Here is a 126991-nt window from a genome sequence, read left to right as displayed (position 1 = left end):
TAAAAATAACTGACATCTGAATGAATACAGTAAATAGCTTACACATTACTGGACCGTAAGGCCATGATTTATAAGATGTGAATTCAGTTGCAGCATTAAATAAACCAATCATTGTGAATAATAATGCAGCTATACACATATTGATGACTACGATATTGGTAAAGCTCCATAATCTTTTGACCCGAGCAGCAGTTATACATATTAAGATGGTACCAATAAACGATACAACCAATGCGATAGCGCCAATAACAATTCGCGCAATTGATAATCGTCTTCGAATTTCGAGAGCAAGTTCCAGTTCATCTTGCACCGAGGGTCCTCCTTTGATTGTTGTAGGAATTACTGTCAAATTTATAGCTTCTGTCATGATCAGCTTTTATTAAGATATATTTAGTAGAATATTAAATCGGTAGATAGTTTTTCTGTAAAAAATTCAGTATATCATACAAGCATTTGTAACTAATCCTTATGGATTACTTCTTGTCATTTCAGCAAGAAATTTGCGTGATTGTAATAGATAGTCGCTTAACTGAGCCAAATAAGTAAGAATGACTTTATTATTTTAAGCTTGTTTTCGAGAAAGTGTGCACGTAATAAGAGGCAATAAAATTCTTTCTGGTTGATTTATCTAATCAATGTGGTATGTTATATATTTATTACAAAATATTTAGATCCTCGCGGTAGCATAGATAAATGCTTGTGGGGCTTTTTATCCTTTTCTTAATTTGAAAATTAATTTAACTTGAGATTTCTTCCTTGATTGAAATATTTCCAGTAATCACTAAATGAAAATTTAGTTAGAACAGGAGCAAAGTCCAATTAAATCATCGCCATACATATGTTAAACATTTAATTTTTCTTCTTTCGGAAAATGCGAAAACTTGTTTTTACGATATCACGATGCAAACTATCTTATATTAGTGACAATCTAAATCTTCTATCTTGATGTTATGAATGATCAACTAGCACTAATTAAAGCGTTCCAGCGGCAACAATATCAACAAGTATTAAATAGGGGTAAGCTTATATATTCTTTTCTAATGTTAATTAGTTTAAGTGACCAATATCAAGGCAATGTTATTTAGCATGTATTGAATTTAGAATAATGTTTATTCATGAACTTCTTAGCTAGTAAATAGAAGACTTTATATCCGCCAGTAGCAATTACAATATTATTGATTAATGAAAAAATATTTTGCCCATTTTAACCTAAAAGGGATTGCTATAAGTCCATGTTAAGTGCATGGTGATGACGTATACCTGGTTATTGAAATTATTTAGTCAATCATTCATTGTTTGAAGCCATCTCCATCGCTGCAAGCTTTAACATTTTATTATTTCGGTAATCATTGGAAGAACGAATTGTATTTAAACCGTAAATTTTTATTGAATTTATCAGACGTTATAAATTATAAAAGCAACAGGAAAAGAATTGAATTTATGAGATCATCGCCTCACTTGCTAAGTCTTCATGAAATTGATAAATCAATCTGAAGTATTAATTTGCTATTTATTCTATAGTTTGCAATTAAATTTGAAATTTAAAAAGTAGAATCGTGATCAAAATCGAAATGAACTATGACCCTATTATTTCTTTCTAGCTTAGGAAAAGCCATTACAACCGATCAGCAAATGTTTATGAGTTGTTAAAGACAATGGAAAAATTAATTAGTTATTTGATCATCGTTAAAGTTACCATGGTTAATATGATTAGTCTTACGATTTCCCTAAATAGAAAAATGTTTTATTAAATTATTAAAAAATATCAACCATAAGATGATGATTGCCATGAATTAGGCTATACATAATTTGGATTTATAGGATCTCATTTACTTTGAAATCCTAGCTAGACTTAGAACTCGATTAAAAAACAGCTGTAGTTTACAGAGATAATAATCATGACTATACGCGTATATTATGATTGCCAATCGGTGATAATTAAAGTGATCAATACTAATTTACAATATATAAATCATCAGATAGAATATAATTACTGACAGTGATAATTAATTCCGGTCATGAATGCTATAAATTAATCAACACTTATTTGCAATATAATACGATTGAAAAACTAACAATTGTAGGCACAAACCCTTACTGATATAACGGATACTTACCAACAATGGAAAAATAAGGTGAAGCTAATTAATGAAGTATTGAAATAATAATTGATCCATACAACTATAGACTACGCAATTTTTTGAAATAATGTCTGTACTCTGATAAAATTCTATTGCAAGATTACTATAAATCGACAATAGAAAAACATCGCATCAAAAATAGCAATCCTGCATAACAATTACAATTATATAAATTAATAATATAAACCAGAATGTATGGGACTAATAGTTGGAGATAACAGAATAATAGCATGGATGCTCCTTGATTATATATATATGTGATTATTGAAGCACTAATTATAATGTAGAAATATCATTTTACTTAGCTAGAGGACATCTATAATACAAAAGGGGATAGGCCTATGCTTAATAACATTTCAAATATTTGACTATCTCAAACTACGGGATTGTATAATTTATGATAGAAGAATTCAAAAGTAATCTAATTTGCGATATTTTTACTCACTATTTAAGCACCTAAATCATTTACTATTAGTTACTACTTGCTTGTAGAACAAATGTCTTATAAAACGATCAATTCTACAAGTTAAGTATTCTAAAAAGGCAAAAACTATATATTAACTTGCAACCAATTGAATTGGCACTGATATCTCTGCCCAGTTTTTCAATTTTAGTGTTCATAATATTAGAAAGAATATTAACTCATAAAATTAATGACAACTCATGGGGAATATTTTCAAGCATTAACAAACTCAAGAGATAAGTAGCGAGTCATCTCTATTATGTACTAGTATCAATTTTTAACTCAAACTTTCAACTTTATCCACTTACAGTAGCAGAAAGAATATTGATTCGTAAAATTAATTATCATCGAAGGCGATTACAATTATGCCTTAGCAAGTATACCCGTATTTTACCAAATTTTTAATCCAATGCTAATTAATAACTCTAATCAGTGTTGTATTATACTGACAGTATATTTTACTATATTTAGTATCTTCTTTATCTTTATTACGTTATACTTATTACTATCCAATAGCTATTTTCTCTATGTTCTTTATTAATTAAATTCATTCATATCTTTCTATTTTAATATAATGCGTAGCGATTGATTTACGAACATTTCTTTTCGGTATTTTTATTAAAAATTTCTGAATAACTACTATTAATAATTAATTACGGGCATATTATGTCCATTAATATTTCCTTTAAAATAAATGCATGTTATGTTATTCCTTCTCATTTTATACATTAATGAGGTGCATATGTGATTAATATTCGCAAACTGTAACACTTGCCACTTTAATTAATATCTATCTGTGATCGTTAATAATTATAATGAAGGGTAACAAGATTAAATTACTGTCTTTTATACTTAGCGCTTAATAAATATGAGAAAACTTTTATGTAACCAATAATAATTAATTAGTTGTTATAACGATCGAGAACACTTCTATAAACTCCATAGTTAGTTGCCATTATAAAGATTGGGAAAAGTTCCATGTATACCAAAATTTAACGGTCATGAACTACTATAAAGACTAAGAAAACGTCCATGAGCTCCCTAGTTGGTAGCTATCAAATTCATAAAGATTAAGAAAGTCCCTATATATGCCATAGTTTAGTAGCTATTAAACATCCCAACGCGTAACTGGTACAACTGCAATGGATGTAGGATTGATCAATAATGCCGATTAAAAATTTTAGACAAAGTTTATCAACACGTTTAGTTATAAATATAATTATTAGTAAATTTTAAACATGCTATATACGTGTAGATTTATACCCTTACTAACAGCTTTTCAGAAAAGTGCTATATTTCACGGCAATATATTTTCAAAATTTGACTATTTTATAGCCTACCATTACAATACTATATCCAAATAAAACATACCTGGCATATTGCTAACACTTGATCTAATATTGTATACTACTTATTTTGTAAGTGTAGGGCTAAATAGGACATAAAAGCTGTAAAATTTCTAAAATGTATTTCTTGATGACTACTTTTTAATTTCTTCAGTGAGGTATCCAGAAGTTTACCGCATACTAACGCTTTCTAAAGTTTAACGTGTTAAGTTAAATTATTCGAAGTTATTTCAAAGCTAACGTGTGAATGACACATTGATTAAGTATAGCATATTACAACAGGCGTATTATTAACAAATTAGTTATATCATGGACCATAACTGTAAATATGTACTCCATGTAAAATTTGAAACTGTAAACTCCAGGTTTAACTTTATGTATTTACTCTCTATCGTAATATGCCATGGATTTTTCAACGAATGCGAATTTGCCATACCTTAAAGTTTTCATTTTATCATTAGAGACGGAACAGTTCTATTTCGGGTGATAGATGTCCCGTACTCACATGAGTCATATCTCTTTATTATTGATAAGTTTAAATCAATATAACAATTTGTTAAAAATTTTAAAGATTGGAAATATACAGTGTTACCGTAGCTATGTCATATTATTATTTTCTGATTCAGAATCGACAGGGAAACAAAAATATTTATCTTTATTTATTTATTAGCCTCGCAATAAACTCATAAAATTATTTTTTTATGCTTTAATTATCATATATCAACCAAATACCTTATTGTGAAGAATAATTTCATCAATTTTTCTGTATTTTTATTCGCGATGTCAATTGCTAGATTGTTAGTTTGACAACAGAAAGAAAACTATGAAATAATACTCATTTAATAATATTAATAGACAATAAAATATATCGGTAATTGATTTACGTGACCAAAGTAGTCAGCAATATATACAGTGATATTTAGTGTTAGATATTACTAGTTTACCACCATAGTAAATTTAGCCGTAATTCAATAAAATATATCGGTAACTAATTTTGAGCGACTAAAGTAGCCGGCTATATAGTATATACTGTATTATGTAGTATTAAGTATTATCCAGTTTACCACCATGACAAATAAGGCCGAAATTTCTGTTACTCATGTCTTCTTATTCGAATGTAGTATTGTAGTACAATTACCATTTGAGTTTAATCAGTTCGATTAATATCGATAGTGATGATCAAATATTAGCCGGCTGAAAGCCAGGGATATAGCTGCCATTGTTTCCGTATTAGTTATGAAACGTCTCATTATCGCTAGGCAGAATCATTAATAAGTGTACTTCGTTAATAAGGTCCTAATATCCTACAATGTATCATAAAGCTCATGTTATGTCGACATTGTTAAGGGACATATGGGAGGAAAGAAATGATAGAATCCAGTACAATGAGAAATGTAATTTATTTATTGAACGTAGATTAACTGGACGGACTACTCTGTTGATACCAATAAATTCAAGGAATGGACCACATACGAATAAATACTCTACTATCATTGCTCTACATAACTATTTATACGGTAAATATCAACGTATTTGTGAAGAAAGGGGTCCATTAGTCAGTAGCGAACTAGCGGAGTAAGTCTAAATAAGGAATCGCAAATCTGAAACTAATATAATTAGTTATCATTCTGACTTCTTTTACTCTTTGCATGAACTGTCTTCATTCCTATCTATACGTCTCAAAGTAAAGCTAGCTCTTTTCTTTAAATAAAAATCATTGTGTACTCTACTCTCTTATGAGCCTAGGCTAGCTTACTTGTAGTGCCAACTAGGCAAATACGTTACTCATTGAGGTTAGGGAAAAATTGGTGCTATTCAGTGAAATTGCATATGGAGAAGCAGTAAAGCTTGTAGAATACAGCGTCAACAATATAATCTGACTTCTTCACATCAAATAAAACACTGTGCGCGGCTAAATCTAAATAACTTAGTAACACACCTATTCATGACATAGGAAGATCCTAAACTTATATTTGAATCTACGAAATTTCTCTAGCCCTGCTACACCTTTATTACATATACGTTTATATAAACGTAGCATGACCCAACACTTACGTTGCACTGTCTACAGTTGGTTCATTTTATTAAATGATACTACTTATTTATTTATATTGGTTAAACACCTTCATAAAACATAATAAGAAGCAATTTCAATTTAAAACTAAAATTTAGTTCCTAGTAATTCGTCAGAAATCTATTTTATGGTACTGAACGAATTTACACAATCTTTTGTGTTGCAGTGTCTAACAGTTGCAGATGTTCTTGCCAATCTGTAAAAATCGATTTTTACATATGTGAATGATATGGCAATGTCGTGATGATAATTGTAGGGTTGTAGCTGTTGTAGCTTCTATGTGATAAAAATTTTAATCGGATAGGAACTATCATAGCTTTGCAGTTCTTCGTGGTACCATTAATGGTTTGCGGCTTAAGTTTGGTATGGTCTGACTTCATGTATTTCTAGCATGATCCTTTTAACTGAGGGAAAGGTTGCAAAGAATTTCATCATTCCTACTGCTAACATCCAACTGAGCAAGAATGACTAGTAAAATTAAAAAAAAATTTTCCGGATTAGGTTAATTTAAAAATTGAACCTTGGTCTCCGTTAATGGTGTGATAGCAACATAAGATTTATCGTTCGATGTCCTAAAGAGTCTAGCTAGTTATTGGTTATTTATTATTTCCTGTTGGTTTAATTGTAATGTTAATGATGGAAAAGCTCATAGTAAAGTACACAAGGATGCAAAACATAGATGTTTACTTATTGTAGGAACAACCACTAAGCTTGCTGGATATATCAATAAATAGTTAAAATTTGGTTATTGCCATTTTTATTGGAATAATGGCATACTGTTATGCAAAATTACGAAATAGAATATAAAGGCCTTTTAACAATTTCGAGACTTTGACTCTAAAGGGCATTTCATACAGTTTACAAAAGCAATAAAATAGTAATTAAATAATTAAATCGTACTGCAAATAAAGTAATATTGAATACATACTGTGTATAAAGTCAAAGTTGACCTATGGATTATAATCGCTGGCAGTTTTTATTGCCAATAGAGCAGTATTTAAGAGGAAGGTTTATTATTTTTCTAGTACTTTGGTCGTTTGTCTTAAATTTTCGGCTTATCGCCTTCGTAAAAACTTGATTTGCCAAGGTAAGGATGATGAATACAAGATTAAATATGGATATTGTAACTGATTTTGCAACTTCCTCAATTTTGTTATCGACGTATATTAATATTATTTCAGCTATTATTAGCGCGATTCTGCATAAAGCTTAGTTTAGCTTGCTGCTAAAATTAAATTGAGGAAAAAAATTTTAAACACTTATTTTAAATAATTCCGTGATATACTCATTTAAGCTTACGAGTAACGGCGCTATTCGATGTGAGGCTATATTTTTCTGTTTTGATCATCTCATAATATGTTATTGATTGATATAATAAGAACAAGTAGAAATAAGGCATGGTAAATTTTATTCAAGTTAAGTAGAACACAACATTAATTTAAGTTTTTTTTATTAAGGTATGAAAAAAGTGAATCTAGCCATAAAATTTTACAGTTACAGCTACGACATCATGCTAATATACAAGGCTTCATTTGATTTCACGTCTACGCTACGCAACTTCTATTCATAAAGTATTTTATATTATTTATAGTTTAATAATTGAAACTAGAATTTTACAAGCATATTCTATAATTTACTGCCGATTATGAGGAAAAATTTTAAATTAAAGCATATAAACTAGGCGTAAGGCATCATGGATTTAATTAACAGGATAGATTTGCTATTTTACTATCAGGGCGTTGGTTCCTTTTTCGCCCCAGAGAGATGTACGTTGAGGAACACATTTTTTTTGTTCCTAAATTTGTCATTTAAGCTTATGATCTAAGAGGAATTAAACGACTAAAGAAAGAGTTTATATGACGTGCAATTGTGTAAATATCGTTAATAAATTTAATCATTTAATAGACATTGAAACGTCATTTATCCAGTAAATTATTTCTAATTAGCATTGACGTATACGGTAGTTGTTTTGATTAAGGGTACCCAGGGCTAAAATAATACTTCCAGTTTTTATTCTATTTCTTTTAAATGATTGGCATACATGCTATCGTACTCTATTAATTAGTAGGTCTATACATTAGGTAGCTATTTTTTACTTGTAAAACACTGTTTAAGGTTTCATGGGCCTAAAACTCTATGCTTAAAACTACACTACGTCAAATATACTAGAGAAGTTTAAGCTATTTTCTCAGTAATTTAATCCTTTTGGATTTTAGATGAAGGTCATGTTGCTTGGTCTACTGGTGCTCATTGGCACAGTATTCTGTCAGCCAAAATCGAATAAATTGACGGTGCCTATTGTAAGTACATACATACTACGATTTCTGCGAGACTTTTCTAGATTTAATGATACAGTATTTTTTAAAGTTTCATTTGGAGTTAAAACTTGAAAATAGTTTATTTCTTAATGAATGATCAATATTCTTCGGGCTATAGCAGATGAATTCTATATTACCGCCCCAATTTTTATTTAGCTAGTTACATTTAAGTATAGTTTATATTAAGGCAAGTTTGTAGAACGGAGTTTAGAGTATAGAGGCAACAGTTTTTGACGAATTTTGATAATATTTGGTGCCTTAACTTCAGTACTAAGGTTTAGATTGAAAACCATAATATTTTTACGTAATATACTGTAAGGGTTGATTGTGACTTCTCCTTCATACTTTTATGCTACTCAAAATACGAGAATGGTAATGTCGTTAATATCCCACAGTATCCTATGTAATTTAATTTTGTTGCTTTTTTTCTTCTTAAACTAAAAGGACGAAACCAATTACAATGGTGGTGTCAATGGTAAGTATACTGCATGGTGCATAGATTTTACTTTGAATTGTGTATAATCATTCATCGATTTTTTAAGCTTTTAATGCAGTATAAATTTGGTAATAAAATGTGCAGTTTTACTTCGATGGAGATATTCTAAATGTATACTCTTGACGTACACCTACTTAGGCGATCATAACATTCTTTTCTTTCTCATTATTCAGCTCTAAAAAATAGCACTACAGGCTTCTTGAGCGGATTTTGGTTTAATCAACATGGATCAGTTTTATTTCTACACCACCGAAAAGATGGATTTTTAGCAGGGAGCTTTCGAACATTGGTAGAATCGACGAAGGGAGCAGCTGGAAGAGGAGGTCGTAAAGTGCGTGGTAACGTAGCTCATCCGAAGCATGTTTACACCAAAGACAAACCGGTAGCACTGAGTTTCAGTGTAGCTTTTGATGGAGGTTCGACAACAGCTTGGTCAGGGGAGTATCAAGTTTGCAATGATACACCATTAATTCTTACAACATGGATTCTGACTAAGCCAAGTCGAAATTGCGATGGCCATTGGGCTAGTACTCTTATCGGTAAAGATACATTCAAGAGGAAACCGTACAAAGCCAGACACTATAGGAAACATTTGAAATTTATTAACAAACATCGGAAATACGGAAAAAACTAACCTATTTATTATCTCATTAGGAGAGTGATGATGAGTTAAATTGGGTAGTTCAATGTTCCTCTTTTTTGCTTACTTCAACTTCCTATATCAGTAGCGAGTGGGTTTAATTATAACTTATATTCTTAATTTGAACACTGTTGCCATCGATAGAGGATTTGTTTTTCTCATTTGCTTACGACAAAACATTTCCTTTTATGAAAAGTTGTTCATTTTGATTTCGAATACGTTTACAATCATCAATAAATATCAATACCATATTCAACGCAGCGATTTATCTTTATTTTGAGCTGAGAACGTATTTATGAAATTCTGATGATTCTTGCATTGATTGCTACAGCATGATGGATTATACGGCGTATTTGAGTTACGTCAATTAGGATAGATACGAGGCTGAATTTATACCATAAATTTAGCTTAGAAAACTACCAATAGAAACTTAAATATTCACTAAAAGAGAATAGAGACGTTTGTATTTCATCTCATTTAATACTATTAGCAAGTCTGAAAATTGGAATACAAATTTAAAGTGCTTAAATTTTTTAAAATTTAAACTTCAATGTTTAAATGCAGTTAATTACAGCCACTAATAATAATAATAATAACTTTATTTTCACTTTGGCTTATGCTGTACAATGATCATACATTAGCAGTGTTGTTGTAGCTTACTTGAGTAAAGGATGAGAATTATAGCTATTCTAAATGCTCGTTATGCGAGGATTACAGTGAGGTTATGCTGACTACCTCTTCTGGTTAAAATTTCTATATTATATACATACGTACAACTACCGAAATTATAAGAATTTTGTAACAGGCAGTTCCTGCTTATGTTTACGCCTGAATTATGTTCTGATATCAACCAGAAATTTGAAAATAAAACTCTTTAGTAGCGAGCAACAGAAATGAGATTGAGGTAAGGGATATATAACGTTCAAGTTCTTAAGCAAGACAAAACATACTCGTGTATAGTTATAAATTGAACAATTATACAAACAAGAGAAATACTGAATCATTAGAACCCAAGACAGAATTTACAACCTGCATTTAAACGTCTACATTTTCATTAATAACATCTGATATTTGATATTACGATAATTAGAAAACCATTTATTTTACTCTTGGCCTTTTCTTAACGTACTGTTGTAATACGATAGGCTTAGGCCTACTTTTGAAGATTAGCTTTGTTTTGATTATCCCTTTTATACTATATTCTACGCTTTTATTCTTGTTTTCGTGATTCATGTCACTTTCGCTAGATTGATCATTCAAAGTTCCTTTTTCTAATACAACCAATGGCTTATCGATTTGTACGACTTTACCATCTAATATATGGCTACCGATAATAATATAGGGTGTATTCTGGAATTAAAAAGTGCATCATTAAATGAGATTTACAATTTATGAATAAAATTGGGATAGACAGATAGATCTTGATAATTATCACTAAATATGAACTATGAATAACGTAGTTTACATCGATGTATGATAGCACAGAACTTACTTTATCATCGAAATAAATATTTCCAACTTTAGCTGGATCAGTACTTTCACTACAGCCATCGGATTGTTCGAGTCGACCTTGTAATTCTATCAAGCACCATTCGGCTAACTGATCGCTTTGATTGTTGAATAGAAGATAAGGTATATAGAGAATTAGTTGAATACGACATTAGCTAAAGCTCACAATTGGTTAAGCAGGAAATTTCGATGTTATGCCTGTAGCTAGTTAGTAATAAGCTCGATAGTGATTTAACATACTGCATAGTATAGAAATCTCTACGGTAATTAATTGTTCATTTTCTTATGTATAATCTTGTAACTTAAAGCAAGAACTTTTATCAAGTAGCAGACAGTTATAATATTAAGACAACATTTCAAATGATAAATAGAAGCAACGAACGTTCAAAATACACATTACGATAGCTTTCACGATCAGATCTACAAATTTTTCTTTCATTCCAACTGGTAGTCTATTGATTTACTCCTCACTTGCTAGTACATGTATTAAAATGAGGATTATTCTATGACTATAACCAATGGATTCAGTTACAGTAGTTTTAACGAAAGTGCCTGTAAAATAAAGCAACCGTTGGCTAGCTATTTTTCGATTTGCTATCACAGTTTATCATCGTAGATTGTACAATATACAAGCTATTGCATGGTAGCATAAAGATCTTGTTCAATCCTTAAATAAACCTAGGATCAAATAGAGCAATTAAATGTTCAGATTAAATAACAAACCAATGAACGATGATCTGGACCATTTCTATTTCATTTCTTGTCGAGATTGCGTTAGGACATTGGTGCCTTCTGCAACTTGTTGCTTGGTTATGCTTATGCCTACATCGAGTCATACGGTGCTATGCATTCTACCCAACTGTCAATACTGTACTCTATATTCGGCACTGGTGATACAGTGTAAAAGGTACTGGAGAATTTTTTTTATTCATTTGTAAATTCGCGGGTTTCTGACATTGACATGCGCAGATGGTTCAGTAGAGCGGGAATTTCATATAGTACCCTATGGCAGATTGATGATTTGATACTGTAATATGCTCTTCTGTACTATTGATACGGTAGCAAATTATCCTGATTAATGACGACTACACTTCTCATCCAGAAAGCTCAATGTCGACCGCACTTCTCCGTAGTCGTTTTCCCCAAATTATAGCTAAAATTAGCTTTCAGGACAGAAAATTATTCCATTTAAGTATGGTATTTAGAAACAATTTGACTCGATTTCATGAGGAATTTAGCAAGGCTAACAATGTGCTGGTAATGACAGGTAAGAGTCGATTGTGCGAAGTGTGCATGTTGCTTGATCAATTATAAATTATTGTAAACATACAGTTGAAGATACAAGGTACAGAATGTTTACAGAGAAGTATGGCTTGAGTCTCATGATTACTACAGTTAAGCTCTCTATTACTTTATTATACCTTGGACACTGCAATAGATCGATCGGATGGTTAGTTATTATATTACTTATTACATCTTTGTAACGACTTTAGCAATGGATGACGTTATTGAAAGTTATCAACAAAAATAAGTATATACTGTACGAGTATAAATGGCGTTTTGGGTAATTATATTACGATAAATTAGTATAATTATCAATTTACGTATACTGTATATACAGTATGCACAATACAGGATGCTGCTACCTAGAGACTCGAATAGAAAGCATAGAATCTATATATTAAGGCATGGATGCTTCCCAAAGTATTGCATTAAGTAGGAGTACATTTCAGGCGCAGGAATAAGTGCTGAAAGTGGCATTCCAACGTTTCGTGGTGAAGGTGGCTATTGGAGGATATATCAAGCGACAGATCTGGCTACCCCTTCAGCATTTACTGCAAATCCTTCGCTAATTTGGGAGTTCTACAGGTACAAACTGATTACTATATGATAGCAATACAGTATGTTCATATTAGCCCATTCAAGATTGCTTTCCAAGAGTGTTACATACTAAATATAACTTTACTATGCTGTCCGTACAGTACCAATAACCAAATAACCGAATGATCTTGATTTTATAGCTACAGACGAGAATTTGCTCGGACTAAAGAACCTAATAAAGGGCATTACGCTGTAGCTGAATTAGAGAAGCGCTTCGCTCTTGAAAACAAGAGTGTCATAGTTATAACGCAAAATATTGATAGGCTCCATCATAAAGCAGGATCAAAAAATGTCTTGGAGTTGCATGGTTAACATAGAGTAAATTTAGCGTAATCTCTTATCGCAAATTGAAATAAATTTAAATTCGGTCGTGTTAAAAATTGATTTTTTATATTGTATTATCTATTAGTTATACTAAGAAACATTAAAATGTACGTAGGTTCTTTATATGAGACCCGGTGTACAAAGTGCTATCGAATTGAAGAAAACTGGGACAGCCCCATTGCACCATCGCTTGCAGGAAAAGGGTTGAGCCCAATTACAAAAAACTTTGAACGTAGATTGCATTATTAGATTGTGACTGGTGGAATGCTTAATTACGACTTGATTTTAGTTTACCTGATCCAGATACACCAGATGCTCGCATTCCCGTAGAGGAATTGCCTAGGTATGAGCTAATGACTCTTAAAGTTAAAGTGAAATGTAAGTAACTGATAATTTGAGCTTACCTCTATTTGATTGATATTGGATGCAGATGTAAAGCATGTGGAGGACTTTTGCGCCCTAACGTTATCTGGTTCGGAGAAAGTTTGAATGAAGATGTACTAGACAAAACTTGGACAGCCATGGATGCATGTGATTTTTGTTTATTGGTACATTAACCAGTTGTTTTCATAGCTTTCTGTTTAACTTTTGGGTTTAATTGCCTTATTTATTCCTTTTAAGATTGGAACTTCTTCAGTGGTTTATCCTGCTGCCGGATTTGCTCCGGAGTTAGCTACCCGAGGTGTTCCGGTTGCAGAATTTAACTTGGAAGATACTCCTGCTACGACTAATTTAAGGTAGGGGCTTACTATAACTTGATTGTTTGCGGGATAAGGATGCTTATATGCTTATTTCACTGTATAACGAATCAAGTATGTGCAAAGTATATCGTCAGTATAAAATATTCCCCCAACTTTTTAGATTCCACTTCAAGGGAAAAGCTGGTGAAACCCTACCTGCAGCAATTGTTCTATAGATCTAAAAACTAAAATTATTCAATGGTACCGCGTGTATATCTGAGCTCAATAAATGTTATAGCTACACGTCTACGTACAAGTATACAATTATTGTAATACAGTTCCTTCATCATACTCGTAGATGTTTTAAATCCAATTGTTATCTAAGCTGTTTGCCTGTAGCATGTACTAATAGAAATTTTTATAATCACTGCGTCGAAACATGGCGTATTTACAGCAAGCTATGTCTATACATGCAGTATCTATGTATATCCGGTACAAGTGGATTCAGCCGTGATATATATTTTATTGTATAATACAATTTATTATTGCAATTTGATTATGTTGATGAAATATATTACCTTTTCATAAGTGATTTATGATTTTTTTATTTCGCTGATACTTTACAGAGTGTTAGGCTATGAGGTATTATACAGTACTGTACTGTACATATGTTCTATTTTCAACTTGAGGATTATCTATACCGATTAGCTGTCATTTTAATGATCTATGTGGTCTTGCATGATGATTCTATGTTTCCTACTAGCTGGTATCTATTGCCTACACCTCTAAAGCTCTCTATTTGATACTGTAGAAGTAGACCTACGTGTTTCATATGTACAGCACTGTAGTGATGCACCCGTATTTGATTATACGGATAGCTATATTAGATATAGTTAGGTTGCTTTAAATAGATATTACCGTGAAGCTAATAGTAGATGATTGCTAACTACTATATTAGAAATTGTTGATGACTATTAGTATCCAGTTTACTAATTATGGTACTAGATTTATGTAGCTAGAAATACTGTAGTTGTTAAGATGCCCTTCGAAGAAAGGGCCTAGACGTTAATAGAAGAGTAGTGACATCTTAAGTAGAATGATTTAGATTGTAGAAAATAATGATTTACTATAAGAGAAAAGTATTTTATTTGATGACTCATGTCTGATTGTAGATGAATCAAGTTGTCATAAATGGATTTAACGAAATGTTGATAAGAACTGCAGAGATGCGCTCACAGAGAAGAGGCTTCACTTCGCTTCGAGCTCGGAATACTTTAGATTTTAGACTAGATTCTTAAAGTAATTAATTATTGCTCTACTATTCCTAATACCTTGTAATAAAAACATTTTGGAAAATACGATTTGACTAAGCTAGTTATTATGAGACGTATTTATTACAAGCACTTGCATTTTAAACGGTTCAATTTTGGTTCATCTCTCCTAGGGAATTTTATTTATTTGCATAGCAAAATGCCATTTATTATATTGCTAGGGAAATTAAAAATATATGACTGTTAAATAAATGATATTTGTACAACATGTTTGCAGCTAAATTTATAGTTGCATGCCAGGCATGTTTGCTTGCGACATGACTTAGTTTTCACGGCCATTTCGACAGAAGTGATAGCACCGCTTTGAACAGCTAGCGTGTATTCGTGTTGATGTTAGGTCAAGTTATACTTGACCTAACATGGGATGTATTCTATAATTATTCGATTTTATGCTCACTGACTCAATTAATTATTTGCTAAAATGTCTGATTTAACTATAGAACTTGCTAAGTAAGTACAGTAGTATCACTTCTAAGACGTTTTAGCTAAGAATATGAAGGAATTAGTATAAAATCGAATAAGTGGTATCACGTCTATCACAATCTAAGTAGCACTACTCATCAACACTAAGTAGTCAATAATCTGAGTCAGTGAGTATAAGATCTAATTGACCATGACGTAGATTTCTTTCAAAGTCGGTCGACTAGACCACATTAAGTTAATCAAATACTAGTATCGTAATCGAGTACACGTATATAGCATTTGGCGTCAAAATGACCCCGACCAATAAAGTTTTTAGAAAGGCGCCCAGTAGCAGTTTATGGTCAATCAGTCACGAGCTTGCACCATATCCATTTAACAGATTGGATCAATTTGACAGTCTAGTAACCCAAGAATCAAAACTATCGACAGCAAGTGTAAATTGATAGAAGATAAGTTTGGTGCTTACGGATGCAAACCAGGACTAAACGAATATCCTGCTTGAGTTATCCAACCATGACATCATCACTCTTGGTGAGTTTTTGTTTCTGTAATGTGCGAGCTGTCATATTATTAAGGTGTTGCGTTGCAGAAAGTGACAGTTATATAAGTCAACAAGAAATGAATTTACCTTTGTTCATTACCTATATCGATTGATTAATTAATGTTGCCTAGGGCATCTTTTGTTCTTCGATCTTAATGCATGATTATCACATAGTGTGTATATTGCGATTTGAAGATTCTTTCGCTTAGTCATGGGTATATAATGTCTAATGTAGAGATACACAACCTATACAGAGTAGTGTTTGCATTATCGTATATCGTGCCACACTTACTGTACACTGTACTGTCTAGTCTAGTACAGTAAATTCGTCCATTAGAGGAGGAGAAATCAATCCTATTCTGGCGGTTAACGGGCTGAAAAGCTTTTTACATGGTGCGACTAGAAGTGGAATCATTAGGGTAGATTTGCATCTGTGATCATCTGGTATCCATTAGTCTATCCATTAGGAGTAAAGAACAACATGCGTTAGGTATAAAATTATCTTAATACGATAGTCTTCCAAGGAGGTTAAATTAATCAGCACATAATACACATTCCGTTAATATTTGTTACCCAAACTTGTTTCATTTCCATTTCGTGATTTATCCAATCTGACTCTAGTAGACAACAAGTAGAACATTGTAGTTTATTCCTCAGACGATATGATTACTACGATTGCTTATTTCATCAGAAACGTCCAATTTGATCTTCGATGCTTACTATTTGTTTTAAATTAAAATGATAGCCTAATCTTTCATCACAAACTGATGGCCCCTATTGATGATTGGATACTTTAAAAGAAATCGCCCATGGTAAGAAAAAGTTGAAATTGTTTTGGTAGTACTATGCATTGAAATAGACAGAATCTGTGCGTGCCTTGCGTGTTTTACAACTCAGAAATCAGTAACATTTATGGCTGTAAAGATGTAAAACCAGCAAAGTATTGACACATGTCACACTTATTCGTCATATTGTGCTCCATTGTTACGATGGCGGCGGCTTATTTCGGTTATCAACATCGCAAAATATCGATAAAATTGTACTCACGGCACTCACTAAATTGACTGGATGTCCCATCGATTATGATGGCTTTTGCGAGGGTAGAAAGCATTCATAGGGTTCGATATGCTCGTTACAAATGAACTGTTAAATCATGGATATACTCCTTTCTATCGTAAACTACATTGCTTCATTTCGATCGTGAAACTCTTGAATTTATCGCATAATTGAATAGAAACTGTATTCATCCTACTATAATATCCCATTAGTGTGTATCCGTTATGTGCAGATTAAAAGCATTGATTCGTTGATAAAAGTAGGGTAGAAAGGAACCACAGTTTATTGATGATAACATCTTGTAGTGGCCATTTATCACCAAGTCTAAGTAATGTTTATAGTCTGCATTGATCAAATGGTATTTTTCTAATAATACACGTACTATCCTTGGTTTCTATTTCTGAATTTTTTTATAGTTACATTTAGTATTTTGTACTTTAAAATATTTCCATACGTGTTTTGATTTTCACACATTACAGTACAGTATTATAGATATCAACTGCTGTAGATCTCTTGCAGTGCAATATACAAGTACCATCTAGAGATAGCAATATGCTGTACGGTAGTAGAACTTAGTTCAAGAAGCTATGCACCTTTTTCTGTTTGGCATAGACTTGCACTGACCCATAACCTACTTTGGGTATTGCAGTCTTAAGAATTCTGTCATTAGTAAAATCGAATAAAACATTGAATAAAGCAAAAGTAATTTAGTACTATTATTAAATAATCATTAAAATGATCTTATAGATTATAATCTTATTCATTGCTATACAGTACTACTGAGCAAGGTGCTCCCTGTACCTATAAGATATACCTCCTACAATCAAAATATTTTCCATACTATGATACAGTATAAGTAAAGTATTTATTCAGTACAGTAGGATCATATTCGCATTCTCTGCATTGTGAGTCTATCGCAATATTAATTTTTTATACATACTTTGCAAATCTTCTTAGGAAACAGACTGCATTTCATGGTACGTACTCTAATTCATTAACTCCTGCCTTACAGTTTAAAAAAAGAGATGCTACCTCGTGTTGGTATATTTGTCACAGAATGGTCAGCTGATGTACTCATACCTTTATTTCGGCAAGTTGGGTTTTCAGTCACAGCTTTATGGAGTAGAACCCCTCAGGTAGCTAAGAAAATAGCTGATAACTTCAACATCCCGTACTATACCAGCAAATTAGACGAGTTATTGCTTCGTAAAGATGTCGATCTACTTTTTATCAATTGCCCACCATTCTTACATGCAGAAATAGCTGTCAAAGCTTTAGGCATTGGAAAACATGTTGTGTGCCAGTTGCCGTCAGGATTAACTACTGAGGATAGCGAAAAGATGCTGGATGCTGCACGTTATTATCCAAGTCTGCTATCGTTAATTCAACACGAAGCACGCTTTCTGCCTGCTTATGTTAGAATGAAGGAATTAATTACGAGTGGATATTGCGGACATTTATTACTGGGTGATATTCGCATTCACACGGGATCTCTAGTTACTAACCATTATAACTGGCTTTGTAACACTAAAATGGGGGGTGGCTCGTTAAATTTGATTGGAAGTAGCGTCATTGATATTGTATCCTATTTGACAAATAGTAAGGCTACGGAAGTGTTGGGACATTCTCATACTTTTGTTGAGCATCAAGGAAATATTCAGGGTAAGCCGATGAACTATAGAGATCAAAAGTATAGAAAATTAAGCGAACATCAGCGTAGCACTATCATAATTGAATCAATATGTTAAGTTTTCTGTGCTGTAATATTTCTCTTTAGGCTTCCGTGCTATAACTAGTGATGACTTTTGTACGTTTCAAATGCTGCTGGATTCCGGATTACGTATCAACGTAACAATAAATACTTTGCTTCGTGGTAGTTGTTATCAAGAGCTAATTATGATTGGGGAAGAAGGCCGTTTAGTTATTCGGAATGACAATTTATTCGGTACAAGGAATGATTCAGGAAAAGAGGAAATTCTTTACAATTCAGAAGGGGATCAAAACGAAAATGGAAGCTATACTTCACCTTATAATCGGCAGGGCTTCTATTTAACCGCAGGATTGGAGTTCGTTAAGGCCTTAAAGAATGCTTTCGTAACTTGCAAAGATGACATAAACGGATTAGTAAATTATGATTGTATTAGGAAAGCTGCTACATTTAAAGATGGCCGCTACATTCGAGCTGTTATTGACGCTATCCGTGAATCAAATTTTACTAGAAAATGGAATCGCGTTAAACTTGATGATCCACAAAACGGCTACGAATTAAATCCATAAGAATTTAATATTATATGACTAAAAGGAAAATTTAATTAATGTTTGCATTGAATTTCTTAACTAGTATTTATTAATTTCAGTCAACAATGGTATACTGGATACAGTATTCTCAGACACGTATGATAGATAGAGATCACGGTAGGTTTTTCTTTATTTATTGATCGCCACAAGTGTAATCTCATAATCGTACCTATGGTAGAATTTAAATATATTATGTGAAAGCACTTGTTGCGAATGTTTAAATCGATTGTTTTCTTTATAAAGAGCATTAATTAAAGTTGAATTTATTTACACATGTATATTGTAGAGTAATTTCTGAAACATCCAAATTGATTTATTATACAAGTAATTTATAATTGATTCTGTTGAATGCAAATGACGCACATTCTTATAATCACAGTATACGATCAGTTCACTGTAGTGACTAAACAATTTATACCAGTACTTTACCAATTACTTAAAATTTAATCGTTCTAATACCCTTTAAATTATATTATCTAAATCGTCCCAAACAAATTTACCTTGGTAGGTTTTGTTGACAATAATACCAAAGTAATCTACGCATGTATAAACTCACTACGATTTGCAAAGCCATTGCAATTAGATTAGTAGTAAATTGTTATTTGTTCTGTATAACTTTACAGCTGAGACAGGATGTAGTATACTAAGAAATTTTAATGTGTTCTTTTAGACTATACGTCGTACTTTTGTCATATTGAATTAAAACAATGTCATAGCTAGTGTATTTGAATTTTAAATCACTTGTAACAAGATTCACTAATTGCTGTATGCTTAATACCGAAATATTGCGGTGCAATTACAGCATTATTATGAGAGATGAAATCATTGCAATAAACAAATTACAATTAAAGTTGCTTAAGATTATGTGGTATGACGTTATTTTATTGAAGGTTTAGTAAGTTAGTGCAATCATTTTGTACAACCGCAACTTTTATTAATATAGTTCGTATTTATCAATTTCAAGCGTGGATACGATATTGCCCCTATTCTATTGCTCGAAAATGAACTTGATGTACTATATTTAAACCAACATCTATTCTACACGGTAATAGAAAGAGAATTTTCATATAAAGTACTTTATATAATATAGTCTTGCTTGCAGATACTGCATTATGTTACATGAGGAGTATGTAGTGTGGATACATGATATATGAAGAAAGATTATGCATACTTTTTACATATGCGGTAACATAATACGATTAATAATTTCGATATAGTTACGGCTATTAAATAAAAGATTGTTGATAGTGAGTTAAAGGTACAGTACAGCTTAAGTCCTTGAGAACTAAAGTGACTCGTAGGGGTAAAATAAAAAATTTGGTTACTGGTCAAGGTAAAAATATGTAAGATATACCTTTCAACGTTAGTAGAAATCTATATGCCGTATAATAATATTTATTATCAATTCTTTATACGTACAGTATATAACCAACGAGTTACGAGTTCCTGAGTTTGTAATGAAGAAATTTTGAATCGTCAAGGTCTAACTATTAGTCTATTTCTATCTTACTCGCAGTGTGGTGTGGTAAAGATTTAAGAGTTGTTTGCGAGTCTTTACAGTTGTATTAAGCGACTAGAAGTCATATCGATTGAGATCAATGATTAAATAGCAGTTTTACAAGGTTGCATGATTCTCTCTCTTGTAGCACAAACATAAGAATATATATATATGTTTAAAATATACATGTATACCAACGACTAATTCAGGTTGACTAGATCGGAACATAAGTGCAGTGAGCTTATGCTGATACGTACATACATAAATTTTAACTGTGATACGGATAGCTTAAATAAATGTTGTCTATGTGGTTAATAATCCATCAACGTTCGAGTGCACTATCTAGACTCCTCGTGCAAATCCAAAGCAATTATACTCTATATGTAAATAAATTCTTACTAAATATTACATCGATATAAACTAAAGATGGGAACTCATCATTTCTTGAGGAGAGTTTTGCAAGCCAAAACTTACTCGTATGTATAATAATGTATTCACATCCTAAAGTTTCGTTTCAAATCCAATAATAGAAAGTGTCGATTTTTTTCTAGGAGTAATAAGAAGATACGCCACCACACTTTGCCGCTCATTATTCGCTTCCAAAATATTTTTGTCCAAAGTAATTAGGGCAAATCTGATCCACCTCGGATGATAGTATGGTGATTTTAGGATATTGCTTGACAATTGCTGATATACTTTCTGGAGTAGCGAAAAGATTTAGGAATATGATATTGTCTTCAAGTACTGAATGATTGATTAAGGTTCTTATGGCCGCAATAGCTGTTTGACCAGTATTTAAAAGAGGATACATTAACAATACTTTACGCTTAGAAACATCCGGTGGAAATTTAGCATAATATACCATTGGCTCTTCACTGTCTTCGTTGTATCGAATGAGTATCTTACCGATACGAATAGATGAACAGCAATCCCTTAATCCGCGTTCCATTGCTTCACCACTTCTCATAATACTAACACCACAATTAGCATTGCCAAATTTTAATCCATGATAGACCTGATCTGTCGGCGTTGTTACATCAGTAGTTTCATGAGGCAGTTGATTTAATCCTTCCTCTACCACTAAGCGAATTAGTCGATCAGCGCAAAATACGAAATCACTACGTGTTGTCTCCCTAACAATACCATTCATGAGAATAAAATCATTATTCAATATGACAGGTTTAGATCACCATAACCAATAGCTACCATTGCATCGATAGTATAGTAGTTAACTACGGAAATGTTTGATTGAATAGTAATGTTATACGTAATGGTATGTTGCTGATGCAAATGGACTCGTGTTAGGCTGTATTCCATAAGAGCATTTATTATGCCGTTTTACAGAGTGTCAAGGTTCCACCAACATATCGAATGCTATATACAGTACTTTTAATAGTTTATTTACAAAAGGCTACGATCTATTGCTATAGAGTACGAATCGCCTGAAAATAAAATATTGTAATATCGGATTCAATCTGGCGTAGTATGATGCTCAGCGGGAAAATCAAATTTATTGTTAGCGTACAAGTCTGAAAATGTTCTCGTTGATCATTCATAGTTCCAATTATTAGAATCGATCATGATTAAGTTGATTACTAAAACTGAATCTTGCCATGATGTTTTCTAGTTGTCATAGCTTTGCAGAGTATGACTGCATGTTATTTCAGACTTGAAGAAGCTTGTCTATTATTCTATCACACTGGTTTTCCTATTGTAAATGGTTCTGTGCTATGACATTCAACGAGTTCTTCCATAGATCTACCATGGTCTTGTACTCATTTTTTGTCACATCTCTATCCTATTCGATCAATTGAAGAACTGGTTGGACAGCTTTAAGCTAAGTTTGGGACTATTTCGTGCATGATGGAATGGTTTAATGGACAGTCGTTAGTGGGCTTAAGTAAACAAGGTGCTAACCTACAATCGGAGTGTCCTTCTACCCTTAGTATACTGTACAATATTGTAAAGTACATTGCAGCATTTTAGTAACATGTTGTTACTAGGTCAATATCCAATTTACGGTTGGTCATTTTCCAAATTTCTCTTTCATCGCTTACAGTAGTATCTGGCCATAACAAGTTATTTGATTAATCCAAGAACAGTAAACCGGTCTACCCCCGCCAGTACTGTACAGTAGAAGTGAATGGATTGACATGAACTGGTCACCATAGAAAAGTACTGTATATCTATTTCATATGGGAGTGATTGTAGTGCAATATCATTGGAGATTTTCCTTTCGGTCTACTAGCATACAAGGTTGATCGATGACATTGAAAGCAAGAAAGTAAAGTATATCTTATGATCGTCATCGTTTGATGGAAGATAATGTTGACTAGGTTGCATTCAAGTCATCATCGCGCATGATTGAATAGATTGGACAAGGAGAAAATGAACAATCAACATCAATGCTTGCTTGATATCTCCATTTTACCTGTCTCTAATGATCGTTTGTAGCTCTTTGACTTGATTGTTAATTTCGATCATTCTTAACTGGGGAATTTTTGTCGGATCGAATGGATCATGATCATCCTGATGAGTGATTTCGTCAGTCATCTTGATTTCCAGTTGGCAGAAAGGCACGAGCAGCCAGTAGGTTAAATGAAGTAGAAGGTCACCTTGTGCAAGTGTCACCTTGGCACCGGTCAGCTCATACGTGGTGACAAAGTCAAAGTCCAGTCGTACAGTACAGTCCTGACGCTGACAATACAGTACGCTACACTGTACAGTACAGTACTGTACACCCTGGCTCCAAACATGTCACTCGCTATGGTGAATGTACCGTACTGTACAGAAGTCTCTCTGCTGTCATCCACTTCTAGTTATACTATGGTCTATAACTACTTAACTACTTAACTAGCATAGTGTCATGGAGAAGCAGCTTTGCTCCTTGGAGGCCATTAGCTATGGTTAGAAGATTGTACCATACAGTAGAATCATGAGTTAATCTACATAGCACTATCTACTCATGCCATCAATATGAGAGAAATCGTGCAAATAGTTCAAGTTTGTATCCAGCTCACTGCTCAACCTCCATTCTCATTTATTGAAAGATGACGGCGCTATCGTTAGAAGATTGTACAGTAGAATAACCAATTAATCTACGTAGCACTATCTACTCATGCCATCAACATGAGAGAAATCGTGCAAATAGTTCAAGTTTGTATCCAGCTCACTGCTCAACCTCCATTCTCATTTATTGAAAGATAACCACCACGCTATCGTTAGAAGATTGTACAGTAGAATAATCAATTAATCTACGTAGCACTATCTACTCATGCCATGGCATGAGAGAAATCGTGCAAGCACAGTAATTAAAGTTTGTTGCAAGCTAACTAACTACTGAACCCTCATTCTCATTCATTGAAAGATAACCACGCTATCGTTAGAAGATTGTACAGTAGAATAATCAATTAATCTACGTAGCACTATCTACTCATGCCGTGGCATGAGAGAAATCGTGCAAGCACAGTAGTTAAAGTTTGTTGCAAGCTAACTAACTACTGAACCCTCATTCTCATTCATTGAAAGATAACTACGCTATAGTTAGAAGATTGTACAGTAGAATAATCAATTAATCTACGTAGCACTGTCTACTCATGCCATGGCATGAGAAAAATCGTGCAAGCACAGTAGTTAAAGTTTGTTTCAAGCTAACTAACTACTAAGCCCTCATTCTCATTCATTGAAAGATAACCACGCTATCGCTAGAAGATTGTACAGTAGAATAATCAATTAATCTATGTAGCACTATCTACACATGCCATGACATGAGAGAAATCGTGCAAGTACAGTAGTTAAAGTTTGTTTCAAGCTAACTACTAAATCCCCATTCTCGTTCATTGAAAAATGGCAAGCAGCTTTTATACAGTACATGCAAGATTCACAGTGATAATATCTACTCGTGTGCAGGTCTCCGATGTCTTCCGTAATACAGTACTGTACAGTATACCTTAGTTACAAGATTGCTTACTAAGATTGTACGGTAGAATAGTAGAATAGTTAAGGGTATGATAGGAGAAAGCAAATCGCACTAGCATTCAAAATCTGTGTCCAACTTACTGTACTACCTGATTCTCACCTTAGTAATTGATTGAAAAATGACGACTTTTAGATACGCACCTTCACAATGATAACGTCTAATAGTTATAAGATTAAACAGTAGAATAGCGGATTAATTAGTCTACATAGCATTGTCTGTCCACTGTTATAACGTAGAATTAACAAGTGGAAATGAAAAATGGTCGGTGCTCCTACAACATAAAGTTGGTAGAATTGATAAGTGTGCGAGATACAAGGGTGTCCAGCAAAATCACGTATATCACTACCTCTGTACTGTACTATGTTTAACAAATAGCTCATGTCTTGTCTATCTGGTTATCTTCGGATTAACAGCGATTGCTGCCCCCGAAATTTGTTTAGAAGTTTCTGGGACAGCTCACTGAAAAGATGAGTGACTGTACTATTTCCTCTTGCTTCATTATTATTGAGTTTCTGCTATACCTAACACTCTCAGCTGCATAAAAAAGTCAGGATATCGATGGTATTAAATGTATAGCCGATACCATTAACACCATCGATATCCAGACTTTGTATCGTCCACGGTTCATATCACCCTTCCTTTAAAACAGCAAGAGGGCATTTATGATATAATAACTCCGATTAATTAGTAATCCTTAAAGCCCTAATCAGTACAATCTTAGTATAGGACGTCGACTAGTCGACCCCTCGCTCGCTTTACACTTTGCGTGCTATTTCAATCATTTTCATTACATAACTAGCCAAATAAGTAAGCCCAGCAATGGATAATTCGGGGAAATCGAGTGGCTACACCCAAAGCACAATCTGCCATATTGAAAGTTTTACGGCGATTATTAAATAAATTTCAAAGTTAAATAGAATTGATCAATTATTGTATTTAAAGTACTCTGTTCTCTTGTCCAAAAATTTCCTTTATTATTACAATGCATTATTAACAATTTGAACATTTGCGTATTGCAACTTATAGCTGCTGGCATACAAGATATTTATTACGTATATAAAATTCTAATTTCTATACTTTCGCTGTTGTTAACGTATGAATGTGTTGACATTGAATGTAGAGAATAAATTATTTTAACCATTAAATCAGGTAAGAGAAATGCGTTCAATGCCACTAGTTAGAACAATACATAACATGACAACGCCAATATTGTAAGGCATTGGTGTGTACTGTCATTGGAGAGTTAATAGTTGTATGTATACAGAAATGTGCAGTATAGAATTAAATTAGAATGAATTATTGCAGGCAAGATCTGATCCAACTAACAGTCATTACAAAAATCTGTTATAAACTGGATGCAAATAAAGACAACATACGTCCACTTTATATTGCATAGTATCGTAAAATAGTCAATTTTTTTTTTTCATCTCTGATAATAGTTCCAATAGTTATTTTTGAATGTAAAAGGTAACTATCAACTGTAAAGTTAGGTGAGTACTAAAGCTAGTAAGGAGCCATAGCTGTATATCAATACAAGACTACCTGTAATGTTTACCTAATGTAATTATCATGTATATATATAGATATATATCTGTACAAATCAGTAGTTTCAACCAGGGAAATTTTCTTTTACATTAGATGTCCCTATTTTAAGAAGGTAAGTCTTGCACTACAGAATTAGATATGCAATCCTTGCAAGTCTATAGCGATTTTTGGGCATTGAATTGCAATTTAATACTTTCCAACAAGTTATAATCTGTTAGGATATCAATGGTAGTCATTGCCATGGTTTTAGCAGCAATAATGGTTTGTTGATGCGCTTGCATGGTAGAGGATGCTTTGGTAAATTCGGGTGTATGGTTAGCAGCCTCAGTATCAATTGCATAAAAAGGATGAATAGTGGGTAGAATGTGAGAGACGTTCCCCATATCAGTAGAGCCCGAGGGAAAAGTTAACTGTTCTGCCCTACTGGGCATTACAAGACCGAGGGTAGCTACATTTTTCTCATATAAATCAGCCATAATAGGATTGGTGATCACATCTTGAAAATAATCTCCTTCAATTCTTTCAAAAGCAATATCAACTGTACATCCAGTTGCTTCAGCAGCACCACGAAAGCAAGCTTCACATTTATCTTGTAATTCTTGCATATCACGCATTAAAGGCGCTCTAATAAAATAATCTAGTTTGGATGTTGCAGGTATAATATTAGGCATGGTACCACCTTCAGCAATAATGCCATGAATCTTCCAGCCCGATTTCATCTGCTGGCGCATCAAGGAAAGAGCAGTATATGCATGGACAGCTGCATCTAACGCATTAACGCCTTCCCATGGAAAAGCAGCTGCATGTGAACTTTTACCATGATAAGTAGCCGTTACACGTTGTAGACAAATTAAGTTGCCATAAGTAGCATCAAATGGAAATGGATGAACCATCATTGCAAAATCGATGTCCTTAAAGCAGCCACTGTGGATCATTTTGATTTTTCCACCACCGCCTTCTTCTGCTGGTGTTCCATAGACAATTAATTGGCCTAAATTGATATCGCTTGCTTCCATGGCTGCTTTAATGCCAAGAGCAGCAGCTACTCCTGCCTCTGCAATTAAATTATGGCCACATGCATGGCCGATACCAGGCAACGCATCATATTCACAAATAACGCAAGCTTTAGGTCCTTGATCATTTGAAGAGTAAACAGCACGAAATGCAGTCGGTAAAGTATAACTACGATCGACATGGAAGCCAGCCTTTTCAAAGAAATCAGTTAAGAGTTGATGAGCTTTAAATTCCTCATATTTTAATTCAGGATTATTTAGGATTTCTCTGTTGATCATTAATAAATTCGATTCCTCTTTATCGATACTTTGAACGGCAATCGCTTTCAGCTCTTGAGGCGAAGCCATGATTATCTTCTACTACTCCTTTTCCTAACCGGACTTGAGATAGGGCTCGAGTTCGGTCCTGTACGGTACCGTACCTACTGTACTGTACACTGTACAGTACAGTACAGTATCTCATACGCTAGCTGCGCATGACCTACAGTACATTGTACAGTACAGTACAGTATCGTAATACTGTACGTTACGATACAGCTACGGCTAGCTGCTTACTGTTAGTGACCGATCGCCCTTGCAAAGGAAAAATGTCGGACTTCACTTTTAAACCGAAGTTTTTAAGGCCAGGTATCCCTTAATAGATTAACTGTAGAGCATTTCTAACGATAATAATTGGTGCAATTTGTAGCCTGATGTATGCATGATATATTACTGTTTATGCAGGCGCCAATGAGAGTGATGAAATTGAGCGTCGTGAAGTGAGCCAAGGCGCTGGAGAATGCATCCATTACAACAGGTTTATGACGCTGCCATTAACACAGCAAAGGCAAAGATTACCTGTATTTCAGGTTGGAAATGAGTTATTTAAAGTTGATATCTGTTTTTATGTTACTTATCATATGGATAAGGTTTATAAACTGGGTTAGAAATGTTTCTATCAAGGCTAGTACTGCACATACTGTAAACGTATACTTCTATAGGAGTAATAGCTCAATTAACGAATAGATCTTGAAGAAAAGAATGATATATACTTACAGTATATAAGAATTGAATAAACGGATGAGACTATGCTTATTTTCGATAACTACAGTAGAAAGTACATGATAGAATCGGTAAAAGATTGATAACATCTAGACTATTCAGTAAATGTATGCCGTCCATGTCAGACAGGGGCGGTTTGTTACAGACTCATAATGGTACGTAAAATTATTATCTGACTGCAGTACTGCTAGAAAGGAATTCCTAACAGTATAGTGCATGTACGCGCATGTATTTACTAACGAGAGATCTTCATTCACTTATAAATTCTATCCTGCTTGCATATAGTATCGAAATCATATTTTATATATGCTTGAAAAATATTCAACTTTGGTTGTTGTGGGTGAAACTGGCTGTGGTAAATCAACTCAGATCCCACAATATCTTCATGAAAGTGGCTGGTCCAAAGGGGGTCGAGTTATCTGTGTTACCCAACCACGACGTATCGCTACTGTTACTGTAGCAACACGAGTAGCAGAAGAACAAGGTGTATACCTGGGTCGAGAAGTTGGTTATGCTATCCGATTTGAAGACTGTACCGATAAAACATTAACACGTATTAAGGTTAGCCTACCGACTTGAATATCATTTCAATAAGTACAAATCAATCTTAATATTATCCTTATTGAAATTTCAGTTTGTAACAGATGGATTATTAATACGTGAAATGATGGCTGATCCGTTACTACGAAGATATAGTGTGGTTATGCTTGATGAAGCTCATGAGAGAACAATCAATACTGATGTTGTTATTGGATTATTGAAAAAGATACAAAAGAAACGACCTGAACTAAAAATTATTATATCATCGGCTACATTGGATGCTGAAGCATTTCGTGATTTCTTTAATTCCAATACTACTGATGATACTAGTCTTGATACTGCTAGCATTTTATCAATTGAAGGCCGCATGTTTCCTGTCGATATTCATTACACCGCTGATCCAGTACCAGATTACATCAAAGCAGCTGTGGACACCGTCTTTAAAATTCACCAAAATGAAAAACGCGGTGATATTTTAGTATTTCTTACCGGTCAGGAAGAAGTTGAAACTGCAGTCAATATGACTAATGATTACAATCATCAATTGCAACAAAAGTTAATGCCATTGCCTATGTATGGTGGATTACCTCCAGGCGAGCAGCTTAAAGTGTTCAAAAAAACTCCTGAAAATATGCGAAAAGTAAGTAGTGCAAATTACGAGTTCAGTAGAAAGGCTCTTAATAACTCTGCAGATTGCTATAAATAGGTGTTAATCCATTTAAACATTGTATTGAAATTTGGACGATCGTTGAACTGTCGTCGCTATAGGTTATTTATGCAACGAACATTGCCGAAGCATCCATAACGATTGATGGAGTTGTTTATGTAGTGGATTGTGGATTTGTTAAATTAAAAATGGTTCTTCCTAATGCTGGAATGGAGTCACTAGTTATAGTACCAATCTCAAAGGCTTCAGCTAAGCAACGCGCTGGGCGTGCTGGTCGTGTTCGTTCTGGCAAAGCGTATAGGCTATTGACGGAAAAAGATTACGAAAAGTTATTATCATCTGCTACTGTTCCTGAAATGCAAAGAGTTAATTTAAGCGCGGTAGTTATTCAGTTGAAAGCTTTAGGTATTGATAATGTACTGCGTTTCGATTTTTTGTCACCGCCACCGGCTAAGAATATGATCCGATCATTAGAATTACTGTATGCTCTTGAAGGTTAGCTTAAATCTATTAAATCAACAATTTGATAGAGTTTATTACCAAAGTATTCATCTTATTTCCATGATATTATTGGCAGCATTAGACGATTACGGTAGGCTAACATTAGGATGCGGAAATAAAATGGCTGAGTTACCTGTTGATCCTATGCTCGGGAAAATGCTATTGTCATCGAGTGAGTGAAACTAATTTCATATCAAGGTAAAATTTTTATCCCACTATTTATTAATAATATGTTATTATTGACGTTCATAAAGGCAAGTTGGAATGTTCCGAAGAAATTCTTACAATCACAGCAATGTTGCAAGTACAGAATATATTTTATACACCGCCAAAGAGAAAAGCAGCCTCTGTATGTCGTCTTATACCTCATGTTATTATTAGCTTTAGTGATATAATATTTTTATTACTTACGAACGTCGCATCGTATTTTTTTTTAAGGATAATGCTCGTAGAAAATTTGCTGTGTATGAGGGAGATCATTTAACACTATTAAATGTCTATAAAGCGTTTATGAGGGTGATGATAACTAGTTTACATTCAAACACAAGCACTTTTCTATTATGCAGCGAATAGATTTCGTATTGAATTCGAAATTCATTTTAATTAGTGTCGAAAAAGTTCAAAGTGGTGTCAAGAAAATTACCTAAATTATAAAGGTAAGTGTTTTGGAATTATTTAATTTTACCAATGTACATTGATCTGGGACGTACAGTAATAGTTTATAGATTATTTATGTTTTAAATGAATGATATACTTATTTCTGAACAGTAATTCTTTAATTGCTAGCTCTAACTAAAGCGGTTGCCATAAGGGAACGATTAAAAGTTTTTATGAAGAAATTTAAATTGCCATTAATATCATGTGACGGTATGAATGATTGATTGCAGATTGTGCCTTGCTAACGATTAAAGTGAAAGTGCTAGTAAAAAATATAGTTGTCAATAATTATAATAGATCCCATATGTAGTTCAGTAATATGTTTATAAAAATAAAATAAAATAGTGTTAAAATGTATCAGATATAGAATCTATTATGTATTTCAAATTAATAATTTAAGCTGCGGTTTATCGTAGGTTTATCGATTCAGATATGAATGTGTATAATATCTATTAACTGTTACTGTTGTCATATTCTTGTGTAGATGATCCTGAGGCGGTATGTAAATGCCTTGTTACAGGATTCTTTGCTAACGCAGCAAAATACTGTGGTGATGGTTGTTATAGGTATTATGATGGCTACAGTCTCTTCAGAGACTTACTTTAGTTATAGCAATCTATTACGGCATGGTGTGTTCACTGTGTCGTACACGCCAGTAATGACATTTTAAATATCCCTTATGCGCTCGTATTGTAGGTTATTCGAGGTAATTAATTATCCTGTAATTTATTCTTCTTTATTAACTAACTCTTTAGAACAATTCGGGATAATCATGTCTTACATATCCATCCAAATTCTGTACTCTACACTGAGGAACCTCCAAAATGGTATAGTATTACAACGCTATCGTAATACTATGCATGTACTGTGTAATTTAAAATGAAATTAGCAAGTAGCAAATAGGCATAGATACGCTATTGTATACAGCACGTTATTTAATCTCACTTGATTAATGATAGGCATAAAACTATAGTATTTATTTCTTATTATAAAGGGTAATATTCCATGAAGTTCTCCAAACAAAGAAGGATTATATGAGAGACATTACAGTCGTAAGTGATGTCTAGGTATAATTTTACAATCATGAAATGTTAAAGGTCTTTATTTTTGCTCTTTCATTTAGATTGAGCCTTCATGGCTATACGAACTGGCACCCCATTACTATGAATATGGAACCGTAAGTTTGATAAATTATCGCTAATCATAGTTCATAGGAATTTGGTTTAGTAATTAATTATCTTTGGTTTTTTTTAGGATTTATCAAGGAGAAAACGTAAAGCTGATGAATCTAACGCGTAATACTGCCATTTTAATTAAATGCTTTACATGAATATTGCAATATAATGTTTTTATCCTCGGCTTCCTTGTGTTTGGAAGAGACTTGATCAGGCTAGGGCCGGACTTCGAATCGGTGAATTTGTAGCGAATTTAATCACCTTTTAATGTGCACTAGCATATTTTTAAATTATCATTGGGTAAAAAGTACTGTCAATAATATTTTTATACAGGTCCAAGATTGCAGGTATTATAATTATGTTACACGTGTCCGTCTACAGTATATTTGAATATGAACCTTGTAGCTAAAAAGGATTTGTTCATGTAATGCTTCTGAAAGAATTAATATGATAAAACCTTAATGCCATACTTTATAATGTCGTAATGTTTGTCAGCCAAATATATAGATTATTTATTAATGTAACTTTACTGTATATGAATTTTGTACAGATACTCTCAAAATAGATGAGAAAGGTAACAAATAAACGAGATTTATATCTTAAATACAAATACGGGCAATTTGATTAACTGATTTACAATATCGATTGATTTACGACTAGATCTAAATACTAGAGATTCAATAAAATTAATACAGTAATACAGTAAAGCTGACATAGAAAATGTTCATACATTCAGTAAATTGAACCATGATAATCCAATCAGTAGTAGTAGGTAAATAATTAATTGTAGCATAATTGTAACAATATTAACATGGACGGCAAAGTTCTTGATGCCGTCGAAAGATTAATTCTTAGTTTGTATCAGGATGTGATCCATTCTTTCCTAAAGGAAACATCAAGAATAATACAAAGTTCAGTTAATTATTTTATTTCAACTTTAGTAGATTAAATGATAATGTCAGCGTTAATAACCTTCCAACGGTTCAATTCTTGAATCGTTTCTTCGTCGAGTTTTTCAGGAACATGTCTGGAAGCTAGCATTTGCAAAATCTGAAATACCAATGCTAAGTATTTAGGAATCCCGTAATCTTAGCACTCGTAAAATTATTTGTTAAACTTGCCTTATTGTCCATGACTTGCCGCTTCGAAACAGGTGTTTCTTCGCTAAAATGCGAAACTGGTGAACCATGTATAGAAACACAGATTTCACCGGGTCGAATGTATCTTTATTGCCCATGGAAATATAATTCAATATATGAGTTAAAATAGCAGACATATGCGTATACTGGCAATTACTCTATAATTGATCAGTAGGCAATCTAGACTAAATCAATGTTTTTTACAGAATTATGAATTTGCAATAATGCAAGACATAATAATATTTTAAACTGTGGAGAATTCGATTTGAAAGTAAAATGACATGGTTTTATCATAACCTTGACTTGATACCAGTGGCGGTAGTAGTAGACAGTTGTGCTATAGTTTTTTTAGCTGCTGGAGTAATGAAATTATTTTGTGGTACTTGGCTTGGTCGTTTAGACTCCGTTCTAGACTTCAATCTTAAAGTTGATATTTCAAGGAAAGAGATAAGAAAGCTCATAATTTATAAATAGTATTATACGTATCGCATATTTTTTAGTACAATTGATTTGTACCTTGAACTGTGCCTAACGGCTGGTGTCTGCGTTGGTCCCCTTTTTGTCTGAAAAGTTTGAATAGTAAAAATCTTCAATAAATTGACTTACATTTAGGCCATTTTAGAAACTAAATCAACAGTCCAAGAAGGGAATTAAAAAAACATTTCATTCTGGTTTAATAATAATGTTACTAACTACTCTTATCTATAACGTAATATATAATATTTTATGCAGCAAATGGTTCGGATTTTAAAAATACAGTATAACAACTATTAAAGCGATAACCTTGTTAGGTCTAGCTGTAGCAGGGGCTTGGTTTCTCATATTCTCACTTGACTAAATAATGGGTAATTAATACAGATATTAGTTTAACCTTATACTTGTAGTATTAAGTAAAATATGATATCATTCAGTGGTACATACATACATACAATAATAATGTACTAGCAAGAAAACTATTTTACATAAATTACAGTGATACCTCTCCTAAAGGTTTTCGCTTTCTTTGGCTTCTTAGACTATTTGACGTCCATGCAGCTAGTGGAATAGAAATTAAAAAATGACTTTTATTTCATACTATACGTGTTCAAAATCTTATACCATTAAATATAAGATCGGTGATCAGACGCAGTATTATATACATATATATAGATACATTAAGTTCAACATACCAGGTGTAGCGAAATTACCATCCTTCTTGCTACCTTGATTTTCATTGCTAAGAATATATCAGTAAACTCTATAAGCGTATTATTAACTTTTGCGATGCAATACAGTATACAGTAAAATATTGACACTTCCTGAAAATGAGATCCACACTTTATAGTATAGTGATAAGAAGTTGACGTAGTAAATTGTACATACATTCTTTTAACAACTATTTGAAAGACGTTTAACACTTTGTCAGTTATCGACAAGTTATTACAATACATTTTTTGTGATATTTATTCTATACAGAATAAGGGTATCAACTACCGTCGGGGCGAAAGTACTTTCTAAATGTATAAATGACCTAAATAATAGGAAATGTGTATGTTGGATACCTCATGTAATCTTGAGTCTTCATGTTAACATAAGCAATAACATTTGAAATATTTCCTAGTTCTTTCTGTAAATAATTAAAGTTCGAGATAGTAATTTTAAAGTTAATATTGGCGAGGATTATTGTTTATACTATTACATTGTGGTTAAAAGCTGAAGACAGTGTTACGGTGGTATAATGGTACTTCTGGCTAGTTTTTAATTCGTTTTCAAGATATAGATCGTAAAAACGTACATTTATCTTCAGACAGACATGACATTCAAACATATACAGCCTACATATAATCCCTTGTAAATTACAGTTGTAATATGATCTACAAAGTTATTAGAATTGCCATCATATGACAATAAGTCTGTAGTAATGTATTATTCTATAATGAACTGACTGCAAAGCATAAAGTATCTGGTGCTATATACTAAGAAATGAGTAATTATAGTTATCTAGGAATAAAATCAGACTGACCTCTTGTTTCTTATCCTCTTCTTTATTTTCAAAGGACATTGAAAGCATACAAGAAGTATGCCACAATAATTTGGAAAGAAAGATAAATTATGTTGCTCATTAGTTCAATTCACACGGTTATGTCAAACATATTGCAATCGTTTCTGATCATGAGCAACAATTACTCTCATAGAATTTGAGGAAAATAGTTAATTACTGTAAACTTAGGTTACTGGTTAGGATGGAACCTCTGACACCCCTAAGTATAATTACTGTGTTAGGCACATCTAGGCTATGGCTAGGTACGAGTATGCCAGTGTACCGTATACACTTGGCCTATATGTACTATTAAAATCATTTACAACCTCTCTGTATCGATAAATGTTAGTAAAGGATGAAATGAACTACATCGTACGATTGGCATGAGAAACTCCTAATTAGTATATTAAAGTTATCGGTTGGATACTAATCAATCAATCTTATTTCAGGTTACTGTATAGTATACGACGAAAGTCAACAATTTGATTACTGACATTGTTCATCATCTTTACCTCGTAGTTCTTTTAAGGTCATGAGGCGAATCCTCTGCAACAAATTATTATAGCAGATTACACCTTCTTTCTTAAAGTATCCATTAAAAAGTTGACACAAATAGCATAGCATGTAGAATAATCTACAATTTACTGTAGATATTCAAAATAGAGTAGATCATTATAGCAAGAAATTACCTTGGGGATTTGAGATAGTAATTGATCAAATGTACTTTGTAATCGTTTCTTATAATCTTCTGCATGAAGACGCATTTCCCGTACCCGATGTTCAGCTAACAATCACAATACAAGTGATACTTTAATCAACGATTACTACGATGGTAAATGAATCCAAATTTATATATTATAGATGTTGCTAGGAATGGCCATCATAAAATTAGATGTACCTTCTGCACGGAAATCTTGTTTGAATGCATCAGAAATTTTTCCTTTAGTAACATTTTCATCGCCTTCATTCCCCTTAGCTGTGGTAGTAGCAGCTTTTCTACCGCCTCGTCCTCTCTTCCTTCTGGGCATTTGGATTATCTATGTATTAGTTTTAAATCTCAAGATCTCCGTGTACTATTAATATACAACTAATAATAATATTAGCAGAGGAAGTTAAGCTTGCCAAGTCTAGATGCACTCTGGATGTTGTGATGAGATTTTCTCGATCGTGGCAGAATAACAAGATTAGCCCGCGACATTGGCCGCTGTTACCTCGTCAGTATGGTATCGCTGAGAGGTCTAGATTTCATACTGTCTACTTTATTTAGATGAATGTTTTGAGACTGTCTATTACGTCGTTTTCAATCATTTTGTGCACTACCCTCATTACAGTATTGCTGTAGGTAAAGAATTTGCTATCTAAACCCAATCCTAGTGCTATGATAACTGATGATAGTATAAAATGTATAGTATTGTTTAAGTAGTTACCCTGTAAACTAGTACAATTAAGGTTATGTAGTTTCAACGGCTTTCAAATGAAGCGGACTTTCCATTCTAGCCAATCATTGAGCTTGATGTAAATGAGCATGCTCAATAGACATAGGACGATGCTCGTATGCACGCGAGTTATGCCAGCGTAATTTATATTACCGTATTAACTAATATTGACTATGCCATTGGTCTTGTTTGAGTAGCTCACCTATTAATCTTATTCTACAATAAATGCTAGTCATTGCCTTAGTATATTTACTATGATTTGCACGCTACTCGTTCTATACTATGGCGTTTCGATACTACAGGTAGTATCGATACCCAAGCGTCACGGAGACTATTATGCCATTGACAAGGAAATTATATGCTATAGATTGCATAGTTCATTTGCAAAAGCTCAAGTTGATTGCAGCTCGTCAATTTTGGCGGACCTACCAGTTTTGCCAAATTCATGGTCAAAATCGACAGTGATAATCTTTTAGTACTGTTATTATATGACTACTAATACCCTGTTACGATCTCTCATCAAAATCGGCAAAGGATTTGCAATACCAAGGCATGCATTAAGCCCATTAAGGCATATATATACAACACATGCAAGCTGCTTTGCAACACCAACATCTAGCATTATTGTCTTCAACTTGCTTAAGAGTTCTGCAAATAGAAAGGTTATTCCCAGCCGAATAATGTCTAACTTTGTAGGTAGAATGAATCAACAAACTGGTCAGTTGGAGTGGGTTAAACAAGAAGATGACCACGATTACTATCTGGAAATTTCACGGTATTGTATATATGGAATAATATTGACGTACAGTACTCTCCATCAAGAATGATTTGTAAATTATCTCATTCATTATAATTGTGGATATTCTAACAAGTGTAGCTCGCTAATAATCAATATACTCTGTTCTCTCCTTGCAACAATGATATACATTGTTATTAGGTCACTATATGGAGATATGTTACACGATAAGGAAAGGGTACGTTATGCCATAAAATTAACTTATTATTGTCTGCAATTTAATCATACATTTTTGAGACTAAACTGTCTTCTTTCTAGCAATCATATCAAACAATATAATGTTATCTAATCGTAATCTTGCAGAATGTTCAATATGATCAAGCAATTCAGAAGGCTGTCCAGGCTTATTTAGATGTAAATCCTTCCTCGTCTTCATGTAATGTCCTTGATATCGGTACTGGTACAGGGTTATTAGCACTTATGGCAGCTAGAGCTGGTGCAAAAAAGATCTATGCATGTGAGGTAATAGTATATACTATTTCCTATACGCACATAAACATGAATTAATACTTTAATGTTATTAAAAAACTGGCATATCGCAGGCATTTCAACCGATGGCTCAATTAGCTCAAAAAATTATAACTGAAAATCGATATCAAGATAATATCAAAATTATACAGAAAAGATCAACTTCAATGACAGCAGGTATCGTACTGTATAATACTATGAATAATGTGAGCATATGCATTTTACTTTATATCATAGACTACATTGAATTCTTTAAATAGCTAATCCCAATTATAACAATCTTGTAGATATCTTATTCTTACTAGTTATAATGCATGCACATTGGTTAGTGTATCATCTTGATTCTACATGCTATTGTCGTAAATTTGTAATAATAGGAAACAAACCTAATTAGACGATCCGATGAAAAATGCATATAATTTAGTAGTAATATATAGTTATTATCTTCTACCATGTAATAAATATATTTTTATGATAAAATATATCAATACTCTTATTGTATATTGGCTAGATGACGATATGGATGGTTGCAAAGCTGATTTGATAGTGATGGAGATATTTGATAGCGAGCTTATTGGTGAAGGAGTCCTTGGTACGATGTTGCATGCGCAACAAAACCTAGTTAAGGTAAATAAATATGAAACACATGAATAATTCAAATCTATATCATGGCGTAAATTTTATCAAAGTTTATTACCATATTATTTTAATATTAAATGATATAATTTACGTATTTACTTTTTTGTTTACATTTAACCTTAGCCTAATTGCGTTAGTGTACCAGCAGCTGCAAAGATATATGTTCAGGCATGTGAGAGCAAGTTTCTGCAAAAGTGCTGTAATTTAAATCCAGTCAAGGTACCCTTATTGAATCTAAACATTTAAAATATTAAACTTTCAACCTTGAATAATATAATTAGTTAGTGTGTTTTAATAATCATTTTCTACAATTGTCTACGTTATTGTATTTGACGATGTTTCGTGCATCTTGGAAATAGAGAACTGAATCTTGTGATTGGGAGTTTGCAGTTCCGCAGAGTTTTACAGATAATAATTTTTATCCTTCGTCCGCATTCTGCATGCACGTCGATCAGTTATACCCAAAAGACATCAAATTATTAACCTCGCCTATTGAAGCTCTAACGTAAGAGTGCGCACGCAAGATGTAACTTACTCACTCAATGAACTTCCTCTTGTTTAAACTTAATATACAAGTCACAATTTCTCATTGATAACTATAATTTTAAAAATTAGATTTGATTTTTGCTCGCCTATAAAGTCTCAAATGAGTGTGAGAAGAGTTGAGGGGAAAGATAATGAATTTACAATTTCTGGACGTCGAACGTTGGAACTTACAGCAATTGAAGATGGTGTATGTCATGGACTTTTATTTTGGTGGGTGTTAAAGATGGATTGCGAAGGAAATATTGAACTGAGCACAGCCCCTAAGTGGATTGATAATAAGTCTAATCATAATCTTCAGGTAATATTATCAGATCGCGTTACGTAACTTATGATTTGACTAAATTTTTGTGACGAGTGTTATGATTTAACATTTTTAACTAGTGGCGTGATCACTGGATGCAAGCTGTCTACTTCTGTCCTCAATCCATCTCAGTTACTAAAGGTTGGATAGAAAGAATAGTTCGTGTAAACAAGTAATTTTATACATTAATGTAGTAATTACGCGTGTTTCTGAATAGTTGTCATCATGTATTTAGGAAAATCTATATCTATTGATGTTTCACATGATGAATACAACATTTGGTTTAATGTAAGCTCAAGGTACTGTAAAAATTAAGCTGACTTCAAGGTTGGATAATGCTATTAGATAAAAAGGTAATCTAGAATATTATATAGTAGCCCAAGAACAAATGCAACTAGTGACGTTGACAAGTATTCACATCAATTATGCTGGGATAAAATGCGGTTATCCGGCTTAAATAATGTTGAAAAGCAACGGAAATATTACAATGTTATTAGAAAGGTAAATACTGTAGATTTCATTTTTTGGCCAGTTTTCGTCAGATGATGTTATCTGTAAATTTATTTCATACAGCATATACAGAATAGTTTCAATGTTCATTGCGTATCAGTTGGAGATGGATCTTTATTACCTTTGATGGCTGCAAGTGCTGGGGCTCGTAAAGTACGCTGAAATATTTATGTTTATTATCATAATTTGAATGTAAGATTGAAATAAAGCCGTTATTTTTTGGACTTACGGAGCTAGGTTATAGCTATTGAGTCATCAAAGAAATCAAGAGATACTATCCGTGAGGTAAAAGCTATAATTATGTAATATCTAACTTTAATTATCTTGATATTCTATGGGTTCTATAGTAAGGCATACATTGGTTTGCTCGTGGGAGTCTAAGGATATGTTATTCGTATCTTAATATAGCTCGTTAGAGCCAATGGATTGAATAAAAAAATCATGATATCTCCAAGAAATCTGGCTGATATTGGAAGTGATGATTTGTTGGGTAACAAAGTAGGTGTTGATAAATTTTTTACGATACGTATACTACAGAATACTATGACGTACGAATAAGTAATTTTGTCGTATCTCTTTCGACTAGATTGATATTTTACTAGGTGAACCATACTTTGGTGGTAGTGTATTTTCTTGGTATACGTATTGGTATGCTAGAACATCTCTTGAGAATTTTATGGCCGATAAGGTGGCTGTCATTCCAGCATTTGCAATTATTCGTGCAATAGCAGGTATTACAGTTTCTTTAGCTCAGAATGTATTTAATTTATTGTCTTAATGAATAATTTCCTATTCAAACAATATTTCAATGTAGTAGAATTAGATCACAATTGGTTATTACGTTCGCCGATCTCTGACGTAGAAGGATTTACTATGGGAGGTTACAATGACCTATTAGATGTTAGTGTCTCTAAACATTAATATATTAGCTGGATTACTCAGACAGTTTGTAGCATTAAACAGATTATTTATCATTATAATCTTACAATGATATTTATTCCTTATATTGAGATGAGCTTTGTTAAACATTTATAATTTCAATCTTAGATTGTCAAATCTAGGTTACCTAATACTGATTGTAATCACGAGATCGAGGCTATACCTCTTTGGGAATACCCTTGCAGGGCACTAACTGATAAATTTGACCTCTTGCGCTTCGATTTTTCTAAGCCTCTGCCTATGAATACTGTAGTAAACAGTGGTAAACTTCAATTTAAACGGTATTTAGTAAGACTAAGATAATCAATTTGTCTAAATTATCCTCTTTTCTTATCAAATCGATTTCTTAAAGTCTAGATACTTAACCTAATAAGTTAGGAGCTTTCAGTACTTCTTTCTGTATTATACTCACTACTGTGCAGTATTTGAATTGATATATCAGCTTAAAGTGCCGCAATACTCGTAGATGTCATTAATTCTATTACCTTATACTAAGTTTCTTTATGAAACTTAGGTCTGGAATTTGTCATGCAATTGTCATATGGCTAGACTACTTCCTTGATGAAGAAGAGGTTGTTTCTACAGGATTAAATCAGGTAAACTGCAGAGCTAAATTTTTCAAATAATGCTAGCACTGTAGCTCGACTATTATTACTAATAACTATCTTTGTTATAAAAGCATTTATCGTTATCTAACTTAAGACTAGTTACGAGATACTGTGTAAACTGTTGCTTTGCATATTTAGGTGTCTGATGACGATCACGGTACCATTGAATGGTGTAAAGATTATAAGCAGGGCATTATTATCCTTTCGCAACCTGAAAATATTCAGAATTCTGCAGATGATAGGGATATTTATTTTAATGCTATTTTTAATCCAGATGAAGCTAATGTTCATTTCAAATTTAAGCTAAAACATGCAGAAATAATAACCAACTGGGAAAATTAGCTTGATTTGTTTACAACTTCATTTATCGGAAATCTTACTAAATGCATTGTATGTTGATGCACTGTATATATACGTATGAATCTTCATTTAAATTTCGTTACATCATTTCCCATACGAGTATATAAAAATTAAATCATTCATAACTATTTCTCAAATATCACCTGCAGATGTCGCGGCTACCTATTATGATTTCCTTGCAGTAATTTTAGGTATATTTTCATATAAGAACATATTTAGTTTTTGAAAGCTAATGAATAGAATCATACTGCATTGATAAATTAGGCAGCATGAACACTGGGTGTTTGTAAATAATACACAAGAACACGTGCATCAAGACTCAAAGCGATCCTAAATCCACTTATTACGTCTAAAGGAAATAAATTATCAAACGCGGAACAGCAATGTCATGCGATTGTATCGATCGATGTGATGCCGGCGGTGTTACACATTAATATTTAGTCGATGAAGTGCTGAATCGTATAAAATCGACATCAGATTCCAAGCCAGTAACAGCGATATATGCGTTATTCGTAATATAATCATATAATTTAGTACTGTACGCTAAAAACATCTTATAATTACAGAAAAGGGTTTGGTTATTATAATTGTATTACATCGCCACAGACCATATACAGTACAGAAAAAAGGGAGCTAGAGCCGTTTCATCATTAAATTGTTTACAGTTTCCTAAAATACATCTAGCAAATCAGATTCACCTATACGACGTATTACTCTGTCGAGCTTTAACCCACTCGTCGAATATTGTTCTGCAGCAAAGAACGGAAAAATGAAATTATTACTGTTACGGTGTTATCATTAATTTTCATGTGGTCGATAAGCTATTTATTACCTATTATATCACGCTAACCATGTGAACATTACTGTAAAAGTTATACCTGCAATGAGTTATAACACAACGGCTACAACAAAACGGACCTCCACGCAGTTGTATACCGCTTGCAATATTGTTACATCCTGCTCGAATACATCTTAAACTGCCATCATCACCAATTTCATTTTTCTGCTTCTAAGATAGAATGAAAGTTATTAACTAAATTATACAAGGTAAACAGGATTACGAATTATCAGGTAGTGATATTTTAGATTCTTAATGCATGATGATAAAGCTACGACAGTCAGTGTTACCTCAGGGGATGGATTTGACTCTTTTGGTGTAACAGACCCTTCGTCGTTAGTTTCTGTCATTAAATTCGTCTGCAATAATAATATAAAAGCTGAATTGAAATATTGTCATACCTGCGTAATGTAAGTAATGCAAATTCTTTACTGTAGTTGATCTCAAAGCTCAAAAATAACGATTAATAATAATTAATTTGCAGAGCAAAAAGTACATTGTGATTATATTCGATTTAATTAAGTAAATATACAGTACTGTACTTTGGTTCAATGAAAACGATGATCAAAGCCACTTGAAAAACAAAACTATATAAGCAGAATTCGTTATGTACATTGATTTTTTTGAATTATACAGTAGAAAATATTATTAGAATACTAATGCAGCAGTTGATGACATTTAATCTAGTACTTGTCTTTTGCTACCTTTACAATGTAGTAATAATATACAAGTAATTATATTAAACTTTGAAAATAGCGGTTATCAAAATAACTGAACAACAGAATTGTTACCGCAGTCTCTAGCAGATTAGGAACCTGCATGGATTCATTCGATCTTTGTTCACTTGATGGACGAATATATTCCTATCCATTATATTGCAAATATCATACAAAATTCAGATTGATTCCAAACTTTTAGTTTTAAAAGCTACTGAACTATAGAGTCACTTATGATTAACAAAGATTCTCCAAACAGTGAATCTACCTGTTTTTCTTCTTCAGTTAATGAAGCCCACTGTCGTTTAATTATCTCCGATAATTCATCGAAGAGAATCTAGTAATAATAAGCAAGATTAATATTTAAGTACTTAAGATCAAAATTTTATTCTATAATCAATCAATCTATCAATAAGTGGAATATTTGCACACGCTGTTTATTATTTTATTGTATTTTATTATAATATTTAAAACTATTCCTAAGATTACCGAAGGTCGTTTGTCTCTGATTTTTCGCTGCATTTCCGCAAAGAATACTAGATAGGGATTGAGCGGTATCTCACTGACAACGAAGAAAATTTAACGTAAATAAAATACTCAAGGTATTTTATTAATTAATACGTGTACGTAATCTCATTGCTGTCTATAGAACAAGAAATATTCAAATTACAGGAAGGAAAGACCTACTTGTTTTCATCATTTGAAGATTTCATCTTTTTCGATGGTGGATCGGCTCTTTGTTGCGGTTCTGCTGCCGATAATTTCGACAAATTTGTATTATTTTCAAGATTGAAACTATCAGTGGTCATGGTGTTGGAATTAAGGCTCATTAATGTGTCTGTTTCATAAATTATTGAACGCTTATTCCCTGCTGTCATTAAACTTGATTGATCAGTTGAGGTATCCATAATCTAAACAATTTTAAATAATAATTGAAATAAAGCTTAGATGTTGCTTGGTTATCATTGATAACGAACTAATGGAGTCGAGAATCGATAGTAAACAAGAATAATGGTTGCTACTTATTTTTATTTCCACGTTGTAGATACCATCTCACTAAATTATATCGCTTAATATTCAATGCAATACTGATGGTTAAGTCTAGTTCTTTTGGAATTATAATGCTGCATCAACTAGCATTGCATTTCCAATCAATTACAATTTATTTAATCAATATGCTTATTCAAGTTATGCATATAACGGATGTATGATAGTAGAATTTTATGATTCAGATTTTCCTCATTAAATTTAAGGGAGTTTTGATTATACACTGTGCAATGCATTCCTCGTTCTTTTGATTTCGATAGTATATCGTAGTATTGCAAATTTTATCAGCTAAGTTCAACTAAGCAACATTTCCATAATGTAGGAAACGAAATAAACGATATATGGTATCTTGATGCAGTACACCTTCATTTGCATTTATATAGGATATTTAAGCAAAGCGATGGCATTCTCTTACCTCTGGCATATCAGCCAAGTTAAGTGATGTTGAAGCTAAAACAGGAGTATTATTAATATCATTGGTATCCATACTCTCAAGCAAGGTATCACTAGTCGTACCGACTAGATTTCCGTCAGTCAAGTTCCAGGAAAGATCCATGCTTGTACCACTTCTATTTTACAATATACAGGTATGTAGGTAATTGTAAATATTTTCATTAAAAATACCGCAATTACAAAGTCTATTTAATCTACTGTGAATATGCACAAATTATTCTATTATAGCTATGGGCTCTTAGAGGAAGTATACGGAGTTAATTTATCTAAATACAAAATAATTATTATTATCCTTGTCCAGACTAATAATTCCATCATCGTATTGCTAGCCATGAACAGAATCAGTTCTAGTTGCAAATTATGGTCTGTGTATGAAAGTTTACGTGTAAATATTAACTCATTGGTTAAATTTGGCCTGAGATAAAATATTTTAATTATCCAATTTAAGCTATGCTTATACTAGCTATGATTTGCCAATTTTAATACACAAAGTAACGAAGATAAGATAGTGCACAGCTACAGTATATCACGAATCAGTGTTTAATCAATGCATTGACCATAGCTCACGGCAAGTTAGATCTTAAATATAATATACTCTATTTTAATTGTCGATTAATCTATATGTAAAATGCTAATTCTTATCCTTGTCTAGTTTATTCCATACGTTGTTATATTGCTAATTGTAAACAAGATCGATTCTAGTCGTAAATGATGATCGAGATATGATATTAGCGTATCATTAATGGATTGATTCATTAAGGTGATCCTGGATAAATCGTAAAATTCAAGCTATACTAACTATCTATGATTTCCTTCTATTAATACAGGCGGATAAGATCATGCACAGCTAGACAACGAATTGATACTTAATACACGCGTATATAGTTAATTAATTCAATCATTACAGTGATCACTAGATCAAATGTTCGTTTGTCTAATTTAGGCTGTGCTTCTACAATCTACACTCTAGGATTTACTAATACTGTGCTAATACACGAGGATACGATAGTATAGAATTATAGCATGGATCAATGTTTTAATCGATTTGTTGATCATAACTACAGGCAAATCAGGTCTTCAAAACGTGCTATGATTGTTGTTCTCTCCTAGAATGCCAATCATGATTGAAGTTATGCGTTGATTAGCTGGCACTACACTGAAGACTATCGTAACACTAGATAGACTGGCTCATATCGATACGATGACTCTATCTCGATCAGATACTATCCAAGAATGAAAAGATAACCAAGAATATTAGCAATACAAGTCAATTTATGCTCGTCTTCATCATACGAACAAATACTTTCTTGGATCTATTCTATCAATTCATTGACTATTCTCCAGGATCCAAATCTGCGCAGCCGACAACGCATAGATAGTAGACGATCATATCCATTCTATGATAGTTAAAATACATCAACATACCGTGTCTTCCTATGCGTATACCAATTAACTTTTTGGCAGCTATAGAGCAAGAGAAAAGAAGCTCTTTACTGACTCCATCGTAGTAATAAATCGACTATCAAGGAAAAAATGGCTGGCTAGCTGCCAGGACGAAGGCAGTTGAATGTTAAGTTGAGGACGAGGAGAGTTTGAAGTAATAAAACTGTTGAAACAGTAGTGGCGCAATATAGAATTAATAGAAAGAGTGTGAATCCATAATACAGTACACTATAGGAATGAGACTGAGGTACGCTTACAGTCCATACTGTCTGTACTGTACACTGTACACTGTACACCCGAGGCCTTCTGGTCTGAATCATGGTCAGACGACTCGTACTAAGATTCAGTAAGCCCGCAAGACATCTGATTGGGTACCTAGAGGGTCCTTCTCTACTGTCAGCACTATTGCTAGCCAGCGTTTGGGTATTTGCTAGGCTACCGTATGGCAATTTTGCCTTCCAAGTTGTAGATTTGAAATTGCAAGAATCAAAATGGCTTATTTAGATTCATGGCCTCTAAACTAAAGCCTCTACAATCCTCTAAAATCATCTCAGTAATACCAAATCAGAACTACATCATCCCTGATATTACTATAAAAGTTAAAATTACTTTCGATCGTTGGTAATGATATTGTAATTTACTGTACACTAATTTGAATCGGTGCTTCAATGAAAAGAAGTATACGTAGATCGATTCAATAAAATGAAAATGAAATCAGGACTGCATTATTCGTCATATTACAAGCACCAAATAATCATCTATTCTTCCGATTGATATCATGCTCAATTTAGTTCCTTAATTGAATAAAAAATAATAGATCAGGACTTAGCAATAAGTTGCTAAGAGATACTGACCACTCGCCTAATGTATACAGCTATGCGGATTTCTTTCAACACACTAATATCGAGTTGCGCTCAGTATGCAAGCAGTAACAGTAATGCTAAAAGATGAAACCAACATGCAAAAAAAATATCTGAGACATGGCTTTTATTTATACAATAAGATAATAATTTTATCTTGAAAGCAGTTAAATAAATATAAACAGTAAAATCATCAATATATTAATAAAATAATAAGCTATGCGTATTTCAGCTATTTCAATAATTGATTAAAATCAGTAGTCGTACTAGTTTATATCGCGAAAGTATTTTCAAATAATAAAAATTTTCGTATTCAGTTTATTCAAGCTAAACTTGCCAGGCAGCGGTTTACAACTCATCACGAACCTTTGATAATTAAACAATTCGATTCATTAAATTAAAAAAAAAGCAAAGTATATGTGCGAATCGAATGGATATTACAAATATGATTTACACAAAAAGTCAACTTTAACTATCATGATTAAAGCTAAAGATTAAATGACAAATATACAGCACCTTGTCTCTTCTCTCGCAGTTGCAATCGCTTCTTGACTTATCTTCTTCTTCAACTCGCTCCATGCCTTTTCTTCTTCGAGGTTTTGAAGTTAAACGTTTAGAGTATTCCTTAATTTAAATGGCAAAAATTTTTAGTGCTTTATTAGAATTATTATTCAATCTCGAAAAATATTAGTAAGAGAAACGTAATGGACATAAGATTACACAAAAGTAGTGATGATAATCAACCACCTCAATTTAGCTTACATTAAATAACTGCCAATGGTAACAAAAAATTGGATCTGGAAGTAAATTGTCTAAAACAAATTGTTGGGCATTTTGGGCAATTGTTTTTGCCTAAAATGTAAGGTAGACAGTATGATTAGCAAGAATTTATCAAATCGTTAAATGGATATTTGGAGCCAAAAAAATACGCAATAAAAACTAACTATAGCAAAAATAGTAAACCTGTTTATCATTGTTTTTTGCCCATTTAATTTTTTCAATTAAATCACTTAAATCTCTCTTTATAGGGACGTAATGTGTCCAAGCCTTTAGATCCTTGTAGAAATGTTCATAATATTCTGAATCCTGCTTTAATACTAGGGAGTCACCGGCAAGAATATATGGTACTCTGTAAGCAGCAACTGTACCATCGAGTGTTATCTGGTACTTATACTAATAGAAAGACGGCAAAGAGTAAATTAATTAGTAATGAATTTAAAATTGCATTAGCATTAAGCAATGATAAAAATTTGCTACATTGTTAAGTAGATATTCTTAAAGTAGGATTAACCAATTTATTTATTTCATAAAATTAGGATAATTTGTAAAGTATGGTCTTACCTTAAAAAAATCGAACAACGAGATATGCTTTTGTATAGGCCCATATAATGCTTCATCATGCTTAAAGAAAAAGAAATTGGTTAAAGCCGTATCCATTAAGTCAGTGTTGTTTCTTCCCATTATAACTAAATTCAGTCTCTCTTGTCGACTATCACGGCCTCGCCAAAATCCTTTTTCAATTTTATCCTTCCATTTTGGACCAGTACTTCCTTGAACGGCAAGTACATCGACAGAAACTCTAGAGATAAAATATTCCGATAAAATGTAAATTACTCCCTATAAATTCTAAAATTAGTCTAAGTAATCCAAAGCTAACGTTTAAATTTGATATCTATTTTTCTGTTTTAACGAATAAATCATTGGACTGCCTCTTTATTAAGACTGAATAATTTTACCTGCCCATCATCTCTAACGTTGATTGTGTTAAATCATATGTTGGCATCACAATGTCGCTAGTGGTTTCTGATCCACACCATGAGAAGATAGGAATTAAATTATTTTGCTGATTTTCTAGCGGCCAATCTCCTAGATTTGAGATGAACTCTAGGTCTGGAAGTTTTACCTATTAAAATTGTACAAATATTGTAATGCAAGCTATTAGGGGATTTCAATCATACAAAAGTAATAATAATTTCTGTTGCAGTAAAAAATGAAAGCATTTCCGTATCTAATAATATTTAATCTACAGTGACACTGGATATTCCAATCATTCTAATTCTTATCGACCTTATTTTTCAGATAGATATACTCGTATATTATAGTCGTGTATATTGAGCATGACTACCAATGGTTTTGCAGCGCTCATTTTAAATTAAACAGTGCTCTAAAATTAATATAGGTCATATTGTACGATTCTACTAATAATCCTTAGTTAATTAACTGACATGGTGATCATTATAGGGTTGTGATTTAAAAGAAAAGACGTAGCCTATAATGCGATATGCCCTTAAAAAATTGAAAGTGCCTTACCTTTCTCGCTAAGGATAGCAAAATAGCATCCATAAACATTTTAAATCCTACATGCTCTCCATAGCAGTTTCTGTAGACCTATTCATTTAGTTCACAAATACAGTATAATATACTTCAGTCAATTAAGATAATATGATATGATCATCATATCGCTAAACTATTTTTTAGGGTAAAAGCAACTCTACACTTGATCCAAAATTTTAGCTAAATAGCCGTACTTGGATTGTATGTTTATGGTTACATTTGGATGACAATAAAATAGGAAATTTTCTTTGTGACTCTACGCGTACGCGTGCATGTAACTGCATTTATAAACTATAGTATCTTCTAAATTAAATTAATCAAAGTAGTCGACCAAATGCAACCTATATTCGATGTACAGTACATAAATATATATTATAGTAATCACTGAAACAACAATAATTCATTGTATATAGTTTATTGGTCGATTAACACAATAATAACCAGCTCGTTAATTTACTATTAGATCGATCAGAACGATGGAGAAATTCAATGTTATAGTATTCTAACCTTATTTGATATAACGGAGTAATGGCAGATTGCATGGTGTTTTCCAAAGCGATCGAGCCCCTCTTGCCTTAAACTTTTCAGGTTTACTTTTTGAAATTTTGCTAGATCTCGCTCAATTTGAGATTGATTTAAATTACAATTCATTGCTTGTAGCCATTTCTGAGTATCTTGCATCGGACAATGGCATTCTTCATGATATACACCTCCTATACCAAGTTAAGATGGACAGTGTACAGTGTAATGTTTATAGTAAGAACAAAGGTTCGATATGATTAGTATCAGATATGTTTTAGTTTATACTGATCAAATTCAATGATAATTTGATGAGCAAAAAATATTTTAATGAAAGAAAAACATATTAATAGTATCACTCGAGAGAACAGAGCGAGGTACATACGGATAATAACCTTTTAACCAATACGGAGAGTTGGCCACATGTTTCCCTTTATAAAGGATTTGGATTTGAATATCACGATAGCTCTGGAACATACGATATCTTACTAGTACTCTGCCTCTGCTATATTTATATTTTTGTACCCAAATTCTTCCTCGTTCATTCGGAGGGCCAATAGAGATATCAAAGCTATCTTCGCTTATATCATAGCTAATACTATAATCATATTGATAGTAACGATAGGAAAGAGTATGTTACTAAGAAGCTATTTCTACCACAATATTTTCACACGTAATTAAGTTATTGTGCATTTACGAAGATATTTCGTAAGCACTTATAAATAATTCATTCAAAGTACAATATACTCTCAATTACTATGGTTATTTATTAATAATTTAGTATTTCTATATATGTAGTCTCGACTTTATTGTATTTTCAAGGGTAATAGCATCTTCACGTTGTTCATGCTATTTCATGATGGTTCAATCTAACTGCATTATTTTAACGCTAGTATACTGTATATTTCGATACAGTCTTATGTATGTTTAATGGCAAAGAAGTTTGTAGAGCGTTTATGATATAAATTTTTAGATTAATTCACTTCAAGGACATACGAGTATTGTTGTGATTTAGTTCATAGTAGCAATGATGCTTGATACTCAACAAGATGGAAAGTAAATCGAGCTATGATGACTGTACTGTTCTGTACAATGTACATCTAGTGTGGGCGTTGAATACTTTAACCTCAATTAGAATTGTACGATTTGATGAACGTGAGAATAAAATACGTTGACTGCATAATTTCCTTATTTGATTCGGTTTAGCGATCTAAAGGTATTGCTATCAATCTTACTTCCTTCCTGGTTTATCTCGAGCTTGTATCAAAAAATAACGGGCAGGTAATGCGGCATCCGCGATTAATCCAGGTCCATAAACGATGGATTTCTTAACATCGATATTAGCAACAACATTACTCGGATAGTTGGAAATGAATGTAATAATAAAGAGTAGAAAGATATAACAGTGATTTGCCACAATTAGCTTTAAATTAGCCATTTCAATTCAGTGGAACTGTGTAGAAAGAGGGCTACAGAAAAAATGGAGATGAATTGGGGTTGGCACCAGCTGAGTCAATGAGTGTCTGCTTTCGATTGTCCTACTGTGGTAGATAAGTCAATCTTATCTAGTCCGTATCTAGTAGAAGTTGTCTATTATCAGTGCCATTCAATGCTATCAGTATTCGTCGGTAATATGAAGAGTATGAGCACAATAGACTCTCGCTATACTCCTACATCTGTTGGAATGTCATTGACTGATTAATAAACTCGGTTGAACTCATTAACCTTGACAAGGAATTAACATTACCATTTTAACAATTTCCCCTAACCAGTATTCTTTCACTATACAGTATATTATGGTGGCCCATGGACACTGCGTCTCTTCACTTAATCCATACTAGTGATTGAAGTGTAACAGATGTACAGCTGTACGTACACACTCATACAGAACACTACAGGAAATGCACTGCATACGTCTGCTGCCTACTGGTGCTATAGACTTGTAGAAATATACTGCGGGTATATTTCTACAGTGGCATAGGCATCGACTAGTAGAAATACCATTTCTAGAAGCAATCTTCGATCGATAGAGGCAAAATAATATTGGAAATAGAGAAAATTCCTTTTGACTTTGCACTCTACATTGTACAAATGTACAGTCTCTATAGGGGTAAGAAAATCTCAATGATACAATACATACTGGTACTGCGGCTGACCCATAGTTTACGATGACTGACTGTATCCACGATTTTAGTGGCTGCACCGTACTGTACTGTGCTCGCAACAGCCCATAGCAATACCTTTAAACGATACGCGACACTCAATAGTAGCCATACAATGATTACTATAGCACTGTACTTACACCATGACGTGTGGTGTGGTGAAGTCCGCAGGTCAGTTCACCGCAAACGTCCTACCACAGCTCATCCCAACAAACTTGTGCTACCTCATTCTATTTTAGGCGCGCGTTTCTCTCTGCCAATTTCATTGCATTTTAGAATAAGGAAGAAGAAGAGAGAGAGAAAAAAAAGCCAAAATGGATCACCGTGAATTAGACAAACCAGAACTAACGACCTATTGGGACTATTTTACCGATCTGAAAAAATTCGACACGCATCTACTGGATCCTGCTCAAAGTATGTACGGATAGAAATGGCATTCTTTGAAAAAGGAAGCGATTCCAATGAGTGTGTTAGCAACATGACCATTCAATGTCAGACGTTGTATTCGTAACGAAATAGGAAAGTCTATTTTTTGCATGGATACTTTACAAACAAATATTAAATTGAATTAGTACAGGATAATTTGATCATAGAAATTGTCCTCTCTTTCAAGTTTATCAATAATGTGAATATACATGAGTATAATTTAAATGGAGTAAATCAACACTGCAATAAGTACAAGGTTGAGAAAAGGTAACAGGACACAGTACTGTATTATTAAGTGACTGGTAGTGTTGCGTGTGAATGGATAGAAACGTACGTACAACATTTCACTCAAGTAGTCTATTGTATGATCAATAAGAAATGGTAGTCGAGTTAGCCTATGCGAGTATTCAAATTTTTTCTATGGCTATATTTTATTGAATGGAGATAATATTATTTCAATCTCTTTACAGCTGGGAAGACATTACAAATGATCGTACGACAGCTAGAAAGTAGAGAAAATCCGTCCTTCGTTTATTTTGCTCTTCAAGCCGACAACAATTCCACATTGGTATGAAATTGCTATTTACGAAATCGGTATCTACAGTCCAGAATCATATATGTATTCCATCCAAACAAATCCACTATCATAATCATTGCTAGTCCAGCGATATTGTTGCTACAAGGCCGATCAATAATAAATTTTGCTAAAACGCTCAAAGTGCAAGCATCTTATCACTGTTATGAACGTAAAATTGGCTCATTTGTTACTATTTCTAAAAGTGCAATAGACACAATCCATCTGTGTATATCTACCAATTACAAATTTCTTTACTGTACAAAGCATATCAATTACAAATATCTACACCGTACAGTAAGAGTTCATCCACTTCCATCACAAATTGATCGATAGGGGTGGACGACGAACTTTCAGCACACGTTTGTACAGCACAGTACAGTATAGCTTAGTATAGAGCTCAATGACCATCTCATGCTGTACTAAAAGCGATAATCTCATTCCAATATGTATACTTGCCTATTTACACATTCTAGGCTAATAATGACGATCAGATAGAGAGTGTCATGGATACCAAGGATAAGAAGCAACAAAAATATGGATATAAATTATATATTACTCGTTATTATATCATGTATTCAATAGTCGTATTGAATTGGGATTTAACCAGGCTTAACGATTGGTAAAGTATACTTTACTAACAGCATCCGATATAAAATTAAAATATATCATTCTTGAAGAGTGAATAGATCCATTCTTCGAAATAATGTCTAAAATTGAATCTTATTTTTAGCCTACAATTGTCATCGCAATATTTACTCATGAGTGAATTGATAAAGAAAGCAATACGTCCCTGTGTAAGAATTACAGCTTTCTATTCTTTTCATTAAAATATTATATTTTACTAAAGCTTGACAGTAGATGAAATAACTGGGTTATAGTGTTATCATACTGCGCCCTGATTTCATTTTTAATCTTATTCATTATAGGAGAATTGGACTAATATTAAAGTTGCTGATTTAAATGATGAGTCCTACTTAATCCTTTGCTTTTATCATATGTGGTAACTTTTAACCTTACCATAGCTGCACTTTAAATTACAATTAATTTCCCGCTAGCCTGTAGCTATTAAATACTTGATAATGAACCTCTTCATTTCTTCTAATTAGGAATATTAGAAAAACAATTAAAAATTCGATACTATATGATCCTGTACAACCAGCAATTCAAATCTTGTATGCACCAATTAAAGTGAAAAATTGTAGACTAAAATATGTATTTCTTTACCAGCTAATTAATCAATTACTCTTTAAGATCTCAGTCCGGTGAACAGCAGTCTTTACTGCAGATAAGTAATCCTCAAGTTTATGAAGTGGTAATAAACAATAATTTCTTAAAAATATAATAATAATAACCATCGAAGCTTACAATGTAATTTTAAGATAACTTTTCATGAATTACTTGCAAGGTATCGAAATCCGCCGATGTATCTATAGAATTTCTTCAGCAAGCCTTATTATCTCCTAGAAATCTTCCATATTCAGTTATCCATCACCTATTCGACAGCAGCGATTTGCTATCTAATCCTGATTTCGCTATTTATAATACTTTAAACAAAACTATAATGACTAATCAAATGATATGCCAGGTTATATTATAGCATCAACTTTACAATAAGTTTTACGGTATTTACTGTATCATACGCGTAGATAATGCTTTCTATTATTTATACGTGACCTCTTTATATACTAGATAAGTTACGAATTAGGAACAATCTATTTCTTCCGCCAACAATATCAGGAAGCTCTAAGTCTATTTCAAAAAGTAAAGAAATTAGGCGAAGAGGTACTCATTTTAAGCTATACCCTATTTTAAGACGCTATTATAGAATAATGACAATAATATTAATAATGGCTGTTGTATGAGGCTTTTCAAAATTATTATTTCTCCTATTATAGGATATCAACAGAATCATAACATTTGGCTTTATAGACGACAAGTCTTTAAATGGATATTTAGCGGCTTCTATGGCTATCTTATCCAATTCCACGATTAATAAAGAGACTGAAGTGAATATGGAGGTAACAAAGTTATAAAGTATCATTTTAATTTTCTTAAAATAAGAATTTTGAAAAATTGATTAAATTTTTCAATGTAGGATGTTAGCTGTAATAACGATAAGGACCTAGCAAATACTCCTGACATTACTCTAGTAGATGCGTTATCTATAGCTTCGAAGAAACATATCACTGGTAATTACAATGAAATGCGTAAAGAAATGTTTTTGTTAAATAAGCATTTAAATGACAATATTTCTTTAATTTCATATGGACAGGTTTACGTGATTATCAAAATTTAGATGAGGGACAGTTAAAATATGAGCTATTAACATCATTTAAGCCTGATCATATCTGTTGTGTTGTAAAGAGACTTCGAGAATTAAATCCGCATATTCAATACTCAAGTGTGTGTACAAAGGTTAGATTTATGATGTTTTTGCGATAAGGTTATTCTTTGCTAACCGTACTGCAATGATATACACTAGCTCCTGCCAGCCAATTTCAACTTGGATATCCTGCGTGAAATTGTGCAAGATGCAAATATTCGCGATCTTGTTTATATATTACTTTCGAAAGCGGCACATTGCTTGCAATTAAAGGTAACATTGTTAGCTAACGATATCATCACTATAATTAAAACTAATTGACTACTGTATATATATTTATTGCTCGTAACGAAAGAATTTTGATCAAGCAAAGCTTCTTGGCAGTTGTTGCAAGGATCAAGTTCTTAATACAATATTCGATAAAAGATCGCAAGTTCAGCTTTTAAGAATAGTTGATCAACATGTACTGGCAGTTGAGGTCCTTGGTTTTGAAGTTGAAGAAGATATTAATAATAAGAGGTATTATTCTTGTTAATAAGTTATTTCAGTTACTTTTACCTAACAGCATTTATAAATAAATTTACGCAGAAGTCTGCTTTATGATTTGCGAGATCAAGTTATTTCTATCATGAGTCCGGTACCACAATGTCCAAGTAAGATTTCGTTTCTGAAGATAAAAATAATAATTAATGACAATTACATTTTTTACTTAGGATTTAAGCCTTATTTTACTGACGGACTGATTGTCAAGATGAACTTAAAATTTCATTCTTAATTACAGATGTTTTACCAAATGCTTTCGTAGTCGAAAGTTGTTCTGCATTCTTATTGAACTGCAAACTATGGGATGCTTTTAAAAAGTGGTCGTTATATAGCGTAGATTGTCGACAAAACAGAATATTAGAGGTAATAAATCAATATATTAATATATAGTGACTAAAAATGGATTAAGTTTATTACATCTTTACTTTTAAATAGCTCTCAGGAAAATTAGCAAGGGTGTGTTTAAGCGTTAATGAATCGAGTATGAGTGATGTAAATCAAACCATGCAACTGTTGAATACAGGTAATATTAGCATTTTATTATCAATCAGTTAAATAATGTTGCAAATTCTTAGTTGAAAATATCATAAATAATTACCTTTTTGCATCAGTACTAGGCATATTCGAAGTCACCGTTTATCGTAACGATAAAGCTATTAGTGTTCGTTACTCTGGATGTCATATGGAACGGTACATACCATAATAAGAAATTTTTAATACTGTTATCGATTATTGAGATCATGTATTTGATATTTGCTAACTGAATGTTCAATTTGTTAATAGCTCGGAATTTATCGGTTTCTGCACAAAGATTAGAGTAATGCTATGTCAATATTATAGTTTATTTGCTTTAATTATTTCCCTGCAAGTAATTTGCTTTTTATTCTGTTCGTATCTGATAATGTAGGATCCAATAGTCCTAAGTATACTACTGTCATGTCTTGTCAAGTTACTAAATAATCTGAAGGTAATTTGCCATTTTATGAAAACGATGATTTGAATATTTCATAATAACTATTGGTTCAGATAGTGACAAACATTTTTTCTTTCTCAGCAAAGTCCTAAGGACGTTAGTGAGAAAGAACAAACCTACTGTCGATTTCTGCCAGTATGGGAAGGCTGTATTAACAAGAATCTGTAAGCATAATGTTATATCGCTAATCTATTTGTTCGTCTAATAAATTTCTGGGAATCTTTATGTAGAGTCTATGTAGGGAGTCAGGATACACTGTTATTAACAACAATGGAATTATTACGTCATGCACTATCCATTTATCCGATGGATACTTCTTGGTTGCGTACTCAAGGAGACTTCAATTATAGTAAGTTAATTTACTAAGTAGCGAATTCCTTTTTGGAATATTTCACCTATCCACTTTTAATTACAAAAAGTTTCATTACATTTCTTACAGTTATTAGAAAATATCCTACATCTCTCAGGAATTATATCGAAGCTGGAGCCATTTCATCGTCATATTTTTTAAACGAAGTTCCTACCGATATTTGGGATGATTTAGTAAATACTGGAGATACAGAGATAAATTTCTTGTAGATGTATTCTATCTGTAGCTTTTCATAATGAATTTAAAAATCTTTCTTTCAGGTTTATCGCAGAATGATATCATGTTGTTCAGCTTTATTTTGCCACACGCAGGTTTATGTCTTATGCAGTAACTTAACTTTTATGTTCATCTCTATTAAATAATTTATGTTTTAAAATAGCAGGATATACTAAGTAAATTTCGTTTATCTTACAGGCAGCTGTCTTATGCCAATTTCTTACTCCTGTCGATTTTAATATGGCTATACGTGCTGTACAACAACACAATAGGTATAGATAATGCTAGTTTACAATCTATCAATAGCTACTTGAAGGCTGTCTTTTTTAACCATTTTCTTTTCATACGTATGCACAAATTTAATTCCAGTGAGGATGCAATGGAGACCTATTATCATTGTATATGGGAGACAACAATCTTAGAGGCTATAATTCGTATGTTATCAAGTATTTTTCGAAAGTTTATTACTGTTATTAGATTGTATTAATTACAGAAATTTTGTTTAAAAAATACAGATCTACACTCAATGAGAGGAGAGTACGACAAACAACAAATTGCGGTTAGTAACAAAAGTATTTATTTTTATAGCCAATGTGCGTAGTATAAACTGAGTTAAAATCATTCAATTCTTATATTTTACGTTTTTTAAATTTTTAGATGTCTTGCTTGAATCAGCCGGAGCTTAATTCATATAATTCCACAGACATACTACTACATGCAATGAGAAGTAGAAAGCGTCGGTTTCTAGTTGCATTGGCTCATCAGTATCTTCATGTGATTTTATTAGAAATATACGACTTGTATATTATATTATTATTATTAAAAACTGTATATATATATATATATATATAACTTAATGTAAATGAAAATGATATCTGTGTACAGTACCGCGATATTAATTTTTTCTGCTTAAGATATTCTTACCAGAATTGCATTTTTTTTTAAACTTGACTGCGAAAGTTATAAAAATTTATCTAGTTACATGCCGCCTCCTTCACCACCTCATAGTATTGTTTCCCTGTTTTCTTTGTAAAATACTGATTACTACATTATATTCAGGTGCTGATAAGTTCTATACACCAAATAAAAGTAGAAGAAGCTACAGTTTTACAATTTAATGTAAGACTCTCGGAATTTAATTACCACCAGGTCGATCTACCAGGCTATAATGATACATTCTCGGTAAAATACTAATTACTACATTACATTCATGAAAATAAAAGAAGCTACGATTTTACAATTTCATGCAAAAACTCCCGGAAATTAATCACTATAGCTACGTCGATTTATCAAAGTTACTATGATATAATAAAAGGTATTATTAATTATAGCGCAATCAGTTGACTTTATTAATGAAAGAATCTGATCATAGACATTTTAACCAGAAACAATTTTGAGAGAATTTGTCAATTGCTATTACAATTGTTACATAAACAGATGCAAAGTATGGTTTTACACGTTGTTGGCTTTAAAGCATTATAATATTATTATTTAGACTAGTTACTATAATGTACGGTACTTAATCAAATTACATGTGCAACTTTCAGAAATGCTGTATGCATTGAAGATAAATGAATATATTAATCTATACTAAGTTACATTACTAGACGCTGTCACTTAATTCATCAATTCGATCATCTATCTTTTCTTTACCAGATGAAAATATCGTACTTTAATAATGTAGAATCTCTATAGATGTCAGTGCCTAATATATTAGCAATAAGAGTTTAAGTTTCTAAATTAACAATGAATTGCAACATGTACCTTGTAGTATATTTGACAAACCAATCGTAAGTAATAACGATATACTAGTAAGTTATTAATAATATTATCTTAACAAAAACTCATTATAAGAATAAAAGGTTGATTAAGACAGCTATTACAAAATTTAAATTTAATTTAATATAAATTTGATTACAGGCATGATATCTCCAATTATTTTTGGCACTTGTATACATAGATAATTTTGCTTTGTTTTTGTCGCAAAAAAGTAATCATATTCAACAATCATTGGAATTTCTCCTTAGGAATATTACTAATCTTGAAACGTGTTGAATACTAGCTCTGATAGGGATGCTATATTACTTGTTAGCATATTTCTATTTTTTAATTCTACAGTTAATAATTTTTGATATTTTTCATTGTTATAACCAGCATTAAATGATAATCTTACTAAATCCTGCAGTAGCGGTAAATAGTATTTGCATTCTGTACTATTTCCTATCCATTGCAAGGTAGTGTCAGCAGTATTAATAGCGTAGACATAGCGTTGTAAAGCATTATAAACAATAATAACGGCACACATAGTACCAATAACTTCTGGATGATTATAACTTAGTACTGCTAGTTGTATATTAAGTCCAATTCGTAAGTGTTCCGCAGCACTAGAGTAATCTGAGTCTCGAATTGCTCGATATGCTTTACGTAGATCGCTGATATATAAAAACTCTTCAAATGCTTTAGTATATCGTACACTTGCATATGGCACTGAATCTCCCCTATCATAATTAGAGCTTTTCAGAATTAAATTTAAGTAATCTTGGAAGGCAGTACTTCGCTTAATAATAGTTGATTGGCTGAAGTTACCCATAGCAACTTTTCGAGGGAAATTGAATTTTTTGACAATTTGTGGATGGCTCGATGACAACGCTTTATGCAATGTTGCAAACTGTGAATATCGCCTCTCAATGATAGGTGGTATCTCATCTGTATCGTCAGTCCTAACCAGAGCTAGGGCATAGAGCTAAATGACAGAAAATTGTGAAGAACTATCAATGACAGTAAAGTCTACATAAATTTTTCTAGACGGCGTAACACGAAGGAAATTTTGACATACTGTATACGTGTACAGTACATGTCAGCTACAAAAAAACGTGACTGCTGTGTTTAGCGAGATTTTACTGTAAGTTAACCGAATTAAAATGAGGTCTTGCAAATTACAGAAATACTCTCTCCTATAGTATTTATCATAGCATCTATTTTCAAGATATTTTCAATTTACGTGATGTTCTGTGAAATATATAAATGATGATTTAATTCAATATTGCAAGTTAAAGCAACCGATCGAATTTGCCAGTTTTCATCGCTTTCTCTAGATTATAAATTAAGCCTTACTAACAATAACACATATATACTGTATTACATCGAGTCACTTGGATATTTCTTGGTACTGTATAATAATACGCCTAGAAGGTGTATCATTTTTAACGTAGCAGAGTGCTATACGTATATAGGAGATGATAATTATTTGCATGAAAGACGCGCTATAACTTGGAAAGTAGGATATTACGGTACAAGAATAACTTTGATTAAGGTTAATAAGACATCCAGGATACGCGTATAATCCTTACCACAAATTTCTTTTTGCCTTCAGTTACAGTTCGGGCAGCGACTGATTCAAATTTAAGATCTTGTAGACGATGTCTTCCTCCTTGATTATTATCACCAGTCATCAAAGGTATATCGCCTGATCTGAGGAGATTTTCACAATCCGCTATACTCCTTCTTGTTGTTAAAGCTCTTAATGCTATTTAAATAAAAATACACGTACATTAATTTCATTAGAGTGAGTTGGCAACAGCATTCTTCTCCCCCCCCCCAAAAAAAAAAATTAAGTGCTACAATCTCATTTTTTAGCTGAACGAGCCCCGGCACGGTAAAAGTACTTTATCCAGTCTTCGGAGCAATTTGCGTCTAAAAATGTACAGTAAGTACCCAATCGGTACGGGAGCGTAAAAATGTTCTATTGGACGGTTAGGGCGCTGTATACGAATATAACTAAAACTCAAATTGTAACATTGACAATTTAAATTGGCATCTCGGTCTACATCATTTGAACTAGATAAGCAACTAATTAGTTATTCTTAGTAATTGAAGGAGTCATTGTGATGATTACTCGCCGTGGTAAAATGATAATTAATTAACGCTTTACTATGTTCTAAAATTAGTAATAAATTAAATAAAGGCAAGCGCTCACAAGTTGGGAGATCCGCTCGTACAATATGACAGCAATTAATACGAAGTTGACGTAAAATGAACTCACTACTAATGACATTAGATTGATCAATAACGATTTGCTAGTATTGATGAAATATTAAAAATATTGAGATTACTCACTGTAGCTATTCGATCAAAGTTAGACAGATTTGACAGCTCTATATGTGTTAATAGCACTATATGTTATCTACCTTCAAAGATAGTTTAAATTATTATCACCGATAGATTAGAAAAGAAACATTGGTAGTTGATATGCGTACGATAATTACTGTATAATGGACGTAACTACTGAATGTAGATAATGACCAAAGTCGATCGATTGACTAATTGGTTGGAGTAATTAATTACGAGTTCCATAACTCGATCTTTAACTTCAGTAATATTGAATATTTTTTTACTATGGAGCTCTACTTCGATGGATTACTGTAAGTTCGATAGCGATTTCAAGAAGAGGAATAAACTCGTATTATTTGGTCATGTTGGTTCGCTACAGTAGAGTACAGGATTTCTTTAGTAGCTACAACATTAAAGCGGGTGTGTGCGCGCAATCTGGCCGTAAAGTTTATATTAATATCGATGGCAATGAAGTGATTGTACAGGAAGGAATATGGAAACTTACTATCTAAATTTCTTTCTAACTTCTGCCCTTCATCATCTTCATAGTAAGATACTCGTCCAGCTAGAGGAGAGGCTGCAAATTCATATCGGCAATTGTTTTCTACATCCACTTCATCTTCATCCACTTCGTGATCATCAAGTTCATTATTTTTTGAAGGCTGAATTTCAAATTTACTAACCCATTGATCGCAGCTCATGTTGATTGACTGGGCAATCGATTCCTTGTCTAATTACTTTCTTTCTAGAATTCAGAAGTTTTCTCTTTACCGTACTGTGTTAGACGTCGAAATGGTAGCAATACTACTGTATACTTTTTTCTTTCAAGTTCACTAGTAACACCTCTGCCTTTTATCAGTTCATTAATGTTTGATTGGTATTAATTCAACATGATGTTGTCGACAATCGACGAAGAAAAAACTGTTGTAGGGTTAATATTGCACCATGACTCGTATCGCTTAATCAATTGTGACAAGTTGGCTAGCCAGCAAGGGTAAAATCACTTGGATAAATAGGTCGGTAAAATTCAATTCGAGTGTATCACATTAATAAAACGAAAAGAATTGTTGACTTGGAATGGTCATCGGTAGGAAGGAGTTCGAAGGCTAAATAAAGAACAACAGCGTGACTAAATTGACTTCTTCTAGTAGTGTATTAGTATTGCGTAGTAGGTGTAAAATAGGCAGACATGATCTTAGTAGGATACAGTATCGTTGTGATAGGCATATTAATAACACTGTAGGAGTTTTTATATTAGAAGTTTTAGAACTATAATTTCACAGCTACTGTATCATTATGCAGCTTATTATCCAAGCAGGTGGGAACTCTTGTCAGATTTTTGATGAGTACACTAGGACTGTAAACTGTTGTTTGAGTGGAGAAAATATAATAACGACATTCGAAATTGCCAATGATCAATAACAATAATACCACCATACTGCTAATTTATGCATTCTCTACTACTCCTCAATATGTGCATATATACAATGGCATAACTTGCGGACCATCATCGATAGTGTAGAGTTAGCAGGATCGAAATTGATTTTATTGCTAGTGTAGAGCATTTCTATTAGTAAAATCATGGTGGTGATATCTATACTCGTATGATGAAGATTAGCAATTTTTTTTCAATCTCATCCAGAATGACAATAGTCAATCGATCACCTTATCAACACCATATTTATATGATTAGGTACAATAATATTAATAGGATAAATTGTACAATCCTTCCTAGGTGAAAATAATAAAATACCCAGATATTTTCATTTTGATTGGTTAGTAATTAAGCTTGGGTGATGTTTTAGTAGCAATAATAGCATCCAGTATTATGAAATATGCCAAAATGATATTTGATTTCTAATGATGATGGCTGGTGGTGTTGGAATTCTAATTATAATTACAGTATTATCCGTACGTGTCTATTTCAGTCAAGACATTTTCATTTCTATTATGATGGATGATGGTGTTTAATATAGTAATTGTGTCATGCAAGTAGGATGATCCTTTAAGTAGAAAGATGGAATAGCAAGTGAAGACATTTTTATTTGTACTATGATACGATGATGGATGGTAGTATTTAATGTGGTGATTGTGTCATGCAAAATGGGTGGGATCGTATTATTATAAATAGGGATTGTATTTTATTATTATGGTGAGCGTATCTTTCAGTAAGTAGAACGACATGGAAAGAAAACATAGCAAGTGAAGACACTTCTATTTCTACTCTGATCCTGTTATGAATGATCGTATCTTTCAGTAGGAAGAACGATCTATTCGTACTATAGCATTGGACGTGAAGACATTTCAGCTGGACAGTGATGGACGGTGGATTAATATTGTGATTGTGTCATGCATAGGGCAATCCTATAATGATCGTCTCATTGAAGAACAGCATGGAAAGAATAAAATCGATCAAAATATTTTAATTTGGACTCTGATTGATGATGGTATGAACAAAGTGATTAAGCGGACTATACAGACTCGTTCATCAAGAACAAGAATAAAATCGATCAAAATATTTTAATTTGGACTCTGATGATGGTATAAACAAAGTGATTAAGCGGATAGACTACGTTAAAACTTGTTCATCAAGAACAAGAATAAAACCGATCAAAATATTTTAATTTGGACTCTGATTGATGATGGTATGAACAAAGTGATTAAGCGGATAGACTACGTTAAAACTCGTTCATCAAGAACAAGAATAAAATCGATCAAAATATTTTAATTTGGACTCTGATGATGGTATGAACAAAGTGATTAAGCGGATAGACTACGTTAAAACTCGTTCATCAAGAACAAGAATAAAATCGATCAAAATATTTTAATTTGGACTCTGATTGATGATGGTATGAACAAAGTGATTAAGCGGACTTAAGACTCGTTCATCAAGAACAAGAATAAAATCGATCAAAATATTTTAATTTGGACTCTGATGATGGTATAAACAAAGTGATTAAGCGGATAGACTACGTTAAAACTCGTTCATCAAGAACAAGAATAAAATCGATCAAAATATTTTAATTTGGACTCTGATGATGGTATGAACAAAGTGATTAAGCGGATAGACTACGTTAAAACTCGTTCATCAAGAACAAGAATAAAACCGATCAAAATATTTTAATTTGGACTCTGATGATGGTATAAACAAAGTGATTAAGCGGATAGACTACGTTAAAACTCGTTCATCAAGAACAAGAATAAAACCGATCAAAATATTTTAATTTGGACTCTGATTGATGATGGTATGAACAAAGTGATTAAGCGGATAGACTACGCTAAAACTCGTTCATCAAGAACAAGATTTAAAATAAATAATCTGTGGCTTTGGAGTAGCAGTGATTTATTTTGAGTAACAAACGGAAGCGATACAGTAAACCTACTACAGTATAGTATGCAGTAGCAGTCTGACATCATACGTCTACCTTAAACTGTTTACCACCGTATACTATAGGTCTTAATGCCTATACAACACAGTAGTGTATATTGGCAATCGTCCTACTGTACAACGAAATAAAGTGATCGCTAGTGTAGACAGTGATCAAGCCATCAGTAGGTTGCACAAATGATGATGACTGCATGAGAACATTCCTATTGGAACTGTAAAGAAGAGGAAAATCGAAATGCATGCCTAGAACAGTTAGGAAACTAGCACTAAAATGATCACTGTCAGTCAAAATACAGTCGCAAAGGGGAAGTATTGACGGAGGTAAAATCTATTTCAAAGGCCTTACACCATCATCTATGTCTGTACAGTACGATCAGAGCGCTGCATTAGGCCTGCAATCTCTTGCACACTAGTGCTACGTCCATAAAACTATCAAGATAGTGCAAAGACTCCTCCAGAAATCAATAATTTACCTCCTCCAAACTTTGGGGGCTGCAATGATTTCTCTAGCAGACTAGGACTGCCTATATGTAGTATACTGTTTCATGGACTACTGGACTAGATACGACAGTGTATAACAACACTGGCGTCTTCAAGATGGATTTGCAATCCACCATCATCTCCAACTCTATTATTAGGGTAGGAGCAGACTGAGCATGACAGCGAGTATGCGCACTCACGCTGATTTCTCTACCTGTGCGATAGTTCTTTCCAGAAGATGGCCTCTGATGATTATTGGACCATGTCGCAGTGGTAGACATTTTTAATGATTCCATCCAACTAATTGAGTATTATAAGTTGATGTGAATAGATCCAAGTAGGAAAATGGTTTCAACTCAAAGTGCTTACGAAATTATACAATCGGCTTTCCCTTTTCACATCGCTGCTATGTGCAGCGATGACGCCGAAGCCGTGTGTCGTAAAAACAATTTATCTTTCGTCGATTTATTGAGACCATTTTGCAAGCCAACATTGGAAGGTATAATCCTATTTCTTCATCATGATACTAACCCGATACAGCATTATGGATAACTTTTTAATCATGCCAATGATCACATGGATAGAATCCTATCCAATCCAATAGACTTATAGTTATTCTATCGTTGTCGATTATAGGCAGGATAAAAGATCCATCCAATTTGTTACATGTCGTCAGGAATCCCAATTTCCGAATAATGTACTTTTCCAACCAATTTGTTCCATCTGCTATGGCCCGCAAAATGATGAGCGATGCAGTCAGTAGGCATCCACCTTCTACTGAATCAATAGGTTAGTAGTCAAAACATGTCGACAGTGATTTCTTCAAGATATCCACCTTGTAGCAAAATAGCCTCTTTACAGTGTAAAAAATTGCAGCAGATGACAGAATACACCACCATACTGTCTACTTGGCTTACCAGTTCTTATACAATAGACTATATTATGTGCGTGTATTGAGTAACGAAACTCAAATCATTATGCTTGAATGGATGCCCTATAGACCCTGTACCTAAAAATCTTGACGTGTACAGATTCTCTAGGATAGCCTATCTCTCCATAACTTCCAAGTCGTCGTCATTAGTGAAATTTTATTGCATTTCAATTAGTCACTATGTTAGAGGTAAACACTTCATCGCCCGTAATCCGTTGCATTCATGTTGATTTGAAACATCTTTAGAATACTGTACTTTGTTTTTTAATCAGCATGTCTGCATCATTATCAACATGAGTTGGCTTGAGATGTTATTGCCTCTTCTTGATTTCACTTGTGTGCTTGTTACATGACTTACTGAGCTAGAAATTAGTCAGAAGAAGAGATTTTGAACGCTCTACATGGATGATTAATATTCATTTTATAACTCTTTTAATATAGAAAGTAGTCATAATAAGATTACGGCCATAATGGCTCATTTTAATAGCCTAAACCTTGTACTGATCTTATCATCCATATTATTCCAACTGCAATTTATAATATCTTCCATCATGATATCTTTTTAGGAAGAGCTCCTTGGTTCGATGCCTACCGGGATTATTTCTTTCAGTATTTACCATTATCTGATCATGAATTTATCCGCAACTTTATTGCTTGTATCCTAGAATTCGTGTATATATCGAGAGACAGTACTTCAGATACCGGTCCATAGTAGCTTTTAAATACCCGTAGAAAGAATCCAAAACGTCCGAATGATGCACTTCTAATATGGACAATCGTTACCCAAGTTTACTTTATGTACTTGCTGACTAGCTAAAATACAAATTAACATGTACTAAGTAGCGTTCCTTAGCTACAATAAAATGCTATCATAGGTATGATTGTGGTATCCTCGTCTAATCCTGATGCCATGGAAGCTTACAGAAAAATGGTGGCTGATCAGATGCAACGACAAAAGCAAAGTAGCCAACCCAAATGGTTTTTCCCCAGTACTTTGCACTATTTCGTATTAATCCATGATTGTGCTAATGGTGACGATCAAAAGTACGGATATTATAAAATGAAATAACATCGTATTCAATGATCTCCCTTACTAAAGAAAGTGACAAGTATAAAAGCCGTCGCTCATTCTTATTATATTCTATTTATTAAATTTTAGAGCTGAAGCTCTTTGGGAGAGTTTACGTGCTGCCTACGGAGTTAACTCCTGTCATTTTCTTAAAATTAACACAAAACAACATAATGAAAATGACAACATGGGAAATTCAGTTAATGTTCCTGACCCATGGAGTCAATATATGCATGATAAGCTGGTAATGATGATTACATAAGTCGAAAAAAATGTCTTACTAAATTTTTAATTCCCTTTTCAAGGTGATTAATGAACCTAATTAATTTTAATTTTGATTCAATATAGTCACTTGAACCACTTGATACTTCTAATTCAAATATTCTACCTGGTAAGCAATCGCCAATAATCAAAGAATTAAAGCGACCGCCAACTCTCTCAGTATTGGGATCGTCTCTGTCCACTGACAGTGAAATGACCAATTCTAATGAGCATTTAGCTGGTGATCAATATCAACTTGATGGAGTAGCAGCGGATGCCGATAGAACTAAATATGGAATCTGCTTAACTTTAAGTGATCATGATAGACTGCGCAATTTTATACACGATTTTATTGTCAGAGGCTTATACCCATATCTTGAATACATGCTTCGAACATTGTATGAACAGGTAATAGATTCATACCGTATCCTAAATTGATAATACTCATAAATATATACTACTTGCTATTAACGTCCATCGCGTTTTGACTAGGTCAATGCCCGGAAAGGATTACATGGTAAATTTTTTAGCGTTACGAAAAAGTGGTTTGGTGGCAACAAGCCAACTGCAAGTACTAATAGTCAGTCTGGACTACCGGAAGTAGCGTATGTACCCTTTTCTTATCAATTCGTAATTAGACAACAGTATTCGCGCAATATATTAATTTCACTAATTGATTAATTATAGATACGCTGGTGATTCACATGAAATGCAAATGAGACGTCTCGCTGATCTTGCGTTTTTGCTCCAACATTACGATCTTGCCTATACATTTTATCATTCTGCAAAAAAAGAATTCCATACCGATCATGCTTGGCTGCAATTTGCTGGAGTAGCGGTATGAACTAGCGTGTTAAAATAAAAAATAAAAAAATTCTCTTTAATCGTGCCAGAAAGATAATTTGTTGATACGGCTATTATGTTGAACAGGAAATGGCGGCTGTATCAAATTTTATGCTAAATTCTGCACAAAAGCCTTATCCAATGCATTACATGGAGAGTGCTATAGGCACTTACCTAAGTACTTGCAAGTAAGATACTGTACCTAGTTTATTATGGATGCATGCATGTATAATATCATCGATGTAGAGCCATAGTAACAATGAAATGCATTAAATTCTTTTCGCCATAGACTTCCTTTGTATGCAACACGTTGCACTTTCCTAAGTACTGAAATTATGAAAGCTAAGGGATTGAATAACGATGCAGCTCAAGCATATATAAGAGTAACTAGTGAGGTAATGCTTAATGATGTATGATTGCAATTACTATTATTAAATTGTAATAGTTGGATTTGTAAGATAATAAATTGCGTACGTGTGTTTCTATGATAGGATTTCGATCTTCGTAGTTCACTTCTACTAGAGCAAGCCGCCTACTGTTTTAACCTAGCTAAACCACCCATGAAAAGAAAGTGTGCTTTTCACTTAATTCTAGCTGGTCATAGATTCAGTAAATCTGGCCAAGTGAGTATACATACCTTTTAATTTTATCTCTTGTAGATCTTGATCTGTCTTAATAGTATTACCTCCGAATTTAGAGAACACATGCCTTGAGTTGTTACAAGTTGGCTTTACAGACCTATAAAAAGAAAGCATGGCACCTAGCGGAGGTACCGTACATAGATCAATACTTGTATGTGTAAATGGCTGGAAAAGATTCGTAAATTTATGCCATAGCTGAATCCCTTACCCTTGATAATTTATTAGGATCATATCAATTTTACCATTGGCCGACATTCATATACCCTTCGAGATCTGTCCAATGCTCTTGAAGCATTTAGGAGTTTATTTAGTCATAAATGTTTACAACCAGCAAATCAACAAAATTTATTCCTACGAGAGTTTTTAAATGTGTATAAGGTACATTACAATAATATTATTGCTTAATTGATGCGTTTTTTACGATCGAAAGTTGTTTTCTGTAAGTCATTAACTTTCGATTAACTCACTATTTCTATCAAATAGCAATACTTAACACAAGTCGAAAAGTATAATGAATTCAATAGCCTTGTACCTGATGTACAAGCACCTCCTACGCGTGCACCACTTCCAATTCTTCCTCTTCCAATTATTATACAAAATTCAACAAGGGTTTTATTGACAAACTCTAAAGAGGAATGTATTACACAAGGTAATTTTTTTGTCCGTATGCTTTTATTGGCTTACAATGCATCTTAAGTACTAGTTGCTTTCAAGTTTGAAATGCACATAGGAATCTGATTACTTTTATCAATTTCATCTCATACTCTAGGAGATAGAAAAGATGAAACCGACATCGTCCGTGCATCATCGGTAACGTTAACTCAACGTTTTGATCCATTACGTGCTAAAAGTTGGGCATCATTGGAAGAAGCTGTAGTATTTGGGAAAACAAAGCGCGATAAACATTCATTGGCAAACTTTAGACCAAGTATTCAACTTTTTAGCTCGAAAACTAACAACAGTTATAAACCAGCAGCAGTTGTGGGAGGTTGGCTTAATATAAAATTTATTTTTTCATGAATATAGAATATACAATATACTGTACAAAGCAAAACGTTACGAATTTGTATTTACTTTAGTCTTACTTTCATTTCATATTCAGAATATATCGTCGTAGAAATTGTTATCAAAAACCCATTGAAAATTTCATTATTTCTTGGCGATGTTACACTGATTTGGCGACACATTAGTAAAACCGATTCTGATACTTTTGGAGAAAATAAAATTATCAGTAACGAGGTAACTCTTTTCGATTGTTTACATCATTAGGTGAAATAGTATTAATAAGAATTGTAAATGGTATTTAGAATACAACGGAGTATGACAATTTTGTTGAAAGCGAAGTAATCGATAGTTTTGTGCTTGCTCAGAACGAAGAAAAATCGGTAAATTAAAACGTAATTTGTCCGCTATTTAAAGCCATATTTCACAATGTTAACATACTATTTTTAATATCCCAGATTCAACTGTACATTCGTCCATTAAAGATTGGAGAGCTGGAAATTAGTGCTATTACATATCGCTTAAGCAATTACTCTTTTGCACTCGACAGTTCCGGAAAGCGTATGACGGGTAGTGTCGGTGTATGTGGCAAGCAAGAACTAAGGCCTGTTGGCAATCGACTAAATAATACTGAGAATGAGCGCTTCAATGTAGTCTATGCAACAGATAATCGATTACATCTTAATGTTGTTGCTCCAGCGCCGTTATTGGAGGTAATATATGTAAATTATTCTTAAGGATTTTATAATTATTTCTAATAACTCAGTAAATAACTCTAGGTTAGCTTCTGTAACTTTCCATCGAGATTACTTTGTGGAGAAATTCAACAAGTCACAGTAGAGCTTTGCAACACTGGTAGTGGTCCTTTACATAATCTATATGTTGCCTCATCATACCCGGAATTATTCTCTTTTAGCGACGATAAGCCAGATAACTGGTCGGAAAATGATACCGTTTACAGTAAAGTTCCGGTTATAAAATATCATACTCGCCATAATAAAGCTAAAAAGATTACTAACGTGATCGCAGTCCCATTACCAGAATCAAAATTGGTTTCTGGATGTTCGGTAAAATTACCGTTATGGATTATAGGAAGTGCTATTCCAGGGGTTCAGGAAATAGACTTTTTGTTTTACTATGAGCCGTTAGAGCCCCATCCTCGACTAGGGTAATTTACAATTGTAAATGTTTATAATGCTTGCTTTTCAAAACTTTTTTGACTGATTTCATAAATGTATCGCACTAGGTATCGGATACTTAAGCATGTGTCATTAGTTAGTATATCTTCTTCGTTAAATATTACGGCCAGTGCCTGCAACACTTACCAAGGCGATACTGAAAATGAACTTGGCGTCAGTGACAGGTTATTTTTGAAGTATCTTTTTCAATATTCAAGAAAATAAAATCATTGGCTATAACTGTTGTAATCTCTACTTTAGAATTGATCTCAATCAGGCTATTGTATCGTTGAATATTGAAAATTTATACCAGGTAGGTATACATTTTTAATAACTTTCAAGAATTTAATTAAAGATGTTTAATTTACTAATATGAATGACTGTAGTTACAGCGTGTAAAGTCAACAATGCTTAGTTTCCGAATCATGCAAGTATCATCTGTAAGCCCCCACTGGACAATTTACCCTATTCAGCCATATCATAAAGGTAGCTGAATTAATAATAAATTGTGGTATCTCAGTATTTCATAAGTGCTAGTACAGTATAGCTAGCGAATATAAAATGACTTTCTATGCCGCTGAAACATTGTTTATATGATATGTTAATTTAATAGATATCACAGTGACTCCCAAAGAGAAAGTACTATTATGCTTTAAAGCTCGTAATTCGAATCCTGGTACGGTAAAAATGTTTAACTAGATTCGATAATTGAAAATACGCATCAAGTAGCATTAGTTGACATATTTACACATATTGTATAATCTTAATAGGCTTTATTGATGATGAAGATTGCCAAGATATTCAGGTCCTATTTAGTAACATATCTTTAAAAGATGATATCGAGGTAGGTTTATTACTCTAATTCGAACTAAATTTTCGGAAATTTTATTGATTACTATCAGCTACAATAATATCATGCATGTTCTTATCTTTAAAGTTGGACAGTTCGTCTACTCCATGTAGCGATTTCTTCTTCCGTTCTGGATGTTGGTATGCATTGATGCCGAATATTAATAAGCCTTCCGTTAAATCGTTTAATCAAAACGAAAAATTATTAGCCGGTACTGGTAGTCGCAGAATGTCAAAAAAATTTGACATACGACTAGGTTTAGTCATAATTTGGGAGGTAAATTTACTTTATCTACGCTTGTTATGCAAATTACATTATGCCAGATTTTATTATAGCATTATATTCTATTTAAAGTCTGATATCGAAGTAGACGGTATTCGACGAACCATCACTGGTCAGCATCATGTGCCTGTAACTACCATTATACCACTAAATGATGATAAAGATAAGCCGAAACAGGAGGCAGTAAATCAAAAAGAACCTGAAAAGCGTAAGCGAATAGCAACTGGAAGTATGGAAAAACCAAAGCCAGGCAGTAAAGTAGGTTGATTCAATGCGATATTACTATTAAAAAAGTGATTGAACTTATAAGATTTCTTTTATCTGAATAGCCACCTGGTCGACCACCACTCCCAGCACATTTAGCGCCGTCTACCCCTCCGTCAGTTAAAAGTGCGGATGAATTCCGCAAAAGAATGGTCAAATATAAACTTCGTCATCCTTCCAGTGTATACCATGACTTTCATAATAAAAGGTATAATAGATATGTAGTGAGGGTATATCAATACAACTACATAACGTTGCTTATTTGCCATCATGTATCGTAGTAATGGATATTCTGAAATGTAGTGATTGATTTTTATTAGGCTATGTATTATCCCTGTGACCTTAATATTGCAAAATTGTAGAGATGAGCCGCTGGATATCTTTATTAATTTAGCGAAAGCTAAGGATAAGACGTTAGTTCGATATAATTTATGTCGTATATACATTATAGTGTTGACTGGCCCAAGAGTATACATACTTATTTTTCATGTCTTAAAATTTAGTTCAACTAAATCAAAATCCGAAGAAAATTTAAACACTATAATTGGAGATGCAGCAACAGCTTTTGGTCTAACAGCTAGCTTTACCTGGGTCGGCAACACAGCGTACAAGCGCCGACTAGAGGCTAAGGATCAAATATGTTTATCGCTAATGGCTAGCTTTTGTGTTTGTAACGTTTATAACTTAAATGAATTACAAGTATATGCTGCACTTCATAGAGACGAATGTGAAGATACAAAGAAAATACGTTCAAATATGGTAGAACAATACCCATGTGCTGATAGTTATATTGTTTTAAATAGCACAAAGCAGGACTCATTTGAACTAGATGATACAATATATGATATTGCCGACGATACTAATGACGAAGATTAAATCGAAAATTTGGCATTTTTTTGTTTTACATAGGCTTTAAAAATTTTGGGATATTATTTTATAAAAATATGTCACATATAAGAGATGTAGGGCACTGTAAATGTAGTGTCATATTAGCTTAGTAACAACTGATAGCTATTCACTGATCTATCACTGTTTCTTATATGTACTGGCTTTGTTACCAAATATACCTCGCATAATTTATTTGAAAATTATTACATTGTGATAAATTTTGTAAAATTTTCGCTTATAACAATGAATATAATCGATCGAAATGAATTTCTATTATAAACTTGTTGGTTATATCCAACAAGGATATTCATGGTCTAAATCTTTTTTAAGTTAGAAACAAATTTCTACAATAAGTTAGTACGGTATCTTATGAATATTCTCAGCAATGTAACTAATAGCAATCTGTTTTACTTTTTGTATGACAATAAATTTTAATTCCACTACAGAAACTACGGTATCAATTATACATCACTACTATGATAACGATATCGATATGAGTATATTTTGTTAAGCATTGAAGCTGTCACTTTTAATTCACGGCGTATATAATTAGCATAAATTAGTAGTAACAAGTGTGCATAATTCATCTGTTATACACAATGTTCGTATACAAATGCCTTGTACATTAATAATGGCAAATGTTTACATGTATGAATAGCTAGCTAATCAATTTGTAAACACATATACAGAATGTTTTCAAATTTTTAACTATAGCTTTCCATCAACCACGATTAAAAATTAGAAAAAATATACTGTACGCATGATTGTCTTTCAGTTAATTAAATTAATTATGGCCTAAAGACTGTCCTGTACTATGTAGTCATAGTCTCGTAATCGTTGATTTACAAAATTTTACAATTGTTAAGAGAATACAAAAGTGAATAAGACAACCTTACTGTGTTCCTCAAAGATTTGCACTTCACAGAGCGTAGACTGAAGTTGGCGCTACGCTAATAATAACTGCTAAGAATGAATTAAAGTAATTTCTGGAATGGCACTTAAAAACATTTTTCATATCTAACCTAACAATTACTGTGTGGTTATTGTATATTGAAACTGCTACCAAAGCACCAGTACAATTTCCGCTGAATATCTGATATAATTAAACTAATGAATGGTAATTTGGTAATGCCAATCAGATGAAGCGAATAGTGCATTATGCGTGTTGTTAAGAAGCCTCATTATGTATGACATTGTTCGCATCGAAAGAAAACAAAGTCATGTGGTATTTTAAAAGCTTATAGAATCGCATTTATTATCTTCTAAATAAGAATCACAGTTAATAGGCATCATCTACTGAATTAACCGTATTACTGCTGCCCATCAACAGTTTGGTTTAGTTTAATTAAGACTTTATTACAGTCTCGTTAATTAATTAGTTAACTGTTAATGCCTATCGATTTTCATTTGGCGAAGTCTGACAGTATCGCATTATGTAACGAATGATAAATGTAGTAGAGATAACATACTGAAACGAATTTAAATACAAGGTAACAGAAGATGCAGAAATTTGCCAAGTACACAAATAAATTGTACGTAGATAGCTACTATATTCTACCTATTAGTGCTAAACTAACATCCAACACTCTAGGCCAGAGAGGGATAGTTTTGTACAAACTGCACATGAATATAGGTGTAATATACCACTTGTAAGGGAATTCGAGGTATAGAAGAGGTAAAAACTAATAGAATTGGCTAAATTCACAGCATACAGTATTACGATAAAAGCTATCGCTTTAATTAGGTTTGTTAGCTCCTTTTTTACCAATCAGACTCTTGTGGATGTGTGGGATAACACCTATATAACAAACAATATCGTATTTAATATTTCGTATTATCAAGAAACTGAAATTTGATTCCAAATCTATAGATAATTGTTATTTTGTTAGCTCTACATACGATAAACTTTTTATTGTATTGATACAAGTATTAAACATAAAACTTACCACCACCAGCAATGGTAGCTTTGATCAGTGAATCCAATTCTTCATCACCACGAATAGCTAATTGGAGATGGCGAGGCGTGATACGTTTTACTTTCAAATCTTTGGAAGCATTACCTGCCAACTCTAGAACCTAAAGGATATAAAATTGGAATGGTCAGGGTATCAAAATGACACTGTATAATTGAAATACTAAGATGTACATGAATGTACGTATAGTAACTATAAATAGCGCGTTATAGACTTGTCACATTTCTTTAAGTAGAGTATAGGTACTGCATTGTATCGTGGCCATACACCTAGGCTGTACTTTGTTATATTGCTAATATTGCAGTATTTTTTTATTTAACTGTCAATTAAATAAACGATCTACGTCTGCACAATATTACAGTTCTTTATTTTCAATTTGTTGGAGGCTTAGAAGAATTGATGCTAGTAGTCACTAAATACGAATTGAGAAATATTATGAATCTACAGTATTAAAGGGATATTGTAAATTCATAGGCCGCAAATTATTCACAAAGTCGGCGTTCAGTGTTCACACTAGTTGTATCAATACATTCTCTTTTGGTAAAAGTGTTATGTACCGATCGTGTTTACATATACGTCTAAGATTAGAAGACCATTTCTAATCAAAACTACTGATTATTATGCCATTCAAAATATAGTCGAAAATTCGATTTTTGATAGTTAGAACAAATTGAGAAGAGTAACTTGATGAAAGAGCGCAGCATGAATGTTTAGTAAAGAGAATAAAGTAGGGTTTATCTACTTTTAAAGATTGTTACCAGCATTTAAAGCTACTGGATTAAATACATTTTTTACTCAGTATAACGTCTTGATTGTGATGGCGGCTAACCTATTCATCGTAACATCAAAATTTACGCGCGTACTGGAACTTACAGCGCACTATAGTTTATAGTTGTCAATATAAAGGTAGTATCGGGCAATGTATGCTGTACTTAAATGAATTACTAGTAGTGTGTAATGAATATCTTGAGAATAAATTCGCATTTAGAAGATAGCGGTCACTGCTTAATTTTTTTTTGGGGGGGGGGGGGGAAAAAAACAGAATTAACTTACTTCAGCGGTCAAGTACTCCAAAATAGCAGCACTGTAAACAGCAGCAGTAGCACCAACACGTCCATGGGAAGTTGTGCGGTTCTTCAAATGCCTGTGGATACGACCAACAGGGAACTAGAAAATCCAAAAATCCAAAAAATCAAGACACAGTCATTGCATGAGGGCGCTAAATGCAATTTTTTTTCTCAGCGTACATGACACTCATTCAAAGGTAAATCATTTCATCTTAATGTACAATAAGTCGATAGGGTATATCTCTACTTTATTCCCTCTAAAAAAAACCGAATTAGGTCTAAAATAATATGAAAACGCTATTTCCGAAAACAGAGTTATCCTCTATTGGAGAAATCGCCTTCTATCCAAGTGTATATCGCTTGGCGTTATTGAACGCAATTGCGTTTTGAACCCATACGTCAGGAAAGTGAACTGAAGTTGAAATCAATTTGTGCCAACTTTTTTTTTAACACTACTAGTCTACCTTGAGCATTACTAGCAAGATAGAATGATAACAGAGTAAGTCAAAGAGTTTCTCTTACCTGTAGACCAGCTCTAGCGGACCTAGAAACTGCCTTAGCTTTAGTCTTGGAATCTTTACCGGCCTTGCCTCCAGCCTAAAAGAAGACATGAGTGGTCAATGGAAAAAGGCGGGCAAAATGTTGATTGATACAAAACCGTTCAATATTTTTTTCCACTCGCAATTGAATTTACAAAACTTAGTTGTAAAATAAACTACAATCTGTCAGCAAGATATTCTCTTTAAGAAAAAAATACAAGTACAATCCTAAAATGAGAAATCAAGTATTCCATTACCATTTTTGCTTAAGGAATGGTTGCTAAAATCAAGCGTAATAGCTTAGTATAGGATAAAAGAGTTGAATTTACGCGCCAACCGAAACTTCAAATCGATCAACTGAAAAAAATCATAACACTGGTCGTGGTCTTGATTTTTTATACCTTTACTATGCGTGGAGTGCAGCACGGTACGGTACCGGTAGGCGTACCGTACGCTATGAATTGGATTGTGGTTAGCGTGGTGGAGAACAAGGCAATGCCTTATACTGTATGCTGTACTTGACAGCCATGTATTGGACAGTCTACTCCTCAACATGACTCCTTTTTCCTACTCGACCTCCATGACAGTAATGTACTGTACGCTTGTACCCGGGGTACAGTACTGTACCCTGGTACCGTAATGTGTTAGTGATCGACATGGATATTCATCCACCAATCAGGTGCCTGGAAATTTCCAATCCATTCCCAATTTGAATGTACACATGCGTAGACATGGACGACAGTAGAAAGGGGAGAATACAGTAGGTTAACCCATCTCGATTTTGGACTCGTTTCCTACTACGGCATGGTAGCATCAAACACCAGGCAAAGTAGGCGCCTTTTTTTTCATGAAAAATTCATTATTTTGATCAACAATGTGCTCGTGTCGTTTTTGTGGGAAAACAGCCCTGATACAGTAATGTACAGTATCATAACATGTTTACGCCTACAGTGACGTAGATCAAATTTGCGGGTAGACCAAAGCAAGCACAACTTGGCGGGTGAATGAATACAATACAGTCGTCCCTGCTTTCATCGATGTGGATGTAATCCACGATTCCACTGCTCGATCTTTGATAGCATTATGCGGAAGCTAATTTCATTTATTTATGGATTGCTACAGTAGTGTGAAAAATGAGTTGATACGTACTACTGACCATAGAAATGATGAATACTATTCTTAGTTTAAGTCTGTAGCGTATACGTTCATTTTTTATTTTATTCTTTAGGCTGGGTCTGATTTTCTTCTTTCTCCAGCTTCTACTAGTGGTGGTTGCCTCGTTGGCAACTAGTTGCATGATGATGATCTTTACGGGTTTTACCTTGGCAACCATTTTCTGTACTCACTATACTGTAGTAGTGTACAGTACATTCTTCTACATGCGTACAGTACTGTACTGTGCATAGTAAATTAAAAATACTGTAAGGGTGCATCTACTGTACAGTACTGTACACTGTACAGTACAGTACACAGTACTAGTCCATGGCTGAACTCGTACTGTACACTGTACAGTACTGTATCGAGTTCAGTCTTGTGATGACAGTGCTGTACAATACATGATGGTCACAGGACTTAGTACAGTACTGTACAAGTATCGTGTCATTGTGATATCAAATCATATTAATGCGATTGTACGAGTGGACGTGTATCGCGCTGTTACGGTATAATAGATACGTCACGGTCAAATATATATTATAAATATACAGTATACTGTATTAAAAGTAAGTTATTTATTTGAATCCGTAACATACTGTACTGTACAGTACTGTACAGTATGTATGAATTTGCAGACTAATGTCCTATGTGGGTTTGCCAATACTCGCAGATAGGGCGGCTAATAAGAGGCAATTTTGATATACGCCTGGTTACATCGATTGAAGTAAGATGCTATGTACGGGCTGTATGAGGAAACTGCAGCCGTGAAGTAAACGGTGCTGTAAACCGTACATTTCTGGTCTTAGCTAAAACGCTCCCTGTGCTGCAGTACTGTACAGTATTATTCAGAATTCGCAATTCAGAGATCAAAGGAAGGAGAAAACCCAGAATACATAAAAAAGAATAAAAATGTTACAGCGTCCTGTACTGTACACTGTACAGTACAGGACGCACCCATACAGTACGCTCTCTGGTACAGTACAGTACAGTGAAAGGTTGAACAAGGCGCAGTTAGAACTGAAGTCTGATAACGTACTGTACAGTACTGTACAGTACATGAGCCATTCAGCCTTCACACAGTACAGTACAGTACGTATTACTGTAGACTCTGCCATTTATTTGCCTACTCAAAACACGTTACTCATTCTCAGTTTTAGTATAACATGCGCGGTGTACGAAAGTGAATTAAACGGACAGTACTGTAAATGCCCCGTGAAGAAACTTTCCTGCTGAGTTGGGCGTAAAAATTTTGAATTTCCATTACGGTACTAATATAGTAGTGTTCAAGTAAATAATATATATATAGTATCATAGAGACGAAGAAAAGGCTGGTTTCAACGGTTAGGTATATTATCTCAAGCTTTTCCACAGTTATTATCAGTTGGCATTGAAATACTCAAGGCTTATTTACCGTCCACGTCTCAAAACCCAGCCATGGCATCGGCTGAGGAGGTTAATGAAAGAATTGAGGTGAGTAATTCAACCGAAATCAACTCCGGTATACTGTACTGTACCACAGTATAGTATACAGTTATCAGAATAATTACCACCATATCATTATCTATTTATTATACAGTACCCTTCCTAGATATTATTATTATCATCATGATGAATTTAAGATCTTGATCTCCAGTCTTGTATTTTCTTACTTTAGTTTTTTACCTTGTTACGTTTTCATCTTATGACAATTGTACATTTACTGTAAATGGTCAATGTTATTGTTGTAGCTTGATAGTTTCTAGTTTAATTACTGTAATTAGGAAGCCCCTGAATGAACTACTTGGTGATCGCTGCTAGCGTCATGTAAAATATTGACATCATCAAATAAATGATACTCAACTGTAGTAACTACATAGTTATCAAAGCTTAAGCACATCAAAATTCTCAAAGTGCAAAGCACTCCCTTGGGTGGTGTATTTTTTAATTTCTGGAATTTTCACCAAAACGCTAATTGCATATTTCCTATTTTAAAGCATACAATGTTCACGTATTTCTACTGTATAATTAATGTGTACAGTGTACAGTATGGTGTACATGTCTGGTTGTCAAATCTGCCAATGGGAGCTGAAATGGCTCACCTCAATAAGCATTTTATATAAATAAATACATGGAGTAAACCAGCTGATGTAAAAAAAAATAGGATGCTATTTTAAATCGTGCTAATTTCAATACTACAAATGAAGGTGAAAGGCTGATTAGCCCATTACAATTTTAAATTTACGGTAAACTATGTGTATTAACTGTTAGAAACTTCCAACAGAAATCCTCTTAGAGATTCCTAGAATTGTCCGTATAAATATCTCAGCCGACGTCTATAGTCATTCATGATTCACAACAGCACCAATCTGGAATGGCTTACAGTCTTCTCTTATAAACTTATATATGATTCAATAGATTTATTCAAAATATTGTATATCGTACTGTACTTTCGATTTACTGTGTAACACTTCACATGAATATTGCGAAGTGATAAAGATCTCTGCTAACCTCATGACTCCAACACCTAATATATTATTTATCACACAATGGATCAGAGTTAGGGATTGCACAGGTACAACAAAATTTTTGCCCCAAAGCACCTTTACAGCTTGGATATATACAATATTCACCAATATTCCATTAACCAATGAATAACGTACGCGTATCTAATAAAGTCCTACTGATTGTAAATATTTCCCTGTGTAGAATACGAGTATTAATATTTACATTATGCATTTTCCTCTAGAACATATGTTAACGTAAAGTCATATCATTAATATGATATTGCAAAATGATATCCACCACCCTTAGCTCACTATCAAAAGCATGCACGCTAGTAGCGGTGCTTTTTATAAAGATATCATTGAACGGTTTATTATATTCGTGACCATTTACAGCGACTAGTCCCTGGCATTTATGTAACTATGCAAAGAGTATAACATTAATAATTTAATCAATCTCATTTACACCGCATGATATGCGAGTTTAACTAGTCTTCTACTATCGAAATATTCTAAAGTTACATACTCATATACAGTGCATACTACTCGTGCCAAGCCCCAAAACTCGCATATTTAGTCTGATTTAGCTATACAGTACTATTGAACGCGTTACTTAACCAGCAACTTTCAGTCCAGTTGACATGTACTGTACTTCCTAAGTAAATATCAGTGATAATTAATGCATGCAATTTCAGTTTACAATCAAAAGTGGATCTCATCAAATTACTAGTTTGTTGCTTAATCGCTAGCTCTATTGAAAGCTTTACTCTTCTATGAAAAGTAACGAAGCATCTTAAAAATATGCCTTTCTTTTGTAATGGTTATTTTCACCGATAGCTTCGGATGATTGACCGTGACTTAAGTGAAATTCCAGCATCTCTAAGCCAAGATCACGGTGAGACAGTACAAACGTTGGATCTCAGTCATAACATTTTGACGTAAGTTAATTATCCTTGCTTGCAAATAAAAATTTTTATTATCATTTTTAAACTCCTACTAATTCTGCGGAAATCATAATTCTATGTTTCATTTATGATACAGGAATGTTAGTAATCTTGGTCAATGGAAGTCCTTACGAGAATTAATTTTAGATGACAACATGCTAGACGAAACTGTGCAGTTTCCTACAATACCTACCGTGGAAACTTTATCTCTAAACAAGAATAAAATATCCTTAAAGTCATCATAATGCAATGGACTGCAAAATTGCGTGCCAGTATCTAGTATGAGTAATACATAGTTGATTTTAGGTATTGTATTTCGATTACTTTTGTCTAATAGAGAATATTCCATAGCGTAAAAAGAATCTGAAAGAATTTGCCCAAGTAGTGATAGTATCAGACCAAAATGCCTCGATTTTTAGATCAGCAGCGATTTTAATTTAACTACAGTAGCATGGTATGACAGTTGCTTTATGTACTCTACTGTATAATGAAGTCAATAATACTTCGTGTCATTAATTTATTTCGCTTTTGCTGTTAGAAAAGTAGTCAACTGACAATAGTGAACGTGTTTCTAGATAAGATTTAGAATCTCTAAATGATATACTTTTTTGCCTTAACTAATGATACATAGAAGATATTGACATGTTGTTGCAAACAATTTCGGAAAGTTTTCCTAATCTGAGTTTCCTGAGCCTACTTAACAATAAAGCATGTCCGGATGGTATGACAGGTGATGAGGAGGATGAGGACGATTATCAAAATTATAGGTATTATCACGATGTAGACATTCATCTATTGCTTATGCTCTAACTTTGTAATCACTTTCAACACTAAAATCTTTGTTAGCTTCAATTTTTATTTGTTTACTACTACTTGTTCATCTGGTATCCTAGGTATTTGATTATTCTTAGACTACAGAAGCTCCGTTTCCTAGATTCTAGGCCAATTACAGCACAAGAAAGACAACAAGCTTCGAAAATAGCCCCCTTTCTTACAAAGAAAAAGCCTATCATAACACAAGTACTCTCTCTTTAGCATGATTACTTATGGCGTACCTTGAGTATACTGCGTATCCATTCGCTTCATAATTTGTATAAATATCTTGTATTTTGTAACCTTTAATATTTAGAGTGATGCTAGTCCAGAAGATTTGGATTATACACCTTTGCCTCAAGCTGCTAAAGAAACTGATCATAGAGGTATTGTTTTTGTTTATATCATGTGTAGGTTATTTTGCCTTGAGTATGAAATTAATCTTATTACTTAATTATAATCATCAGGAACCTTTGGAACTTCTCGCTATGTTTATTTCGGGCGACATTCGGAAGGAAATCGATTTATTAGGAATGCGGACTTGTAAATTCGTGGTACTGTATTCTGAAAAGTAATTTCCAATTGAAATTTTATTAATTATGCAAATATTAACAGCTATAAAAATTTTCGATGAAATCATGTATATTTGAAACTGTAATGTTCAGTAACGTAATCCTTAAAATCTTTCAAATGCGCATGGTTTGTATTATCCTATATAATCCATTCTGTAATTAGCGTATCTATGTACTGTAAGTGAGTTAAATCAGAAAATACAGTGCTCTAAATTAGAGTCCTGTACTCTCGCGTGATAGGATAACATGGTAGATTTCATATAAGCAGAATTATACTAGCATTTTCGTGTATTTCATTATGTGAACATGACATGATAGACCTGCGTTTAGCTAATCAAACGTTTGATATAAATAGCTAGCCTGTATTTCATCAAGTTCTAGTGATTGATTGGTCATCTCAAGGACCGTATAGGAAATTTTGTTCTTGTAATAAAATTTATTTAGCTGAAATTAAATACACCGATAGGTATGTTGAATGCATTAGTATGCGTTACTACAACATAGGCTGATGGATTGATTGATTCAGGACTGTCTGTAGTTAGCAATGATGCGTTGTTACGTTTTCGAAACTCATCTATGGACTTCCATGCTGTAAATTTTATGCTTAACTGACTATGTTTCTATAGCCAAACAGAATAAGTTAAAGTTGTAATGAACTTATAATGTAGAAACTGTATCAGCATAACCAAGGAAAATCTCATTTCGTAACATACGTATACGAGTTGCGTTTGCTAAAAGTTCCAATTAGTAGGCATATTATGAATTGAGTTTGAACCATGCCTTAAACACCGTACTGCTGCGTAGTAGGCTATACTACTTGCAAGTTCGTCACTTGAAGTACTGTACAGTATTGTGATATTTGTGACACTTATTACTGTACTCTGAAGTAAATAGTGGCAACATTTTATTAATATTAATGAATGAATTAATTAATCCTAGCTCTTAAACGATTTACAGTTGCAGGCCGAAGTTACTGCGCAAATAATCGTCCAGTATATCGCACCTTTCAGTCAGCTGTTCAATTAAATGGGTAGTTTTTTACTCTAGACTTTAGCTAATTGATCAACCTGTTTATTTATGTGTCAGTATGTATTCGTTTGACGGTTATTATTAGCGACTTGTAAAGAGATCAATTTTGGATTTTGGGACAGGCTTTTTCCAATGCAATAATCAGCACTCGTATACCTCTGCACGTACTGTATACAGTATACTTTCATCAACTTATTGCACAGTATGTAGAATAGACGGATTAGTAGACTCTGCATGATACTGTACTAAGGATCACATTTTGCAATTTACAGCAGTGTTTCATCAGTGTACTGTATGGACTACAAGAGCTGGATCTTTTTCTTGTAGTCTATGGCTGTATGAAAGGTAGCCATAAAAGCTGCAATAATCCGTGGTCAAGATACTGTAATTTATAACCGGTCTGAATTGCTGTAATTACTCGTCTATGTACAATATTTTGTCCAAGCCTATATCAGATCCGCTCGTCTATGTACAATATTTTGTCCAAGCCTATATCAGATCCATTTACTAACAGAATACAAATTTAGCAACTGTAAAAATAACATCCCTACAGTCAATGCACAGTAATAGTTGACGCCTGAAGTATCGATTCGCTCGTGCTGTTCGATTACGTACGATCACTTCGTATTCGGTTGACACGACCATTGTAGTGATTGTACAATGAATGTGTTCGTCATAGCGTTTTTATTGATGATTTTCCCTTGTAAAAGAAAGAAAATTTTGCCTTATTGAACTCAGTACCATCGCTGCCAATTCAATATTGTCAATATGGTGTTATAATTAAATCGGGTTCTCCATTGGTTTGAATACCGTAGAGTTCCAGAGTACAGTATGTCGTCATCAGTAAACTGACAATGCCGTAGTTACAGTACTGTATGACTAGTTGTAGTGTACTTGGATATCGTCGACTCATTGATCGCTACTTAGGCGATTGACGTTGCGATTGACGTTGCGATTGACCATAATCACTTTCAACCCAATAGGTTGACACGATGACCTGTACCGTACGGAACAGCCGGAACTGTACAGTACAGTACGTCACTGTCCGCTGTTCACTACCGTACAGTACAGTACGTACAGTACTGTACGATACTTTTTAGTGAACTCGTTCAATCTGTATTCATTACTGTAACACTACTGTACTATATACAGTACAGTACTGTACCGTGTAGGTTGATTCAATTCAAACCGTCCAGCTCAGTGTATTGTAGTCTACAAGCATTTCATTGAAAAGGAGTCAATGAACGGATACTGACTGTACCTGCAAGTGACGTCCAAAATCCTACTGCTTGATATCAAAATATTGAAAATACAATAACAGTGGTGACGTTCTTCATTTCGTACGGACTTTTTGTTAAGGCGAGATGTCTTTGACGAAAGGAGGTTGGCAGCGCTCGAAAATAGCAAAGGCTATTCCACCCGACCGAATTTCACAGCTATATCCTAATGTTGATGAATCTTTATCTCCTTTACCACGAGCATGGAGTCCGCGTGAAAGATGCCAGTTCATTATTTTGTCGCAAGACAATCTTCGTGTTCAATATAGAGGTTAGCAAAATAGCTTGTTATCTGTACCAAGTTACAGTGTACTATATCTTATATTTGTATGCAAAACATTTCGTGTACCGTACACCAATGCTATAAGGTATTCTAAGTGTTGTACTGGTAATCGACGCCTCTGCTCGACACCGACATACGTATAAATGATACAGTACTGGATCGGTTGTCTGTGATGCATTCGTATAGAGATCGGTGCTGCGACATTTTAATTCCATCGGGTAAACATAGAAGACTACCCTGCAAATGGATATTACCATTTTGATCATCGAGATCAAATCCATTCAACTGTAAGATACGCCATCCATGTTTCCAATAGGTGACACATAAAATAAAAAAAGTATCACTGAACATGCAGTCATGATACACAACCATTGACACTGACTCCTCGATCCGACGTAAATGTCCTTAAAATACAGGCTTCTACACCTACCGTATACTGTAATAAAAAAGATCGATCTAGGCTACTAAAATATCGAATCAAGTCAATTGGACATCGTTATAAATATCACTGTACAATTTAATAAATACTACTTACTTTATACTATAAACGGCTTGTAGAGAAAAATGCATAAAGTAAAACGGAGACTACATTCAAAATATTTTTTATTACTTATTTTGCAAATTTGACTGACGAATCCTTTTAATCCGTATCAAAATTCGTTCTTACATTCGATTGATTGATGCGCTAGTGCTACTGTTACAACAGTGCTGTACAGTACAATACTGTAATAAATATGTTCCCTGCATGAGCACAATTGCAAACTACTTGAGTGCTGCTTCAGACGTCGAGTATTTTATTCTTTATGACTTTGTATGCTACAGTACGGATAAGCAGTTCCATACTGTACACTGTACAGCAGGAACGAAAGGGTCTTCTGATAATGTCCTATTACTTCTGTAAGATACGTTCACCGCAGCAGTATCAAGCTTTTCAATGACTAACAATAATAATTCACGCTTAAAATGCTGATCTACAAACTTTTAGGATGGTATCAAGACTACTTCTTCACGATAGAATTATTTTAATTACCCCTACAGCATGTCAAGAGTCAATACTGAGTAGCTTTCTGTAACTCTTCGCAATAGAAAAGCATTTTACCAAACTTGAAGATAGAATGCAAACACGAACTGCAAGTCAAGATGCAGTACTCGATAGCTTTTCGACAATAGTTTACGGTACATAGTGTCTTCTCGACGGTAGAAATACTTGTATCAAAATAGAAGACGTCAAGATTGAATTCTTTACTTTAGAAAAAGGAAATGTATACAGTACATGGTACTAGCAAGTTTAGAATCGGTCCTGATCGGCTTTTCTGCAACACTGTAGTTCATACGGTGGAAGTGCGTTCTAATAAATTCTATATGCGCGTATACGCTTAGAAGGACTTTATTCTAGGGATCGATATGTACAGTATACGTCCGCATATGTAGTAGAAAATATTCCTACGTAACAATTACTTGTGTAAACTTTTAGTTCTTGTACTGTATAGTTGACTTAGCTTGCTGACTACTGTACGCGTAATATCATCTTACTGTCAGTAATGAACAGTACTTCCATACAGTATAATCAAATGCAAGAGTACTGATTGAGCGCTGTCGTCAGCATGGCATTTTCTACTGTATGATCCTATAAATCGACGTAAAATGAGGATGAAATTAAATTTTCAAGTCTACTCGACTTTGGGAGATAACACATAATATACGCGTACAGTATATATGTTATACATTTACATATAACTGATGTGGAGTAGTGTACGCGTTTGTCCGGTAGTCAGTTCCAACAACTGAAAGAACAATTCGTACATTCCATCCACGATAGCATGCTGAATTCTTTCCGTCAATGCTCAATTTTCATTTACTGCTGATCGCATACTGATTGCTGTACTTCTAGATATCATCAAGTGGAACAATGTAAAACTCATAGTATTTATCATGGAGTAATCGAAACTGTCAATGAAATCGTTGAACTATTTGCGGAGGACGGAGGAGTCCTTTAATTAACAAGGGATAATATAAATTACTCCAGGCACTATAGTACTATAATAATACTGAAAAAATATTAATTACAGTATACTAACGAAGAAATGCTAAATAGAAATGAGTACATCTCCTTATGACGTTACTCTATAATGAGATTATACTGTAGCTAGATGCATAAGCATAACGATAAATTTTCAATACAATATTTTTAAAATACAAATATTATAGATAAATACTTTTTCCATGCTACAATTGCCTTTCGTCATAATTGTACAATAGATAACATAAAAGATTATGATTAAAATATCAAAGTATCTGATTGCGATACCACTATACATCCCCTATACTCTAAGTAGCTATAATACTTAATACGATTATATATTAGATAATTAATAATAGCAAAAAATTTCGATAAATTATCGTTCATTACAGATAAAGGTAATGTATTTTTCTAAAACTTTGAAAATTTTGACTTTAACATCTAGGTAATAACACTAATAAACCTCATAAAGATGCTGCTTCGGTAAGGGCAACTTATCCAATTTCTCCAGCTTGTGGTATTTATTATTATGAAGTTAAAATAGTCAGCAAAGGCAAGGATGGGTAAGTTAACACTAAATTAATACGATACACTGTATACTCTGTAAAATCTTGGATCAAATACACCTTAAAAGACTGTATATCCTACAGTTACTCGTAATGAATATAATACTACCTTCGATTAACTAGATAAAAAAGATAATTATACTGCCCTATCCTTCAATCTTAAAATCTCAATGTATGCGATAGTACTTTCTCAATATAGGCTTATCTGTAGTATCGCTTAAATGAGAGATTAATCAATTGATATGTGAAATTAGTTTTAATCACATATAGCGCTAAGCGTACCACGATAATAAACTTATTGATGGATTAGTTACTTTAGACTTAATTAAGTTTTAAGATAGGCAAACTTGAATTGCTTACAAGAATCTGAAAAGTAATCTTATTTACATAGACATTTATGTAGTGTTGCAATTCAAAGTGAATTACGTTAAATCATAGGACTGCATCTGTTAAATGAACTGGCCAAATGTGACTGCTAATTTATTATAATTATTAGAAGTGTCTACTGTATGACTGTATCTCTCTACTTGAAGTTAAATATGATATTTTTGGGATTTCTGCAGATATATAGGCATTGGTTTATCAGTTCATAATTCAAATCTTAACCGATTACCAGGTAATGATCGCTACTCTATACTTGTCATTGCAGGTAATTGTACAAGTTTTATTTTTTATCGCATTTAATGCTCACTTTTTAATATAGGATGGGAAAAGCATACATTTGGATATCATGGTGATGATGGCCACTCATTCAATTCTCAAAGTCAAGGCGATCCTTATGGACCGACTTTTACTACAGGCGATGTCATCGGCTGTGGTATTAATTTTATTCATAATACCTGCTTCTACACTAAGAATGGACGTAATTTAGGTATGATAAATTTTTGTACTACATTAAGAGTTTATCTCTTTTTAATCACACGTTCCTAGAAATCTTGTTAACAGCAAATTACTAAAAAACACTGTCAACCTGTCATGATCTAAATTGATATCATCGAAGCAAGACGCACATAATTGTAGATTGTAGATTTTATTTACTTTTTTAACCTCTCTTCCTAAAGTAATTACTATAGTACGTAAATAGCAAATTTTTTATATCATGTTTGTGTTACTAGTTAAAATTTAAATCATGAATTTTTCTTACGATGTGTTATAAGTTAAAATCTAAATCACAAAATTTTTTTAATATTTTGTATACAGGGACTGTCTTCTCGGATTTACCCGTAAGTTTTAATTCGCTATGATGTACTGTATATTATTTAATTTTGTAGTAAATTCTAATATCTTCCTATTTCATAATATTCTAGCATGACCTGTATCCAACTGTTGGAATGCAAACTAATGGTGAAATTGTAGATACAAATTTCGGCCAAGAGCCTTTTCTCTACAACATAGAAGATGAGATACAAGTACTTCTAATCACGACTTTTGATTTTACCATATCAAGTGTTAAATGATTTTATGTTAGAAGTAACACTATTTATTTATTATGCTTAATAATTTAAGGAAACACGAATGAAAGTATCCCAAAGTGTTCTTAGTACGCCAATAACTAGTGAAGGCAACTCCGTGCAAGCTATGCTACACAAGTATAATGCTATACCTGAAAGATCATAGCATAGAAAAGCATAATATATATATTATGTCTAATTAAGATATATATTACATTTAGAGTGATTATTGACTACCTTGTGCACCACGGATACAGTGCAACTTGTGAAACATTTGCCACTATAACTGGACAGTCTTATAAAGAGGAAACTGCCTCTATAGAAAATAGACAAAGTATAAAGACCATTTGTATAGAATATTCTTTTCACTGATACGAAATGTGATAAATGTTCCATTAGTGATTACTAACGATACTTTATAACAATTACTGATATTAATGAATTAATAAAACCTTTCTTTTTCCTAAATACATCAGAAATTCAAGCTCTGATTATGGATGGCAAAATTAGTGAAGCAATTTGTTTAACGGAAAAAAATTATCCGACCATTTTATCTAATAAACCATGGTTACATATTCGACTTTTAGTGCGCCAGTTTATTGAAGCGATTAATGGTTCCGATACCGTATCCTGTTCATCTGCAAATAGTACTTCTGCTAATAGCATTAATACAAATAATAATACCCTAGCTTCATCTTCTAACAATGACATTTCACAAGGTTAATTATCTACCAGCTTGTTCAATTTTACAAGAATGAATTTTTATAGCTAACTTTCCTTTCTTAAACAGATATTAAATGTGAAAACAGTTCATCTCAAAATGGTTTTAATTCGAGTATTAACGACGATTCCGTAATGGAAATAGACGATGAAAAAACATGTGAAATAAACGGCAAGGATGCGAACGATCATATGAATGGTATTACGCCTGGCTGTAATCAACAAGGCAAGTATCTATTCTACGTTCTACGATATAACAGTATATGATCAATGCATTGTTGAGTAGCCGCAACCAACACTTTCTTTTCAATTTTTTAGATGATGACGATGAAAGCAGCTCAACCAACTTTCTTAAACAATTATTGTCATTTGGTAAAAATTTAAATGCAATGTACGACAAACTTAAAAAGGAAGGACCTACAGATGATGAAATTGACGGGTCGATACTTAAGGTAATTTATGGACTAATTTTCTTTTCCATAATGGGAATACCATTTACTGTACATATATAAATTGAACCGTCACATTTTACTGAATTTTAATATTTAGGATGCTTTCTCTCTTCTGGCTTATAAAGATCCTTGGTCTAGTCCGTTCGCACACTTATTAAATCATAAAGAACGGGAGCCAATATATTATGCTCTCAATAGTGCTATCTTAGGTGTGCATTATAGATCAATAGTTCTCCAACTGTTGTAGCAAATAATCTTACAAGTAGTGCAATATATTTCGTAACTCAAACGTTCTTTAGTAATGCTGGACATTTATTAACGAGTGCTGTATATGACGTTTTTAACACATAATCTTACTTTCTTTTTAATAGAGGCACAAAACATGTCGAAAGTACCTGCATTAGAAGTAATTGTGAGTCATGCGAAAGGGTGTCTAAAAAAAATGGCCAAAGCTGGTATAGGATCGTGTGCGTTTGCTAGTATAGATAAGATATTAGAATGTTGAAATTACTATGCTTGGATGAAATGATTACATTATCTTTTAACAATGACATTTGCATGTACTGTACAGTACAAAATTACCCTTCAATATTTGTATCTATTGGTTGCAATATATATTTTCTCGTTTGCGTGCTCTTGATGTCGGCCTACTGTTAATAAACAATCAATTAAATTGCATGAAGATTGTTTTGGAGTTATGCTACTTTGCGCTTGTATTTGATATGATGCACGTATTTATTGTTTCAATTCAGCATTATTCCATTTCTCTCTCGATGTAGATACACTATAGGTATACAGGTATGATCACATCTGAGTAGAGTATAACAGTTGTATTGTGATATTATAAAATACCCTTAAACATACCGTCATATACACGTATATGTATTCTTACCAAAATTTCACTCAGAAATAGCAGTTTTAATTTACAAATGAAAAATCATTTTAGTGATAAAGTAGTGATAATGACGAATGGCATAAAAACACATCCAGAACTACATTGCCGTCGAATTTGCATATACGATATACGCATATATACCAATTTCTACTCAAGCAAAGATAAACTTTTACAATCCAACATGTAACTAGACTACCTAAAGGGCAGATATAAAAGTATACATTCATAATAAAAGTGATTAAATTAGCCCAACATAACATATACGATTATTTTCAAAGCAAATTTGTTGCAGATACCCCATTATGTACAATCTTAAAATCATTCTGAATAATAATTATGAGATTCACAAGGCTTCATTTTGATTTAGACTGAGAGGTAGCACTGCGGTATTTTTCCAATAACACCTTCTTGTATTCTACAACAAATTAAAATATACCAATGAAAGAAAGTAAAGGTCTATAGTTAAGAAAATTCTTGACAAATTTCGGCTCTTGATATTTTTAGCCTTTTTAGCTTATTACATCATCAATAAATCTCCATTACCAAACTTAAACCAGAAATCGAACATATTTTGTGATATTTACCGATTTTTAAAGAGATACTGTACAGTTTAAACTAGTACAGTACTATGTAAAATGATTTACAGCGAAGTAATTATTAAAACTATCTGTTTGCAAGCTGTAATTCGTACGTGAAGATATTTTGGTAATAATACCTTAAAAACCAACTTTATATAATCAAACAAGTACCTTCTTGATTTTCCCATAAGCTGGCAGCTTGGGTATTCAATGGGCTTTTAACATTTGGCTCTAAAATTACCGATTTTATTTAAGAATATTAACGTCAGTAATGAACTTTGAGAAAATTAAATCTTTTTTCTTTGCAATGGTCATGATAATCACTACTACGATAGGCGAAAATATAGTCAACATACCTCCTAACAAGCTCTGGAGCGATACTAATATTGATCTTACATCATATAGGGCAGACCATTCTTCCTATAGTATAATAATAACGAATTTTTAAATCTCCCGTAATTACATTCTACAACTTAAAAATCACTTTGATTCAAAGACTACACGAAAATAAATAGCAACTAACTGTATTCTATAATTGATTAAGTACCCTGATGCATGTCTCTGCATACATATCCCTATGCAGATGTGACAACAGTAAAATTGACGATGACATACCCACTAATTATGAACTAAGCCCCAATGCATATTATTGATAAAACAATTTCTCCATACTATAAATTATATTTATAACCACAAACTGTTACATCTTAACATTACAAACTAATAAGTACGAGATAGGTACAGGGCCCGTTGCAGTCCAATGCCACATCTAAAGCCTTAAAAGGGACCCATATAATTTACTCATTTCTTATAAATTTTACATTTATACGATTTTTTATACTTTTTTTCTATCGCAAGAATTATAATATTACAGACATAAATTGATAAAATAAATCATCTTGCACCTGCAATTTGTCATCGGCGATCTTAATAATTTTATCTACAATATGCTACGTCAATGTAGTAAATTTGTTACTATTATGAATCTTAGGAATAGAGTTAGTTTACCTTTAATATATCCAAGCATATATTACCCCATTGGTCAACGTTAGGATGATAGCAAGGTGTTTCGAAGCGAATTGTTGGGGCTTTGTAAGGATAACCGCTTGGAAATTCCAGGGTTAATTTATACTCTAGACTGTCGTAAACCTAATGTGACAAACAGATTGCCTAATTATAGCACATAATTACGGGAGAAAATAATCTAGCATAGAGAAATAGAGTCGACTGCCGATTTTGTCACATACGTATAAACGTTACGAGGAAAAGAGCTTTAATACGAAAGCAAATTAAAATGGTGTTACTTACAGTTCCTTTCGCACCAATAATAGTACCAATCCACCGAAACATATTATTGTTGTCAGGGAAAGCAGATATACCATAATCTCCTGACATCTGGAAAGTATTAGGTCAATTGATAAATAGAGTAATAGCATTGAAAATACTAATAACAACTCGCATAGATCTCTTAACATTCCTTCATCGTCATATTTCTGCAGTAGTTGTTTTACGGTTAGGATTAATCAACACAACAAATCAAGCGGCATACGAAATTTGCAAAGGCATCAACTCTGGAGCATTAATTGCGATTGCAGACATTTCAAGCAAGAATATATACGTTACAGAACTAACTTTCTAACTAATTGTATTATTATTAGCAACACACCGAGCACAAAGTTTGTTGCTATTTATACAAATCAATCCTAAATTGTAACGTAGAAAAAATTCTTCACGATATTTGCTAGATACAGAGATACGTACTATAGAAAAGTTTTTATCTTTAAAATATTGCTCTATAGCCTAGTTTGAGCTCTCCGTTCAACAATTAAGAAATGGTACAGTATTCATATCTGCAGTATAAATAATATAATAAGTAATAAACTTACCATTAAAGTCATCAGTTCCCGTTGCAACCTAGTTTAAAGATGATCCACGTATGAATGAGAATCAAGAAGCGATCAATTAAGTAACTATTGGTTAATACTACAGCAACGAAAGATTGATCTAATTTACCAAACAGGGCTACTAAAATAAGACATGTCAAATATCTTGATACAGGGTGTATATGCAGTAATTGGAAAGTCTAAGCATCAGAATACTACTCAAATTCTACTATACAATACGTTGGATCAGTTGTACTCGTATATAAGCTATAAACCCCAACTAGGCGTACACCGATTGATACACATCAAGATGACCATCGGAAAATTTTTTCAATTACTGATGTAAACGCTAAACACAGAGAAAAAATAATTCTATGGCAGAATATATACAGTACATCGAAATTAAGCATAATCCTACAGTATCGCGTAATGCATAAACGGGCGAATAGAGAAATTTTTTAAACTACAACGGAACCTTCAAAGCGCCGATCGTACATCCTACTCGTCTTTATCGCTTACCTCTTGGTTACAGAACTACCATCTTTGAGAGAGGTTTTAGTTGCTTCACCAGTCTTTTTTGCATCGCTGTTATGACTTGGATTTCGATTTTGCGTTGACATGATCTGTGATAGAATTGATCTTTCTTATAATAACATGAACAGTAATGCAATGATTGTAAAATGAAATTCTTTTCTCCTTCTGCTGCGTGTGCGGTGCTCTGTCGCTATCGATCAAAAATATCAACACTCGATTTGATATTTTTAATTTTTTAAATTGAATTTTTCCGTTGCATACAATACCTTGTACTGTGCGATATACTGTAATGTGTGCAATACTGTACACTGTACACTGTGCACACTTTCCAGTTTCTTTACAATATTATCTCTACAGTACTGTATACTGTACACTGTACGTACTTTACTGTACTATACTGAACTACAGTACCGTGCTACAGTACCGTACAGTAATACTAATACTGCCGCAATTAAACCAATGGACGATCATAAACATTATTAAACAAATGTCCTACAGTTAGAATTTTACTTAACGGTCGCACGTTATACATTAACTATTGCATATTCTAATTTATTGGTTAAAAAGGGAAAACCAATAGACGATCATAAACAATTAAACAAATGTCATACAATTAGAATTTTACTTAACGGTCACACGTTATACATTAATGATTGCATATTCTAATTTATTGATTAAAAGGGGAAAACCAATAGACGATCATAAACATTATTAAACAAATGTCATACAATTAGAATTTTACTTAACGGTCGCACGTTATACATTAACGACTGCATATTCTAATTTATTGGAAGATTATAACAGTAGATCTAGAAGGGCCTCTCTCAGTATATATAAATTTCATATAGCTTGCTATTTAAAAATTGAAGAGTAAATCATTCTAAGTCCTTTCAAATCTTTCGGGTTTACCCTCTACCGGACTATAATGAGGAGGTCAGATCTAGAAGGGGCTCTCTCAGTATATATGAATTTCATATAGCTTGCTCAATATTTTAAAATTAAAAGTAAACTGTTCTAAGCCCGTTCAAATCTTTCGGGTTTACCCTCTACTGGAATATAATGAGGAGGTCAGAGATAAACTTATGGACTACAACTGCTATACTTAAAAATACTCCTATCCAATTTGCAGTACTGTAGTAAGAGTAGCGGAATTTTCGGATTGATTTAAACATATTTTACAGATGCCTGGCTTGAGGCCTATGCAGACTTTGCCGCTTAGCACAGAGATTCAATCAAAGTATTACCGTACCAGACTAGCTCTATCTTGTAATAATTGCCTTTATTGACAGACAACAATAACCAAGGCGACATTACTCTAAATGCTTTTACTTATAAATTTAAAATTTATACCTTAATAATTACGTTTCATATACGCGTAGTATTGTATACTATAAATAAAATTATGGATATAAAATGAGTACTGGACACTTGAAAATAGAATTGATTGATAGAAATACTGCTACTATAAATAAATTGAAATTATCATAATCGAAATAGAATAGGCTAGTTTTATAAAAACAAAATTCATCAAAATATTGATATCGCAGCAGTATCAAATGCATCGGCTTGAATAAAATTTTCATAAATTAATTATCCCACGAACATGCGTCTATGCGAGTATACGCGTATGTATATTCAGGATACGGTACCCAGTATCCAAAGACGATGCTGCATAAAATAAAACTACAGATATATACAGTACTTAAAAATATTCTCATCGATAGTGCTTAAAAGTGAATTTATCATCACAATTTTCAAATAATATAAAATGTTATGCCGTCAAATAGTTGTAAATGAGTACGTATTTCATCAATTATTATTTTAACCAATCTTAATCTATACTCCAAGAAATACGACTGTCAATATTTTAGCTGGATATTTTTGTAGTGTGTAATAAAATCATAAATAGGCGTATGTTGTTTTATATTTGTAGCAAAATACTATTCTTGGATATGCTTAGTAAAATTCTTTAGTATATACGAGCAGTGTAGTATTAAGATTAGCCTTTCAAGCAATCGTAACAGTTGACCAATATAAGCTAATAAATGGTATCAATATATCCAGTAGCATATATACCAACATAAGCCTTCGATTATATATATTATATTGCACTCTACCACATCAAGTATATTTCCAATTTGTATAGAATTAGCTCAGAAAGTGCAGGAAACATGGAAATTTTCTCAATTTGGTGTACAGTGAATTATATATATTGCTATCTTCTTGATCAATTAATTGTATGCATCTGACCGACATACAGCTTTCCATTAATGAATAATGCACGATAACAAATATATACACTGATTTTATACAATATACTGTACAATCTCGTATGTATTCAAATTCGCCGAAAAGAGGTAAATTAATCACACTTAAGTGTCTACTGAACCAATTTCGTATAATTGCATCATAGGATAACGTTCTTTCTCAGCTTTATTCTTCTTGCTCTTTTTACTTCTCCTTTCACGACTACGTTCATATAATCCAGACGTAAGAGGTCTTTGATCAAGTGAAACAGGTTCATATAATTTACTATCATGAGAGTAAACTGAAGGAAGAGTGCTTACGCTTCGATAATCGTTGTTATATGTGAGAGGGTCATTTGAATAATGACGAAAATGGTTATAATCATTGCTACCCGGAGTTACAACCAAATTTCTTGACGAAAGCTTATGTGCAAGAAAGCCATCAGGCTGTATCTGGTCAGTTAATATGGTAGCATCTTCAATTGGCATTGACACATATGGTGCTGTTTGTGCAGTCACCGGATTTAATTCTGTTTCTGTTTGAGTCGCCACCGTTCGCGTATTCTTAGTTGTAACACTTTTGCCTTTACTTTTTGGTCTGGTAAGTGGTTGTTGATTTCTAGCGTGAACTGGTAGTTTGATATGAAACGGAACTAACACAAATATTCTGTCACTTGGAAGAACTATAAACCTACTAGGTGGTAATGTAATCACAAAACGTTTCCTGCATAAACTTCGAGGATCGGTGTTTTTCAATCGATAAACTCCCAAGCACATAATAGAGTATGTCCTCATAGCGAAACTGAATAATTCTCCAAAAGAACAAGTAGCTACCTCCTAAGAGAAGAATTTTCAGTCATAGTTAAAAATTGTCCTCCAATGCGTACATTATACGTCCTAATAAATGCAAACGATCATACAATTGCAAATATACAATATCAGAAAATATACGAACCCCTTGTGAATTAACAGCAAATTCTGCCAAAGGCATTTCATTTAAGCCTAATTGTGAAACTCGACAACGATCACGAGATGATTGCAAAAATTCACATGATAGATTACTACCGGGCTGTAAGCGGCTATATTCAGCAAGTTGACGTTCTAACTCTTGAGTAAATGTACCAGTAACTAACCCTTTAATGATACTTAAACATGATCTATTATAATAAACCTACATGAAACAAAAAATTGTAATTCCATCTTAATAATATAGTATACATAATGCAGAAATACTTTCTACTAGTAAAAACCTTTGTGTTCTCAAAGAATTGATGATAATTTTGCGCGTTTTAAATTTTAGTTTAGCTTTCCTACTTACCATACTTGTCAAACTATCTAGTACGGTTGATGCAAATGCAGTGCCACACGCAAATGGTTGAGTTAAATGAACCTCTAGATCTGGATCATCATCATCATCATCGTCAACAAATTCGACATTATCTCCGTTAACTAAATGTAATAAAACAGTATAAAACCTTTCTTAATATAGTATTGATTTTCCTATAGGCCATGATACTGTTTCTGCATAAGTACTGTAACACATTACCTAGATCAATTAACATAGGAACTTGATGTCCCTTTGTTGGTACACCACCAGGTCGATTAAACACACCGCCAATGATTTCTTTATCAGGTAAATCAATTGGTTTAAAATCAGTTGCTTTGATATTAAGAGAGGCTAATATTGACTCCCTATCCTCCAGAAATGGATCGTCAATATCGAATTTAGTTTTAATCGCCAATACAATACACATATCACACAGGTTAATGTTTACAGATCGGATATCTCCACGTCGTAGAGGCGAGCCCTGTAAAAATATCAAAAATTAATATTTTTGAGAAGTAAGTGTTTAAAGTAAATTAGAACAACAAAGAATAAAAACGAATTCCATATAAATCTAAATATTTAATTTATATCATCTTTCTATGTGCTATAATCTACAGTATACATTTATACCATTGCAAAATACACATTTATGAACTTACATGCATCACATAGACATTGTGAAAGTTGCAGATGTTTTCCCACTAAATAAGAATTATATTATATAAACAGTTACAATCGCCGCACAGATCCGAAAACATATTTAAAGCATTAAATCGTATACCAGATAACTGTACGCTATTCATACCTTCACTACAAACCAACAAAAATTTTAAAATGGCCTATAACTATCATCCACATATAAATTTTTATCTACTTCAGTACGCGCTATCTAAAAGACACTTACATCTTTCCTAATATACTGGATATCACCTAGTATAATAATTGTTTTTAGTTCATCAATGGGAATATTTGATGTTCTAAGAGGTCCAATCTAAATATCAGAATAAATCAAACCGTAAGTTGATATAAGTAAATTCATAGTATCTTATGAAAGCAAAACAAAACTGGATTGATTAATATTACTAAAAATAATAGTAAGTAAATTTTAAAAACAAATTTAATTCTTACAATGGCTGCTAAGCCAACAGGAGCTGTATTATCATCGCCATAGGCACATATAACAACATGGCTATGCATATCTTCGTAGACGGTATCACGATCCTTAAAATGTAAATTTATAAAGATAATTCACGTAAGTACTTATAAATCTCAAACTAAAAATACATCAGTACTATATAATAGCCACAGTAATTATCTTCCTAATTTTCGATTGTTTCAACTAATATATAGATAAATAATTCATGCTACAACATTATATAACCACTAATACAGCAATATGCATCCAAAATATAAAGTTGATATCTTCCCATGACGTGTTAAAGGTCGAAGCAAATTACCAGTATAACATCTTCAAGTTCTTTTTTCTTGGACCAGTAAAACATCCCAGTCGAGTCAAAAGCAAAATCTCTAACAGGACACCCAGCTGCATCTTCCAATAGATGCATTGACTTTTTTACTATACTGTCACGTTGATTGTCATACTGACGAGATGTGGAAGCAAGCCCATTACTCGCTTTTATACTGTTAGGATTTGGAATTACGGAATTGCCTTGAAATAACCCCACTGTGAAATAAGCAAGATGAACCAAGTTATCATAGGTTTAAGATGCTAATATATATAATTCATGAGTTTAGATACATATTTTGAAAAATTTTATATGCTATACTACATCTTTCATATGAACACAACGATATTCAGTATAAAAATATTCTATAAGCACTTTATTACCATTTTTACAATGGCATTTAAGAATTTTCTTCGGATCAAGAATATCAGCATGGCAAGTGCCGCAATAATCAAACGCCCTAAAAGTTAGATTATAATCTTTAGAACAGACGATAAAACTACAAATCTGTATAAGTATTACAGTTAACTTTAGAGACTGATCTTTTGATTATATAATGTGATCTTAGTATCTATTCTAAACCAGAGAAACAAATTAATAATAATACCAAGGATGCCTAGCTAATATATTAAATCATTTTAGTCCAAAATTCCCTCGCTACACTTTTAACTACTAACTTTACCTTCTAGTATCTCTTGAAGAATCAGTAATAAAGTAGCCGAACGTATTCTCGGTAATAATAGCTTCCTTGCTAGAAGGATTGACGTAAAATCTAAGAAAAAGCATTGAATTACCAAAGGAATGAGACAGTTTATTAAGGTACAACAGCAACAGATCTATAAATTAGAATTAATCGATGAAAAGTACAGTAAGAACATTATTTATATCTTAATTCATCTCAATCCTTTAGACAGTTATTTATTCTTACTAAGTACATACGTTATGCATGCCAACCTCATTTTATTATTACGTATTTACAACTTACTTTCTTTCTCTAGTAATAGGGTCCTTAAACTCGATTGCAAGTAGTAGCAAGTTCAACTGACGATAACATACTCTAAATGAATAAATAATAATAATCATGTATCAAAAACAATATTTGAGTAGCAATTTTTACTGGCAGCATCTGGTAACATATAATGAAAAGTTATAAATATTTACTCGGCAGTTACTGCAAATGATAAGCCATGAAAAGCTGCGGATAGCTTTCTGGTATATAATTCATGAGCGCTTCCATTTGTGTACTGTGAAAGCCAATCTCCAGAATGCCAAGCTGATTCCTATGATTAAACAATCAATATTGTAAAACGACAAGATACATAAATATATCAAAATATTTGTTTCACAATTGTTAACTATAACGGGTAACTATCTTACTCCATTGGTAGATCGAGTTGTTAAGATATTGGTCATTAATGTGGAAAAGCCTGGACTGTAACAACTTTGAGCAAATAATCCAAGTTTTAGCTAAAAGAATAAATATAAGTGTACTCAACTAATTAATCGATTTACAGAATGTGCTTGCAGAAATATCAAGATAATTCTTTAGCTAGCTTACACTACTCAGACAAATGACAGCATCTCCCTTCTCTGGCCTCCAACTAGGAATATTTTGTAATACAGATCTACTTTTATATCGGTTGATTTGCACAATGACTTTCATATATGGCATATAATTTTTGATAGCAATGACCCTACGTTGTAATTCCAATACAGGTTACATTAAAAACTTTTTTGGTCATCTCAACAAATCTCAGCAGCAAATAACTCTACCTCATGACATTTTCTGCATCATCTCGCTCAGGATCTGCACAAGATTTATCACACAGGATGATGCAAGCATTGGCTTCTTTGATCTGTTAATAAATAAAAATAGGAGCATAAATAAAAGTTCCGCTAACACAAATATTGGAATGCGATTCAATAGCTACAAAATTAAATAGCCCACCGCTACTCGGTCCAAATCTTCTGGCTCTAGCACTGAACCTTGTAAGTATAACGTTGAAGCAAAATTCTTTTTCAGGACCTCTTCCATCTTAGGCGAAGGTTTATTTCTATATTTAGGAATAATCATAAATCAAATAATCTGTAATAGTGTGATATTACAGTAAAACTAGCACAGCTGAGAAAGTTTGTATATGATTAAGAAATAATCAACATATAATCGTATGTAATCTATATTTAGATCATAAAGTCTAATATCAAGGTAATAAAATCTTCGCTTAATTCAAATAATACAGTACACTATTCGACTTACTTGCTCAAGAAAACGACTTTAATATTGCCCTTCACACGATCTTTATGGAAGAAATCTCGTAAAAAATTTTTTGCATTATCACCATTAATGCAACCACTTACGATAATATGCCTAGCAATTTTGTTCATTAATTAGAATATTATTAGCTATAAGTTCATATTTTCCTACAACACTGAAATCTATTTTACATCAAATCATGGAGTAGAAGTTTCATAGATATTCTGTTATTGTATCATCTTGGGCTTACGTTTTTTCACTAGCGCGAATATAGCGACCTTGATATTTTGTCTTGCTAAATAAAATCTCAGCAAGTAACGGGATATAGCTACCGAATAAAGCCTGTAAATAACAGAAAATAAATAAATACATGTATGCAAAAACATTAAGTCTATCTTATTATAGACATAACGAACGCAAATCTTAAATTTTTTGTCCTAGATTGTAATCATCATATTATTCGCGTACCAATCCTCCTATGATAAATATCATGGCAAAGACTCTCCCAAGAATAGTGTTAGGAACTATATCACCATACCCTACAGTTGACATTGTAACCTATAATAAAAGTACAAATGATATAGTAAAACGAACACGTACATAAAACCGTGAATACTTTACTAGTAGGTCACCAAATGGGTGTTTATCTAACATTTATAACTAAACATATATGGAATTGATTAATTCTTCAACTTTAAATTTAACGTTGAAAAAACACATAAACGTATCTTACCATATGATACCAAACACTCTCGAAATAGCTAATGGTACGAGCATTCGAAGGAACATTCCAAGGGTCTCCATTGGTCTCAATCTGTGGTATAGGCGTATATTGTATATTCCATAATTACTATTAGTACAGTCTAATTAACAATATCTTTCTACTACTTTGCGGTTACTCTTCAGTCATCTCTACTAACAGATATGTCATGAATGGACGATGTAACTATATAAGCTTGCATCTACTATTTACTGTATAATCCAACTAACCAAATGAAATGCTCCGGCAGCTGCTAACCACCAACCCGTGATATTACAAATCATCTTTGCCACCTTTGTCCGTTCACTACAACAAAAGTCAAGTTAAGAATCCATAATATCTTCTTTGCAGTAATTAAAATATTTTATGCTGATATTGTTAACCTAGCATCGCTAGGTACCTTACCTTGACGCTAGTATACCAAAATATCGTAAAGTATCAGGAATTTTACATATTATTAAAGACCGACAAAATTTTAGACCTATTTTAAACAAAAATTAATTTATAAGAATGATACATAAAATATTACTAAAAAAGATTATTATAGTTATTGCCAATATGTTCTCACAAATTTGTATAAATAGCGATTACTGAGGTCAAAAAGTGTATAATAATAAATGCATACATAATACGTAAAATTAGAACTTAATACGAACAATATTGGAAGCTGTAAAATGCATTGTAAGTATGATAACGTTAAGAAGAACTGCATAAGCATAAATATGCAGATATCTATAGATTAGAAGTAACGCTTAGAAACGTGAGTCTATATTAGCCTTACAGGACTTAAACAGAAAACTTATAGTAGTGTAAATACAATACAAATGAAAATTAACTGACATAGAGGCATTATGTAGTTACTGTAAAGCCATATCCCGTAATGATTGATAATGCAATTGATTTAATAGTGAATAAATAGAATTACAACGGAATAGAAAGATTCTGAAACATATGATAACATGTATAGAATTAAAGTTAATGAAGCAACTTTGATTTGCAAGCAATGGAGAGCAATACTACATTTTGAAAATTGATCCAATACATATAGTCTCAGACCACTAAGAACCACTTTCAGCAGCCTTTAAAAAGGCATTACTAACATGATAGTACAGTATCATGTATTGAAATAACTTATTGTTAAAGAATATTTACTAATATTATCTACCTTAATTGTAGCTATTATTTTGCTTTTAATGGTAATTAGATAGATTTCATGAAAGCAATTTTATATTAGAATACCAGAAATCGTTCTTAATTTATAGCTACCTTGCCAATCCGAGTTTAGAAGAGCGGCCACAATGATAGGTGGAATAGTCAACATGTCCACAATGGAGTTGAGATCCACCCAAAAAGCAATCTTATCTACTGCTCCTAATAACTGCAATAAACGGTCATAACTATTATCATTTCTAAGAAATCGCATCTTGCTATTGCATTTGAAAAATGATGCTACAAGTCTAGTTGTATAGATCATGTTGCTATTTTGCTTAATGAGGCAATCCGTTGCAATTGAATTACAATATATGGTTTAATGAGCCATTGTTATCATAATATAATTAAACATTACCGTAGCAACCTGCAACGGATCACAAATTAGAAAGTACTATTAACAGCGTCAATTATAATCCTAATCATATCTATTCAAGCATTTCATACTACTAACTTTGATCAGGGTAACTACATTAATACGAACAATTGGTATCAAAAATTATATATTTGAATACAGTGCAAAATAAATCGAAAACTAATTATACGTTGTAAAAGCAAAAAAAATTATTAGATGAGCTACAATCATTCCCTCGAGATAAATCACTATAACTTTTTATATTTATAAAGTTTGTTAACGTGATTATCACCCAATTAATAGAAAAATTTTACCCATTATTTACCAAGTTCTAAGGAATTGACAGTAGTAGAACTTTGCGACTACAACAATTTATAAATTATCTTTCCAATGAACTAATTTACCAGATGTAGACATAGTTACAACTTACTCGAACAAAGAAGAAACCTAAGAGGAACATATTGGTAGAAAATTCAGCTTGAAATAGATAATTTTTCCAAGCAAGGACACAATTCTTATTGACACTAAATCATTATGAACATACGAGTATTAAGTTCAGAGTGAAAAGTATGATATAAATTTAACGTCCTGAATATTAAAAATATTTATTTTGAAGATTAATCGCGAACCAAAAGGTATTTACACTTACTTGTAAGTCTGTAAAACATACAGCGTCAATACCCCCAAACTGGCAAGAATATTTAAGATTCCCTAAAACGAAAACGACGGAAGTACATCAGTTTTATTTCATCGCATGATACTTTATGGCCAATTGTATATGCAGTATTTACATTTGTGTAGAAATCTGTTGTTATAATCGTCTAATTCGGCACATGATTAAAAATTCTTGAATAACAAATCGAAAGTATGTACTGTGATAAAAATTTGTACTACAGAAGTAATTTATTCTATTCGTTTCTGACAAGGGCTTATTGCTGATATTAATAAGGAAACGTTACCGCGTACGAAATCGCTAAATTATAATTCTATAAACTGAAAATTAAATGTCACTTATTATAATAACTACTAGAGTACGAATTTCATATCAAAAAGTTTATACTATCGACTCCTATACACCATTACAATATGGAAAGAGGCAACAAAAAACTCTAAATATTGTAGCATGAATTTCCCAAAACAATATTATAAATAGACACCCGTAGTTTAAATAGTTTGATAGGTAAACATTGAATAAAATCAATTTTATTAGTCATGGCAAAATTAGTTATATTACAAACAAAATTATAATATAGAATCAAACAAGCATAATGGAAATTATTAATTGAAGTCAAAAGTCTGCCTAAAGGATTCTTAATTCAAGTAATAAATAATCAAACCTTCTTAACAATACTACATAAAGCACATTTTATATTAAACAGATCGTCTGAATTTTTACTTTTGTAGATAAACTGTAATAAATGGTAAAAATAGAGAAAATTTCTTTCTTGGAGAATTTGAGTTGTCCATAATTTGATCAAGGAAAGTAAGCAACAAAAAACAAACTATACTTCATTCCAATAGATGATATAACCTACTCTAAATCAAAATCTTACATCTGGGCTAATTTTAAGAATTGAATCACAGTAGGCTTCTTATTACAAACATTATACAATACTGATAGCGTTGACATGTTTGCAAGAAACCTCCGTAGTAGACAATCGGGTGAGGATTTTATCATCTTAATGCCATGTAAATACACTTATGCAAAATGTCAAAAAGAAAGAAAAAGAGTAGAGTGTCGTATAAACTCTTTACTTTTTGATTTATTTTCTTTTCCTATCCTAAGCTACTACTTTTTGGAAACTATTTGTTGATAGCCGCTATGATTCTAAGGCCAGTTACAACTAGCTTAAGGGTTATCAAACTGGAGTACGAGGTGAAATTAATTATAAAGATATTTCAAATATTCCATTTTGATTACGCTTATATAAGAAATTAGTCCACGTATCACATAAGTACAACTTGTCATCGTTAATTAGACTTTCTTACGTAATTTCATTGAATGTACGTATAATTGAAGTATTTTAAGACTATAGTTATAATTGCTAAATCGTATGAAAAGTTTTTCGCCTTTCGTTTGTTTCAAGAGAAAGTCTCTATCAAGAGATGCAGGATAGACTTTGAACAATTACTATTTTATGGTCTAATAAATATTGATTACAATATACAAAAAGCGTTAAGGGAAGATTAAAGAAGCGAAAATTGGCAATTGAAAAGAGTTATTACAGTACGTATTAGTTTTGTATCAATTGACTAACACCAGAATGAAAATATAAGTACACTCGATATGGTCTTATATTCTATTTATCTGAAATTGGATATTTTCGTTTTAGTTTCTACCACATCTAAATAAATAATATCCTCAATACAAGAAAAAAATCGAAGAAAACTTAAGCTTTGATTTGTCACAAGTACGACTCGACTATCACTCACTAGCAAGACTACCCAACATTTCATAAACAACTCATAACAAAAATTTAACCCATTTTTTCAACAAAATAGTCGCAAAATTTACTATAAATAAGGCTAGATTTGATATATTCGTAATGTCTCTTACCAATAACTTCCCTAAGAAACCATAACCGGAAGAGACAGAAATGGCAAATCGTTGTAACCTAGCATAGAAACTAATGTTTTTATACTCTTGTAAGCGGATTTGATTGGTGAAAACGTTAAGAGGTCGAAGATGATTTGGATTAACTTTGTTCTTCTTCCAACAAACGATGTTGAGAACGCGTATTAGCCAAATTATAATTAGGCCACCCAAAAAAGTTGCTGCACTACTAGCGATAAAGACCCACCAATTGGTGACGTAAAAGCAAGTCTTTGGAAGAATCATGGTTGTCTTGAGTTAAATTGAATGTATTATTACGAAAACGAGATGGAAAATGCTCTCAGCCTATATTAGACTCAGTTGAAATGGATTACTGCACGTCTATATTAACTTAATGGAGAGTAGTATGAGGATTAGACAGTGGAGTTTTCAAGTCTACAGTAAGCAAGAGATAGCAGTAAGGGTGACAAATGTAATTACTTTTCTGTACTTAAGGCAGAGAATTTCACGTCAAGAGTAAAGTTAAACTTCAATATGTCTAGTAACGACTAATATCGGAAACCCTTTTAGTATTTTAATCTGTGGACGAAGGAATGGATTTTAAAATGTTGTGTAAGGAAGAATTTAGAGACTGCCAATAAAGCCGATGAAACGATTGCTGTCGGGGTTGGCTGATTCCTTCTCGCCGATACCCAATGTAATTAATGATCAATATGAGAGAAAAATGGATACCTTGATGGCTTTAAAACAGTGATGATGATGATGTAAGTGATCCCTTTCGTATTTCAAAGAAATCATCTATAGAGTAAAAAAAACTAGATTTGAGCATGGAATGTGAAAGAGAGAATCGAAAGTATCGAGTATACAAAGAAATAATTGTTGACGTGATTGATTTTTTTCTACTTGGGTCTAAAAATCCAATGCCAATCGTAAACCAACAGTAAGATCGATTTTATACTATAATGATAAGTAATACATGTGATCTCTAGTATTTTAATTGAATTATCTATAGTATAGAAGCAAAAACTCAATTTGAGCATGAAATATCAAGGAAGAACTTAAAAGTATTCTGTATAGAATGAAAATAATTCGACAGTATAATTGTTGAACGTGATTGATATTATTCTCTACTCCACTTTAAAAATTCAACATCAATCGTTAGGATTAATTCTACACTTTCATAGCCATATAACATGTCATAGACGTAATGGTTGTTTACTATTAAAAGTACCTATCGAGGAAGAAATGTTATTGAGAATGCGATATAATGAAGAACTTGCAATATCCCAAATAATCCTTGGTCAACATGCTCTCCACTAGAACACTACAAGTGTCTCTTGCATCGTCTAACGTTTGATTTTTTTCGTCTTTGACTAGAAATAGGGTTAGCTAGTGAGTTGATCAAGCTAAAATAATGTTGATTAGCTCTGTTATTAGCCAAGACAAGGTCGAAAAAGAATCTTCCTTCGTTGCCAAGTCCTTCCTGATATGAAATATTGCGATGATGAATTTTAAATTAGTGTTGTTGATGATGATTAATTATAATAATTTACCTTGAAAGTGAACAGGCCACTAGGGTAATGGTGCAGGTATTACTTGAGGAATAAAGTAAATGGTATAAGCTACTGATTGGCTTACAAAAACTAATCCAACGCAATCGATGATTTAGATCAACAACGGATGTCAATATTGCAGCCACCAGCGAATGGATTGGCTTAGGCCAACAGTCTATACTGTTGTATGATCACCTTTCTCCTTTCTGATACTCTATACTATCGATAGTATGACAAAGAACTTGGGAGGAGATTCCATCATTTTGTTGGCAGTTGCTATGGCAACTAACCAAGGAAATTTCCTTGAACTTGCGGTTACTGGAAGAGGATTCTAGCCATTGGTTGGCTATTGCATAGAGTAAATAATGAATAATATTTTTCTTTTTGAGGGGGGGGGGGGAAAACTGGAGTTACAGTAATAACGATGGCAATTAATTTAGCGATCGGTATATCCAGTTCAATAAATTCATTTATCAGCTATTGCTACTGCAAATATGGACAGCATACTGTCATCACAGGATATGCTATCAGTACTGGCAACGCACAGGAAATCGATGCAAAGCAGATTGTTTGGATAGAAGAGATACGAATATCCCAAAAGAGGCCAGCTCTTTTACTGAGTAGAGGTATGGACTACTAAAATACTTGTAGGATACTGTAAAGTAGTGATGAAATCTTCTTCATCCAGTCCTCGATACAACTGTGCTCCAACAACAATGTGCCATGCATGCACCCCATACCATGGAACGATGAGTCGGTTTCCTTCTCCTAGTCCATAAGCATACTTGCATGCTCGTTACTAATTGACTAGAGCATTAAACCAGAGTTATCATCTTGAGAAAATTTCGTTATCTTAAACGTAAGCATTCTACCTGAAAACTCAATATCTACAGCCGTTATATCCAACCCTCTGATCCTTAAAATAGTAATAACACAGGATGTTCAAAATAGGCTTTTAGCTCATTCTGGATATTACGGTAATTTGTTGGTGTTATACCATGATTCAACCAGAGTACAGTATACTGTATACAACGTATCCATCTCTCTCTCTCTCTCTATCAATTGTCTTAACGTAAGCCTTCTAGCGTACTGTGCAAATTTCTCGTATGCATACTTTGCACAAGTCCTGTCTAATAATTCTTAGATTATTATTTGCAGGAATCATATCTAATCATAGGTCATTAGAATAATAACACAAGATGTTCCAAAACATGCATTTAGCTCATTCCCATTCATTCTACTATCTGTGCTACGGTAATTTAGCCATTCACAAAATCAAGAGTATCATCTTAACGTCAATTTATCATGTGCATAATTTGTAGGGATGATATTCTAAATAGTCTAATCCTCTGATTCTTGGAATATTAAAAGAGGTTATTCAAAATAATATGCCTTTAGCTCATTCTGAATAAGTCTGCGAACCAACCAGTCAGTCATGCAAGATCTGCAAGCACTTCTTCAAATTCGAACAGAACGGTTGTGTCTGTCTGTCACGTCCGTTTCTCTTGTTCGTTATACTCGTTTTCATACGACGTCGTCAGATACGATTCTCTCATCATAGAATTCTACTTTCTCCTACCTCTTGTTTGGGTTGAAGTATCAAGTAGCAACGCGTATGTCCTCCTGAACTGGATTGGATTCTATCCGCTAGTCTAAAGAGAGGTAAGTGCTTCAGTCATTAGCCTACTACACTAGTTTTAATAGCAGCCCCAATCCAGAACGACATAATTGTTCGTTAAAGCTTCCACACGCGGATTTCACTCCATTCGATGACCTCCAGCGGATGCAAACATGCCTTACGCTAGCCAACCTCGGGTTACTATTCCCGATTTAACCAATGAAAATGTCAAATTTATCCTTGAAAATACCGATTTAAGGTAAAAGATTGCATCGATATTGCTATTAGACTTTCTTAGTCTCCTACTGTGATGAACAAGTACCTCTATAGTCATGATTCGATCAATCCATAACTGATGTTGTAGTTGTTGTTAGCGATGGCAATGGACGAATTTCTTGTCATCATCCAATGATGGCTATTAGTTAGGATGATTGCAATCGTTTTGCTTTGATTCCTAGTAGGTGTAGTGTAATTGACTCAGAGTTCAAGCCTATATTGGATATAACTTATAAATTATACGGGATATCGTCATACATCACTAGACGTTCCTATGGTCTAGGATAGAGTACACGTAAGAAATTGAAACCGACGCTTTCAATCTAGGAAAATATCATTCAATCATGGGATGAACTATTTCAGTATTTTACATATAGAGTATAGACACACTCTTCTGCTGATATAGTTACAGGATACATGCTGTTCAACTGTTGAAAATGGGACAAAATATCATTCCATCAAAGGATTGATTATTTCAATATTGGATAGCATAGTTTTGATACACATGTATATTGCTACAGTACTGTACAATACTGATGGACTATTCCAATCTGACCAAAATATCAATCATCCCATCAAAAGATTGAATACTTACATACATACATTAGTTTTGTACAGCATCGATTTTTATACGCTTTTCTAGTCATATAAGTACAGCAGAAATACCAATCAACTATTCTAGCAATACGGTACATCAAAAGACAGATCGATATTGTACAGCATACGAGGACAAATATAGTCATCTAAAGCCAGAAGAGATGGAGAATAATACTCATCCATTAGAAAGACTGAGCAACGAGGTCAATCTAATAAGACATTTGTCAAAGCATTCATCAATAGAAAGACTATTATATTAATCACGGGTAGACATAACAGATATATAGTATATGCTCTCAGTACATAGATCAACCCTGGAATTGTCTAAATCGAACGAAATAGCTGTCCAAACATTGATCAGTGCAGCATCGATGATGAATACAATAATTAATTAGCCAACGGTAAGAGATAAAAAGATACAGTAGGACACTACAATACAGAGAGATAGCATATAGACAGTCCATTACCAATACTGATCGACAAACCAATCTAAAAAAGATACCCTATCAAGGATTTATCAGTACAGCACAACTATAGTCATTAATGGCAGGCATTATCAGAAATGATCGTATCATAATGTACTACTTACTTTACACACCAGCGTACTCTAGAAATATTAATCCAATAATTAATTTTAAAATAAATATTCCATCAAAGAATTGATTACTACTACCTAAAAGACAACTACAGTTGTCAAAAGTAGACATAGACAAGAATAATCGTGTCTTTATGAACTAACTTTGTTGCTTTAATACGATATAGCGTGGCCAATAGCTTACGACGTATCTTCATTGCCAATGTCCCCACTTTAGGTAAGTATATGGCATTTTAAATTCCTACTGATTTGGAAAATCCTTCTACGCAGCTATAGAATACCACGAAATTTACCAGTTTTACAGTACGCTACAGTCATTGAATTAGTTGTCTGTTATTTCAGGATCGGTTGCAATAACGTGCTAAGCATTGCACTACTATGTAATGTATTAATTAAAGTTTACTCCTAGTCAGCTATCTTTTATACTGTACAAATTATTCTCACAGAGATATCAATCAAACCTAGATAATGCAGTAAAGTCCATTCCAAGTCAATTTCGTTTTATACTGTAGTAACTGTTCAAATAGAGATATAAATCAAACCTAGGTAATGCAGTAATGCCCATTCCAAGTCAATTACGTTTTATACTGTGCAAATTGCGCAAACAGAGATAAAAATTAAACCTAGGTAATGCAGTCAAGTCCATTCCAAGTCAATTACCATTTATACCGCACAAACTCTTCGAATAGTTCACTAAACACTATTCTCTATTCTGACGTGCCTTCTGAAAACCCTGCACACCAGCTTGATGAATAACCATTCTCCTATCTTCTTCCCTAACAGCAATCGATTGGGTACAATTCGTTAATAATACATCCGTTTTGAGCGATGAATTTATAGCTCATAGACTTGGGCTGATTCCATTAACTTGTGATGAAGTAATTGATCGTTTACAATATTCACGAGTAAGTATGATTGATTGATTGTACAATTATACTTTTTGGAGATCAAGCTATCCTAACCACATGTTATGGCTTCATTGTGCCTTAATTATTAAGGATTGTAATTGCGTTGAACATTGTCCCGAGTGTTCGGTTGAATTTACCTTGGATGTAAGGTGTAACGATGATCAAACGCGACATGTTACTACCAGAGATCTCATATCTTCCGATAGCCGTGTCGTCCCTGTAAGTAATTTTATACTGTGCAAATACAAGACAGCAAAGCTATTGATTGTTCAAATAATTTAGAAAGGTACACTTAAAGTATCGCTAGCTTTATGAATAACATTGCATGTCTTCTATCCTAGGTAACGACACGCTACGGAGAAGACGATACAGTTTACGGAGATCAAGAAGATGGTAAGTGATAAAGCACTCATTCAAGAGCAATTTTCTATTCTATCCGCCAATGATAATCATATCAACTATATCTCACATAGTATAATTAATATAAGATGATCTGAGCCCGTTGTGAAATGGTTGACTTTAAAACAATCTCTTATTTTCTTCCGTATTATTATAATTTAGACATCTTGATCGCGAAATTACGTAGAGGACAGGAAATTAAAATCAAAGCTTACGCCAAAAAGGTATAGATTAAACACTATACCCATATATTGAATATTGCATATTAATGTACAGTAGTCATAAAAACATTGCATCGATGGTATCTTCAGGGTTTAGGAACGGAACATGCTAAATGGAATCCTACAGCGTCAGTAGCTTTCGAATATGATCCTGACAATGCAATGAGACATACAACGTATCCCAAACCAGAGGAATGGTTCGTATCACACTGTCGTAATTTTGAACTTAAAAAGGAATATAATACAATCTCTTATGTAACTTCCTAACTATCTTTCAATTATATCATTTATCCAACATTTAGGCCAAAAAGTGAATACTCTAATTTACCTGAAGATAACTGTAAGTTCAACATATAAATATCTAAACTGTTAAATATCATACTTATCTATTGTACTTTAGAGATAATTGAATCCAAGGTCTTGCTATCTACATTGAATAGAACGTAATTTTAAATGTTTTATATCCTCAGATGAAGCATCATACGACCCCCAGACTGTTGCAGATAAATTCTATCTTAACGTTGAGGTTTCAAAGCAAATTAAGAAATTGATAACGTGAAAATAAATCTGGTAATTGAATATTGACCAATGTTATCTAATTTATTTAGACGTCAGGATCTCTACGACCGGAAAATATTGTCTTATCTGGTATTTCTACCTTAAAAAATAAATTAAGTGAACTCCAGCTCCATTTTTCACACGAACAATCACAAGGAGCTTTAAATTTATGATTGCTCTTATTTGTATATTGTTTTGTCTTATCAACTCATCTTTAAAATTTCCTAGCTTCTTAAAAGATATTTCACGACACTGTCACCTTGTTTCTGCTGTAATATCAACTCTGTAATTAAAGCAGCTCGTTGTTATTTAAAGTTCTTGTAGCTGGAGTTCTCTAGTTAACAATCCGAAATAGACAAATTTTACCTCTGCATATCTGTTTACCCTTTCGATATACAACGTTAGATAATTAATCTATAATTGATTTATTTACTCCCAAGTTTTGGTGTATCTTTTAGTACTTTGTTTGGTATAATCTCATATTGAGTTTTTGTCCACGACTGTATATATGACAATTACACATACGAGATCACACATATTCGGTAATAAATTTTGAAATTGATAACTTCTTGATAATAAATGGATACGCTTAAAATGGTGCTACGACCTTAAGTTGTACTTCGACTTCAAATGATTTTTGTGGAAAGCATAATAGGTTCAATAGATTTAATTTACGTAGGATCGCATCTGTTCAAAATTACAAAACGAATAAAATATTCTGATGGTTTAGTAATCGATCTTCTAACTACAACCCTATAGTAATGATCCTTAGAAGAAGTTTTTAAATTGCGATATTCTCTACATGTTTCATGCCTCTTGTAGAGATTTGATAAGTTCTAATAGGATCTTCATGATCGATATAGGACATATCACGATCAGTATACAGCAAAATCAATAGCACGTTATAGGTAATGAAATAAAATTAAACTTGCGTTTACTCACATTTATATCGTCAAGGAGTGCTTAACGTAGAAACATTCCTCATATGATGAACATGTATACCACTTTTCGAGAATTATATTTTTATATATTACTTCACGATCAAAACAGAATAAATCACTAGTACGTGAATAAGAGACATAACAATACACGCACCAAATAATCAAGCGGCATTTGACGTGACAATCTCTACATGTTCATATCACTTATTAGAGATGTTCTACCCTATAACGGAGTCCTTTGCTTTGGTTCTTTCTATATATAGGTATCTGGTAAGCATTCATTCGTATGAATGTTGCGTATATGAAGGTCATTTATAGTCACATGTGTTTGTAAATCATTAATACCTTAACTACTTGTTTTAACGACATCCTCTCTATGTGGTATAGCACTTTTAGAGAAGCTGTACGCTATTATACGGAGTCTTTTTAAATCTATATGTGAGTATGCGTTTACCGTATGTTAGCAATAAACAGCAAAATTATCAGCCTACATGTACATGCAATGATACATATATAGATATATTGGTGTATACTTATATATATATATGCGTATATCGGTGACATCTTTGCAAGATACGCTGAGACCATCTCCAATTTTTAAAATTTCATGTGCGCTTTAATAGAATCTTAGTAAATTATTAATATTTCAACTACCGTTTTAGCGATATCCCCTTCCATGTTATCTAGCACTTCTAATTTCAAAGATTTAATGAGCTGCTTAAATAGAATCTCATTAATTGGCATAGATTACTTAATTAATGATATCAAATATACAACAAAATCAACATCATATTGGCAATATTAATTTGTATATCCAGTATATCGTCAAGTAGTAATTTTCATAGCGATATTCTTTATAGACGAGTGTTATATCTCATCTTCAGGGATTCTACGTACTATAATAGAATCGTATGGAGTTCTGTATGATGTTGTTGTTTACCGTTTTCATACATAGACTGTTAATGTTCAGAGCATTTAATATTGAATTAAGACTAGTATTTTAACAACTTTGAGCTTTATTTCATTAGCAGCAATTCATAAATTCGTGATAATAGCAGACATCGTATAGGAGGAATGTTGTGCACCCCCATGTTTACACCGCAGGCTGTCATTATCTGGGCTTACTTTATAGTAGCGTAGTATAATTAATGCTGACATTGACAGTATAGTATCCTTAGCTAAATTATTCCAACTTGGCAACTAATATTCCTTTCTTTATTGTTGCTAGCCATGGCTATTGTTATGATAATCGTTTCCTATTGCTAACATGGTTACAACTCGTTTACAATATTATTTGCTACAATAAACTAGGTAAGGAGATTGAATTATTTATTTTATATGAGTAAAAGTAGGATAGCAACTATACAATCGCTAAATCAAGCTACGGCTTATTTCACCTTTTCAGCAGTACCTTACCGATCTAAAACTAATTCATTTTCAGTTTTTGGGTAGTTTGAATTGAATTAAGGATAAATCAATCTGAACTTGAAATTCTATCATAACCTTACCAACTCACCTTTGATTGCTATTATAGACTACCCCATTAGCAAGGTCATCACACCCAGCTCAATTCTATAGCCATTTAAATTGGCACAGTCCTAGTAACCCTTTCTCAAGCTTGAATCGATTTACTGCCACCATTTAGCAAAGAATTTATATCGAAAAAAATAGTAAAATTACCTTAACTTTTATTAAAAATTAAAAAATTACAAGCATCGATTAAACAGAATCAAAAGGAAAAATGCCAACTGCTGAAAATTTTGAATCATTTCGAGACTTATTTCAACATTACTGCAAATTAGGACCTAAAGCGCCCATACACTCACGTAACTTAATGAGTGGTGGCATGTTTGCTAAATTAATTCGTGATGCTGGATTATTGGATAGGAAATTTACTACGACCCATGTTGATATGCTGTATGCACAATGTAAAAGGTAATGACTTAAAAATCATCGTCTTATTTATTTAATTTATCTAGCCCATCTTCTCTTTCATTCTTATATTACTAATTTTATTATCTATTCTAGCCATCACAGATGATAGTAGTACGCATAAATATTCAAGTTACCATTGACTTGTCAATTTTTAATGATAGAGATCACTAATAGATTATAATACTGTCAATCTTGATTACCAAAGTTGGTAAGGTTTTCAATATAATTTTAACCCTTTTATAATATCTCTAATTCAACGCTACATTATATCATTTTTAGTACACAGTGATTGCTATAAGTTTATTTCAAGTAACCGCTGTTGCAAATACGCCTACAACTAGAGGAAATATTGCTATTAGTGAAGCTTTTTTCTTATTTTCTACACTTATTTTAAAAGATATTAAATAAGAGAAACAACATCCTTATGAAGGGCTATAATAAGAACATAAATAATATATGTAGTCATTCACCATCGCCTTCATGTTTTCTTCAATTATAAACGTAAAAAGAAGACAATATATCTTACAATTTGTCCATGATCGATAGTGAAAACTTTCTCTTGATACTAAATTAACAACTACCTCTTCTATATCTTCTCTTTGGATTATAAAACGTGAAAGAAAGGTGCAAGATTAGTAACCACCTCTCCTTCATGTTCCTTTTGGATTATAAAGCGCGTAAGAAAGAGACTTTTATATTTTTTTTAATGCTAGAGAAAAATCACCTCTTCCTTCATATTCTTTTAAATTACAAAATATGAAGGAAGGATAATTACAAGATAGATTCTCGTAGTACAAGATTCATACTTACTTCCTCCCTCTAGTTCTCTTTATGAAACATGAAGGAAAGGTAATTGTAAAGTTGATTCTCTCAATACAACATTAATAGTCATCCCCTACTCCGTATTCTTTTTGAGCTACAAAGCATAAAAGATATTTTAACGTTTTCTTAATGCAAGGTTAATAATCACGTCTTCTAGCATGCTCTTTTTGAATCATAAAACGTGATCTATATTCTTTTGGATTATAATACGTGAAAGGCACTTAACATTCTCTTGATATAAGATTAGCAATCATGTCTTTCTACATGTTCTTTTGAATCATAAATCGCGAAAGAAACTCATAACATTTTCGTAATACAGGAGAAATAATTACTTCTTCTTTCCGGTTCTTATTGGATTATAAAACGTGAAGTAAAGGCATTTGCAATACTGACAGATTGGCAGTGTCTATCAAATCAAAATCCAGTGTTAATTATAATTATATTGAATTTAGAACGGAACTCTATTAATTTCTTATACTATCAATTGTGTTATAGAATAACTTAACCACAATGTATTATATAATTGAGCATCAATTTTATGATTGCTGCAGTTTAGATGCAATTGGATAAAATTTTAGTCATGATTGCTTTTTTATATGTACTGTAGGGCAGAAAAAAGGGATAACAATGTTACCATTTATTCGCTCGTTCTTAATCTATCGTTATTAGTTGCAAGTAATTTCTATCATAGGGTTATCTACGCTCATTAACACCCACGATAGATTTTCTTGATAGTTAGGATCTAAGAAGTAACATTATCCATCGCAATGAAATCCCATAGGGAAAGAACTATTATCATTAGACTGTCATAAATTAGCCACGGTTAGCCTTTACTTTCTTTTCCTTACAACTGATTCGATATAAACCGATTCCATTCAAACATTATTCAATCTAATGAAAGGATATAGTAGTTCAAATTGACTTCGGACCCTATTGTAAACCTATTTAACAAAGTTCCGTTAATCTTTACCAAGCTGTTGCAATTCATATTGATAATAAAGGGATCTGAAAGGATATGAATAAGATCAAAATATTCTTTTTAAGTACCGGTAGTTTTTTCCAAAATCTACATATGTAAATAAATAGATATTAACTGCAATAGATGGGATAGAGTGTAGATTTTAGTATAATTTCATTTTATTGTCTAAGACCAAAATACGTTCCCTAACCTTTCTTTTCTTATACACTGTATATATGTAAATAAGTAGATGTTAATTACAATAAACGAGATAACGTGTAGATTTTACTTTAATTTGATTTCATTTACTAAGACCAAATACTCTCTCTAAGCCCTTTCTTTTCCTTAATCTTATATACTGCGTATATATAAGTATATACTTATTACAGTAACGAGATAGGATATATACTTTAGTTTAATTCGATTTTACTTGCTAAGAATCAATCAAAGCAAAATTAAAAATATTCTCTCTAAGCATTTTTCTCTTTTACATATATAAAGTAGTAGATACTAACTAGAATAAAGAAATAGAATATCGGTTTGAGTTTAATTCGATTTCATTGACTAAAATCGATGAAATTAAGACAAGAATACTCTCTCTAATTACTTTTTTCTAAATCTAAACCTTACATATATAAATAGTAGATGCCAACTGTAATAATTGAGGTAGTGTCTAGATTTTAGTTTCATCAAATTTGATCTCTAATGGCTGTTTCCCTAAATCTTAGCTATATCGATAAATAGATACTTACTGCCATAGAAGAGATATGGTCTAGATTTTAGCTTAATTGATTTCATTGACTAAGAATCAATCTCAATATATACCGTAATTTTCCACGATGAAGAAAAAATGATTTGATGATTTTTTTTACGAGAGTTATGACCATATAGAGTAATTTTATAATATTAAAATCCTTTTAATTATACAGAATCTCAGATACGAGAATATCCTACAATCAATTTTTAGCTGCCATGAAGCTACTGGCTGATGCTAAATTTTCAAATGCAGAAAAACCACTACATCAATTGCAAATGTCTTTTGGTATCCCAATCATAATAGAACCAGAGCCTAAAGAAGAATCTGAGGAAACTGAAGAAAAAAATGATTCGCAACAGCAAGATGGAGTTGATGGCAGTATGTCTGAAACTCAAGATCAGGTTAGATATTACACTAATACTAGAGAAAAGGATGAAAATTGTACGCCGGCTTTTTGTGCTTGTCTTTCATTGACTCTATCTGATTACTTACTATATAAGCAGCTTCAAAAATTAATCTCCCCAAAAATGAGATTTTAATATTAGTAATGTTAGCGACTGCTAAGAAAAGTCGCTGATTGAAGCAGCAACATCATCCCGTTTAATTTCATATAATAAATCCTGGGTGGAATATTTTAATTTACTTATTTTCTTGTCTACACTCGTTATGGGATAGGAGGATACAGAAAATAAGCCTGATGACGCAGAGCAAGAAAATGAGAGCAATGGTGTCGATATAGAGGGAGAAGCAGGAGAAGAAAATAACAGTAATGATCAGCAAGAAAATTATAGTGAAGAGAATAACCATGGAGATAATGGCGAAACTCAAGCAGACGATCAAGATAATCAAACTGGGAATGGTGAAGACACAAGTGAGCAACAAGATCAAAATAGCGGAGATGAAGAAACAGTAGCGGCAGAAGAAAACAACCAAATTGATCAAGAACAAGAAGAAGTAGATGGCAATAAAGATAGTGCTGTTGAAGGATCTGGTGAAGTAGCTGAGGAAGCTGCTGAAGGACCTGCTGAAGTGGCTGAAGTTGGTGAAGAAACCGCTGAAGCTGCTGAAGAAAATGGTGAGACTGCCGGAGAAAATGGCGAGGCTACAGAGCAAGTTGAAAATGAAGAGGAACAAACTAACGAAGACAGCTAAGATAGCTAAACTCCTACAAGAAGCAAAATCCTTTCTTGGAAAGCATATATTCATTCAGGCACAATTTCACCTTATTTTTATCCCAACATCGTTATTTTTGGAAAACAGTTATGAAAGATTAAGACAGAGATCTTAAAATCTTATCCTTGAACAATATGTCATGGGTTCTTCTATCGACTAATACTACGAGTAAATAGACTATGGTAAACCTTTTTCTATTCTAGTAACGATAATTAATTGACATAAAAGATGTTATTTCCTCCTCTGATCAAAACGTTGAAGAGTCATTATTGGATAAGATGGAAATAGATGAGATAAAGATATTACAGCATTCTACAATTTTTAATTGAATTTGTCCATACTTTAACCCGATCCATTTATTTTCCTTTTCAATGTGATGAATATTAATGAGAAATTAGGAGACTTTGCATCGATTAACCTGCATCATAATGTATCCCTCACTAGATTAGGAGCGTAAATTAATATTCAATTATGTAAATTGAGACAGCATCTAGCAAGTAAATTATTCATTTCGTTTTAAACTAGTGTGAATACCTAACGTAACCTACTTAGTTTGTCCTTTTCTCACTTCCTACGCTACATTAACCAGACTATATACGGTAACTATTAGCTAAACTGTTATTAGGATATCATAAGAAGTAGAAAACTAGAATAAAGTCGCAATCATTCTTAAATCTACTCGCCAACCATCGTAACATTCACCTACTTAGCTAGAAAACATGTAATTATCATTGGATTTTTAGCATTTATAAAGATAATGTCATCATAAGACAAAATGTATATGAATTTTATTAACGCAAAATCTATTTTTAGACTACTGGTAAAAATTGATACTATCATTAGTTTGAAGATAATCATCCCCTATCATTTTTTATAATGGATATTATCGATTGCTTTATTAGATGATTTAACAAATTCTATTTGCGAAACTACAATATCGAGTCTTGTTATGATTTATGTTAGTCTTGGTAATATCTTCAGTATTTGTAGATAGATAATTAGAATAAAAAGTCGCGTGGTAAAATCTATTCCAATAAGCATACTTCTTGATCGTTTATTATCTAATGTGATCGATGTCATTAGATTAAAATTTCAGTATAGTATAAGAACAGTATATGCATTCGAAGTATACATAGATTTCAAGGAGAAATTTTTTCTGTATTCTTTCTATATCTATCCAGCTATAACAAGATAAAATATCTGATCATCGATCGAAATTTTAGGGTTGTATAAGGATAGCATGAGTATTCGGAGTACAAGTGGATACTTTCTGTATTCATCCAGCTATAACAAGTTAAAATGCCAATAATCAGATCATCGATCGGCATGACGATAGCATGAATATTCGAAATATAAGTGGATCTCAAGGAAAGCGATTTTCAGTATTTTTTCTGTATCATTCAGCTACTGTATAACAAGATAAAATGCTAATAAATATCCTAGGCAGTTTAACCGGGATCATGTTTGATCCATCATACCTTGATTACACGCATAATAAATGGAATTACGAACCAAATTTATTAATTTAAAATTGTAATAATAATAATACGACCGTGATAGTGCGTTAAGTATTAAAAATTGAGCTAAAACTAATCAATTAAAAATTATCATTAGCATTTAATTCAATATTACAGTAACGCTAGATAGCAAGCTAAGTAAAGGTTCTACAGATTTGTACTGTAATGAATCAGGTATTAAAAATGGAAGCACTACCAAGATATTAAGCTTGGCAATATCAATAGGAAAGCGATAAAAAAGATTATCTGTAAAAAATCTAGTATGTTGTTAAAAATGTTATTGCGGCTAAGCAATTCCTACTATAGAAGACTCTGTATTAATATATATGAATACAGAGTTGATTATTTTACCATCTACAGCATGTAGAAATTAAATACTTTCAAATGTATTCATACAGTTGTAGTGGACATAAATGAAAAATTGAAGACGTTATCAACAATACTGTGATATCCTTGCGACAACCGAGATGCATAAGAAATTAAAAGCAAAATTATGGGAATAATTACGCAGTAAACGGACAGAGAAAATCCCGGTAAAAAGGCCATGATACGTTAAAAAGTCTATTGAATAGACGGCGCCAACAAAATAAGCAACCAATGATGCACAAGAAGTCAGAAAAGCTTTATCATTGGGAATTAATCACATAGACTCATATTCTACCAATGCATAATGTTAATGTGATTAAGACCAATATCTGATAAACAATCTAAAAAATCAGCTGTCAGTTTTGCTAGCAATTATTACAATCATGATAATAGACTAAGTATACCTCATACGAGATACCATTCGTATGTCTATATTCGATGTTACAGTACTTGCAAAAAAGATATTTTACTTAATTATAAGAGGGGTAGCTCTTCTAGTTTGGATAGATAACGTTAAAAATATCAGTCTTACTAAACATCTACCACAGAATATCATACGTGTTATCATATCTAATGGAATAGCACCAAATGTTATATAATTAAACAAAATTAGAGAACTTTTACGAGTTTAAATGATAAGCGCATAATTTTAGTACGTTATAACATGCAAGCAAGAAAATCCTGTTTGACCGCATTATGTTAGCAATTTGAATAAGCAACCAATATCAAATACGAAGTAAAAATATTTCCATCACACATATACAGTATACATTATACTCGTCTAAACGGTATGTACAAAAATGTATTCAGTAATATATGAATACAACCAAAAGAAAAGTTATCCAAGTAAACTATACATATCCAGAGAAGAATATAGCCAGACGATCGAAAATGTTTGTTCAAGGACATTTAGGTTAGTTAGATTTACGATATTTTAAATATATATAAATAATCTATTACATGATTTAAATGTTTAAATATTCGTAAGTAATGTACAATATTAGTTATGTCTATATTTCTAAGAATAAACAGACATTAAAGACTTTCTAATTAACGGCATCAGCTGTTATTGTATAAAATAAAATGATGTAGGATTGTCCTTGCTATATCGTTTTAAAGAATTAATGTACAATATTAATTATGCTCACATTTCTAAGAATAAGCAAGCATTATTAATGGCGTTCTAATCAACAGTATCAGCTGCTGTCGTATAAAATAAAAATGATATCGCATCGTTCTTGCTATACCGTTTGAAAACTAACCTGTACAAATAAGGCAACTATGCCATTTTATAAAATTTTATACTATTTCGTAGCGTAGTTAAGATGCCGTATAAATAAGTAAAAATATAGTGTAGCTACTGAAAGTCATCGATTCAATGTTATGATGTCAAATTTTATAAGATACTATGAACATTAAGAATTGGCTAAGCTATAAACTGCGACTTTTTCTTTCATTCCTGCATGTCTTTTAACGCTGTCGATCTATCGATAACAAACAATAATGACTAGCATACTAAAAAAGTGCGCATAGTCAGTAACCCCATACATGAGGAATATCTGCAACGTCAACTGTTATGAACTCAAGTCAGATAATGACAATGTCTTCTTTAATTGATTATAACTCCAATGGAGCTGTTCAACTTCAGTTTGATGTCTCTCTTTTGTCTCTTCTAACTGCTCCAACAGATGGCGATTTGTTGCGACTAATGCTCTACAAAAGTACAAAGTTGAGTGAGGAATAAAAATTTGCAATCAATTAAACATCGAAAGTAACGATTCAACAGGTACGGTGATTAATTTACTTACCCATGACTTTCCTGTAACATGCCAGTTAGTGCTTGAATCTTGGTATTAACGGCATGAACCTGCGAGGATTCACTTTTTAATGATTCTAATTCTTGTTTAAGAGTACGATTCTCTTTCACGAATTCATCTTGTAATATCATAAACAAAAAGGTGTAGCTGTCATATCATGATCATGGAATTAAGATTTAACAGTCTAGTCAATGGATATGATAAGCAAAAATTGCAAAATCTTCATTTATTACCTAAACGTGATTGATATTTCATCTCTAGTTGTTGTATAGATTCAACAGAACCAACTTGACTTTTCAATGAAGCGTTCTCTTCTTTTATTTTTTCATACCGAGACCGTAGAAGATCCTGCAAAAAGAAGTTTTTTTATTAGTTACTATAAACTATAAATTTAAAAAATTTTATAATTTATGTCATTGATAGATCCACTGATAGGTCTACATCTACATTCTTACTAGATCCTTGTTAGCCTTCTCGAGCACTAGCTTAATTTCATCTTGTTGTTGCAAGCGATTTCTGTAGGATTCAATTTCGTTAGCTTTGTCTTGGTAATTAGTTCTTATTGATGATAACTCATCAATACAATCGTGAAGTTTGGCTTTTAATTGCTCATTTTCCTCTAATACTGCTGCTGGAGTTTTAATATACTTTGAAAGCATGGCTTCAAGATGGCCTAAAAATTGATATACATGAAATTCATTGGATTGACGTAAATAATAATTTACGAGTATATATTTCTTAGCTTGTTGTAAGTACAGCTGCTACAATTAAATTATCTAAATATGTTTGTTAATAAGCTTGGCATACTAATAAGTATTAGAAATTATGTGATTGACTACACAACGAAACTTTGTGTTCTATATCGAAGATAATTTATTTACATTTAGAGCATCCAAATAGACCAAATTTTACTTATAAATTACTTTTTGCTTCCCCCTCATTCAGTTTAGTGTTTTGTTTATTTATTAAGGTAGATATCCTAGTACTGTATTGTTTCTCGCATTATAGCATTCCTATTTTTGACCCTTTACGTAATTATAATATCCGCATTTATCAAACGATCTTATCATATTGTATAACTAAGACAAATAAATTTACATCACATGAGTTATCCCTGTTCTAAGCACAATTTATTATTGTGATAACTGTTACAGTAAGAGTAGTTTTCAGGAATTTAGAAATTCTCTGTTTTGCAATACCTTGAAATTTGTTATTGCGATGGAGCGATTTTGAACCATTCCAATATCTATTATCACGAATTAGGCAACAGATAAGTTTGTATAGGTATATAAAAATTTAATTACTTATTCTTTCGATATAATAATTAACCTGTCTACGAGATTAAGCATTTCTTCAACAGCCACTTTCGGTAATGCTACATAATTCTCGAGGGTTGATTTATCGGGTTGTGATACCTGTGGATAAATTAAAACGACCTAAGCGATCTATACAACATATACATGGACCGTTACGTTTGCTACGTACACGTAAGATATCGGGGACTACTCGAAAGAAGAGAAAGGGACAAGACACGATCGTTGGCCTTTTCATTTTTTTGCAGTTTTCGGCCGTGTCCCGCCCCTTTCTCTTCTTCCGAATAGTCCCTGATAATGTTAGGGTTAGGGTTAGGATATTATGAGTAATCAGTAAAATGGTATTTTTGTCATCAACATTTTTAATACTATGTGTACTATTAATGTCAATTTCATAGTACTGTATATCATAATCCAAATTATGCGTAATCATACAAAATATGGGAGTATAGCACTTTAATAAAAGCCCTAGATGAACGCCAATGTAGCATGCTATAAAGCACTGTTGTAACATAGCCAAATGTTTCAATGTCATCTTAACACGTTTATATTATTACATAATGACCGATTAATTGATGCGACATTACAGAATAAACGTTTGAAAATTATGCTAACTTGAGTAGTGTCACCGCCTACACTAGGAGAAGTCACTGTCGTCAACGTATCGTCATAGCGAATTCGATCTTTGCTTGTTATTCGCGAATTCGTTTTCTCAGCATCTTTATCTTGCACCTCTGGCGGAGCGGGAGTAAAATTAGCTTTTGAAATATATTTCGTATAGGCTTGCCTTTGATCTTGAAATTTTAAATTAGGGTCATCAGTTTTGTTAATTTCCGAATCGAAATGACGACCTCTATTTGGGGATATAACTGCACTAATGTTTTCATCAGCAAATTGTACCCTGCTGCGGCCATGTATCCTACTAGTTTTTTCTATATTTTAAAAGGAATAAAAAGGGTATTGTTAAAGATTATCAGTCCTGCTTGTCTAAGTTATTAGATTTAATCAAATTTATCAGGAACAAAATGTTGTATTCCTACCTGGGGAAGTAACGGATTTTGATGCTGCCAATGACGTATCTAATTTATTATTAGTGCTGCCATATCTCGATGGTGAATCATCTATCCTTTTTAGCTTAAAATGCCTCTGTTGATCATCATCTTGATTTAGAACTGTTTAAAGGTAAAAAAATTAGTAGCAATAATTTCAATACTTAATATTATTTTATATAAACTATTAACAATATTACGTAAAAATCAGCATAAGGAAACTTTTACCTTTTAGTTCTTCTTTTGTGTAACTATCGGCAACGGGTTTTCTTGCCGTTGACCCAGTCATTTCTCTTTTTTGACCTAGATCACCACCAGTACGCGCTACCA

The 126991-nt window shown here is 32.8% G+C and overlaps 22 protein-coding genes across 22 annotated transcripts in view; 10 read left to right on the top strand and 12 right to left on the bottom strand.

Annotated features, from left to right (window-relative positions):
- The window catches only part of TRIADDRAFT_55595 (uncharacterized protein), a gene marked incomplete at both ends in the record, with an annotated part of 1161 nt that extends 794 nt beyond the window's left edge, over nucleotides 1-367 (bottom strand). The window contains one exon of the mRNA XM_002111470.1: nucleotides 1-367. This exon is cut by the window's left edge and continues 794 nt beyond it. Coding sequence (XP_002111506.1) covers nucleotides 1-367 — 367 coding nt within the window.
- Nucleotides 368-6976: 6609 nt separating this feature from the next.
- Nucleotides 6977-9720, top strand: TRIADDRAFT_63852 (expressed hypothetical protein; the record flags this gene model as incomplete). The annotated part of the gene is made up of 5 exons (XM_002111961.1): nucleotides 6977-7032; nucleotides 7760-7790; nucleotides 8241-8324; nucleotides 8787-8817; nucleotides 9012-9720. 5 exons carry the CDS (start codon nucleotides 6977-6979, stop codon nucleotides 9470-9472), a joined length of 663 nt encoding a protein of 220 aa, XP_002111997.1. The 3' UTR covers nucleotides 9473-9720.
- An 856-nt stretch (nucleotides 9721-10576) lies between these two features.
- TRIADDRAFT_55593 (uncharacterized protein) lies at nucleotides 10577-11823 on the bottom strand (the record flags this gene model as incomplete). The annotated part of the gene is made up of 3 exons (XM_002111469.1): nucleotides 10577-10828; nucleotides 10971-11085; nucleotides 11711-11823. The coding sequence occupies 3 exons, from the start codon at nucleotides 11821-11823 to the stop codon at nucleotides 10577-10579; spliced, it is 480 nt and encodes a 159-aa protein (XP_002111505.1).
- An 890-nt stretch (nucleotides 11824-12713) lies between these two features.
- TRIADDRAFT_24253 (uncharacterized protein) lies at nucleotides 12714-14108 on the top strand (the record flags this gene model as incomplete). The annotated part of the gene is made up of 7 exons (XM_002111960.1): nucleotides 12714-12856; nucleotides 13009-13175; nucleotides 13308-13395; nucleotides 13482-13535; nucleotides 13623-13740; nucleotides 13814-13929; nucleotides 14054-14108. Coding segments are annotated over 7 exons (741 nt in total), but the record flags the coding sequence as incomplete, so codon positions are not given.
- Nucleotides 14109-18248: 4140 nt separating this feature from the next.
- TRIADDRAFT_24232 (uncharacterized protein) lies at nucleotides 18249-19500 on the top strand (the record flags this gene model as incomplete). The annotated part of the gene is made up of 2 exons (XM_002111959.1): nucleotides 18249-18885; nucleotides 19001-19500. 2 exons carry the CDS (start codon nucleotides 18249-18251, stop codon nucleotides 19498-19500), a joined length of 1137 nt encoding a protein of 378 aa, XP_002111995.1.
- Nucleotides 19501-21608: 2108 nt separating this feature from the next.
- Nucleotides 21609-23572, bottom strand: TRIADDRAFT_55590 (uncharacterized protein; the record flags this gene model as incomplete). The annotated part of the gene is made up of 2 exons (XM_002111468.1): nucleotides 21609-22152; nucleotides 23451-23572. 2 exons carry the CDS (start codon nucleotides 23570-23572, stop codon nucleotides 21609-21611), a joined length of 666 nt encoding a protein of 221 aa, XP_002111504.1.
- Nucleotides 23573-26698: 3126 nt separating this feature from the next.
- On the bottom strand, nucleotides 26699-27904 carry TRIADDRAFT_50185 (uncharacterized protein; the record flags this gene model as incomplete). Its single annotated transcript, XM_002111467.1, has 1 exon — nucleotides 26699-27904. The coding sequence occupies one exon, from the start codon at nucleotides 27902-27904 to the stop codon at nucleotides 26699-26701; it is 1206 nt and encodes a 401-aa protein (XP_002111503.1).
- A 398-nt stretch (nucleotides 27905-28302) lies between these two features.
- Nucleotides 28303-32163, top strand: TRIADDRAFT_24419 (uncharacterized protein; the record flags this gene model as incomplete). Its single annotated transcript, XM_002111958.1, has 13 exons — nucleotides 28303-28404; nucleotides 28883-29158; nucleotides 29232-29777; nucleotides 29906-30299; nucleotides 30382-30477; nucleotides 30560-30654; nucleotides 30744-30821; nucleotides 30913-30961; nucleotides 31092-31172; nucleotides 31447-31528; nucleotides 31718-31789; nucleotides 31957-32014; nucleotides 32086-32163. Coding segments are annotated over 13 exons (2007 nt in total), but the record flags the coding sequence as incomplete, so codon positions are not given.
- Nucleotides 32164-33201: 1038 nt separating this feature from the next.
- Nucleotides 33202-36324, bottom strand: TRIADDRAFT_55587 (uncharacterized protein; the record flags this gene model as incomplete). Its single annotated transcript, XM_002111466.1, has 9 exons — nucleotides 33202-33361; nucleotides 33574-33696; nucleotides 33793-33839; nucleotides 34060-34110; nucleotides 34256-34311; nucleotides 34446-34492; nucleotides 34818-34882; nucleotides 35986-36080; nucleotides 36195-36324. 9 exons carry the CDS (start codon nucleotides 36322-36324, stop codon nucleotides 33202-33204), a joined length of 774 nt encoding a protein of 257 aa, XP_002111502.1.
- A 1088-nt stretch (nucleotides 36325-37412) lies between these two features.
- Nucleotides 37413-41881, top strand: TRIADDRAFT_55586 (uncharacterized protein; the record flags this gene model as incomplete). Its single annotated transcript, XM_002111957.1, has 17 exons — nucleotides 37413-37507; nucleotides 37670-37706; nucleotides 37832-37990; nucleotides 38071-38173; nucleotides 38508-38623; nucleotides 38759-38854; nucleotides 39276-39479; nucleotides 39563-39623; nucleotides 39718-39781; nucleotides 39857-39983; nucleotides 40056-40145; nucleotides 40401-40490; nucleotides 40579-40723; nucleotides 40807-40892; nucleotides 41040-41212; nucleotides 41446-41527; nucleotides 41678-41881. The coding sequence occupies 17 exons, from the start codon at nucleotides 37413-37415 to the stop codon at nucleotides 41879-41881; spliced, it is 1932 nt and encodes a 643-aa protein (XP_002111993.1).
- An 858-nt stretch (nucleotides 41882-42739) lies between these two features.
- Nucleotides 42740-45056, bottom strand: TRIADDRAFT_55585 (uncharacterized protein; the record flags this gene model as incomplete). Its single annotated transcript, XM_002111465.1, has 8 exons — nucleotides 42740-42777; nucleotides 42818-42908; nucleotides 43028-43096; nucleotides 43529-43600; nucleotides 43722-43790; nucleotides 43943-44015; nucleotides 44141-44364; nucleotides 44916-45056. 8 exons carry the CDS (start codon nucleotides 45054-45056, stop codon nucleotides 42740-42742), a joined length of 777 nt encoding a protein of 258 aa, XP_002111501.1.
- Nucleotides 45057-47604: 2548 nt separating this feature from the next.
- On the bottom strand, nucleotides 47605-51547 carry TRIADDRAFT_55584 (uncharacterized protein; the record flags this gene model as incomplete). Its single annotated transcript, XM_002111464.1, has 10 exons — nucleotides 47605-47622; nucleotides 47773-47880; nucleotides 48019-48108; nucleotides 48220-48429; nucleotides 48598-48835; nucleotides 48993-49159; nucleotides 49567-49644; nucleotides 50098-50303; nucleotides 50505-50707; nucleotides 51345-51547. The coding sequence occupies 10 exons, from the start codon at nucleotides 51545-51547 to the stop codon at nucleotides 47605-47607; spliced, it is 1521 nt and encodes a 506-aa protein (XP_002111500.1).
- Nucleotides 51548-57377: 5830 nt separating this feature from the next.
- Nucleotides 57378-58551, top strand: TRIADDRAFT_23696 (uncharacterized protein; the record flags this gene model as incomplete). The annotated part of the gene is made up of 7 exons (XM_002111956.1): nucleotides 57378-57462; nucleotides 57553-57656; nucleotides 57744-57794; nucleotides 57898-57971; nucleotides 58069-58133; nucleotides 58215-58258; nucleotides 58357-58551. Coding segments are annotated over 7 exons (618 nt in total), but the record flags the coding sequence as incomplete, so codon positions are not given.
- Nucleotides 58552-59734: 1183 nt separating this feature from the next.
- On the bottom strand, nucleotides 59735-62510 carry TRIADDRAFT_55582 (uncharacterized protein; the record flags this gene model as incomplete). Its single annotated transcript, XM_002111463.1, has 3 exons — nucleotides 59735-60442; nucleotides 61050-61225; nucleotides 62315-62510. The coding sequence occupies 3 exons, from the start codon at nucleotides 62508-62510 to the stop codon at nucleotides 59735-59737; spliced, it is 1080 nt and encodes a 359-aa protein (XP_002111499.1).
- Nucleotides 62511-66022: 3512 nt separating this feature from the next.
- TRIADDRAFT_55581 (uncharacterized protein) lies at nucleotides 66023-73874 on the top strand (the record flags this gene model as incomplete). Its single annotated transcript, XM_002111955.1, has 27 exons — nucleotides 66023-66176; nucleotides 66314-66466; nucleotides 67484-67652; nucleotides 67768-67921; nucleotides 68026-68346; nucleotides 68431-68543; nucleotides 68626-68776; nucleotides 68869-68969; nucleotides 69071-69176; nucleotides 69273-69404; nucleotides 69479-69550; nucleotides 69648-69800; nucleotides 69906-70071; nucleotides 70192-70410; nucleotides 70525-70661; nucleotides 70730-70807; nucleotides 70883-71137; nucleotides 71204-71592; nucleotides 71671-71787; nucleotides 71864-71915; nucleotides 71989-72088; nucleotides 72216-72278; nucleotides 72373-72446; nucleotides 72540-72728; nucleotides 72807-72992; nucleotides 73064-73206; nucleotides 73319-73874. The coding sequence occupies 27 exons, from the start codon at nucleotides 66023-66025 to the stop codon at nucleotides 73872-73874; spliced, it is 4503 nt and encodes a 1500-aa protein (XP_002111991.1).
- Nucleotides 73875-75269: 1395 nt separating this feature from the next.
- On the bottom strand, nucleotides 75270-77784 carry TRIADDRAFT_35819 (uncharacterized protein). The gene is made up of 5 exons (XM_002111462.1): nucleotides 77723-77784; nucleotides 77449-77523; nucleotides 76913-77026; nucleotides 75833-75962; nucleotides 75270-75684 (listed from the first exon to the last, which is right to left on the bottom strand). The coding sequence occupies exons 1-5, from the start codon at nucleotides 77723-77725 to the stop codon at nucleotides 75623-75625; spliced, it is 384 nt and encodes a 127-aa protein (XP_002111498.1). The 5' UTR covers nucleotides 77726-77784; the 3' UTR covers nucleotides 75270-75622.
- A 3326-nt stretch (nucleotides 77785-81110) lies between these two features.
- TRIADDRAFT_55579 (uncharacterized protein) lies at nucleotides 81111-83404 on the top strand (the record flags this gene model as incomplete). Its single annotated transcript, XM_002111954.1, has 5 exons — nucleotides 81111-81171; nucleotides 82676-82811; nucleotides 82938-83064; nucleotides 83174-83243; nucleotides 83325-83404. 5 exons carry the CDS (start codon nucleotides 81111-81113, stop codon nucleotides 83402-83404), a joined length of 474 nt encoding a protein of 157 aa, XP_002111990.1.
- Nucleotides 83405-85822: 2418 nt separating this feature from the next.
- Nucleotides 85823-90779, top strand: TRIADDRAFT_24556 (uncharacterized protein; the record flags this gene model as incomplete). Its single annotated transcript, XM_002111953.1, has 8 exons — nucleotides 85823-86006; nucleotides 88484-88601; nucleotides 89168-89220; nucleotides 89308-89504; nucleotides 89912-90013; nucleotides 90111-90193; nucleotides 90277-90389; nucleotides 90532-90779. 8 exons carry the CDS (start codon nucleotides 85823-85825, stop codon nucleotides 90777-90779), a joined length of 1098 nt encoding a protein of 365 aa, XP_002111989.1.
- Nucleotides 90780-92475: 1696 nt separating this feature from the next.
- Nucleotides 92476-95203, bottom strand: TRIADDRAFT_55577 (uncharacterized protein; the record flags this gene model as incomplete). The annotated part of the gene is made up of 7 exons (XM_002111461.1): nucleotides 92476-92537; nucleotides 92872-92931; nucleotides 93057-93120; nucleotides 93709-93849; nucleotides 94009-94095; nucleotides 94587-94614; nucleotides 95103-95203. The coding sequence occupies 7 exons, from the start codon at nucleotides 95201-95203 to the stop codon at nucleotides 92476-92478; spliced, it is 543 nt and encodes a 180-aa protein (XP_002111497.1).
- A 2805-nt stretch (nucleotides 95204-98008) lies between these two features.
- On the bottom strand, nucleotides 98009-105251 carry TRIADDRAFT_23687 (uncharacterized protein; the record flags this gene model as incomplete). Its single annotated transcript, XM_002111460.1, has 24 exons — nucleotides 98009-98197; nucleotides 98334-98534; nucleotides 98682-98812; nucleotides 98910-99171; nucleotides 99350-99391; nucleotides 99595-99681; nucleotides 99819-99911; nucleotides 100148-100323; nucleotides 100540-100616; nucleotides 100839-100928; nucleotides 101142-101213; nucleotides 101318-101436; nucleotides 101534-101623; nucleotides 101715-101850; nucleotides 101930-102012; nucleotides 102105-102210; nucleotides 102414-102524; nucleotides 102661-102752; nucleotides 102879-102968; nucleotides 103144-103224; nucleotides 103401-103476; nucleotides 103576-103651; nucleotides 104437-104548; nucleotides 105165-105251. Coding segments are annotated over 24 exons (2679 nt in total), but the record flags the coding sequence as incomplete, so codon positions are not given.
- Nucleotides 105252-110632: 5381 nt separating this feature from the next.
- On the top strand, nucleotides 110633-114186 carry TRIADDRAFT_24132 (uncharacterized protein; the record flags this gene model as incomplete). Its single annotated transcript, XM_002111952.1, has 10 exons — nucleotides 110633-110718; nucleotides 112095-112144; nucleotides 112711-112832; nucleotides 112926-113054; nucleotides 113177-113228; nucleotides 113397-113458; nucleotides 113546-113652; nucleotides 113758-113795; nucleotides 113926-113981; nucleotides 114064-114186. 10 exons carry the CDS (start codon nucleotides 110633-110635, stop codon nucleotides 114184-114186), a joined length of 825 nt encoding a protein of 274 aa, XP_002111988.1.
- Nucleotides 114187-124056: 9870 nt separating this feature from the next.
- The window catches only part of TRIADDRAFT_55573 (uncharacterized protein), a gene marked incomplete at both ends in the record, with an annotated part of 3325 nt that continues 390 nt past the window's right edge, over nucleotides 124057-126991 (bottom strand). Inside the window, 9 exons of the mRNA XM_002111459.1 lie at nucleotides 124057-124195; nucleotides 124291-124417; nucleotides 124533-124647; nucleotides 124755-124972; nucleotides 125499-125545; nucleotides 125629-125714; nucleotides 126228-126544; nucleotides 126653-126784; nucleotides 126890-126991. The exon at nucleotides 126890-126991 is cut by the window's right edge and continues 36 nt beyond it. Of these exons, the coding sequence (XP_002111495.1) occupies nucleotides 124057-124195; nucleotides 124291-124417; nucleotides 124533-124647; nucleotides 124755-124972; nucleotides 125499-125545; nucleotides 125629-125714; nucleotides 126228-126544; nucleotides 126653-126784; nucleotides 126890-126991 (1283 nt within the window). The remainder of the gene's footprint in view (nucleotides 124196-124290; nucleotides 124418-124532; nucleotides 124648-124754; nucleotides 124973-125498; nucleotides 125546-125628; nucleotides 125715-126227; nucleotides 126545-126652; nucleotides 126785-126889) is intronic.

The sequence above is a fragment of the Trichoplax adhaerens genome, genomic scaffold (genome assembly GCF_000150275.1).
Source record: "Trichoplax adhaerens TRIADscaffold_4 genomic scaffold, whole genome shotgun sequence".
Taxonomy (NCBI): Eukaryota; Metazoa; Placozoa; class Uniplacotomia; order Trichoplacea; family Trichoplacidae; genus Trichoplax; species Trichoplax adhaerens.
The sequence above is the reverse complement of the archived record's forward strand: the minus strand, read 5'-3'. Positions and strand labels throughout refer to the sequence as shown.

Excerpts from the sequence above, each read along its gene's own strand:
- TRIADDRAFT_35819 (XM_002111462.1), bottom strand. Across the intron at positions 77,027-77,448 it reads CCGCTAGAGCTGGTCTACAG|TTCCCTGTTGGTCGTATCCA; the intron begins GTAAGAGAAACT and ends TGGATTTTCTAG. Across the intron at positions 75,685-75,832 it reads AGCTACCATTGCTGGTGGTG|GTGTTATCCCACACATCCAC; the intron begins GTAAGTTTTATG and ends TTTGTTATATAG.